The sequence below is a fragment of the Oncorhynchus masou genome, chromosome 33 (genome assembly GCF_036934945.1).
Source record: "Oncorhynchus masou masou isolate Uvic2021 chromosome 33, UVic_Omas_1.1, whole genome shotgun sequence".
Classification (NCBI taxonomy): domain Eukaryota; kingdom Metazoa; phylum Chordata; class Actinopteri; order Salmoniformes; family Salmonidae; genus Oncorhynchus; species Oncorhynchus masou.
In genome coordinates, this window is record NC_088244.1 from 565,184 (window position 1) to 709,362 (window position 144,179).

Consider the following 144,179-nt stretch of genomic DNA (forward strand, 5'->3'; position numbering starts at 1 on the left):
GCCTCCAATAGTTAGCTTTGTTCGAGCTAAAAAAGAACCGTCAGACCTAGAGTTCCGAAACTTTAGAATCCTGTTCTAGACCTCAGGTAGATAGTGCGTGGTGAGTTACGGCGCTCTACGAGGTTCTCGGACCGAGAAACAGCTTCGAACATTTGCAATGACTTCAATTCATTTTGACCATTACGAAAATGGCGACATTTAGAAATGTCCCAGAGACACAAGACTAGGTGCATTGTGACCGTCTCGGCCCATAGAGACAGAACCCAACATCTCGGTCCGATAGCTCATTCAAGGACCCCGTAGCAAGGCATTGAAAAAAGTGGATTTTCAGCACCAATTAGGCTTTTACTCGGACACCAAATGACCTATCGGGCCGAAACTCGGGATTCGGGGTCGCCTCACATAGGACTACACATAATGTCCGAACTGGCCCCGCAGCTAGAAAGTAACTATGTGTTTTATGGTTTTTTAATGTTTTGTACCGAAGGCCTTGTGAATTTTGGGCCAGCTCTGAAGTATGTTATACTTGGCTCCTAAATGAGTTGGGAAAAGTGGGTTTGGTGTCAGTTTGTATCAGTTTGGTGTCAGAATGATATCAAATTGACTGATGGACGGTGACTTGCAGGTGACTCTTGTCCATTAGCAATATGTTTAAGCGGTGAGGTACCATCACCAAAAGCGACATTCTGAAATCAACCCAAACGAGCGATGGAGAGGTACCAGTATCACTGCCCAGACATCCCTATGTCATCGGGCCAGTCAATTTGGCATTCCTGCATGATTTTTATGGCATGACAAATTGGTAATGGTGACTGCCCAGTTAACCATATGGCAAATGCACAGTGACTTTGAAAGAGTGAGAAAAATCACCAAATGGACATTCTGGAATCAACCCTAACGAGTGATGGAGAGGTACCAGAATCACTGCCAAGCCATCCCGACTTCATCGGGCCAGTCAATTTGGCATTCCTGCACAAATTTTCAGTGACTTTGCAAAAGTAAGGAACATTTGCAATATGTTTAAGCGGTGAGGTACCATCACCAAAAGCGACATTCTGAAATCAACCCAAACGAGCGATGGAGAGGTACCAGTATCACTGCCCAGACATCCCTATGTCATCGGGCCAGTCAATTTGGCATTCCTGCATGATTTTTATGGCATGACAAATTGGTGATGGTGACTGCCCAGTTAACCATATGGCAAATGCACAGTGACTTTGAAAGAGTGAGAAAAATCACCAAATGGACATTCTGAAATCAACCCAAACGAGCCATGGAGAGGTACCAGTATCACTGCCCAGCCATCCCGAGGTCATCGGGCCAGTCAATTTGGCATTCCTGCAAGAATTTTTAGTGACTTTGCAAAAGTAAGGAACATTTGCAATATGTTTTAACAGTGAGGTACCATCACCAAAAGCGACATTCTGAAATCAACCCAAACGAGCCATGGAGAGGTACCAGTATCACTGCCAAGCCATCCCGACTTCATCGGGCCAGTCAATTTGGCATTCCTGCAAAAATTTTCAGTGACTTTGCAAAAGTAAGGAACATTTGCAATATGTTTTAACAGTGAGGTACCATCACCAAAAGCGACATTCTGAAATCAACCCAAACGAGCCATGGAGAGGTACCAGTATCACTGCCCAGCCATCCCGAGGTCATCGGGCCAGTCAATTTGGCATTCCTGCAAAAATTTTCAGTGACTTTGCAAAAGTAAGGAACATTTGCAATATGTTTTAACAGTGAGGTACCATCACCAAAAGCGACATTCTGAAATCAACCCAAACGAGCCATGGAGAGGTACCAGTATCACTGCCCAGACATCCCTATGTCATCGGGCCAGTCAATTTGGCATTCCTGCATGATTTTTATGGCATGACAAATTGGTGATGGTGACTGCCCAGTTAACCATATGGCAAATGCACAGTGACTTTGCAAAAGTGAGAAAACATGACCAAATGGACATTCTGAAATCAACACAAACAATGGCATCACCATAGTGTCCAGACTATGCCGAGTCCAACGAGGTGCCCCGCTTGACCGTAGCTCGCTCGGTCTGAGCGCGGCGACCATGAGAAAAATAGGCCCAATATGAAGCCTTCACCAGTACGTCATTTGATTTTGGGTGACAGCGGCGGAACCGTTAGGTTTAGAAAGACAATTCAACCACAGGACTGTTCCTAAGGTCCTCCTGATCTGTCCAAGCCTATCCTTGACCGTGTGACATTAACCCTTCACAGTCAAAAGAAGGTGTTTACATAAAAACAGTGTTCATTGACTTCTCTCCCCATAGGAATATATTGGCTGCTCCACTAAATACAACCTGGAGTCTATATGGGTTATGAATGTTGTATGAACCTGTCTTTGGTACCAGTCCATCAGACCACTATAAGGTCTACCTGTGTCGATTCTAAGCTTCCTGGACCAACCGGAAGTGGTCCAAATCGCCCTAAAAGTGTATACCCATACACTGCCTGCAATTTGATGGACATAGTGCATTGAACCCTGTGTAAATCAGTCAGTTTTCATGGTAAAGACTTAAAACTCAGGATTCTCTAATGGAATACCCCAATGAGGATGTATGTTGAGTTACAGCTTCCTGTGCCAACCGGAAGTGCCATAATTGGTGTCTCATGGGCTGTTTGGAGGGGTTAAAAATATCAGATCTTTCCAAAACTTCATATATATGATTAGGCAACCCCCATGAACTGTAAATCAGTCATTTTTCCCATAAAAATTCAAAGGAAAACTAAATCACACAGATACACAACATGGATGGAGGGACGTATCATTGGGGTGCGTAGAGACTGACAGTGCCTCCAATAGTTAGCTTTGAATGATATCAAATTGACTGATGGACAGTGACTTGCAGGTGACTCTTGTCCATTAGCAATATGTTTAAGCGGTGAGGTACCATCACCAAAAGCGACATTCTGAAATCAACCCAAAAGAGCCATGGAGAGGTACCAGTATCACTGCCCAGCCATCCCGAGGTCATCGGGCCAGTCAATTTGGCATTCCTGCGTGATTTTTATAGCATGACAAATTGGTAATGGTGACTGCCCAGTTAACCATATGGCAAATGCACAGTGACTTTGAAAGAGTGAGAAAAATCACCAAATGGACATTCTGAAATCAACCCTAACGAGTGATGGAGAGGTACCAGAATCACTGCCAAGCCATCCCGAGTTCATCGGGCCAGTCAATTTGGCATTCCTGCACAAATTTTCAGTGACTTTGCAAAAGTAAGGAACATTTGCAATATGTTTTAACAGTGAGGTACCATCACCAAAAGCGACATTCTGAAATCAACCCAAACGAGCGATGGAGAGGTACCAGTATCACTGCCCAGCCATCCTGAGGTCATCGGGCCAGTCAATTTGGCATTCCTGCATGATTTTTATAGCATGACAAATTGGTGATGGTGACTGCCCAGTTAACCATATGGCAAATGCACAGTGACTTTGAAAGAGTGAGAAAAATCACCAAATGGACATTCTGGAATCAACCCTAACGAGCGATGGAGAGGTACCATAATCACTGCCCAGACATCCCGAGGTCATCGGGCCAGTCAATTTGGCATTCCTGCAAAAATTTTCAGTGACTTTGCAAAAGTAAGGAACATTTGCAATATGTTTTAACAGTGAGGTACCATCACCAAAAGCGACATTCTGAAATCAACCCAAACGAGCCATGGAGAGGTACCAGTATCACTGCCCAGACATCCTGAGGTCATCGGGCCAGTCAATTTGGCATTCCTGCATGATTTTTATAGCATGACAAATTGGTGATGGTGACTGCCCAGTTAACCATATGGCAAATGCACAGTGACTTTGAAAGAGTGAGAAAAATCACCAAATGGACATTCTGAAATCAGCCCAAACGAGCGATGGAGAGGTACCAGTATCACTGCCCAGCCATCCCGAGGTCATCGGGCCAGTCAATTTGGCATTCCTGCAAGAATTTTTTGTGACTTTGCAAAAGTAAGGAACATTTGCAATATGTTTTAACAGTGAGGTACCATCACCAAAAGCGACATTCTGAAATCAACCCAAACGAGCCATGGAGAGGTACCAGTATCACTGCCCAGCCATCCCGAGGTCATCGGGCCAGTCAATTTGGCATTCCTGCAAAAATTTTCAGTGACTTTGCAAAAGTAAGGAACATTTGCAATATGTTTTAACAGTGAGGTACCATCACCAAAAGCGACATTCTGAAATCAACCCAAAAGAGCCATGGAGAGGTACCAGTATCACTTCCCAGCCATCCCGAGGTCATCGGGCCAGTCAATTTGGCATTCCTGCATGATTTTTATGGCATGACAAATTGGTGATGGTGACTGCCCAGTTAACCATATGGCAAATGCACAGTGACTTTGAAAGAGTGAGAAAAATCACCAAATGGACATTCTGAAATCAACCCAAACGAGCCATGGAGAGGTACCAGTATCACTGCCCAGACATCCCTATGTCATCGGGCCAGTCAATTTGGCATTCCTGCATGATTTTTATGGCATGACAAATTGGTGATGGTGACTGCCCAGTTAACCATATGGCAAATGCACAGTGACTTTGAAAGAGTGAGAAAAATCACCAAATGGACATTCTGGAATCAACCCTAACGAGTGATGGAGAGGTACCATAATCACTGCCCAGACATCCCGAGGTCATCGGGCCAGTCAATTTGGCATTCCTGCACAAATTTTCAGTGACTTTGCAAAAGTAAGGAACATTTGCAATATGTTTTAACAGTGAGGTACCATCACCAAAAGCGACATTCTGAAATCAACCCAAACGAGCCATGGAGAGGTACCAGTATCACTGCCCAGCCATCCCGAGGTCATCGGGCCAGTCAATTTGGCATTCCTGCAAAATTTTCAGTGACTTTGCAAAAGTAAGGAACATTTGCAATATGTTTTAACAGTGAGGTACCATCACCAAAAGCGACATTCTGAAATCAACCCAAACGAGCCATGGAGAGGTACCAGTATCACTGCCCAGACATCCCTATGTCATCGGGCCAGTCAATTTGGCATTCCTGCATGATTTTTATGGCATGACAAATTGGTGATGGTGACTGCCCAGTTAACCATATGGCAAATGCACAGTGACTTTGCAAAAGTGAGAAAACATGACCAAATGGACATTCTGAAATCAACACAAACAATGGCATGACCATAGTGTCCAGACTGTGCCGAGTCCAACGAGGTGCCCCGCTTGACCGTAGCTCGCTCGGTCTGAGCGCAGCGACCATGAGAAAAATAGGCCCAATATGAAGCCTTCACCAGTATTTCATTTGATTTTGGGTGACAGCGGCGGAACCGTTAGGTTTAGAAAGACAATTCAACCACAGGACTGTTCCTAAGGTCCTCCTGATCTGTCCAAGCCTATCCTTGACCGTGTGACATTAACCCTTCACAGTCAAAAGAAGGTGTTTACATAAAAACAGTGTTCATTGACTTCTCTCCCCATAGGAATATATTGGCTGCTCCACTAAATACAACCTGGAGTCTATATGGGTTATGAATGTTGTATGAACCTGTCTTTGGTACCAGTCCATCAGACCACTATAAGGTCTACCTGTGTCGATTCTAAGCTTCCTGGACCAACCGGAAGTGGTCCAAATCGCCCTAAAAGTGTATACCCATACACTGCCTGCAATTTGATGGACATAGTGCATTGAACCCTGTGTAAATCAGTCAGTTTTCATGGTAAAGACTTAAAACTCAGGATTCTCTAATGGAATACCCCAATGAGGATGTATGTTGAGTTACAGCTTCCTGTGCCAACCGGAAGTGCCATAATTGGTGTCTCATGGGCTGTTTGGAGGGGTTAAAAATATCAGATCTTTCCAAAACTTCATATATATGATTAGGCAACCCCCATGAACTGTAAATCAGTCATTTTTCCCATAAAAATTCAAAGGAAAACTAAATCACACAGATACACAACATGGATGGAGGGACGTATCATTGGGGTGCGTAGAGACTGACAGTGCCTCCAATAGTTAGCTTTGAATGATATCAAATTGACTGATGGACAGTGACTTGCAGGTGACTCTTGTCCATTAGCAATATGTTTAAGCGGTGAGGTACCATCACCAAAAGCGACATTCTGAAATCAACCCAAAAGAGCCATGGAGAGGTACCAGTATCACTGCCCAGCCATCCCGAGGTCATCGGGCCAGTCAATTTGGCATTCCTGCGTGATTTTTATAGCATGACAAATTGGTAATGGTGACTGCCCAGTTAACCATATGGCAAATGCACAGTGACTTTGAAAGAGTGAGAAAAATCACCAAATGGACATTCTGAAATCAACCCTAACGAGTGATGGAGAGGTACCAGAATCACTGCCAAGCCATCCCGAGTTCATCGGGCCAGTCAATTTGGCATTCCTGCACAAATTTTCAGTGACTTTGCAAAAGTAAGGAACATTTGCAATATGTTTTAACAGTGAGGTACCATCACCAAAAGCGACATTCTGAAATCAACCCAAACGAGCGATGGAGAGGTACCAGTATCACTGCCCAGCCATCCTGAGGTCATCGGGCCAGTCAATTTGGCATTCCTGCATGATTTTTATAGCATGACAAATTGGTGATGGTGACTGCCCAGTTAACCATATGGCAAATGCACAGTGACTTTGAAAGAGTGAGAAAAATCACCAAATGGACATTCTGGAATCAACCCTAACGAGCGATGGAGAGGTACCATAATCACTGCCCAGACATCCCGAGGTCATCGGGCCAGTCAATTTGGCATTCCTGCAAAAATTTTCAGTGACTTTGCAAAAGTAAGGAACATTTGCAATATGTTTTAACAGTGAGGTACCATCACCAAAAGCGACATTCTGAAATCAACCCAAACGAGCCATGGAGAGGTACCAGTATCACTGCCCAGACATCCTGAGGTCATCGGGCCAGTCAATTTGGCATTCCTGCATGATTTTTATAGCATGACAAATTGGTGATGGTGACTGCCCAGTTAACCATATGGCAAATGCACAGTGACTTTGAAAGAGTGAGAAAAATCACCAAATGGACATTCTGAAATCAGCCCAAACGAGCGATGGAGAGGTACCAGTATCACTGCCCAGCCATCCCGAGGTCATCGGGCCAGTCAATTTGGCATTCCTGCAAGAATTTTTTGTGACTTTGCAAAAGTAAGGAACATTTGCAATATGTTTTAACAGTGAGGTACCATCACCAAAAGCGACATTCTGAAATCAACCCAAACGAGCCATGGAGAGGTACCAGTATCACTGCCCAGCCATCCCGAGGTCATCGGGCCAGTCAATTTGGCATTCCTGCATGATTTTTATAGCATGACATATTGGTGATGGTGACTGCCCAGTTAACCATATGGCAACTGCACAGTGACTTTGAAAGAGTGAGAAAAATCACCAAATGGACATTCTGGAATCAACCCTAACGAGCGATGGAGAGGTACCAGAATCACTGCCAAGCCATCCCGACTTCATCGGGCCAGTCAATTTGGCATTCCTGCAAAAATTTTCAGTGACTTTGCAAAAGTAAGGAACATTTGCAATATGTTTTAACAGTGAGGTACCATCACCAAAAGCGACATTCTGAAATCAACCCAAACGAGCCATGGAGAGGTACCAGTATCACTGCCCAGCCATCCCGAGGTCATCGGGCCAGTCAATTTGGCATTCCTGCAAAATTTTCAGTGACTTTGCAAAAGTAAGGAACATTTGCAATATGTTTTAACAGTGAGGTACCATCACCAAAAGCGACATTCTGAAATCAACCCAAACGAGCCATGGAGAGGTACCAGTATCACTGCCCAGCCATCCCGAGGTCATCGGGCCAGTCAATTTGGCATTCCTGCAAAAATTTTCAGTGACTTTGCAAAAGTAAGGAACATTTGCAATATGTTTTAACAGTGAGGTACCATCACCAAAAGCGACATTCTGAAATCAACCCAAACGAGCGATGGAGAGGTACCAGAATCACTGCCCAGCCATCCCGAGTTCATCGGGCCAGTCAATTTGGCATTCCTGCATGATTTTTATGGCATGACAAATTGGTGATGGTGAATGCCCAGTTAACCATATGGCAAATGCACAGTGACTTTGCAAAAGTGAGAAAACATAAACAAATGGACATGATGAAATCAACACCACGAGTGATTGAAAGGAACAACAATCACTGCCCGGCCATCCCGAGTTCATCAGGCCAGTCAATTTTGCATTTCTGAAGGATTTTTGAGCATGTCAAATTTCTTATGACATTTGGCCCCCACAAAACATATGCCTTATGCACAAGCAAAAAAAAAAAAAACATTATAATAATAAAATATGACTAAAGTATGTTGATACAGTTCTTATACGTGTGTAACTGACACAAAATTCGAAAAAATTTCGAAAAACGGTCCAGAAAGCACTTTTTTAGGGGTGTGTGAAGTTTTTTATGAAATTTAATAATTTTTGACTTTTGACTTCTGACTTCCTATGAAATCATATTGCAGATGGACAAAACACATGCAATATGCGCAAGTAAAAAAAAAAAAAAAATTATGATAATAAAATATGACTAAAGTATGTTGATACAGTTCTTATACGTGTGTAACTGACACAAAATGCGAAAAAATTTCGAAAAACGGTCCAGAAAGCACTTTTTTAGGGGTGTGTGAAGTTTTTTATGAAATTTAAGAATTTTTGACTTTTGACTTCTGACTTCCTATGAAATCATATTGCAAATGGACAAAACATATGCAATATGCGCAAGTAAAAAAATTAAAAAAATTATGTTAATAAAATTGGACAAAAGTATTTTCATACAGTTCTTATACATGTGTAATTGTCAAAAAAAGCGAAAGAATTTCGAAAAACGGTCCAGAAAGCACTTTTTTAAGGGGTGATACGTTTTTTTCAAAAAATTCGTTTTTTCAAAATTTGGCTTTTGGATGTTGACTTGGAGTCCAATACCAATATGAAAAACCATGGTGGAGTGCAATCGCCACCTGTTGGATTTTTGAAGTGTTACAACTGGCAATACCCATATGGCAATAGCAGTAAACTTTGCATGAATCAACGCCGCTTTGGGTGGTATTGGCCAATGTGTGCATGGTTTGGCCTATGCCAATAACTTGCCATTCATTTTTGTCCACTACGGGGTGAAATCCCTTACTTCTGTTAAGACGTGCTTTAAGTGGTCCGTTTCCGCCCAGGAGCTTTTGATCTTCTTAAGAATCGTTTTACATCCGCACCTATTCTTGTTACACCTGACATCTCTAGTCAGTTTGTTGTTGAGGTTGACGCGTCAGAGGTGGGCGTGGGAGCCATTCTTTCTCAGCGCTCTCTCTCTGACGGCAAGGTCCATCCTTGCGCGTTTTTCTCTCATCGCTTATCGCCGTCAGAACGTAACTATGATGTTGGTAATCGCGAACTGCTCGCCATCCGCTTAGCCCTAGGCGAATGGCGACAGTGGTTGGAGGGGCGACCGTTCCTTTTGTCGTTTGGACTGACCATAGGAACCTTGAGTACATCCGTTCAGCCAAACGACTTAATGCGCGTCAGGCTCGTTGGGCTCTGTTTTTCGCTCGTTTCGAGTTTGTTATTTCTTATCGTCCGGGCTCAAAAACACCAAGCCTGATGCTTTATCTCGTCTCTTCAGTTCTTCTGAGGTCTCCACCGACCCCGAGGGGATTCTCCCTGAAGGGCGTGTTGTCGGGTTGACTGTCTGGGGAATTGAGAGGCAGGTAAAGCAAGCACTCGCTCACACTCCGTCGCCGCGAGCTTGTCCTAGGAACCTTCTGTTCGTTCCCGTTCCTACTCGTCCGGCCGTTCTTCAGTGGGCCCACTCTGCCAAGTTAGCCGGCCACCCCGGCGTTCGGGGTACGCTCGCTTCCATTCGCCAGCGTTTCTGGTGGCCCACTCGGGAACGTGACGCGCGTCGATTTGTCGCCGCTTGTTCGGTCTGCGCGCAGACTAAATCTGGGAACTCTCCTCCTGCCGGCCGTCTCAGACCGCTTCCCATTCCCTCTCGACCGTGGTCTCACATCGCTTTAGATTTCATCACCGGACTGCCTTCATCAGCGGGGAAGACAGTTATTCTTACGGTTGTCGATAGATTCTCTAAGGCGGCTCATTTCATTCCTCTCGCTAAGCTCCCTTCTGCTAAGGAGACGGCTCAGATCATTATCGAGAATGTTTTCCGAATTCATGGCCTTCCGTCTGACGTCGTTTCCGACAGAGGCCCGCAGTTCACGTCTCAATTTTGGAGGGAGTTTTGCCGTTTGATTGGGGCTTCCGTCAGTCTCTCGTCCGGCTTTCATCCCCAGTCTAACGGTCAAGCCGAACGGGCCAATCAGACTGTTGGTCGCATTTTACGCAGTCTTTCTTTTCGTAACCCTGCGTCTTGGTCAGAACAGCTCCCCTGGGCAGAGTACGCCCACAACTCGCTTCCCTCGTCTGCTACCGGTCTATCTCCTTTTCAGAGTAGCCTCGGGTACCAGCCTCCGCTGTTCTCATCTCAGCTCGCCGAGTCCTGCGTCCCCTCCGCTCAGGCTTTTGTCCAGCGTTGCGAGCGCACCTGGAAGGGGGTCAGGTCGGCACTTTGCCGTAATAGGGCGCAGACTGTGAGGGCCGCTAATAGCGTAGGACCAAGAGTCCTAGATATTGTTGCGGTCAGAGAGTATGGCTCTCCACTCAGAACCTTCCCCTTAAGACAGCTTCTCGCAAGTTGGCCCCGCGGTTCATTGGTCCGTTCCGTATTTCCCAGGTCATTAATCCTGTCGCAGTGCGACTTCTTCTCCCGCTATCTTCGTCGCGTTCACCCGGTCTTCCATGTCTCCTGTGTTAAGCCCGTTCTTCGCGCCCCCGCTCGTCCCTCCCCCCCCATCCTTGTCGAGGGCGCACCCATCTACAGGGTTCGTAAGATTTTGGACATGCGCCCTCGGGGCCGTGGTCATCAGTACCTAGTGGATTGGGAGGGGTACGGTCCTGAGGAGAGGAGTTGGGTTCCCTCTCGGGACGTGCTGGACCGTTCGCTGATCGATGATTTCCTCCGTTGCCGCCAGGTTTCCTCCTCGAGTGCGCCAGGAGGCGCTCGGTGAGTGGGGGGGTACTGTCATGTCTTGTTATGTCTGTTCCTGTCCTTTCTCTTCACTCTGTCTCTCTCTGCTGGTCTTTTTAGGTTACCTTCTCTGTCTCTCATTCTTCAGCTGTTCTACATCTCCCCTAACTAGCTCATTCACTCTTTCTCACCTGTTCTCTCTTCCCCCTCTGATTAGGTCTCTATTTCTCTCTCTGTTCCTGCTACTTTCAGTGTCTGATTCTTGTTTGTGTTTTTGATGCCAGAAGCAAGCTGTCGTCTCGTTTGCTTCCACCTTGTCCTATCCTGTCGGAGTCTGCCTGGCAGGTGCATCCTGCACAATACTACGTTCTTTTTGTTCCATTGTCAACGTTGGAAGAGGATTTATGCCATTCCTGTTTTTCATTAAAGAACTCTGTTTTCTGTTAAAACCGCTTTTGGGTCTTCACTCAAGTACATAACATACGCAGCTGTCGAATCGTCTCCTGAGCCCATGCAACTAGGCAGGGATTGTCTCCTGCTGTCTTGTGGAGCTACGAGTCATTTCATATCTACCTGCCCCGGGTGGCAGGGTAGCCTAGTGGTTAGAGCGTTGGCCTAGTAACCGGAAGGTTGCGAGTTCAAACCCCCGAGCTGACAAGGTACAAATCTGTCGTTCTGCCCCTGAACAGGCAGTTAACCCACTGTTCCCAGGCCGTCATTGAAAATAAGAATTTGTTCTTAACTGACTTGCCTGGTTAAATAAAGGTAAAAAAAATAAAATAATTAAATGTCCAGGCTCATCAAGTAGGTACGAGTACGCTGGTGAGCCGTACGGGGAGTTTCCCATCTCCCATTTCTTGGACCCCTCTCCATGCTATCCTGTTGTGGGGTGACCAATCCAAATCTCTCCGGGTGCTCATTGACTCTGGGGCTGACGAGAGCTTTATGGACGCTACCCTGGTGTTACGAATCCCCACCTTCTCCATTCGTATGGACATCAGAGCGCTTTATTAACAGAGCCACCTACACTACGTTTCCTATTAATCTGACAGTGTCAGGTAATCACAGTGAGTCTATGTAGTTCCTGCCCATTGAATCCCCTCACGCACCTGTGGTCTTGGGGTTTTCATGGCTCAAGAGGCACAATCCTCTGATCGGCTGGGCTACTGGTTCTATCATGGGTTGGAGCCCGTTCTGCCATGCACATTGTTTGAAGTCGGCGCCGGGACGTCTTCCTGCGGGCTTGGGAGAAGCCTCGGATCTCTCCACCATTCATGCAGAGTACCAGGAATTCCTGAAGGTTTTCAATAAGGCCCGCGCTACATCTCTCCCTCCGAATCGACCCTACGACTGTACTATCAACCTTCTTCAGGGTACTACACCGCCTCGGGGTGGCTTTATTCCCTGTCTATGGAGAGGTACATTGAGGATTCTCTTGCTGCAGGGAGTATTCGTCCATCTGCCTCCCGCGCGGCGCAGGGTTCTTCTTTGTGGAGAAGGACAAAACCCTGTGCCCATGTATCAACTACCGGGGCCTAAATGACAGTACCGTTAAAAAACTGTTACCCTCTACCGCTCATCTCCTCTGCTGTCAAGCCTCTCCAGGGGGCATTACTGTTGGAAATATCCAGATGGACTCTGACAAGGTGAGAGTGGTGGTGGATTGGCCTCAACCCACATCCAGAGTGCAATGTTTCCTGGGGTTTGATCATTTCTACCCCCACTTCATCTGGGGTTACAGCACCCAGGCTTCCCCCCTCGCAGCACTCACCTCTCCCAAGGTTCCGTTCACATGGTCTCCAGCAGCTGACCAGGTGTTCTCGAACCTCAAGCATCGCTTCACCACAGCTCCCATCTTAGTCCATCCAGACCCGTCCCGTCAGTTCATGGTGAAGGTTGGCGCCTCAAATGTTGGAATGGTGGTGGTCCTGTCCCATCGCTCTGCCCTGGACCAAAAGTTGCATCCCTGCACCTTCCTTTCCCATCGTCTGAACCCTGCTGAGAGGAATTACAACATGAGAAATCGAGATCTACCTACGGTCAAGATGGCGTTGGAGGAGTGGAGGCGCTGGTTAGAGGGGGCATCCATTCATAGTGTGGACTGATCACAAGAAGCTGGAATATCTCCGCACCGCCAAGTGCTTTAACTCTAGGCAAGCACGATGTGCCCTGCTTTTCACTCGGTTCAACTTTACCATCTCCTACCGCCCGGGGTCCAAGTATGTGAAGGATGCGCTCTCACAGCTCTCACGCTTCTCTAGTCCCACTGCTACACTGTCTGACCCTGAGACCCTAACCCTAACCAGGCTACCGGATATTTGTCCCAGACTCTGCCCATTCCCCGGTCCTGGAATGGGCTAATTTCTCCAGACTGGCCTGCCATCCTGGCTCCCGTCAAACTCTGGCCTTTGTACAACAACGCTTTTGGTGGCCCACCATGGTTCTCGATGTCTACGCGTTCATCGCCACCTGCACTGTGTGTGCTCAGAATAAGACTCCGCGGCAAGCTCCTTCAACCACTCCCTGTTCCTCATCGCCCCTGGTCCCATATATCCCTGGACTTCATCACTGGTCTCCCTCCATCAGATGGCCACAACACTATCCTTATAGTGGTGGATAGGTTTTCCAAAGTCGCCCATTTCACTCCCCCTCCCAAGTTACCCCCAGCCAAGGAGACAGCCCAGCTCATGGTGCAACACGTCTTCCGGATCCATGGACTTCCGGTGGTTATGGTCTCCGATCACAGTCCTCAGTTCTCGTCCTAGTTCTGTACGTTCTGCACCATCATTGGGTCGTCGGCCAGCCTGTCCTCTGGTTTTCACCCCCAGTCCAACGTGTTGCCCAGTCGGAGTGAGCCAATCAGGACCTGGAGCCTCTGTCAACCCCACCACCTGGAGCCAGCAACTTGTGTACCAGGTACCAGGACCAGGTATCTTATACCTTCCAGTTCTGACCTTTCTGCCTGTTCTGAACCTGATCCTGCCCACCATTCTGTACCTACGCGACTCTGATTTGGATTACGAGCCTTTGCCTGCCTTGACTTACCTTTTTTCTGCCCCTTGAACTATAATAAACTCTGAGACTCGTACTATCCAGCTCCTGTGTCTGCAACTGGGTCTTAGCCTGAGTCGTGATAAGTGGTGTGATAAAATTGGCTCTCATGAGGACTGCCACAGGAAAGGAAGACCCAGAGTTACCTCTGCTGCAGAGGATAAGTGCATGAGAGTTACCAGCCTCAGATTGCAGCCCAAATAAATGCTTCACAAAGTTCAAGTAACAGACACATCTCAACATCAACTGTTCAGAGGACACTGCTTGAACCAGGCATTTATCGTCGAATTGCATCAAAGAAACCACTTCTAAAGGACACCAATAAGAAGAAGAGACTTGCTTGGGCCAAAAAACATGAGTAATAGACATTAGATCAGTGGAAATCTGTCCTTTGGTCTGATGAGTCCAAATTAAAGAATTTTGGTTCCAACCCCCGTGTCTTTGTGAGACACAGAGTAGGTGAATAGATTATCTCTGCATGTGTGGTTCCCACCATGAAGCATGGAGGAGGAGGTGTGATGGTGTGTGGGTGCTTTGCTGGTGACACTGTCATTTATTTAGAATTGTTAAGGCACACTTTAACCAGCATGGCTATCACAGCATTCTGCAGCGATTCGCCATCCCATCTGGTTTGCAATTATTGGGATTATAATTTGTTTTTCAACAGGACAATGACCCAACACACCTCAGGCTGTGTAAGGGCTATTTGACCAAGAAGGAGAGTGATGGAGTAATGCATCAGATGATCTGGCCTCCACAATCACCTGACATCAACCCAATTAAGAGGGTTTGGAATGAGTTGGACCGCAGAGGAAAAGCAGCCAACAAGTGCTCAGCATATGTAGGAAGTTCTTCAAGACTGTTGCAAAAGCATTCCAGGTGAAGTTGGTTAAGAGAATGACAAGAGTGTTCTAAGCTGCCATCAAGGCAAAGGGTGGCTACTTTGAATAATTGCAAATATAAAATATATTTTGATTTGTTTAACACTTTTTTGGTTACTACATAATTCCATGTGTGTTATTTCATAGTTTTGATGTCTTCACTATTGTTGTACAATGTAGAAATAAAGAAAAAGCCTTGAAAGAGTAGGTGTTCTAAAACTTTTGACTGGTATATATATATATCTGTGTCCATATTTTCCATGAGTTTCTAGTGGATAAATCATTCTAGAGAAATTAACCTAAGTAATGACAAAACATGCAATGAACATTATTTTCAATTAACTATGCAACTATTCAAATAGTTTTCTTTATTCACAACTGCCACCAGTTTGACACCAAAACATTGACAACAAATACACATTATTTACATAGTCAAACAAATAAAAGGGTGTAATAAAAATATATTCCTAAAGGATATTTCATGCTGAAATCCTCATGAACACCGGAGGTATTCACTAAATTGATGGCTTGTATTTATTTAGGATAATATTTCGTAGCTTTGTCATATATATATTTTTATCGTCTTATTGAATTATTTCCTATATTTCACATGATAAGGCCACACAGAAGGCAATAGATAATTACAGGCCAGTGATAATCTGGAGTATCCCGATTATCCCCCCGTTCCTTTGTCAACCACTGTCACATTTTCTTGTACGACACACTTTTACTCCTTCACTCGGCCTATTGAGTCCACTGGTCCCACTCAGCCTATTGAGTCCACTGGTCCTATTCATTCACTCATCCTATTGAGTCCACTGGTCCCACTCATTCACTCAGCCTATTGAGTCCACTGGTCCCATTCAGCCTATTGAGTCCACTGGTCCCACTCAGCCTATTGAGTCCACTGGTCCCACTCATTCACTCAGCCTATTGAGTCCACTGGTCCCACTCATTCACTCAGCCTATTGAGTCCACTGGTCCCATTCATTCACTCAGCCTACTGAGTCCACTGGTCCCACTCATTCACTCAGCCTATTGACTCCACTGGTCCCACTCAGCCTATTGAGTCCACTGGTCCCATTCATTCACTCAGCCTATTGAGTCCACTGGTCCCACTCATTCACTCAGCCTATTGAATCCACTGGTCCCATTCATTCACTCAGCCTATTGAGTCCACTGGTCCCATTCATTCACTCAGCCTACTGAGTCCACTGGTCCCACTCATTCACTCAGCCTATTGAGTCCACTGGTCCCATTCATTCACTCAGCCTATTGAGTCCACTGGTCCCACTCATTCACTCAGCCTATTGAGTCCACTGGTCCCATTCATTCACTCGGCCTATTGAGTCCACTGGTCCCATTCATTCACTCAGCCTACTGAGTCCACTGGTCCCATTCATTCACTCAGCCTATTGAGTCCACTGGTCCCACTCATTCACTCAGCCTATTGAGTCCACTGGTCCCACTCATTCACTCAGCCTATTGAGTCTAGTGAATAGAATGGAGAGTACACTCACAGAGACAGTCTCATAGTGAATAGAATGGAGAGTACACTCACAGAGACAGTCTCATAGTGAATAGAATGGAGAGTACACTCACAGAGACAGTCTCATAGTGAATAGAATGAAGAGTACACTCACAGAGCCAGTCTCATAGTGAATAGAATGGAGAGTACACTCACAGAGACAGTCTCATAGTGAATAGAATGGAGAGTACACTCTCAGAGACAGTCTCATAGTGAATAGAATGGAGAGTACACTCACAGAGACAGTCTTATAGTGAATAGAATGGAGAGTACACTCACAGAGACAGTCTCATAGTGAATAGAATGGAGAGTACACTCTCAGAGACAGTCTCATAGTGAATAGAATGGAGCTTGGTTAGGTTATACATTGCAAGGTCACCTGTAAGAAACATATTATACATTCTATAACATAGCAGAAACACACTAATCACACAAAAAACATTGCATCACACGTGGTGTTGTTAGGAAAACTGGTTAAGGTGTGGAGAAATGTTGGATTAACATAAGGATAACTACTTATACATTTAAGAGTTTTATTAAAATAAAATGTACACAGGAGACCAAAACTATTCTTCTACAAGGTTTGTAACAATCTGCCACTCTCCTAAGAGGAGGGCAGGCCTAAATAACAATCTGCCACTCTCCTAAGAGGAGGGCAGGCCTAAATAACAATCTGCCACTCTCCTGAGAGGAGGGCAGGCCTAAATAACTATCTGCCACTCTCCTAAGAGGAGGGCAGGCCTAAATAACTATCTGCCACTCTCCTAAGAGGAGGGCAGGCCTAAATAACTATCTGCCACTCTCCTAAGAGGAGGGCAGGCCTAAATAACTATCTGCCACTCTCCTGAGAGGAGGGCAGGCCTAAATAACAATCTGCCACTCTCCTAAGAGGAGGGCAGGCCTAAATAACTATATGCCACTCTCCTAAGAGGAGGGCAGGCCTAAATAACAATCTGCCACTCTCCTAAGAGGAGGGCAGGCCTAAATAACAATCTGCCACTCTCCTAAGAGGAGGGCAGGCCTAAATAACAATCTGCCACTCTCCTAAGAGGAGGGCAGGCCTAAATAACTATCTGCCACTCTCCTAAGAGGAGGGCAGGCCTAAATAACTATCTGCCACTCTCCTAAGAGGAGGGCAGGCCTAAATAACAATCTGCCACTCTCCTAAGAGGAGGGCAGGCCTAAATAACTATCTGCCACTCTCCTAAGAGGAGGGCAGGCCTAAATAACAATCTGCCACTCTCCTAAGAGGAGGGCAGGCCTAAATAACAATCTGCCACTCTCCTAAGAGGAGGGCAGGCCTAAATAACTATCTGCCACTCTCCTGAGAGGAGGGCAGGCCTAAATACTCTTGCATTATCTGCTCGCTATTTCATCCTTCCGTGCGCAATACCAAAACATTAACTCAAGGCTGAGACCTGCGAGTTGAATAGACTATACATTTTAAACATATTTTATGGCTCAGGGTCCCATATACCAGAGACCTAAGATCTGCTTTACCTCTGACTTAGAGAGGGTTCATAGAGGCCAAATTCCAATAGGGAATAATCCTCAGAAAATAGCATTCCAGCTCAGACTCTTCCAGGCTGATCTAGATTACAGGCTGTTTGGGGCCATATCCTGGCCCTGCTGGTCAAGACTGGCACTTCAAAAGGTGCCTCCCCCCCGGTCAGTCAGGTCAACCAGGGTTCCTGGTATGAAGGGGGTAGACAGGCCCCTGTCCAGTGGGGTCAACCAGCTATACACACGCACCTACACACACACTCGCAGGCTGCAGCAGAGCTTATCAGAGGCCTGTGTGTGTGTGAACCTGGATGACATATGATCTCATGACTGAAGCAATCAGAACCTAACATAGAGACCTGTACAGACATGATAGAGAGGAGAAGTGAGGAGAGGAGAGGAGAAGTGAGGAGAGGAGAGGAGAGGTGAGGAGAAGTGAGGAGAGGAGAGGAGAGGAATGTGAAAACTGATGCTTCCATACCACAACTTCCTTACCTCTATCTCCCTCTTACAGACAGACAGACAGACAGACAGACAGACAGACAGACAGACAGACAGACAGTGTGTTGTATATTGAGGACCAGGCTGTGTTGTATATTGAGGACCAGGCTGTGTTGTATATTGAGGACCGGTCTGTGTTGTATATTGAGGACCAGGCTGTGTTGTATATTGAGGACCGGGCTGTGTTGTATATTGAGGACCAGGCTGTGTTGTATATTGAGGACCAGGCTGTGTTGTATATTGAGGACCAGACTGTGTTGTATATTGAGGACCAGACTGTGTTGTATATTGAGGACCAGACTGTGTTGTATATTGAGGACCGGGCTGTGTTGTATATTGAGGACCAGGCTGGGTTGTATATTGAGGACCAGGCTGGGTGTTGTAAAAGTAATGCATGTTTTAATGCTGTTGTCAAGTGTTTGAGTATATGTTAAATGTTGGCAAATAAGCTTGCATAAAAACAATGTTTTGTTCTGTCTGTATGTGACATTTTATATTTTGCAGATTGAAACAGATTTTGTGACTCTATTTGGAGAGACCACTTCAGCCAGGTTTGGAGCAGTGGTCGTGCCTCCACAGATGAACACCAGGATCCAGGAGCTGATCCAGGAGCTGATCCAGGAGCTGATCCAGGAGCTGATCCAGGAGCTGATCCAGGAGCTGATCCAGGAGCTGATCCAGGAGCTGATCCAGGAGCTGATCCAGGAGCTGATCAAGGAGCTGATCCAGGAGCTGATCCAGGAGCTGATCCAGGAGCTGATCCAGGAGCTGATCCAGGCCGCAGAATGTGCTGTCAATAAAGAGGAAACTGACACTGATACTGCAGGTAAAATGAGTATAATGTGGGATAGAACAGCATCAGTTTATCGGCATCCTCCATTGATTCAGGTGGAGTTTGACTGCTTTGGCAGGTTCCTACCTACTGTGCAACTTACTATATGACATCTTGCTCAGTATCTTTCTGTGTTTAGGATGGGACAGTGTCCTCTCCTCCATCCTCCTCTCCTCCATCCTCCTCTTGCTCCATCCTCCTCTTGCTCCATCCTCCTCTTGCTCCATCCTCCTCTCCTTTATCCTCCTCTCCTCCATCCTCCTCTTGCTCCATCCTCCTCTTGCTCCATCCTCCTCTCCTTCATCCTCCTCTCCTTCATCCTCCTCTTGCTCCGTTTGATTCCCCCCTTCATCACGAGGCTGCAAAAGACCAGGCAATATGTCTGCCTCTCAAGCATCTCATCATATCGAAAAAGGTTTTCATTGGTCTCCTTATCTGAGTACCAGGTGTCACGGTTTATTGAATCCAAGCCATTATTCTACTGTTGAATTTGAAATAATGGTAGTGTTTCTTTTGTTGTTTTTGTCTTCAGGCAGGAACCAGTATTAGGGAGCACATTGATACCATTGCCCAAAGCAGTCAACTGTACTTTCTTGTTGTCGGGACCAAGAGGCGAGCAGCATCCATAGTTACTTCATCATCCTGGACAAGCTCTGCCATACAACTCCACATGCGCTCCTGGTGCCTTTGATGAGCTCTTCAAGACACACTTAGTGTTTGGAACCACTTACAGTCTGATGGTGCAACAGAATGTACACCTTCATACAGACAACAAGATAGATATTGGGAAGGTTAAGGAGAGTCCACGTGTTGTAGAGCTTAGAGCTAGATTCCTACACTAAAGCAGAAATTGAGTTCAAATATGATTTTGTTTTGTTTGACATTCTAGTCATGGGAGTACCAACTTGCTTGCGAGGCATGTCATTGTTGTTTCATGGACTTTGCCCTGGTAAAACACTAGTACCAACTTGCTTGCGAGGCATGTCATTGTTGTTTCATGGACTTTGCCCTGGTAAAACACTTCAGTTGAAATGTGGTTGTTGTCATATATTTCGTACTTTTTCAGGCTTATTAAGGAAACATGGAGGACAACATGTTGGACACAGGAATGGATGTCAATGTGATGTCATGCCTACCAGTTCGTACAGAATGTCTTGCCTCACATCCTTGATTTGTGTGCGTCAGCTATTGCACAACTGCAGGCTGCAGGTGTAGGTCAGAGATCAGAGGGTGTCTGTCAGAAGATGTAGGTCAGACAACTGTAAATAGTTCACCTGAACGGTGAAATACAAACACAGAACAGAAAATAAACACCCACCAAACACAGGTGGAAAAAGGCTACCTAAGTATGATTCTCAATCAGAGACAACTAACAACACCTGCCTCCGATTGAGAACCATACCAGGGCAAACTCAAAAACCAACATAGAAAAATGAACATAGACATTCCACCCAACTCACGCCCTGCCCATACTAAAACAAAGACCTAAATAAAAGAACTTAGGTCAGAACGTGACATTGTGTAACTTCCATGAAAGAAGCAGTTATTGAGATACAGGGTCAAACTAAAGAGCTCTGACATGTATATCGTCACAGGACACAGAAAGGCAAAATCCAGCAGACTTTTCAGGATATTGAAAACACTTTCACTTCATTGAATTCCTAATCGAAACGAGAGAAAAAAGTATTTTGCACAGAAATGGGAAACTGATAACCCAATGGAGAATGTGCTTGGCGTTAGAGTTGATTCTGATCAAGTAGTCTTAACTGACAAGTTTACTTGTGTACCAATTCTTCAGACGTTGCAGTCAATTTTTTAAGAAGCCAAACCTCAGTGATATGTTCAAGTCGAGTCACAATGTCAAAGGAGTTTGATTTGGAAGAACGATGAAGAGACATTCCCTTTTCTCCAAACAAAACAAATCAGTTGCAAATTCAACTGTTTTATAATGACTTTGAGACAGCCAATCCATTGAGATCAAAGAAGGGTCTTCACAAGTTGGGGGTTATATACTTCACTTTGAGAGATTTTCCACCAAAATGTAATGCATCTTTCGTAAAATATACACTTATGTGTGCTCTTCCAGGACCTTAAAAGTTACGGACTCAATGCCATACTAAAGTAAGTGACCTGAAAGTGTTTGAGACTGAGGGAGTTGAAGTTTCCATGTTTAATGGTCGTGTTCATTGCAGTATTGTCCAGATTACTGGTGATAATCTTGGTATACATTGCCTCTTTGGTTTTGTAGAATAATTTAGTGCCATGTACTGCTGTCGTTTTTGCCTCACCGAGAACAGGGATTTTCAAACTGTGTTCTGTGAAGATGACTTAAGTGTGATTTTGCGAACAAAAGCCATGCATTCGAACCAATGTGAAACTATACAGTCAAATCCCACCCCAGGGCTGTGAAATAGGGCTGTTTATCGAACCCTCTGCTTCAACACAGCTGACAACTGTTGATATCATTCACAGCATTTCAGGAGGAGTTGCACAGTTTGAGGTAAATCTTGTGTTACAGGATGTACAAGCTAAGTGAATCCAGCGAATCCCGTGGTTTCACTACGGAGACGCAGAGAGGAGGAATCGCCCGCCTGCAGTCAAATTGGATGATGATGAAAGCAATGCTTTGGGCCTAAATGCTATCCAATCTTGGCGTCTTCTCCGCAATGTGCCATTGATGTTTGGTGATCCGGTTCAGAATGATGCTACTGTTACTACTACAGATTGTCAATATTGTAATAAACGAGGGTATGACTATCTTTCTAAAACACTTCATTACTGCGCATCATATGCTCTTCAAGTATTTGTTTCCTAATAGGAATATTTTGCCTAAACATAATTTGAATGATACATTATCATCGGTGTATAAGGAATATTTGGCCGATTCTTCGTAATGAAGCAAAACATAACTTCTTTAAAACATAGCAAAAGAATTTAAAAAGAAAAATCAACATGACACTAAAAGCGTCAACATCACATGACTTATCAATAGGAATCTTTCAGCCAGGACAGATTAGACAGGGACAATGGTACAGCTCAATGATATGAAAGAAGGTCCTGAGATTACTACTAGATTGAATGTCTCAGTACACACAAATGTTCTCTCAGTGAAATGGCGAAAGCACAAATGTGCTGACTATCGCCTTGGCTCGATAGTATGTGTTGAAGTAATCATCGACGTGTCATTGTTTTACAAAATCAAGGACATTTTGTTGTGAAAGATGAGCAACTTCTATTGGTTGGCTTGAAACTCTTTGTGTTGATGACCATTTCCATGCGTTTAAAGATGTTCAGCAGTCTTATAGCTTGGGGGTAGAAGCTGTTGAGGAGCCTTTTGGACCTGGACTTGGGGCTCCGGTACCGCTTGCCTTGAGGCAGCAGAGAGAGCAGTCTATGACAAGTGTGGCTGGAGTCTTTAACCATTTTTAGGGCCAACATTATTATTTTGTGTAAAAGTTAACAGAATATGAACTTTGAAAAGTAAGATTTTCTCTGGGCAATTGCTTAAAGTGAGACATTCCAGAATCCGTCTCTTAATATGACAGAATGCCTTTGTTTTTATAGTACGTGCTAAGATTATAACACGTGGCTAATTTGGCCACCCGGACTATTTACATTTATGTGCGAGACCACGCCACCATGCAGCCAAACTGAACCATACTTTGCAGGTTAGCTAAATTCATATCCCTGAGCATGTGTGCCAAATTTCATCACCACTTTTGAACATCTGGTGCCACCTCAGCCGCCTCCCTCCCTCCCTTCTCTACCCTCCCCTCCCCCCTCCCTTCCTCCCTTCTCTACCCTCCCTCCCTCCCTCCCTCCCTCCCTCCCTCCCTCCCTCCCTCCCTTCTCTACCATCTCCTCTCTTCTCTACCATCTCCCCTCCCTCCCTCCCTCCCTCCCTCCCTCCCTCCCTCCCTCCCTCCCTCCCTCCCTCCCTCCCTTCTCTACCCTCTCCTCTCTTCTCTACCCTCTCCTCTCCCTCCCTCCCTCTCTCCTCTCCTCTCCTCTCCACTCCTCTCCTCTCCTCCCCCTCCCTCCCTCCCTCCCTCCTCCCTCCCTCCCTCCCTCCCTCCCTCCCCCCTCCCTCCCTCCCTCTCCCTCCCTCCCTCCCTCCCTCCCTCCCCCTCCCCTTCTCTACCCTCTCCTCTCCCTCTTCTCTACCCTCTCCCTCCCTCCCTCCCTCCCTCCCCCCCTCCCTCCCTCCCTCCCTCCCTCCCTCCCTCCCTCCTCTCCTCTCCTCTCCTCTCCACTCCTCTCCTCTCCTCCCCCCTCCCTCCCTCCCTCCCTCCCTTCTCTACCCTCTCCTCTCTTCTCTACCCTCTCCTCTCCATCCCTCCCTCCCTCCCTCCCTCCCTCCCTCTCCCTCTCCTCTCCTCCCTCTCCTCTCCCCTCCCTCCCTCCCTCCCTCCCTCCCTCCCTCCCTCTCTTCTCTACCCTCTCCCCTCCCTTCCTCCCTCTCTTCTCTACCCCCTCTCCTCCCTCCCTCCCTCCCTCCCTCCCTCCCTCCCTCCCTCCCTCCCTCCCTCCCTCCCTCCCTCCCTCCCTCCCTCCCTCCCTCCCTCTCTTCTTTACCCTCTCCTCTCCTCCCTCCCTCCCTCCCTCCTTTGCCCTCTCCTCTCTCTCTCTCTCTCTCCTCCCTCCCTCCCTTTCAGACCTCCCTCTCCTCCCACACATGCACTCATCCACACAGGCACATGCAGTCTCTCTCTCTCTCTCACACACACACACACACACACACACACACACACACACACACACACACACACACACACACACACACACACACACACACACTCTCTCTTTCAGTCTCTCTCACTCTTGTTCAGTCTCTCCCTTTCTCTTTGCAGATACTTTGCAAATTGACTATAGAAGAGGACAGAGCAGAGAGCAGGTTGTTGGAGGAAATATGTTCACCACACTGTATGGTGTAGTCACACACACATGCACACACACGCCCAGAACCCCCGCAAGGGGAGATGCGAGATAGGGGTGCGCGCTGAGGCCGGTGACATCATACCTTTAAAATCCGAAGGCGCGGCAATGACATCAACTCTCTGAAACAAGGAGAGAGAGAACGGGAGAGATCGAAAGAAAGAGAGAGAGAGAGAGAGACCCCCTGTGATACTTGACCAATTAAGGATCTCACTGTAAGATAGAGAGAGAGAGAGAGGGAGAGAGAGAGAGAGAGAGAGAGAGATAAAAAAGAGCAAAACAGTGAAGATCTTTCTTTTTCACGAGTTCACGGAGCCCACCGGTTCTGCCCGCTGGGAGGGATTTAACGCACACCGCAACGGGAAGACAGAGCTGTAGATTAAGAAAGGGTAAGGACACGTACGTTTTTCTCTTGCTGTTTTCTGATGTTTAAAGCCAGTTCAATGCCCTTGATGCTATTGTCTGTTTTACACTGTTTCGTCCAGGACTGTTAGTTAGTTAGTTTGTTAGTTAGTTAACGGGACATCTGTGATGTCAGCACCATGGCTGTCCATATTAACAGCTCGTGCCAATCGCACCCTGGCCGCGCGGATGACACTGGCAATATGGATTAATCTCCTGCTCCGGGGAGGAGGGGAAACCGATCCCGGTTATATGTCCTGCTTCGGTTAATTAGTCTGTCAGGAGAGGCGTAGCAGTTTAGCCGTTACCGGGTAGTCGGTGCCAGCTGTGCTGTGGGACCTCCCGGGCTGCGGGCGTATTGTTGTTATAAATCTGATATTCTGTACACGGGAAACGGTCTCTTATTGTCCCCCCTCTGTGAAACGATATGTGACTAGTTATTATCATAGTGGGGAATATCTGGGTTGGGGCGTGCGTGCATGTGTGAACTGCGTTGGTGTTGAGCACACTGACAAAACAGAGCTTCACTTAACTCTCATTCACATTACACGAGCACGCACGCACCCACGCCCAGACCCAGCAGGCTGGCGCATCAGTCGGTATTATAAGGAGGAGCTCCACGCCAAATAAGGTAAAACACGGACCGGTCCTGTCTCGAGCCCTATCCGGGATGTAGAGGGCCGCGTGCGCCCCCCTCTGCCTACAGCGACTGGTACATCATCTGGTTAGAAATGGGTTAGTATAGGCGCTCACACACACACACACACACACACACACACACACACACACACACACACACACACACACACACACACACACACACACACACACACACACACACACACACACACACACACACACACACACACACACACACACACACACACACACACACACACACACACACACACACTATCTCAAATCCATGTACTCCTCTGCCTTAAAGTGCACTCATGGATTCAAAAGGAATGGATAGGTGCAGAAACTTTTACAAACTGTTGGGGTTGTTTAACTGTTGCTCAAGTATAGCATCAGAAATAGCTGGGAGGGGTTGAGGGGAGCGGAAGGATAGGGATAAAAACAAACAAAAGATAATTATGGTCAAATATACTCTTTCCGTAAAAATTATAGAGTATGTATGAGCTGGAGTGAGAAGCCTAGGTGTTGTTGTTCACTAGTTTACTACAATTAGGGGAGGGGTGGTAAGGTTAGTGGAGAGGAGAGGAGAGGTAGGGTTAGAGGAGAGAAGAGGAGTGGTAGGGTTAGTGGAGAGGAGGGGAGGGGAGAGAAGAAGAGAGGAGATGGGTGGTAGGGCTAGAGGAGAGGAGGTAAGAGAAGAGGAGAGGGGTGGTAGGGTTAGTGGAGAGAAGAGAAGAGAAGAGGAGGGGAGAGGAGAGGAGAGGAGGGAGGATGGGAGGGGTAGGGACGGGAGGGGAGAGTATGGGATGGGTAGAGGAGAGGAGAGGGGTGGTAGGGTTAGTGGAGAGGAGAGGAGAGGGGTGGTAGGGTTAGTGGAGAGGAGAGAAGAGGAGAGGAGAGGAGAGGAGAGGAGAGGAGAGGAAAGAAGAGGAGGGGAGAGGAGAGGAGGGAGGATGGGAGGGGTAGGGGCGGGAGGGGAGGGGAGAGCATGGGATGGGTAGGGAAAGGAGAGGAGAGGAGAGAAGAGGAGAGGAGTCGTGAGGTTAGAGGAAAATAATAAAGGAAATTATAAACTGGGTGGTTAAAGCCTTGAATGCTGATTGGCTGACAGCCGTGGTATATCAGACCGTATACCACGGGCATGACAAATTATTTCTTGCTACTTCTCTAATTACGTTGGTAACCAGTTTATAATAGCGTTTCAGGCACCTCTGGGGTTTGTGGTAGATGGCCAATATAGCACGGCTAAATACTGTATCTAGGCACTCCGCTCTGCGTGGAGCATAACAACAGCCGTTAGGCGTGGTATATTGGTCATATACCACATCTCCTTTTGCCTTATTGCTTAAATATACTTTTAAAAGATGTATGTATATATATGTATGTATATGTATGTAGATGTATGTATGTATGTATATATATATATATATATATGTATATGTATGTATGTGTGTATATGTATATTTATATGTATGTATATGTATATATATGCATGTGTGTGTATATGTATGTGTGTATGTATATTTACCTAAAAATATATTGGGGATTGGAAATTATGACAAGAATTACATTGATGGAAGCTACAATTTATCTGCAGTGTTAAAGCTGATCCACCTCCTACATTATTATGAAAAACTATAGCACCCATGTCACACTGCACTATCAGGGGATGTAGAGGGCAGCGTGCACCCCCCTCTGCCTACAGCATCTGGTACAGCATCTGGTTAGAAACGGGTTAGTATAGGCGCTCACACACACACACACTGCACTATCCGGGATGTAGAGGGCCGCGTGCACCCCCCTCTGCCTACAGCATCTGGTTAGCAACGGGTTAGCATGGGCGCTCACACACACACACACACACACACACACACACACACACACACACACACACACACACACACACACACACACACACACACACACACACACACACACACACACACACACACACTAATGGCGTAAAAGGACACATTTTGCTGTAATCTGTGAACCTCACTTTCTATTTTACACGAGCTGTGTGTGTGTGGTTAGTGACTGGTTAACACCTTGAATGCAGCTTGTTCATAGCTCACTTCCGCTCCTCGCTGCTGTTAGGGTGTGGTCAGTCACATGATGTGGGGAGAGGAGAAGAGAGGAGAGGAGGGGAGTGGAGGGGTAGGGAGAGGAAAGAAGAGAAGAGAAGCTAGGAGAGAAGAGGAGAGGGGATGAGGGGAGGAGAGGAGATGAGAGGAGAGGATGAGAGGGGAGGGGAGAGGAGGGGTAGGGAGAGAAATGAAGAGAAGAGAAGCTAGGAGAGAAGAGGAGAGGGGATGAGGGGAGGAGAGGAGATGAGAGGATGAGAGGGGAGGGGAGAGGAGGGGTAGGGAGAGAAGAGGAGAGGAAGGGAGGGGTCCCGAGTGGCTAAGTTGGTAGAGTAGAACTCTTGCAATGCCAGGGCTGTGGGAGAGAGATGTTGGGTATGTGTGTAATACTGCATACTTCCTCTAGACAAAGCCAGAAGAACACAGATCAGTCTCTCTCTCCCCAGTCCCAAGCAAACATTTCTCCAGCAGTTCCTGTTAGTGAATGGACTGGTAGACTGCCTGCTAACTGTTCAGTCATATACAGTACGACATAGGCATTGTTGTGGGAGCGTATGACTGTGTGTTAGATAAATGGTTGTGTTTATTGGGGGTCGTGGTGTGATGGAGCATTCTTCAGATTCCCCCTGACCAGGCACAGAGACTCCAGGCACAGAGACTCGGAGAGAAAACATTCCCCCTGGCGTGTTTCCATGTTACTGCTCCTGGCACTGAACTCCTTATTTAGGCAAAGACTGTCTGTCTATAACCAGCACTCTCTCTTTTTTCCCTCTAGCAATTATTCTATCCCTCTTTCAATGCTTCTATACCTCCCCCACCCCTCTATCAATCCCTCCATACCTCTCTATCAATCCCTCCATACCTCTCTATCAATCCCTCCATACCTCTCTATCAATCCCATTTCCTATCCCTTAATACCCCTCTCTCCCCATCCACTGATTTCCCTCTCCCTCTCTCTCTCTCTCTCTCTCTCTCTCTCTCTCTCTCTCTCTCTCTCTCTCTCTCTCTCTCTCATTTCTGTTGTTCCTCTACCCATGTTTATGTTCAGGTGAATAACAGGGAAGGTAATTCTGAGTGTCTGATCATTGTCTGTCATGCCACTAGTGTCACTGATGACATCACTGAGTGAATACACCTGGCTTGTATTCAGGGATGTGAAAGGTCCACATTATCCCATTCCCCTACTTGACAATATCCCATTACCCTACTTGACATTATCCCATACCCCTACTTGACAATATCCCATTCCCCTACTTGACAATATCCCATTACCCTACTTGACATTATCCCATTCCCCTACTTGACATTATCCCATTCCCCTTCTTGACATTATCCCATATCCCTACTTGACATTATCCCATTCCCCTACTTGACAATATCACATTACCCTACTTGACATTATCCCATTCCCCTTCTTGACATTATCCCATTTCCCTACTTGACATTATCCCATACCCCTACTTGACATTATCCAATTTCCCTACTTGACATTATCTCATTCCCCTTCTTGACATTATCCCATTCCCCTACTTGACAATATCCCATTCCCCTACTTGACATTATCCCATTCCCCTTCTTGACATTATCCCTTACCCGTACTTGACATTATCCCATTCCCCTATTTGACATTATCCCATTCCCCTTCTTGACATTATCCCATTTCCCTACATGACATTATCCCATTCCCCTACTTGACATTATCCCATTCCCCTTCTTGACATTATCCCATTTCCCTACTTGACATTATCCCATTTCCCTACTTAACATTATCCCATACACCTACTTGACATTATCCCATTCCCCTTCTTGACATTATCCCATTCCCCTACTTGACATTATCCCATTCCCCTACTTGACATTATCCCATTCCCCTTCTTGACATTATCCCATTCCCCTTCTTGACATTATCCCATTTACCTACTTGACATTATCCCATTTCCCTACTTGACATTATCCCATTTCCCTACTTGACATGATCCCATTTCCCTACTTGACATTATCCCATTTCCCTACTTGACATTATCCCATTTCCCTACTTGACATTATCCCATTTCCCTACTTGACATTATCCCATTTCCCTACTTGACAGACAATCCTATCTGTTCTGCACACTACATTTACTGTTTATCTGAATGTGTTGTCTGGATGTGTTGTCTGAACGTGTTGTCTGAATGTATCTGAATGTGTTGTCTGAATGTGTTGTCTGAATGTGTTGTCTGAATGTGTTATCTGAATGTGTTGTCTGAATGTGTTGTCTGAATGTGTTGTCTGAATGTGTTGTCTGAATGTGTTGTCTGAATGTATCTGAATGTGTTGTCTGAATGTGTTGTCTGAATGTGTTGTCTGAATGTGTTATCTGAATGTGTTGTCTGAACGTGTTGTCTGAACGTGTTGTCTGAATGTGTTGTCTGAATGTGTTGTCTGAATGTGTTGTCTGAATGTATCTGAATGTGTTGTCTGAATGTGTTGTCTGAATGTGTTGTCTGAACGTGTTGTCTGAATGTGTTGTCTGACTGTGTTGTCTGAACGTGTTGTCTGAATGTGTCTGAATGTGTTGTCTGAACGTGTTGTCTGAATGTGTCTGAATGTGTTGTCTGAACGTGTTGTCTGAATGTGTCTGAATGTGTTGTCTGAACGTGTTGTCTGAACGTGTTGTCTGAATGTGTTGTCTGAATGTGTTGTCTGAACGTGTTGACTGAACGTGTTGTCTGAACGTGTTGTCTGAATGTGTTGTCTGAACGTGTTGTCTGAATGTGTCTGAACGTGTTGTCTGAACGTGTTGTCTGAACGTGTTGTCTGAACGTGTTGTCTGAACGTGTTGTCTGAACGTGTTGTCTGAATGTGTTGTCTGAATGTGTTGTCTGAATGTGTTGTCTGAACGTGTTGTCTGAATGTGTCTGAATGTGTTGTCTGAACGTGTTGTCTGACTGTGTTGTCTGAACGTGTTGTCTGAATGTGTCTGAATGTGTTGTCTGAACGTGTTGTCTGAATGTGTCTGAATGTGTTGTCTGAACGTGTTGTCTGAATGTATCTGAATGTGATATCTGAATGTGTTGTCTGAATGTGTTGTCTGAACGTGTTGTCTGAATGTGTTGTCTGAATGTGTTGTCTGAACGTGTTGTCTGAACGTGTTGTCTGAACGTGTTGTCTGAGTGTATCTGAATGTGATATCTGAATGTGTTGTCTGAATGTGTTGTCTGAACGTGTTGTCTGAACGTGTTGTCTGAATGTGTTGTCTGAATGTGTTGTCTGAATGTGTTGTCTGAATGTGTTGTCTGAACGTGTTGTCTGAACGTGTTGTCTGAATGTGTTGTCTGAATGTGTTGTCTGAACGTGTTGTCTGAATGTGTTGTCTGAATGTGTCTGAATGTGTTGTCTGAATGTGTTGTCTGAATGTGTTGTCTGAACGTGTTGTCTGAACGTGTTGTCTGAATGTATCTGAATGTGTTGTCTGAATGTGTTGTCTGAATGTGTTGTCTGAATGTGTTGTCTGAACGTGTTGTCTGAATGTATCTGAATGTGTTGTCTGAACGTGTTGTCTGAACGTGTTGTCTGAACGTGTTGTCTGAATGTGTTGTCTGAATGTGATATCTGAATGTGTTGTCTGAATGTGTTGTCTGAATGTATCTGAATGTGTTGTCTGAACGTGTTGTCTGAACGTGTTGTCTGAATGTGATATCTGAATGGGTTGTCTGAACGTGTTGTCTGAACGTGTTGTCTGAATGTGTTGTCTGAACGTGTTGTCTGAATGTATCTGAATGTGTTGTCTGAATGTGTTGTCTGAATGTGTTGTCTGAACGTGTTGTCTGACCGTGTTGTCTGAATGTGTTGTCTGAACGTGTTGTCTGAATGTGTTGTCTGAACGTGTTGTCTGAATGTGTTGTCTGAACGTGTTGTCTGAACGTGTTGTCTGAATGTGTTGTCTGAACGTGTTGTCTGAATGTGTTGTCTGAATGTATCTGAATGTGTTGTCTGAATGTGTTGTCTGAATGTGTTGTCTGAACGTGTTGTCTGAACGTGTTGTCTGAACGTGTTGTCTGAATGTGTTGTCTGAATGTGTTGTCTGAATGTGTCTGAATGTGTTGTCTGAACGTGTTGTCTGAATGTGTCTGAATGTGTTGTCTGAATGTGTTGTCTGAATGTGTTGTCTGAATGTGTTGTCTGAACGTGTTGTCTGAACGTGTTGTCTGAACGTGTTGTCTGAATGTATCTGAATGTGATATCTGAATGTGTTGTCTGAATGTGTTGTCTGAACGTGTTGTCTGAATGTGTTGTCTGAATGTGTTGTCTGAATGTGTTGTCTGAACGTGTTGTCTGAACGTGTTGTCTGAATGTATCTGAATGTGATATCTGAATGTGTTGTCTGAATGTGTTGTCTGAATGTGTTGTCTGAATGTGTTGTCTGAATGTGTTGTCTGAACGTGTTGTCTGAATGTATCTGAATGTGTTGTCTGAATGTGTTGTCTGAACGTGTTGTCTGAATGTATCTGAATGTGTTGTCTGAACGTGTTGTCTGAACGTGTTGTCTGAATGTGTTGTCTGAATGTGTTGTCTGAATGTGATATCTGAATGTGTTGTCTGAATGTGTTGTCTGAATGTATCTGAATGTGTTGTCTGAACGTGTTGTCTGAACGTGTTGTCTGAATGTGATATCTGAATGTGTTGTCTGAACGTGTTGTCTGAATGTGATATCTGAATGGGTTGTCTGAACGTGTTGTCTGAACGTGTTGTCTGAATGTGTTGTCTGAACGTGTTGTCTGAATGTATCTGAATGTGTTGTCTGAATGTGTTGTCTGAACGTGTTGTCTGAACGTGTTGTCTGAATGTGTTGTCTGAACGTGTTGTCTGAATGTGTTGTCTGAACGTGTTGTCTGAACGTGTTGTCTGAACGTGTTGTCTGAACGTGTTGTCTGAATGTGTTGTCTGAACGTGTTGTCTGAATGTGTTGTCTGAACGTGTTGTCTGAATGTATCTGAATGTGTTGTCTGAATGTGTTGTCTGAATGTGTTGTCTGAACGTGTTGTCTGAACGTGTTGTCTGAATGTGTTGTCTGAACGTGTTGTCTGAATGTGTTGTCTGAACGTGTTGTCTGAATGTGTTGTCTGAACGTGTTGTCTGAACGTGTTGTCTGAACGTGTTGTCTGAATGTGTTGTCTGAATGTGTCTGAACGTGTTGTCTGAACGTGTTGTCTGAATGTGTTGTCTGAATGTGTTGTCTGAACGTGTTGTCTGAATGTGATGTCTGAATGTGTCTGACTGAATGTGTTGTCTGAATGTGATGTCTGAATGTGTCTGTCTGAATGTGTTGTCTGAACGTGTTGTCTGAACGTGTTGTCTGAACGTGTTGTCTGACCGTGTTGTCTGAACGTGTTGTCTGAACATGTTGTCTGAATGTGTTGTCTGAATGTGTTGTCTGAATGTGTTGTCTGAATGTGATGTCTGAACGTGTTGTCTGAACGTGTTGTCTGAACGTGTTGTCTGAATGTGTTGTCTGAATGTGTCTGAACGTGTTGTCTGAACGTGTTGTCTGAATGTGTTGTCTGAATGTGTTGTCTGAACGTGTTGTCTGAATGTGATGTCTGAATGTGTCTGACTGAATGTGTTGTCTGAATGTGATGTCTGAATGTGTCTGTCTGAATGTGTTGTCTGAACGTGTTGTCTGAACGTGTTGTCTGAACGTGTTGTCTGACCGTGTTGTCTGAACGTGTTGTCTGAACGTGTTGTCTGAATGTGTTGTCTGAATGTGTTGTCTGAATGTGTTGTCTGAATGTGATGTCTGAACGTGTTGTCTGAACGTGTTGTCTGAACGTGTTGTCTGAATGTGTTGTCTGAATGTGTCTGAACGTGTTGTCTGAACGTGTTGTCTGAATGTGATGTCTGAATGTGTCTGACTGTGTTGTTTGAATGCGTTGTCTGAGACTTGCGTGATGTGTACGTAGGGCATGTGTGTTCGCTTCTGAGATGGCGTGTTCATTAGCTAGATTCTGAGATGGCGTGTTCATTAGCCTGATTCTGAGATGGCGTGTTCATTAGCTAGATTCTGAGATGGTGTGTTCATTAGCTAGATTCTGAGATGGCGTGTTCATTAGCTAGATTCTGAGATGGCGTGTTCATTAGCCTGAATCTGAGATGGCGTGTTCATTAGCCTGAATCTGAGATGGCGCCTTCATTAGCTAGATTCTGAGATGACGTGTTCATTAGCTAGATCCTGAGATGGCGCCTTCATTAGCTAGATTCTGAGATGGTGTGTTCATTAGCTAGATTCTGAGATGGCGCCTTCATTAGCTAGATTCTGAGATGGCGCCTTCATTAGCTAGATTCTGAGATGGCGCCTTCATTAGCTAGATTCTGAGATGGCGCCTTCATTAGCCTGATTCTGAGATGGCGCGTTCATTAGCCTGAATCTGAGATGGCGCCTTCATTAGCTAGATTCTGAGATGGCGCCTTCATTAGCTAGATTCTGAGATGGCGTGTTCAGTAGCTAGATTCTGAGATGGCGTGTTCATTAGCCTGAATCGGAGATGGCGTGTTCATTAGCTAGATTCTGAGATGGCGCGTTCATTGGCCTGAATCTGAGATGGCGCGTTCATTAGCCTGAATCTGAGATGGCGTGTTCATTAGCCTGAATCTGAGATGGCGCCTTCATTAGCTAGATTCTGAGATGGCGCGTTCATTAGCTAGATTCTGAGATGGCGTGTTCATTAGCTAGATTCTGAGATGGCGTGTTCATTAGCTAGATTCTGAGATGGCGTGTTCATTAGCTAGATTCTGAGATGGTGTGTTCATTAGCTAGATTCTGAGATGGCGTGTTCATTAGCTAGATTCTGAGATGGCGTGTTCATTAGCCTGAATCTGAGATGGCGTGTTCATTAGCCTGAATCTGAGATGGCGCCTTCATTAGCTAGATTCTGAGATGGCGTGTTCATTAGCTAGATCCTGAGATGGCGCCTTCATTAGCTAGATTCTGAGATGGTGTGTTCATTAGCTAGATTCTGAGATGGCGTGTTCATTAGCTAGATTCTGAGATGGCGCCTTCATTAGCTAGATTCTGAGATGGCGCCTTCATTAGCTAGATTCTGAGATGGCGTGTTCAGTAGCTAGATTCTGAGATGGCGTGTTCATTAGCTAGATTCTGAGATGGCGCCTTCATTAGCTAGATTCTGAGATGGCGTGTTCATTAGCTAGATCCTGAGATGGCGCCTTCATTAGCTAGATTCTGAGATGGTGTGTTCATTAGCTAGATTCTGAGATGGCGTGTTCATTAGCTAGATTCTGAGATGGCGCCTTCATTAGCCTGATTCTGAGATGGCGCCTTCATTAGCTAGATTCTGAGATGGCGTGTTCATTAGCTAGATTCTGAGATGGCGTGTTCATTAGCCTGAATCTGAGATGGCGTGTTCATTAGCTAGATTCTGAGATGGCGCGTTCATTAGCCTGAATCTGAGATGGCGCCTTCATTAGCTAGATTCTGAGATGGCGCCTTCATTAGCTAGATTCTGAGATGGCGTGTTCAGTAGCTAGATTCTGAGATGGCGCGTTCATTAGCCTGAATCTGAGATGGCGCCTTCATTAGCTAGATTCTGAGATGGCGCCTTCATTAGCTAGATTCTGAGATGGCGTGTTCAGTAGCTAGATTCTGAGATGGCGTGTTCATTAGCCTGATTCTGAGATGGCGCCTTTATTAGCTTGATTCTGAGATGGCGCCTTCATTAGCTAGATTCTGAGATGGCGTGTTCATTAGCTAGATTCTGAGATGGCGTGTTCATTAGCTAGATTCTGAGATGGCGCGTTCATTGGCCTGAATCTGAGATGGCGCGTTCATTAGCCTGAATCTGAGATGGCGTGTTCATTAGCTTGATTCTGAGATGGCGCCTTCATTAGCTAGATTCTGAGATGGCGTGTTCATTAGCTAGATTCTGAGATGGCGCCTTCATTAGCTAGATTCTGAGATGGCGCCTTTATTAGCTTGATTCTGAGATGGCGTGTTCATTAGCTAGATTCTGAGATGGCGTGTTCATTAGCCTGAATCTGAGATGGCGTGTTCATTAGCTAGATTCTGAGATGGCGCGTTCATTGGCCTGAATCTGAGATGGCGCGTTCATTAGCCTGAATCTGAGATGGCGTGTTCATTAGCCTGAATCTGAGATGGCGCCTTCATTAGCTAGATTCTGAGATGGCGCGTTCATTAGCTAGATTCTGAGATGGCGTGTTCATTAGCTAGATTCTGAGATGGCGTGTTCATTAGCCTGATTCTGAGATGGCGTGTTCATTAGCTAGATTCTGAGATGGCGTGTTCATTAGCTAGATTCTGAGATGGCATGTTCATTAGCTAGATTCTGAGATGGTGTGTTCATTAGCTAGATTCTGAGATGGCGTGTTCATTAGCTAGATTCTGAGATGGCGTGTTCATTAGCCTGAATCTGAGATGGCGTGTTCATTAGCCTGAATCTGAGATGGCGCGTTCATTAGCTAGATTCTGAGATGGCGCGTTCATTAGCCTGAATCTGAGATGGCGCCTTCATTAGCTAGATTCTGAGATGGCGCGTTCATTAGCCTGAATCTGAGATGGCGCGTTCATTAGCTAGATTCTGAGATGGCGCGTTCATTAGCCTGAATCTGAGATGGCGTGTTCATTAGCCTGATTCTGAGATGGCGCCTTTATTAGCTAGATTCTGAGATGGCGCCTTCATTAGCTAGATTCTGAGATGGCGCCTTCATTAGCTAGATTCTGAGATGGCGTGTTCATTAGCTAGATTCTGAGATGGCGTGTTCATTAGCCTGATTCTGAGATGGCGTGTTCATTAGCCTGAATCTGAGATGGCGTGTTCATTAGCTAGATTCTGAGATGGCGTGTTCATTAGCCTGATTCTGAGATGGCGCCTTCATTAGCTAGATTCTGAGATGGTGTGTTCATTAGCTAGATTCTGAGATGGCGCCTTCATAAGCTAGATTCTGAGATGGCGTGTTCATTAGCTAGATTCTGAGATGGCGTGTTCATTAGCTAGATTCTGAGATGGCGTGTTCATTAGCTAGATTCTGAGATGGCGTGTTCATTAGCTAGATTCTGAGATGGCGTGTTCATTAGCTAGATTCTGAGATGGCGTGTTCATTAGCTAGATTCTGAGATGGCGCGTTCATTAGCTAGATTCTGAGATGGCGTGTTCAGTTGCTAGATTCTGAGATGGCGTGTTCATTAGCTAGATTCTGAGATGGCGTGTTCATTAGCTAGATTCTGAGATGGCGCGTTCATTAGCCTGAATCTGAGATGGCGCCTTCATTAGCCTGATTCTGAGATGGCCTGTTCATTAGCTAGATTCTGAGATGGCGTGTTCATTAGCTAGATTCTGAGATGGCGTGTTCATTAGCCTGAATCTGAGATGGCGCCTTCATTAGCTAGATTCTGAGATGGCGCGTTCATTAGCCTGAATCTGAGATGGCGTGTTCATTAGCTAGATTCTGAGATGGCGTGTTCATTAGCCTGAATCTGAGATGGCGCCTTCATTAGCTAGATTCTGAGATGGCGCGTTCATTAGCCTGAATCTGAGATGGCGCCTTCATTAGCCTGAATCTGAGATGGCGCCTTCATTAGCTAGATTCTGAGATGGCGTGTTCATTAGCCTGAATCTGAGATGGCGCCTTCATTAGCTAGATTCTGAGATGGCGCCTTCATTAGCTAGATTCTGAGATGGCGCCTTCATTAGCTAGATTCTGAGATGTTGTGTTCGGATAAGATGCTTGAAGAGGTCAGTCATGTGTGTTTGTGAGGCAGAGGTCCCAAGCTTGCGCCATGTATGGGCCAAATTGTTAGGAAGTGTTATTTGCTAAGCAAGCAGCCCATGTATGTTCTATGTGTGTGTCTCCATCTGTTGCTAAGCTCTGAGGCCAGCCAGTCAGCAGTAGGAGAGAAACAGCTCTAGAGGAGAGGGTGGCCAGTCTGCAGTAGGAGAGAGACAGCTCTGGAGGAGAGGGTGGCCAGTCTGCAGTAGGAGAGAGACAGCTCTGGAGGAGAGGGTGGCCAGTCTGCAGTAGGAGAGAGACAGCACTGGAGGAGAGGGTGGCCAGTCTGCAGTAGGAGAGAGACAGCTCTGGCGGAGAGGGTGGCCAGTCTGCAGTAGGAGAGAGACAGCTCTGGAGGAGAGGGTGGCCAGTCTGCAGTAGGAGAGAGACAGCTCTGGAGGAGAGGGTGGCCAGTCAGCAGTAGGAGGGCGACAGCTCTAGGCTTGAAATGGGTAATTCAGGGTTTCCAAACTCACCCCCCTGCATCCTGGGTGCATGTTATGGATTTTCCCCTAGCCCTACACAGCTGATTAAAATAACCAACTCATCATTAAGCTTTCATTATTTGAATCAGCTGTGTAGTGTTAGGGCAAAAAACAAAACGTGCCCCTGGGGGGAGGAGGATCTAGTTTGGGAAACACTAGTCTATTTGACTGAACAACCAAAAACAAACACATTTACATACAGTTGAAGTCGGACATTTACATACACCTTGCCCAAATACATTTAAACTCAGTTTTTCCACAATTCCTGACAATTAATCTTAGTAAAAATTCCCTGTCTTTGGTCAGTTAGGATCACCACTTTATTTTAAGAATGTGAAATGTCAGAATATTAGTAGAGAGAATGATTTATTTCATCTTTTATTTCTTTCATCACATTCCCATTGGGTCCGAAGTGTACATACACTCAATTAGTATTTGGTAGCCTTTCAATTGTTTAACTTGGGTCAAACATTTCGGGTAGCCTTCCACAACAAGTTGGGAGAATTTTGGCCCATTCCTCCTGACAGAGCTGGTGTAACTGAGTCAGGTTTGTAGGCCTCATTGCTCGCACACACTTTTTTAGTTCTGCCCACAAATGTTCTATGGGATTGAGGTCAGGGCTTTGTGATGGCCAATACCTTGACTTTGTTGGCCTTAAGCCATTTTTCCACAACCTTGGAAGTATGCTTGGGGTCATTGTCCATGTGGAAGACCCATTTGCAACCAAGCTTTAACTTCCTGACTGATGTCTTGAGATGTGGCTTCAATATATCCACATAATGTATCCTAGAAAGCATGATCAATGAGTCTTCAGTAAACCAGAAATCACTGTTGATCTTCTGGTTTAATAAGCTAAATAATATGTGTGTATAGATATATACATACACGCATACATTATATATATATACATATACACACATACACATATATCATGTTTCGCTTATTAAACCAGAAGATCAACAGTGATTTCTGGTTTACTGAAGACTCATTGATCCTGCTGTGTAGGATAGAATACCCCGCAGCTCTTATTCGCTTGGTGTTCTTGTTCATTACAAGCTCTTGGTTTGGGAGTGTCTCGTCAGGCATACATACCATGCACGCCCATCCCATGTTAACTTGATCTGTCTGCATGAAGTGGGAAATCTGCATTTATTTTCAGAATATTTAGGAAACTGGTTAAATGATCTTGTTTTGTGATAGGCTATACTTCTGGTAACATGAGTACAGGCCTAATCTTATAATTGCAGTAATTTGCCAATGAAGGGAATTGGAGTTTATCTACCCCAATCCTCTGTATAGTTTCCAGAGGCGTCACCAGCGGGACAAACTTAACTCTCATGGAGTTTTCTGTTCTTATAAAACTCTAGAAATACACAACTCCAGGCGATCCATTCTTTTCACTAGTTCTCATTCCTCTCTTTCTTTTATCCCACAGCCACAAACCTAAGCACAGCAGCGAGAGAGAGAGAGGGAGCGGTCGTCCAACAGACTCCTCCTCTAAACCCCAGCCAGTGAACAGAGAGAGACCCGACGGCATAAAAATGAGTGGTTCCCACCTCCGCCAACACCAGTCGGCTCAGCCTGCATTCAACGCCCTTTCACCGGACAAAGAAGCAGACATGCCTGCTACAGAGAAGGACCTTGCCGAGGACGCGCCGTGGAAGAAGATCCAACAGAACACGTTCACCCGCTGGTGTAACGAGCATCTGAAATGCGTCAACAAACGAATCGCCAATCTCCAGACGGACCTGGGCGACGGGCTGCGGCTGATCGGACTCCTGGAGGTGTTGAGCCAGAAGAAGATGTTCAGGAAATACAACCAGCGGCCCACTTTCCGACAGATGCAGCTCGAGAACGTCTCGGTGGCACTCGAGTTCCTAGACAAGGAGAACATCAAGCTGGTGTCCATAGGTGGGTCAGAAGGTTCTACCGTTATATCATGCTGGTGTTGATAAGTGGGTGTCTTTAATTCAAGTGTAGCCTACCCTACCATGTAGGTGGGTGGAACCGTTAAGCTACTATAGACTATAATAACGCTCTATAGTTAAACCTACTGTGGTCTACGTTACATCAAGCTGGTGTTCATTAGACGGGTCAAAAAGTTACTATAACTATGCTAATCTATTGGCCAAGGTATTAACATCAAACTGGGCAATTCCATACTAGTGTGATCCGAAAATATTTTTGGTATCAGAAGCTTTCTGGCAATTCTTATAGACACTTAATTGGGAGGAATGATGTTTGATGCATTTTACATTTGTAGCACAAACCATTTTTTGAGAACCATGGTGAAATGGTTCTCTTATACCTATATGTGCCTCCTGTAAGATTATGGAGTTCTGTCCCATTTAATATCACGCAGAACTACTGAAGTAGGGAACATTTCATATTGCAAATGAAATGAATGATATTGAAAGTGTAATATAAACCCAAGGTAATGAAAGCAAAAAAGTGTAACAATTATCATATTGTAAATTAATGCAAAAAATGTTTTTGAAACATTTCCAATGATATTGCAATCAAAATCCTCCCTGTCTGCAATCTTCTACCTCTGGTCATGTTCCCGTGACTGTTGGTCGCGTTCCCGTGACTGTTGGTCGCGTTCCCCTGACTGTTGGTCGCGTTCCCCTGACTGTTGGTCGCGTTCCCCTGACTGTTGGTCGCGTTCCCCTGACTGTTGGTCGCGTTCCCCTGACTGTTGGTCGCGTTCCCCTGACTGTTGGTCGCGTTCCCCTGACTGTTGGTCGCGTTCCCCTGACTGTTGCTGTTTTTTTTGTTGCTGTTGCTAGTTTTTTCCCAATTGATTCCAGCAGCAAACCACCTGGCATCCCACTGATGGTTTGCCTCTGAAGCTAAGCATGGCTGGTCCTGCTCTGTCCCTGGATGGGAGATGGACTGATTAAAGGCCCAGTGTAGGAGATGGCCGTCCTGAAAAGATGTGGAAGTTTGTATCTGGCCCTTGATCAGTTTGCAGTGCCTGTGGTTGAGCTAATGTTGTTCCTAGACGGTAGGCTAGATGCTACGGTAGGCTAGATGCTACGGTAGGCTAGATGCTACGGTAGGCTAGATGCTACGGTAGGCTAGATGCTACGGTAGGCTAGATGCTACGGTAGGCTAGATGCTACGGTAGGCGGTAGGCTAGATGCTACGGTAGGCTAGATGCTACGGTAGGCTAGATGCTACGGTAGGCGGTAGGCTAGATGCTGCAGGTGGTCGGGGGCCGGAATATGATTACAAATAATTTGTAGACTGCAAATTGACTACCACAAGCCCAAACAGATATGTTTGCCTAAAACATAATAATTTCAAACCTGGCTTGAATTTGTATAGGATCATCTCTTTATTTTCTGTGGGAACAGATTTGCTTAAATTAAAATCACTTGGAGCTGATTTCCTAGTGTTTTGCGTTTTTCTTATTTCCAACAATGAAAATTCCACACAAAAAAATGTATTTATTTTTTATAAACTTGGTGTTTTGAGTCCTGATTGGCTGACAGCCGTGGTGTATCTGACCATATACAATGGGTATGGCAACTTACTTGTACTGCTCTAATTTGGTTGGTAGCCAGTTTATAATAGCGATAAGGCACCTCTGGGAGGGGGGGGGGTTGTGGTATGTATATTTACCACAGCTAAGGGCTGTTCTTGGCATAACACAACGGCTTTGACTCATTATTCTAACGGCTCCTGTTGAGTCACATGATCCATTCTAGAGATGAGAGGAGTGGCGACATCCCTCCTTGTTTCACTTCCTCCTTTCACGTGAAGACCACACCCTTCCATCTAACCAACTCTCCCTTTCTCATTCTCTCAAGTTTTATTATTTCTATGTACGGGATGCACATGGTTTACATCGGCAGACTGTTGTCCAACCAAATGCTTACTTGCCGGTTCCATCTGGACAGTGCAACAACAGGCCATAATAAAAGCTAAGAATCGTTGTAATAAGTCTGGTCGCAGCAGTTGTGATGTGTGGTGGTCAGTCGGTTCAACGGTTCAGCAATCTGATGGCTTGTAGATAGAAACGGTCTCTGAGCCTGTTGGTATTGGACGGTAAGGGAGTGAACAGCTTGGGTGTGTGGGGCCCTTTACGATGCTGCAGACCTTCGTCAGGCTCCGTTTAGAGTGTCCTGGATGGGTGGGAGTGACGTTCTCGGCTGTCTTCATTACCCGATGAAGGGCCTTGCTCCGCCCACAACTGCAATTCCCATAGGATGCTCTCGACGATGCAGCGGTAGTATTTGGACCTGGAGCAGTATGCTGACTTTCTTCAGCCGCCCTAGGAAGTAGAGTCCTTCGTGACGCTCTACTGCAGTCCCGTTTACGTGGATCGGGCATTTTCCCTCCGCTTCCTGGAGTCAACCATTTTGCTAAGGTTGAGGGAGAGGTTGTTGTCCTGACACCACAATGCCAGTTCACTTACCTCCTCCCTATAGGCTGGCTTGTCGTCGTTGGTTATCAGGCCTACAACCATGGTGTCGTCAGCAGACTTAATGATGGCGTTGATGTGCGGTCGAACAGGGAGTACAGCAGTGTGCTCTCTTTCTCTCTGTGTTAATATATAAGACAGATTTATAAAATGTATTTCTGATTTTCCATAGCCTAAATAATGTAAATGATCATTAGGTAGAGCCCTATAAAATCCTTTCTTTCCCAAATTCCATTGTTTTTCCAGGATTCAGTTTCAGGTTTTTGCTCTCAAAGTCACACTTTTGGACAACACTTCTCTATATAATTTCTCCCTCTACCATCTCTTTATACTCTATTTCTCTCTACTCTCTCTCTCTCTGTCCCTCTCATTCCTCTGTCCCATCTCTCCCTGACATCGTAGCTGGGGGTATTTATATAAAAAGCAGCACGATCAATGAGTTGGCCTGGTAAAAGATACTATATATACAAAACTGTGGACACTCCATCAAATGAGTGGATTTGGCTATTTTAGACACATAGTTGCTGACAGGTGTATGCAATCCCCAGCACACAGCCCTGCAATCTCCATAGACAAACATTGTCAGTAGAATGGCCGTACTGAAGAGCTCAGTGACTTTCAACATGGCACCGTCACAGGATGCCACCTTTCCAACAAGTCAGTTCATCAAATGTCTGCCCTGTTAGAGCTGCCCAGGTCAACTGTAAGTGCTGTTATTGTGAAGTGAAAACGTCTAGGAGCAACAACGGCTCAGCCGGGAAGTGGTAGGCCACAAGCTCACAGAATGGGACCGCCAAGTGCTGAAGCACATGGCACTCAAATCGTCTGTCATCGGTTGCAACACTCACTACTAAGTTCCAAACTGCCTGTGGAGCAACGTCAGCACAAACTGTTCTTCTGGAGCTTCATTAAATGGTTTTCCATGGCCAAGCAGCCAAACACAAGCCTAAGATCACCATGCGCATTGCCAAGCGTTGGCTGGAGAGGTGTAAAGCTCGTCGCCATTGGACTCTCTGGAGTGACGAATCACGCTTCACCATCTGATAGGCCAAATCTGAGTTTGGCGAACGCCCCAATGCATTGTGCAGTTGTGGGCGGCGCAATTCCCGTACCAGGCCGTGGTGCAACCGTTCAGGATGCTCTCGACGATGCAGCGGTAGTATTTGGACCTGGAGCAGTATGCTGACTTTCTTCAGCCGCCCTAGGAAGTAGAGTCCTTCGTGACGCTCTACTGCAGTCCCGTTTATGTGGATCTGTCATAATGTCTGTCAGTTAGACGCGCCGGTGGCACAGCGGCAATCGGTTAGCTGGTTGTATGACACACCACCTATACCACTTAACCTGTTGGCGCGTGTGATAGTTGTTTTTGTGCAGCATGTTCCATAAAGCAGTGTCAGTTGATGTCTCTGTCTGAGCCAGAGGAATGTGGGTGTGTGCAGGGGTGTTTGGGTGTGTTTTCCACCCTCCCAATTCTATTTCACTTGGCCTGCGTCTCCTGCGTGTGTGAGGAGACGCAGTGATGAACAGTGCATATTTAAACAGCACAGGCTAATCTGTCAAACACATGATTCTTAAATGTCATTTCCAATTCTCTCCTCACAAATGTACTTGGACACCTAAGAGGCACAGATGAGTCTTAGTTTACACCTGTTGACATCCTGATTTTCTGGAGGAAGCTGAGGGTGCTCAAGCTCCACTCCTTTGCTCTACGTGGGATTTTTGGAGTAGCGGACATCCTTTTGCTACCATGATATCCTCGCTAGGCCCACTTCCATTCACAAGGGGGCGATAACAAAGTATTTATTTTCATTTTGTGAAAACAAAATTCTCCTTCCCTTGCTAGTATTAGTTAGGCGGCAACCTGGCTAGTTGGCTTTGGCCTTTTTAGCTAGCTTCCCACATCTCAATGTGAAATCAGATTTTATTAAAAAAAACAATGTGCCCTGGCAAATATTGTTCTACTTGCTGGGAATTTAAAACATTATCCCAGTTTGATATGTTGCTTGTGTCATTCCCATATAGTCTAAAAGTAGAACGTCATGTTTTGGTCGTGGTGAAAAAAAGCACATGGCTAGCTAGTTGGCTACAGTAGGTTCTACCATTCACAATAGCCTCATCACTAGTTATGACTTCTAAACACAAACCTAAGAATTCATCAAAGGGTTTGTCTTCTCATTTATTGTGAAAGGTCTTGTTGTATTTTAGCTTCCCTCATCTCCCATGTGATAGAATCTGATTCATCAGACAAATATTATTCTACTTACCAGTGTAACCTACAACATTATACTGACTTGATTATGCTGCTTCAAAGTATTCCCATATCAGCTAAACATAAAATCATTAGTTTTAGCCAGGTTTTCCTTTCCATTACGATCTGTTACGCCTAGAGTAACGGTATCACTTATAAAATAAATACATGGGGGGGAAATCAATGCAAATTAGGTTGCTTATTTAATGCGGTCTTGGTTTAGCTTGGCAATCACGAAGTTTAAGTGATTTTGAATTTGATTCGCTTTCTACATCGCCATGTGAAATACTCACCAGGGCATTTTCTTGTATTATACATCTGATTATCTTTCTACTTTAACCTACAATGTTATCCCAGTTTGTTGCTTCAATGTATTCTCTCATATCAGCTAAAAATAGGTAATCGTGTTTTGGTCACGGAGAAAAAGCCTGTTTTTACAAGCAGCCTATAATCACTAGTATTACTTCTAAACAACATTCATGATTTTTTTTTTTTTTTGGGGGGGGGGGGGGGGTTGTTTAATCAGTCGCTGAGATTCTATTTTCTTATTATTGCAAAATGGGCTAGTCGGATGTATAGCATATAGATTAGATCAGGGAACCAAGCCAACCTCCTCGCCTACACAACACTCCCCCCCCCCCCCCCCCCATGGCGACGGAAGGGATGATACGGCACGTTACTATTCACTTGGCACCGGAGTACGGCGAATGGCAGAGCGCACTACAAGGAGCTGCCCCTTTTGTGACAACCACGCTGCGCTCCATCGGCTGTTTGCATGTTCTGTGGAGACTCTCTCTCGTGTGTTCCTCTACTTGGATCAGGTGAACAACTCCCTGGAAGGAAGAAGCGTTATGATATTCTTGCAGAGGGGGGGTGTAGGGCTGGGAAATACCAGGGACCTCACAATACGATAGTACTGAATTTAGGTGGCGATATGTATTGCTATTCTCAGTTTTCTGTAGCGATTTGATACTGGGGTTTTGTTGGGATTAGATGTCCCAAGCCTATTGCTCACCATATGTCTGCTGCAGAGGGACACGAGCCACGAGGAGAAAACAACACGTTTTGATCAGTCATGGAAATAAGTGCTGAAATTTGGCTCCCTATTTAAAATAAGACTGGACTTTTGGTGTAGATACAATACAGCCAACTAACGCAAAAATAGTCTTGACATTGTCAACACGATATATTGTCAAACATGCCTGAAATGAAATATTCCCCCCCAAGTCCCTAGCAGAGAGGAGCATTCTGTAATGGATTACATGGAGCTCTTCCTGTTTTCTGCTCATGTATCATAACTTCCTGTCTGTGGGCATGGCCACCATACTGTTGGCATGAGTAATCAGTTGAGAAACTTCAGACTTTTTTTGTAAGCTGTCTGACATTTTGGTCAATTGCGGTGTTCGGGCTCCCGAGTGGCACAGTGCTCTAAGGCTCTGCATCTCAGTGCAGGAGTTACTACAGACACCCTGGTTCGAATCCAGACTGTATCACAACCGGCTGTGATTGGGAGTCCCATAGGGCAGTGCACAATTGACCCAGCGTCATCCGGGTTTGGCCGGTGTAGGCTGTCATTGTAAATAAGATTTTGTTCTTAACGGACTTAATCTTAATCTCTGCTTTCAGTTTAGTTTAAATGTTCTCTCCATCACTAGTTTAAATGTCTGCAGATCACACAACCAGTCTTCAGTTTGAACCTAGGTTTAATCTAACCTCCTAGCTCAGAGCTGTTCAATTCCAGTCCTGGAAGGCTGACTACAAACTGTCCAAGGGGAAAGCTTCAAGTTCCTCGGTGTACACATCAATGACAAATGACATTTTCAATGGTCCACCCACACAGTGTGGCGATTTCATTTGGTCCTCAACACACAGCACTTCATTCAGGATAAATGGAGTTATCCCTGAGTTGGCCTGCCCCGGAGCAGGTTAGTTCTGAATGCAGGACAAATGGCGTTATCCCTGAGTTAGTTATCCCTGAGTTAGCCTGCCCTGGAGCAGGTTAGTTCTGAATGCAGGACAAATGGCGTTATCCCTGAGTTAGCCTGCCCTGGAGCAGGCTAGTTCTGAAGGATTCGTTGCCATAGAAATGTACCTGGCTAAAAGGTGAGCCACATTTTGTGAAATCAGAGTTGACCAAAGTTACATGGCGAACTCCTCGAACCTAGAGGGCTCTGATAGTTAATTGCACGCCCCTGGTGTCCCAGGTCTGCATTAGGCCCTGATTGGAAGGAGAGGATGAAAAGCAGAACTATTTTGGCCATCCAGGACCAACGTTGAACAGCCCTGTGTCTGCTGGAGCTATGTGGTGGGTGTAGACGTAGTTGGGGCCTATTGGAGCTCATGAGGAATCTGTGCCAACAAGCCCATTGTTACTATACAGCATGATGCATTGTTGAGAAACATGTCCTTTAATTCTTTGTCTTCCATTGGTTGTGAGACACACAGCTCTAACCCATGCGCTCGGCCAGAAGCCTACATTACTTTGTTTTTGTATCGGGGTCGTCGTTCCCAGAGTGGTGCACAATCAGTGCTGCTAATTCTGGTAGCACCCTGCTAGCTTTAGTGGGGAGATGGACCGGGACCCAAAATGAACACTCCAACTTCATGACCAATGCTAGGATCTTATTGGTTGAAGCCATGTAGCACAGACCACTCTCTCTCAGCCAATCAGAGCCAAGCTCTTTGAGCTGTAAAACATCCCCATTCTTCCCACTTTCCTCTCCTCCATCGTCCGTCTGTAATGTGAGCCCTGGTAGGACTGGGAGGAGAGGGGGAGGAATGGGTGGGCGGATCGCAGTCAGTTTGGGTCTTTCCTTTTAAGGCAAAAAACAAGGAACTTTTCCAAGGGGGGGAGTGGAAGAAGCATAAAGTGCAAAAGGAAGTGCAGCGAGTTGTTGTAGTGCTGCCTGCGTGTTAGAGGATAGGAGTTAAGCCAACTGTTACCCCAGAGTTAGTCAGGTTTGGGTTGTGACTCATGTATGCTCACACTGACAACACACAATACTACAGGAACAAACATTTGACCAACTGGGGACATTTTGTTAGTCCCCACAAGGTCAAATGTGATTTCTAGACGGTTAAGGTTAGAATTAGGAGTTTGTATTCAGGTTAGGTTTGCGGTTAGGGAAAATTAGGAATTTGAAATGGGAATAGATTGTGTCCCCAGATGGTTAGTTCTACAAGTGTGTGTCAGTGATAAGGCCAGTGTGGAATGTCTCATTTCCTCTGGGTGTTCTGTCTGGGAGCTGTGGTCACTGCGACCCCACCCACCCCTTTCCTCCTCCCCAGTCATGACTCGACTGTGTTTTATCACACTTTTTAGAACATTAGCAAAAACACCAAAACCACACTTTTGGAGGCCAAACAATGGCACAAAATGCATACCATGACGTTTTCACATGGAAACAACGCTTGATTTTTCTATGGCCAACCATTCGGGATAATTTGAATAACTCTCAAACAGACAGTGAATGGGGAGGCTAACCAAAGATTATAGATATACTAAGAAGATACACAGGTCTCCACCCTAACAATGGAAACGGTTGTCCACACAGCGGCACGGCAGACTTCCTAGCTCCCACCTATCCTTCCTTCGGATTGGTGGATACAGGTCATTATTGTAATCCCTTTTTGAAAATTCGATGAAGGTTGTTGCCATCAACCGCCTGTATTAAATGGCGATACTAGTCGCCTTATGCCATGAATATGCATAGCAATCTCGTAACTCCAATAGTGTTTTTTTTTTCTCAAAGTTGCCGGGATGTCGTAATTGCTGTATATCAGTACACTCGTAACATGTTAAGCATTATAACTTCTATTCGATAAAATAGCATGTAGAAAATAAGCACTATATATATATTTTTTTAAACCAAATGCGACACAAAATAATGCCACCTGCTGGTGGGGGGGATAGACTTTTCAACAGAGTTGGGCCTCTCTTCCACTCTGGGCTAACTAGCTAACAGACAGTGAATGGGGAATGCTAACAGATGGGGAATGCTAACAGGCGAATTGACAAAACAAACATGTATTTCTTATCTGTTCCATCATTTTCCTTCAATTTGCTCGAGGCTGAATGCATTCCCCCTCAGGAGACTGAAAGGATTTGGCATGGGTCCTCAGATCCTCAAAAGGTTTTACAGCTGCACCATCAAGAGCATCCTGACTGGTTGCATCACTGCCTGGTACGGCAACAGCACTGCTCGGCCTCCGACCACAAGGCACTGCAGAGGGTAGTGCAGTGTGTACGGCCCAACACATCACCAGGGCCAAGCTTCCTGCCATCCAAGACCTCTTTACCAGGCGTGTTGGCGGAAGGCCCTAAATTGTCAGACTCCAGCCACCCTAGTCCTAGACCGTTCTCTCTGCTACTTTACTGCAAGCGGTACCGGAGCACCAAGTCTAGATCCAAGAGGCTTCTAAACAGCTTCTACACGCAAGCCGTAAGACTCCTGAACATCTAGTCAAATGGCTACACCGACTGCGTTGTCCCCCCCCTCTACGCTGCTGCTACTCAGTTATTATCTATGCATAATACTTCTACCTACATGTACATCGACACCGGTGCCCCCGTTCATTGACTCTGTAACTGTACCCCCTGAATGTACCCCTGCTACTGTTATTTACCTCCTTTTATACAATAATAGCTGATCTGCATTCACTCAACTGTGAATGGTCCTGGCGCAATCAAAAACAAGTGTTAAGGGAAGCCAGTTGCGATTTGGCTTCACACCTATCACATCAAAATCCAAATGTCGTTGAATTGTTGTATGGAGATATTTGGACTTGTGGTTTTACTTAAGTCATTGGCCAGTATGGAGAATTAACAGTGATTCTGATACAACCATTAATTCATACATTGTGCCTCTGGCCTGAGAGAATGAAAGTTAAATATGTAGAAGGCTAATGTTAACTAGCTGTCTAATCGTTGCCCATGAAATGAAGCTTAGCAAGCAAGTATTTTAGCCAGGTAGCCTAGGACGACAACAACTAAAGCTTGAAGAGATAGGAGGATGGCATTTCTCTACAAGTAGAGTGAGTCAACATGTTTATTCTACCTGCACGCACACCGAAATCAGAACCATGAATAGCCACATGCTATTTACCTTGCTTTGATTGGACTAAATAATATTTTTTCATATAATTTAGTTGTCACTGTATTAGACTAAGCAGAGGAGATTTGATGCTGGAATAGTGGAGGCAGCTCCTGTTTCCTTTAACTCTCCGGTGTAGTAAATCGAGAGTTAGTCTGAAAATATGTGAAACCTTACCTTTGACCATGCTGTAGGACATCTATCTGTTGCATGCTTTATGGACTTAACTAGACAAGGTTGCTCTTTGGTTTTGTGATGAACCCCAGGTGTGGTTGAATTTATTCTGCCACTGTGTCTTGTTATTGTCTCAGCCTTTAGGCCTGTATGTCAAGGCATATGAACTTACCGGTGATAGAGCAAACAGGTTGTACTATGGCCTTTTTTCTGGCTTTGCTTCCCCAGTGATTTTTATCCACGCACTGTTACTGAACACAGTCGATGGGGAGGTGAACTAGCTAATGGACAGTGACTTAGGGGGGGCTATTCAGAATTTCTCACATTCCTCCAGCAGAAAATGGCTTCCACGTACTTTGTTTCTTGTGTGTGCATTTCCCCCTTTTTGGTTGTAAGGCTCGTACGACTGTCCTGCTTAATCTAATGTTGGTGTCATACCAACAACTGCATCAATCAACTGCATTGTACTTAAATCTTCTTAGTTAAACTTCAACCAGTAAAATGGCTCTTTGGCTAGCTTTGCTTCCAGTCCATGTCAATGAGTGTTAGCATTCTAGCTAACAATTGCTGAATTCAAAATTGTTATTTTGCAACATTCACAACCAAATATAATCTTAGCGACTGTTTGCGCAATATTCAAAACAACATTGTAAACCTATGAGAACTGTAAAAGGATTACAGGAGGATTCCACTCATGTGTTCTGGCTTTCTGTGTCAGACACGCACCGACACAACAAAAGGAGGATTCTTGTCTCCTGGATTGTGTTGCCTCAGCATTCCTCCAGCAAGCACCAGCATGTGAGGAGCGCCATCTTTATGGAGTTTTAACTCAGGCTGTGCCTTCTCCCTGTCCTGGGGGCTTGTTTTTATCACACCACCCTTAGGACCTGATGAGCAATTACCCCAATCCTGTGTTTGCGTGAAGACGTGTGTGGACTGGTCTGTGGTTGCATCACTCTTGCGCTCATCTCTGATCTCCCAGTCACCAATCCAACCCCCACCCTCTACAGCTCTTCTCCAACAATCTTCATCCAACTTTACTACTCCAATCCTCATCGAACACCACCCTCTACAGCTCTTCTCCAATCCTAATCCAACCCCACCCTCTCTACAGATCTACCCCCCCCCCCCCTCCCTTATCCTAGATCTGCATATTCATATATTACTGTCTCTCCTCCAGACTCCAAGGCCATAGTGGATGGTAACCTGAAGCTGATCCTTGGCATGGTGTGGACTCTGATCCTCCACTACTCCATCTCCATGCCCATGTGGGACGAGGAGGAGGAGGGGTGACGGCCAGCAGAAGACCCCGAAACAGAGACTTCTGGGATGGATCCAGAACAAGCTACCAGAGATCCCCATCCACAACTTCAGCAGAGACTGGCAGAGTGGCAGAGCACTGGGGGCACTGGTCGACAGCTGTGCTCCGGGTAAGTCAGGGGTTAAAGGTCGGAGGGTAAGGGGAGGGGGGTGTAGATAGATGGGTAGTCACAAGGGGCTTGTTTCAAAGACCCAGTAAGCATTGTCGTTTAATTTTTTTTATAGATGTGTGTTTCTAAGTTTTAAGTAATGTTTTGTTATAGGCCTGTGCCCTGATTGGGACCAGTGGGACCAGACTAAACCAGTGGACAATGCCCGTGAGGCCATGCAACAGGCTGATGACTGGCTGGGTATCCCTCAGGTAAACAAGCTACGCTAACCATCACATTGGTCTCTGTGGAATCATGCTACCATTATAATCATTACAGAGCTGTGATGCTGTCTGTAGGTGACACGGCATACAGTTAGCTTCATGGCGTAAGCCTAGTATTTGTGTGCAAGGCTGAGTTGTCATGTGGGCAGGGCTTTCATGCGAGGTTGGCAGATCTGGAGACCTTGGTAGCGTGCTGTCAGTTATCTCTGTGGTTGGTGTTTCCTCCCACAGTGGGCAAGTTCTCAGAACAACACTCTGTCTCTGTGGCTCTGAGTGCGTGTGGGTGCTTTGTGCAGCTTGAGATCGTCTGAGGTAGTGGTTAAGGTCTACATCAAATCACGCTACCCTCTGCTGTGTGTGTCTAAACAGTGTGCCATCTGGTTTCCTAGGTGATAACCCCAGAGGAGATCGTTGACCCTAATGTAGATGAACATTCCGTGATGACATATCTGTCCCAGTTCCCCAAGTCCAAACTGAAGCCTGGTGCACCCCTCCGCCCCAAACTGAACCCCAAGAAGGCCCGCGCATACGGACCAGGTACACACTAACAAATGTTTTCCTGTCTCTCTCTCACACAGACCTAAATATTTTCCTCAGCCTCACCTCTTTTGCTCTTGCTCTCGTTCTCTCCAGGTATAGAGCCAGTAGGTAACGTTGTGATGAAGAAGGCGGTGTTTACAGTGGAGACCATCAGTGCTGGGATGGGAGAGGTGCTGGTGTATGTAGAGGACCCTGCCGGACACAAAGAGGAGGTACACACACCCCGCATATACAGTCGAAGTCGGACGTTTACACGCATTTAGGTTGGAGTCATTAACTCAGTTTTCAACCACTCCACAAATTTCTTGTTAACAAACTATAGTTTTGGTAAGTTGATTAGGACATCTACTGTGTGCATGACACAAGTAATTTTTCCAACAATTGTTTACAGACATTATTTCATTTATATTTGTATCACAATTCCAGTGAGTCAGAAGTTTACATACACTAAGTTGACTGTGCCTTTAAACAGCTTGGAAAATTACAGAAAATGATATCATGGCTTTAGAAGCTTTTGATAGTCTAATTGACATAATTTGAGTCAAATGGAGGTGTACCTGTGGATGTATTTCAAGACCTACCTTCAAACTCAACCTCTTTGCTTGACATCATGGGAAAATCAAAAGAAATCAGCCAAGACCTCAGAAAATAAATTGTAGACCTCCAAGTCTGGTTCATCCTTGGGAGCAATTTCCAAATGCCTGACTGTACCACATTCATCTGTACAACCAATAGTACACAAGTATAAATACCATGGGACCACGCAGCTGTCATACCGTTCTGGAAGGTGACGTGTTCTGTCTCCTAGAGATGAACGTACTTTGGTGCGAAAAGTGCAAATCAATCCCAGAACAACAGCAAAGGACCTTGTGAAGAAGCTGGAAGAAACAGGTACCAAAGTATCTATATCCACAGTACAACGAGTCCTATATCGACATAACCTGAAAGGTCTCTCAGCAAGGAAGTAGCCACTGCTATAAAATCACCATTAAAAGCCAGACTACGGTTTGCAACTGCACATGGGGATAAAGATCGTACTTTTTGGAGAAATGTCCTTTGGTCTAATGAAACAAAAATGGAACTGTGGCCATAATGACCATTATTTTTGTATGAAAAAGGGGGAGGCTTGCAAGCCGACGATCACCATTACAACTGTGAAGCACGGGGGTGGCAGCATTTTGTGGGGGTGCCTTGCTGCAGAAGGGACTGGTGCACTTCACAAAATAGGTGGGAAAATGATGTGGATATATTGAAGCTTGGTTGCAAATGGGTCTTCCACATGGACAATGACCCCAAGCATACTTCCAAAGTTGTGGCAAAATGGCTCAAGAACAACAAAGTCAAGGTATTGGAGTGGCCATCACAAAGCCCTGACCTCAATCCTACAGAAAATTTGTGGGCAGAACTGAAAAAGCTTGTGTGAGCAAGGAGGCCTACAAACCTGACTCAGTTACACCAGCTCTGTCGGGTGAATTTTGGCCCATTCCTCCTAACTTATTGTGGGAAGCTTGTGGAATGCTACCGGAAATGTTTGACCCAAGTTAAACAATTTAAAGGCAATGCTACCAAATACTATTTTTGTGCATGTAAACTTCTGACCCACTGGGAATATTATGAAATAAATTTAAATCTGAAATAAATCATTCTCTATTCTGACATTTCATATTTTTTAAATAAAGTGGTGAGCCTAACAGAGAATCTTTACTAGGATTAAATGTCAGGAGTTTAAATGTATTTGGCTAAGGTGCATGTAAACTTCTGACTTATAAAAATAAAGCCAACTGGATGGAATATGGGGAAAATGCACAATTATTTTTTAAATCTTAAATAGAAATGCCGCCAAATTATTTACAGAAACTTGTTACAAATGATGGTGTTACCCATGATTCACCAAAGTACTTTAAGGATCTGTTTTCATTTCAGTCTCCTCTAACTGAAGTTAATTGTATATTAATAATAGGAAAGAAAATCCTTACAATTAACAGCTGTACAGACTCATTCGAAAATTACAGAGGAAACTTAATGCAATTAAAGCCTTTAAACCACAAGGCTGGAGGTATACCAAACCTTTTTGATATACTCAAGAGGACCGTTCTTAGCGTGTTGTAACCACTCTGTAAATGGTCGATTATCGGACACTCGGCAAGGTATCCTGTTTCAGTAATAATGAAATCAGACAAGTTAAAACAATTGGAGGACCCTTACTCTTCAGTGTTGTGATGCAAAATGTATAGAATTTAAAAGGTATTGTCGGATATTATTTATCCTAGTCAGACCACAGGTTTTTTACGATACATTGGAGAAAATATAACAAGTACTGGAAACAATAGAACACTGAAATATCTGGGAAACCAGGCCTGGCATTCATAGCTGACTTTGAAAAGGCCTTTGAGGAAGTAAGACTGGAATTTATATACAATGCCTGGAATATTTCAATTTTGGAGACTCCCTTATACAATGGGTTAAAGTTATGTATAGTAACCCGAGGTGTAAAAGAGTCAATGGCTACTTAAAGTTTTAAACTGTCAAGAGGAGTAAAACAAGGTTGTCCACTATCGGCATATCTATTTATTATGGCCATTGAAATTTTAGCTGTGAAAATCAGATCCAAGTACTTTTTCTAACCTCTCTGGATTCATATTATATACGTATTGGATCACAAAAAAATGCAACTTGTACATTAGAGTGGTTTACCAATAAAATGGTCTGTTTGGGTAGTGGACATACTCTGTATACAAATCCCAAAAGAAATTATCACTCCAAAAAAATAGAATCAAGTTACCAAAAATAGGTCAGATCTTACTACCATGGAAAGGAAAATACCGGTCTATTTGTGGAAAATCACCCTGGCTAACTTTAGTCAGTTCACAATTTACCTATTTGCTGATGGTCTTGCCTACATCTAGCGAACAGTAATTTAAATTGAGAGAAATTACATTTTATTTGGAGTGGCAAGCCAGACACAATTTTAAATGCTTTATTTATATAATGAATTTGGGGTGCATAAATTAAAATATTAGACCTCTCACTAAAGGCTTCAGTCATACAAAAGTTAAAGTTAAATCTGAACTTCTATAGCAAATTAGTAAGACTGTCTCACCCGATATTCAAGAAAGGCCTTTTTCCCTTTATTCAGATTACAACCCCTCTCTTTCAGTTATTTAAAGGAAATCCCAAATATCGCTGTTTTTTAACATAAAGTTGGTTGCAGTTTCAATTTAATCCACCAGAAAGACAGAATAAATCATATAACAAATATTGTGATTAAACTCAAATATAATAAAAAAGTATAGCTGTATAGCTCTCGGTGTCTCAATTACATTTAAGCATTTGAAGTAGATAATATTTTGTTTTTTAACAGTAAACATTTCGAATGTCATATCTATATACAGCATTGTAATGATGTGCAAATAGTTAAAGTACAAAAGGTAAAATAAATACATGTATTTCCAATGGTGCTTAATCTTCCATGGTTGTCCTGTTCTCATGGCAACAGATCACAAATCTTACTGCTGTGGTGTTTCACCCAGTAGAAGTTTATCAATGGGATTTGTTTTCAAAGTCTTTGTAGGTCTGTGTAATCTGAGGTGAATGTGTCTCTATGGTCAGTCATTTGCCAGGAGGTTAGGAAGTGCAGCTCAGTTTCCACCTCATTTTGTAGGCAGTGTGCACACAGCCAGTCTTCTCCTGAGAGCCAGGTGATGGTTTTATGGAAGGTTTGGGAATTGCGTACTTTTAGGTGGTTGAAATGTAATGTCTCTTCTGGATTTTGATAATTAGCGGGTGTCTCTCTCTATCCTCCCCGTCAGGCCAAGGTGACAGCCAACAACGATAAGAATCGTACCTACTCAGTCTACTACATTCCCAAAGTCACTGGGATGCACAAGGTAAGCCTAAACGAACCCTACTTAATCCTAGGTGATGGTGCTTTGTGTAATGTTAGGTGACATGTTTTTCTGACCAGGTGACGGTGCTGTTTGGTAACTCACTAGGTGACGGTGCTGTTTGGTAACTCACTAGGTGACGGTGCTGTTTGGTAACTCACTAGGTGACGGTGCTGTTTGGTAACTCACTAGGTGACGGTGCTGTTTGGTAACTCACTAGGTGACGGTGCTGTTTGGTAACTCACTAGGTGACGGTGCTGTTTGGTAACTGTGTTTTACCAGGTGACGGTGCTGTTTGCGGGGCTACACATCAATAAGTCTCCTTATGAGGTGGAAGTGGGGATGGCTCAGGGAGACAGCAGTAAAGCTACAGCCCAGGGACCTGGACTAGAACCTGCCGGGAACATCGCCAATAAGACCACATACTTTGATGTCTACACCGCAGGTACACTCTGTTCTCTCTTCACAGCCATTTTAAAATCACCATGGGTCTCTTTCTGACATCCCTGAGCAGTTTCCATTCTCTCAGGCAGCTCCGTTAGGAAGGACGACTGTATTTTTGTTGTGGTTTAAAAAAAGGGGTTTTTAAATGCACAAATACCTTCCCTGTTATTGTAATGGTGAGAGGTTAGCATGTCTTGGAGGTATGCTATAAAATGCTAACCTCCCCTGTTATTGTAATGGGGAGAGGTTAGCATGTCTTGGGGGTATGATATAAAATGCTAACCTCCCCTGTTATTGTAATGGTGAGAGGTTAGCATGTCTTGGAAGTATATTTGTGTGTCAAACTTTCTCATTAGTCCTGATTCATTCAAGACAATCCATAATGTTGGTAGCATCCACATTCATGTAGAAGTCGTTTTGATATATTCTATTCTTATTTGCAATTAAAAATGACTAGTCTAGTGGTTAGTGCGTTGGGCCAGTAACCGAAAGGTTGCTAGATCGAATCCCCGAGCTGACTAGGTACACCTGTCGTTCTATCCCTAAAACAAGGCAGTTAACCCATTGCTCCTAGGCCATCATTGTAAATAAGAATTAGTTCTTAACTGACTTGCCGAGTTAAATAAAATTAAATGAGACAATACATTACTACTTTAATACACACAAGTGAATTTGTCTCAATACTTTTGCTCCCTGAAGTGGGGGACTATGTACGAGAAGTGCTGTAATTCCTAAATGGTTCACCCGATATGTATGACATGTGGCATTAAATGAAAGCTGAAAGTCTGTATTTTAACCCCATTGTTTTTTGCGTATTGGGCCAAAAATAGTGCTTCTCAGTCCCATAATTACGGAGGACGCAGTCTATTGGTATGATGCTAAGCTGCCCCTGTCTCCAGGTGCTGGTGTGGGAGAGGTGGAGGTGGTGATCATGGACCCAGCGGGTAAGAAGGACGTGGTGGTGTGTCAGATAGAGGATAAGGGCAACAGTTCGTACCGCTGCACCTACAAACCCACCCTGGAGGGGGCCCACACCATCTACGTTACCTTCGCCGGGGGACAGATCAGCAAGAGCCCCTTCACTGTTAACATAGGAGAGGGTGAGACAGACTGAGGGAAATGAGGCTGAGTGGCTGACTTTACTTTGTCTGGTTCTGTTATTCTGGTTCTGTTTCTGCTGTTCTGTTTCTTGCTTTGTTGTTCTGGTTCGGTTTCTTGTTCTGTTATTCTGGTTCTGTTTCTTGCTCTGTTATTCTGTTTGTCACTACTTTTATATTCTAACTGCTTCTCTCTCTCTATGGAAGGATGGAGGGAGCTGGTATCTCTTCTCTCTCTGGAACAGCTTCTTCCTTCTACTGTCCTGTCACTTCCTGGGATCTCTCTTGGGTGCTAGACTCGGTGTGTGTCTCATACTATTCATTGTGACTCATCCTTTTTCATAGACTGGTGTCATCTCTCTCTAAACCTCCAAACCCAGACTGACCCAGTGTCTACACACACACACACACACACACACACACACACACCTGCATGTGACTCAGCCGGTCCTTATTTAGCAGTTCCCCTGGGGGTTAACGTCATCCATTCAAACTATAGACTGTGTTCACCTCTAACCCTCCTCCCTCCCCCAGCGTGTAACCCCAGCCTGGTTCGGGCTAAGGGGCGTGGTCTGCAGCCCAAAGGCCTCAGGGTGAAGGAGACGGCTGACTTCAGAGTCTTCACTAAAGGAGCTGGGACTGGAGAACTCAAAGTCACCATCAAGGGCCCCAGTGAGTCAACTTCCCAGCAGCAGCCTATGTATTTAGTCAACACACTCTGACTCAATTTTCTTAATGACCAAACTGACCCTGTGTGTGTGTGCAGAGGGTCTGGAGGAGCCCTGTAAGAGGAAGGATCTAGGAGACGGAGTGTTTGGGTTTGAGTACTACCCCACCACCCCCGGGACATACAGTATAACCATCACCTGGGGAGGACAACACATCCCCCGCAGGTACATTTACATTAACCAGAGTGACATAGTGCATTCAACCAAGTCTAATAGGGAAAAGGACTAAGTCATTGCAGGTGAACTCTGGTAAATAACTGATCCTCTTTGCAACATGTGATGTGTCAACAACAATTAATAGTCATGAATAGAGGCCTGGTGTAATGCTGTCACATATCACTTCCTGTTGCAGTCCGTTGGAGGTGAAGATTGGTTTGGAGGCGGGGCCACAGAAGGTGCGAGCATGGGGGCCCGGCCTGGAGAGCGGCATTGTGGGTAAATCTGCCGACTTCGTGGCCGAAGCTGTTGGAGAGAATGTGGGAACACTGGGTAAGTGTACACACACACACACACACACACACTCTCTTGTACGGCTAACTTTGTGGAGACACAATTCAGTCCCATTCAAATTCCAATTTTCCCTTACCCCTAACCCAAAACCTAACCCTAAATCTAGCTCCTACCCCTAAAATTAAACATGGCTCCTAATAGAGGTCGACCGATTTATGATACTGATTGTTGGAGGACCAAAAAAAAACCCGATGCCGATTATTTAAAAAAAATATATTTTTAATGATGACAATTACAACAATACTGCTCAATTTGGTTTAAATAATGTGAAAAGTGTTAAAGTAAAAGTGCAATATGTGCTATGTAAGAAAGCTAATGTTTAAGTTCCTTACTCAGAACATGAGAACATATGAAAGCTGGTGGTTCAATATTCTTCCCAGTTATGAAGTTTTAGGTTGTCGTTATTATAGGAATTGACTCGTCAACTATTTCTCTCTGCCACTTGTATTTCATATACCTTTTGACGATTAATGTTCTTATAGGCACTTTAGTATTGCCATCCTAATCTCAGCAGTTGATAGGCTTGAAGTCATAAACAGGTCTGTGTATGCCAGCAGCTCTTAGCAATGCTTCAAACACAGTAATGTTTGATTGCTTACGAGCTTGTTGCTGCCTACCACCGCTCAGTCAGACTGCTCTATCAAATCCTAGATTTAATTATAACATAGTAACAGACAGAAATACGAGCCTATGGTCAAATCTGAAAATTATCATTTAGAAAACAAAACGTTTATTCTTTCAGTGAAATACGGAACCGTTCCGTATTTTATCTAACGGGTGGCATCCATAAGTCTAAATATTCCTGTTACATTGCACAACCTTCAATGTTATGTCATAATTATGGCAAATTAGTTCGACGGCCCAAACTGTTGCATATACCCTGACTCTGCGTGCAATGAACGCAAGAGAAGTGACACAATTTCACCTAGTAAATATTGCCTGCTAACCTGGATTTCTTTTAGCTAAATATGCAGGTTTAAAAATATATACTTCTGTGTATTGATTTTAAGAAAGGCATTGATGTTTATGGTTCGGTACATTCCTGCAACGATTGTGCTTTTGTTAAATCATCCCCCGTTTGGCGACGTAGGCTGTGATTCGATGAGAAATTAACAGGCACCGCATTGATTATATGCAACGCAGGACAAGCTAGTTAACCTAGTAATATCATCAACAAGTGATTGTGAAGATGGATTGTTTGTTTAAGTTTAATGCTAGCTAGCAACTTACCTTGGCTCCTTGCTGCACTCACGTAACAGGTGGTCAGCCTGCCATGCAGTCTCCCCGTGAAGTGCAATGTAATCGGCGTCCAGAAATGCCGATTACCGCTTATGAAAACTTGAAATTGGTCCTGATTAATCGGTCGACCTCCAGCTACTAACCGTTAACGTAATTCTAACCTTAACCCTAAACCCCCAATAAATAGGATTTGACCTTGTGGGGACTAACAATGTCCCCAGTCGGTCAAATTTGTGTAAGTTTACTATTCTTGTGTGGACTTCTGGTCTCCATTAGAATAGGTAAACACGTCCACACACACACAGAATCTGCGTGTCCTCATCAGAAGGTCTGTGTCCAGGTTTCTCCGTGGAGGGTCCGTCCCAGGCGAAGATCGAGTGTGATGATAAGGGCGACGGGTCATGTGACGTGCGGTACTGGCCAATGGAAGCAGGAGAGTATGCGGTGCATGTGCTCTGTAACAACGAGGACATCCAGCACTCTCCCTTCATGGCTGAAATCACTGCTGCTCCGAACAAGGACTACTACCCTGATAAGGTATGTTAAATCACTGCTCTAAACAAGGACTACTAAGGTATTTATATTTATTATGGATCCCCATTAGTTCCTGCCAAGGCAGCAGCTACAATTTGTACAATTTTAAAAACATTACAATTACATTCACAGATTTCACAACACACTGTGTGCCCTCAGGCCCCTACTCCATCACTACCACATATCTACAGTGCTAAATCTGTGTATATTTCGTATGTTATTGTCTCTGTGCCTGTTTGCTTCACAGTCCCCGCTGTTCCATCAGGTGTATTTTATCTGTTTTTTAAATCTGATTCTACTGCTGCATCAGATACCTGATGTGGAATAGAGTTCCATGTAGTCATGGCTCTATGTAGTACTGTGGAATAGAGTTCCATGTAGTCATGGCTCTGTGTAGTACTGTGGAATGGAGTTCCATGTAGTCATGGCTCCATGTAGTACTGTGGAATAGAGTTCCATGTAGTCATGGCTCTATGTAGTACTGTGGAATAGAGTTCCATGTAGTCATGGCTCTATGTAGTGCTGTGGAATGGAGTTCCATGTAGTCATGGCTCTATGTAGTACTGTGGAATGGAGTTCCATGTAGTCATGGCTCTATGTGGTACTGTGGAATGGAGTTCCATGTAGTCATGGCTCTATGTAGTACTGTGCTCCTCCCATAGTCTGTTCTGGACCTGGGGACTGGGTATGTGTGTTAAGATAAAAGTCCACCCTGGGGAGCCCCCCGGGGCCCACCACACCGGGGCCCACCATGTTTCAACTTTAAGAATATGATGAGGACTTTATCTTAACACATACCAGTCCCCAGATATGTGGTAGTGGTGGAGTAGGGGCCTGAGGGCACAGTGTGAAATCTGAATGTATTGTAATGTTAAAAAAAATTCTTAACGCAGTGAAGAGGACTTTATTATCTTAAGGTTGAAACGGGGTGGGCCCCGGTGTGGCTCCCCATGGGTGGGCCCCGGTGTGGCTCCCTGTGGGGTGGCTCCCCAGGGGTGGGCCCCGGTGTGGCTCCCCAGGGGTGGGCCCCGGTGTGGCTCCCTGTGGGGTGGCTCCCCAGGGGTGGGCCCCGGTGTGGCTCCCCAGGGGTGGGCCCCGGTGTGGCTCCCTGTGGGGTGGCTCCCCAGGGGTGGGCCCCGGTGTGGCTTTCTGTCTAAGCCGGGTTTTGAACCGGCAACCCTCCAGTTGCTAACCTGTTTGATGCGCTCTCTTTGCTGTGTCCAGGTGAAGGCGTATGGTCCAGGCCTACAGAGCAGTGGTCTTGCTGTGGGGAAACCCACTGAGTTCACCGTCGACGCCAAGCTGGGAGGGAATGCTGCCCTCAACATCCTGGCACAGGTACGTGTCTAACACACTGGGGGTGATTTAACGTACATAGCTGTACGTGTGAGGTGTCATTGTATTCGCTGAAGGACAGTTCAAACCAACTGAATGCGGCACAGCCTGTTTAACAATGATACTAAGGGTTTCTGTCTTTCTACATGGCAAATTCATTATTACTTACATTATATATTTTGACATAAGTAAATGGTGGGACCAACAGCAATAATAGTAGTAGTGTACATGGGATTACCAGCAACAATATTAATGAGAACCATAATACATTAAAGCAATGGGAGAAAACCAGTCTCATCCTGACTAAGACTCATGACACGGTATGAAAAACAAAACCACATGGGAAATATTATCCACATTACATTGCACTTTTCACTCGCTGTCCCTCAGGTTGTGGCAGGAGGACACATATTTGGCTGCCAAAACTGCACATTTTGGATTTTCACCTAATAAATATTGGATTTCTTTTGTTTTAAATTCTTTGTATTGCCTGATAATTTTGGGAAAGACATTCTCTTAGGTCTGAGTACTTGTCAGTGTAATAGGAAATGCAGCCAGTGAAAGATGTCTGTACTGTTTGCATCTATAGGCCTGTTTAGTACCATGTCGTTTATTGGGCCGTGATGCTTCATGGTTGGGTTCTGCTCTTCTCAGATGCACTGTGATTTTACTGTGGGCTGACTGAAGGCTCTGAGAGACTCTGGCTTGAGGTCGGTGAGGAAGTAGTCTACAGTACTACTGCCAAGAGATGAGCTGTAGGTGTACCTACCATAGGAGTCCTCTCAGCCCACCATTGACTATGTACAGACCCAGTGTTCCACAGAGCTTCACGACCTGTACTCCGTTTTTGTTTTTCACTTTGTCATAGTTGTTTCTGTGGGGGTCTGTGGGGAGGGAAAGGTTGTTGCTTCCTGGTAGGTGTTTATCTCCATGACTGATAATAGTGTCTGGTTCTTCTGCTGTTCTAGCATTCAGGTCTCCACAGACCAGGACGTTGCCTTGGGCCTGAAAGGGACTAATTCCCCCCTCTAGAATGGAGAAACTCTCTTCATTGAAGTAGGGGGACTCTGAGGGGGGAATGTATGTGGCACAGAGAATGTTTTTATCTGTAAATACAGCCTCCTTGTTTTTAACCAGAAATAATTATCCTGTTTTGATCAATTCGATTGATTTAAGTAGTTCAGATTTATACCATATTAGCATTCCTCCTGAGTCTCTGCCCTGTCCTGAGTCTCTGCCCTGTCCCGAGTCCTTTAATTTAGTGGATGGTAGGATTCTCTCCCTATAACCTAGTGGACAGCCAGTGGAAACATCACCTCTGCACCATGTTTCCTGTAGTACTACAATATCAACATCATCAATGTCTTTCAGGAAGTCTGGGTTTCTGCTCCTTAGCCCAAAAGCAGAGGACTTCAAGCCTTGTAAATTCCAACATGCAACGTAAAAAGATTTCTGTTTTTTCTTCTTTACCTTCAAAATGAGACAAACACTCACAATCCAACAAGAACTATTAAAATAGGATTTTTCAATTAACGTAAACTCTTATTATGCAAATGTGATTTGTTTATAATTTAAGATATAGTTTGTCATGCCACTTGGGTGGGTGTAGTGAGGATGGTGGAGTTCTTGTGCTCATCTTACCATGACCCTCTGCCTATCATGTGAGCATAGTACACTCAGCATTTGTTTAATGTCACTCATTTTGTTGGTGGAGGCTGGGCCAGTTGCTCCACTCACAGCCTGTGCGTAGCTCTGCCTGCTGGGCTGTGGGTCATTGTAGGGGGCTGGTAGGCCTCGTCTGGGTGGGTCTGAAGCTGGGCTGGGGTGGTCTGTGGTGGGCATTGAGGTTGGTGCTGTGGTCGTGGCTGGGGGGGTCCAGGGTGCTGGCCTGCGGTGTTGTCTCAGCTCCGCTGTTCCTGAGTGGAGCTCTGGGGTGGAGAGGTTGGGCTGCGGTTTAAAGCGACGTCCTTGAGTCTTGGCAAGGATGGGGACCGTCTCCCTGTACAGGTGAACATGGTCATAGAGACAGTCCAGATCGTGGTGATCTAGCTGCTCCTGCAGCCTGTCCTCTGTCCTGTTTCTCTCCTGCAGCCTGTCCTGTTTCTCTCCTGCAGCCTGTCCTCTCTTAGTGTGGCCAGATTGTTATTAATGTTCTGCCTGTCTTTTTGGAGATCTCTCACCTCCTTTGTTAGATCAGCCATCTCGCTCTCTCGCTGAACTTCTTTCAGATGCGTTGCAAGGTTGCTGTCCAGCTCTGTCCTCAGCTTGGTTAGGAGCTCTAAGGTCTGGTTGCTGTTTGCTCACGCTCTCCCTCAGCAGAACCACCTCCCCCTCCAGTCTGGTGAACTCATCCCTCATGGCAGCCATGGTGGTGAGGAGGGCCTGAGCCTGCTCTGCACTGAGGGGGTCGCGCTCCTCCTGGGGCGTGTCCTCCACTATGGTGGGAAGAGAGGTGCTGGATGTGCCTTTTTGGGTGGGAGGAGTAAGAGTGAGGGTGGTGCTGGATGTGCCTTTTTGGGTGGGAGGAGTAGGGGTGAGGGTGGTGCTGATGGAGTTTGTCTTGTGGGAGGGCATGTCACTGGTGTTCTCTCTCTCTCTCTGCTCTCTCCTTATTGGTCTGAAAGTCTGTTTCAAACAGCCTAATGTTACCTTGCACCATGACAGTCCCAGTCTGGTAGAGGTTGATTGTTATCATGGTGCTGTCAGGGTCGTCTGTCTCTTTGACTTTCAGCTTCCACCCATTACAGATTCCCTCTTTATGGATGGATAGTGAGAGCAAAAGTATTCATCTCATTCTAAACTCCAAAATATGAAATATATCATGATCTCTGTCTCTCTCTAGGATGGTGAGGGAACCCCAGTAGATGTTCAGGTGAAGGATAACGGTAATGGAACGTACACCTGCAGTTACACCCCCAAGAAACCCCTCAAACACACCGTCATGGCGTCCTGGGGCGGGGTCAACATACCGGACAGTCCCTTCAGGGTGAGCACCCATACAGAAGAAATGCTGAATGGGGACTTCAGCTTCACATACACTCTTGCTGACCGTTTTCTCATGTATGTGTAGATGACTATCGGGGCAGGCTGCCACCCTAACAAGGTGAAGGTGTCAGGTCCTGGTGTGGCTAAAACAGGGCTGAAGGCATTTGAACCAACATTCTTCACTGTGGACTGTGCTGAGGCGGGACAAGGTAAGACTGTTACACTACACCAGCCCAATTCTGATTCCCTTCTTCCCCAAGTGTGTCTTTCACCTTTCGCTCCTCATGGATTTAAAAGGAATAAACTCGTATGGTGTGACGTGGAAGCTCCCTGTGCTACTCGGGAGTAGGGCTCAGAGCATGGAAGGTATCGTATGGTGTCTGATGTGGAAGCTCCCTGTACTACTCGGAGTAGGGCTCAGAGCATGGAAGGTATCGTATGGTGTCTGATGTGGAAGCTCCCTGTACTACTCGGGAGTAGTGCTCAGACCATGTGCTGACCAGCTGGCAAGTGTCTTCACTGACATTTTCAACCTCTCGCTGACCCAGTCTGTAATACCAACAGTCCCTGTGCCCAAGAACGCCAAGGTAACCTGTCTAAATGACTACCGACCAGTAGCACTCAAGTCTGTAGCCATGAAATGCTTTGAAAGGCTGGTCATGGCTGACATCAACAGTCATCCTGGACCCACTCCATGTCTCATAGCGCCCCAACAGATTAACACATGACGCCATCTCTATTGCACTCCACACTGCCCTCTCCCACCTGGACAAAAGAAACTCATACAGGACCAGTCCAAAGTTTGGACACCTACTCATTCAAGTGTTTTTCTTAATTTTGTTACTATTTTCTACATTTGTATAGTAATAGTGAAGACATTAAAACTATAGTATAACACATGTGGAGTCATGTAGGAACCAAAAAAGTGTTAAACGAATCAAAATATATTTGAGATTCGTTAAAGTAGCCACCCTGTCTGGATGACAGCTGTGGACCCACTTGGCATCAGATATGGAGAGTGTTGATTTCCTGAAATACATCTCTTCACGTTTATTCATTCAACGTTATTAATATGGATATCTCAAAAGTACTCTTTTCGATTTGGCTAATTTTAGATATTGTTTGGAACAAAATACTCTTCAAACATGTCAAATTTCCAGAGGGCTTTCTGGTACTTTTAACGATGTGACCCATTTTAAACAGAAATTGACATTGGTCATTTACCAATCACAGCACACTAACGTTTAAAGGATACTTTTGAGAGAATTTTTGTTGATTAAGTGAATGTGTGTTTCAGAATGTAGATGTACTCCATATGTAAGAGCACACTATGGAATATAATGATACCAAGAGGTCTATCATGTTAACAGGTCACAGGGTCTGAATTAATCTGGAGTCAAGATGTCGGACTACTTTCTGAATACTCTGTAAAAAGCATGTCAAACATTATTCCTCAGAATTAATTCTGGCAATTCTCACATAGGAACTTATCTGAATCCCAAAATATTTAATGCATACGCTAAATCGGCCCGCTGTCTTCCGGTGCCTCCCACTTGTATGTTTGCCATGTCATTGTACAGCTGAGTGTGTGTGTGTGTGTGTGCCCCCCCAGGTGACATCAGTATCGGTATAAAGTGCTCTCCAGGCGTGGTGGGACCGGCGGAGGCAGACATCGACTTCGCCATCATCAGAAACGACAACGACACGTTTACCGTTAAATACACCCCGCCAGGCGCTGGTAGTTACACTATCATGGTGCTGTTTGCTGACCAGGTGGGTAGAGTGTTTACGGTAGTGTGGCAAACCTGTCATGGTGGTAGGAATGTCTCTTTCCTCTCTGCGTTCCAGTTCTCCAGCTCCTGTTAATGTTGCTGACTTCTTCCTTGATAGTATGTGTGACACCACCTCTCTGTGTTCCAGACCATCCCCATGACTCCCATCAGGATCAAAGTTGACCCGTCACACGACGCCAGCAAGGTCAAGGCTGAGGGACCTGGACTCAACCGCAGTGGTGAGACACGAACACACGCTAAATACTCAAAAAAGCTATGAAAGACAGGAAGTTAAAGTCAGCCTTCACATACACGATACCAATTATGATTCCTTTCTTGGTTTCCTCCCTCCTCCCCTCCCTCCAGGTGTGGAGTTGACCAAGCCGACCCACTTCACAGTACACACCAAGGCTGCAGGTAAAGCCAAGCTGGACGCTGTGTTCTCTGGCCCGGCTAAAGGAGAGGCTGTTAAGGACTTTGAGATCATCAACAACCATGACAACACTCACACGGTCAAGTACACCCCCATCCAGCAGGGGCCTCTGGGAGTGGCCGTCACCTACGGAGGAGATTCTATTCCCAAGAGCCCCTTCTCCATCCCTGTGGCTCCAAGCCTCGACCTCAGCAAGATACAAGTTGATGGACTGGGAGACAGTATGTACAAGAACCACTACAGTATATAGTAAAGATAGTGATACACTGGGGCAGCAGCGTAGCCTAGTGGTTAGAGCATTGGACTAGTAACCGAAAGGTTGCAAGTTCAAATCCCCGAGCTGACAAGGTACAAAATCTGTCGTTCTGCCCCTGAACACGCAGTTAACCCACTGTTCCTAGGCCGTCATTGAAAATAAGAATTTGTTCTTAACTGACTTGCCTGGTAAAATACAGGTAAAAAAATAAATAGTGATATAGGATCTGTAGTGTATATATAGTGATATAGGATCTGTAGTGTGTAGATGGTGATATAGGATCTGTAGTGTGTAGATGGTGATATAGGATCTGTAGTGTGTAGATGGTGATATAGGATCTGTAGTGTATATATAGTGATATAGGATCTGTAGTGTATATATAGTGATATATATAGTGATATAGGATCTGTAGTGATATATATATAGTGATATATATAGTGATATAGGATCTGTAGTGATATAGGATCTGTAGTGTATAGATGGTGATATAGGATCTGTAGTGTGTAGATGGTGATATAGGATCTGTAGTGTATATATAGTGATATAGGATCTGTAGTGTGTAGATGGTGATATAGGATCTGTAGTGTATATATAGTGATATAGGATCTGTAGTGTGTAGATGGTGATATAGGATCTGTAGTGTGTAGATGGTGATATAGGATCTGTAGTGTGTAGATGGTACTGTAGTATAGATAGTGATATAGGAAATGGTCAGAAACAAAACTCTTCTGAAACTCGTCAGTTTATTTAATGAAGCTGCCAGTTGAGGACTCAAACTAGACACTAAAACATAATTGTCCTCTTGCTCAGTTGTGCACCAGGGTCTCCCACTCTTTCTATTCTGGTGAGACAGTTTTTGCTGTTCTGTGAATGGATTAGTACACAGCGTTGTACAAGATCTTCAGTTTCTTGGCAATTTCTCGCATGGAATAGTCTTCATTTCTGAGAAGAAGAATACTGACTGATGAGTTTCAGAAAGAAAGGTATTGGTTTCTGGTCATTTTGAGCCTGTAATCGAACCCACAAATGCTGATGGTCCAGATACTCTAGTCGAAAGAAGGCCAGTTTAATTGCTTCTTCAATCAGAACAGTTTTCAGCTGTGCTAACATAATTGAAAAAGGGTTTTCTAATGATCAATTAGCCATGTAAAATGATCAACTTGGATTAGCTAACACAACGTGCCATTGGAACACAGGAGTGATGGTTGCTGATAATGGGCCTCTACGCCATTAGATTTGAGCGACTTAGTCATTGTTCAAGTGTAGTAGTGTCTAAGCATCCTCTCTTCCTGTATCTGTCTCGCTCTGTAGAGATAACAGTGGGTAAGGACCAGGAAGTGACCGTGAAGTCCAAGGGAGCAGGAGGTCAGGGGAAGGTGGGAGCTAAGGTTACAGGGCCCTCTGGGAAACCTGTCACCTGCAAGGTACTGAGCTTGATTGCTTTGCGCTGTTTCAATAGTTATTTATTCTATGTTCATTGTTCAACACTTTGGGCTCAAACAATTTACAAAATGTGCTATACAAATAAGTGTCCTCATTATTCTATTGAATGCTAATATAATTATTCAGGTGGAACCGGGGCTTAAACCAGAGACCAGTCAGGTAAAGTTTATCCCTCGAGAGGCGGGGCCATACCAGGTGGAGCTGACCTATGACAGCGCTCCCATCCCAGGATCCCCTTTCAAACCCACCGCCTACCCCCCCACTGATGCCACCAAGGTAAACATGACCTCTAACCGTTTACCTCTAACCCTAGTTCAGATGACTTGATATTTGACTAGACCTCTAATATAAAATCAAAACAAATCAAAGTTTATTTGTCATATGCACAGAATACAGCATAGTGTTCACAGTACAATAAAATATTTCCCCTGTCAGGTGAAGTGTTCTGGCCCAGGGTTGGAGCGTGCCAAGGTGGGAGAGACTGGGGAGTTTGTGGTGGACTGTACCAACGCAGGTCCAGCTGAGCTGACCATAGAGATCATCAGTGACAGCGGGACAGAGGCAGAGGTCCACATCCAGGATAACGGAGACGGAACCTACACCATCACCTACATCCCCCTGTACCCCGGCTCCTACACCCTCACCATCCGCTACGGGGGGCAGGATGTACCCAACTTCCCCGCCCGCCTCACAGTGGAGCCAGCCGTCGACGCCAGTGGAATCCGCGTGTTCGGACCGGGAGTGGAGGGCAAAGGTCAGAGTTCGTTCTTGCTGTGTGTTCTGTGTTCTAGGCATCAAGGTTGTTGTAGTTTTGTGTTTTTATATGCTTATTTTATTTCTATTCGGTTTTTCTATTTTGAAGTTTAGTTTTATTTTCAGACCTGATTTTGTTTTTTTTTATACAAATATTTCTTTCATTAAAAAAATATATGTTTTAGAGTTAGGGACAAAGTATGGTGTCCTTTGGCTAGGCTAGCTCCCTAGTGGGGTTTCTTCCCTGTTGGCTTGTGATAGATGCTCAAGCTAGGCCGATTTGAAACGTCGCTGTCTTCGGGCAGCATTTACCTGCCAGATTTAGAAGCTTGAAAACCCCATAAAGGAAAAAAAATAAGCATTGGCCATTAGATTTTTGCCAAAAGTTAAGGGAAAAAAACTAAACGCAATTCATGATGGTTATTTTAGTGAGTTTTGGATTCAAAGATATGGTTTTAGTTTTTCAAATGGGTTTGTTTACTATTTCAGTTCACTAAATTGTTTCATGAATAGTTTTAATTTGATAACCTTTCTAGGTGTGTTCATAGCCTGTGTTCTAGGCATGTTCTGTGTTCTTAGCCTGTGTTTATAGATTTGTTCATAGCCTGTGTTCTGTGTTCTAGGCGTGTTCCGCGAGGCGACCACAGACTTCACGGTAGACGCCAGAGCTCTGAACCAGACGGGAGGGAACCACATCAAGACCGTGATCCAGAACCCATCTGGCTCCGTTACCGACGCTGTCATCACCGACCGCCGTGATGGCACCTACAACGTAGAGTACACTCCCTACGAAGAGGGTGAGTTAGTGCCATCTGCTTGCCATTAAGTGTAGTGAGCATGATGTATACAATCTGTCCACACTCTGTATCCAGACACCATGACGTGTGTTGTCCAGAATGAGTGATCATGTACACTGCTAACAAGAATAGACTGACGAGTTTCAGAAGAAATGTCTTTGTTTCTGGCCATTTTGAGCTTGTAAGCGAACCCACAAATGCTGTTGCTCCAGATACTCAACTAGTCTAAAGAAGGCCAGTTTTATTGCTTCTTTAATCAGAACAACAATGTTCAGCTGTGCTAACATAATTGCAAAAGGGTTTTCTAATGATCAATTAGCCTTTTAAAATGTTAAACTTGGATTAGCTAACCCAACGTGCCATTGGAACACAGGACTGATGGTTGCTGATAATGGGCCTCTGTACGCCTATGTAGATATTACATTAAAAATCATCAGTTTCCAGCTACAATAGTCATTTACAACATTAACAATGTCGACACTGTATTTCTGATCAATTTGATGTTTTAATGGACAAAATGAGCTTTTCTTAAAGAAGGACATTTCTAAGTGACCCCAAACTTTTGAATGGTAGTGTATGTTTAATGTCCAGGTCCCCACAGTGTAAAAGTGATCTATATGATAACTCTTTGTCCAGGTCCCCACAGTGTAAAGGTGGCATACGATGAGTCCCCAGTTCCCAAAAGTCCGTTCCGCGTGGCAGTGACAGAGGGTTGTGACCCGGGGCGTGTACGTGCACATGGACCCGGCTTGGACAGTGGCATCACCAACAAAGCCAACAAGTTCACTGTGGAAACCCGGTACGAGAGACACACTAACCCACATTGAGGATAGTTTTTTTTTTTAGTTTGAATTCCCATGTACCAAAAAAAAAAAAATACAAGTTAAGTAGGTTTCCATCGCATTTTGGTTGGTTTTGTCACAAATGTTGCGTTATATTGCGACTGGCTCAGATAGTGCCGGTATAGCACATGTGACATGATGGACAAAAGAGCAATAATTTTTATTTGTGAAACAATCACCAGAATAATCCCATGATGGTTATTATATCAAGAGTTTTCACCTCCATTTCTCACATCGCTCATTTTACACAAAGATTCCATCTTGCATATTGGAGCTTTATTTATATTTTTAACAGACATGTACTTTACTCGTATGAAAAGGAAACCTGGTGAGAATGATGATCTGTCTCTCTGTAGTGGTGCGGGTACAGGTGGTCTGGGTCTGGCTGTAGAGGGCCCATCCGAGGCTAAGATGTCCTGCACAGACAACAAAGATGGCAGCTGCAGCGTAGAGTACATTCCCTACGAGGCTGGAACGTACAACCTCAACATCACCTACGGAGGACAGCCCATCGCTGGTACGGACACACACACACACACACGCTGGTACTTTGTATTGTGAAGCTAGCTAGTTGTCTTCCAATCTCAAATCAAACTTTGTCACATGCACCGAATACAACAAGTGTAGACTTCACCGTGAAATAGTGCAGTTCAAGAAGAAAATATTTACCAAGTAGACTAAAATAAAAAGTAACACAAAGAATAACAAGGCTACATACAGGGGGCACCTCGACTGAGTCGGTGTGCAGGGGTACAGGCTAGTAATCTGTACATGTAGGTGGGGGTGAAGTGACTATGCACAGATCATAAACAGCGAGTAGCAGCATTGTATAAAATGGAGTGGGGGGGTTGTCAATATAAATTGTCCGGTGGTGATTTTTAAGAATTGTTCATCAGTCTTGTTGCTTGGGGGTAGAAGCTGTTGAGGAGCTGTTGGCTCTCCAGTACCGCTTGCCGTGCGGTAGCACACTTTGGTGATCGGAGTCTCTGACAATTTCAAGGGATTTCCTGACACCGCTTATTATATAGGTCCTGGATGGCAGGCAGCTGATGTACTGGGCCGTACAAACTACCCTCTGTCGCGCCTTGTGGTCAAATGCAGAGCAGTTGACATACCAAGCAGTGACGCAACCAGTCAGGATGCTCTTGACGGTGCAGCTGTAGAACCTTTTGAGGATCTGGGGACCCATGCCATCTTTTCAGTCTCCTGAGTGGGAAGGGTTTTTGTATTGCCCTCTTCATGACTGTCTTGCTGTGTTTGGACCATGATAGTTCGTTGGTGATGTCGACACCAAGGAACTTCAACTCTTGACCAGCTCCACTACATCCCCGTTGATGTTAATGGGGGCCTGTTCGGCCCTCCTTTTCCTGTAGTCCATGATCAGCTCCTTAGTCTTGCTCACATTGAGGGTGAGGTTGTCTCATTGTCGATGATCAGGCCTACCACTGTTGTCAGCAAACTTAATGATAGTGTTGGAGTTGTTTGGCCATGCAGTCATGGGTGAACAGGGAATACAGGAGGGGACTAAGTACACACCCCTGAGGGGCCCCAGTGTTGTTGCCTACTCTTACCACCTGGGGGTGGCCCATCAGGAAGTCCAGGATCCAGTGGCAGAGGGAGGTGTGTAGTCCCAGAGTCATTAGCTTAATGATGAGCTTTGTGGGCGCTATGGTGTTGATCGCTGACCTGTAGTCAATGAACTGCATTCTCACAATGTTCCTTTTGTACAGGTGAGAAAGGGCCGTGTGGAGTGCGATTTGAGATTGCGTCATATGTTGATCTGTTGGGGCGTATTGGAGTGGGTCTAGGGTATCAGGGATGTTGATGTGAGCATTGACCAGCCTTTCAAAGCACTTCATGGCTACTGACATGAGTGCCACGTGGCAAGTTACCTTCGCTTCTTTGGGCACAGCGACTATGGTGTCTGCTTGAAATATGTAGGTATTAGACTCAGAACAGGGAGAGGTTGAAAATGTCAGTGAAGACAGTTGGTCCACGCATGCTTTGAGTACATGTCCTGGTAATCCGTCTGGCCCAGCGGCTTTGAATGTTGACCTATTTTCAAGGTTTTGTTCATGTCGGCTACCTAGAGCTTTCTCAGTCATCCAGAACAGCTGGTGCTCTCGTGCATGCTTCAGTGTTGCTTTCCTCCAAGTAAGAATAAAAGGCATATCATCTGGTAGGCTCGCGTCACTGGGCAGCTCGCATCTGGGTTTCCCTTTGTAGTCCGTAATAGTTTTCTAGCCCTGTCACATCGACGAGCATCACAGCTGGTGTAGTAAGATTCAATCTTAATCCTATATTGACGCTTTTCTTGTTTGATGGTTCATCTGAGGGCATAGCGGGATTTCTTAAGTGTCCGGATTAGTCTCCTTCTCCTTGAAGCGGCAGCTCTAGCATTTAGTTCGATGTGGATGTTGCCTGTAATCCATGGCTTCTGGTTGTGATATGTACGTACAGTCACTGTGGAGACGACGCACTTATTGACGCAGCCGATGACTGAGGCGGTGTATTCCTCAATGGCATTGGATGAATCCCGGAACATATTCCAATCTGTTAGAGAAACAGTCCTGTAGTGTAGCATCCGCATCGTCAGACTACTTCCGTATTGAGCGAGTCGCTGGTACTTCCGGCGCTGGTACTTTACTTTTTGCTTGTAAGCAGGAATCAAGAGGTTGGCATTATGATCAGATTTGCAAAATGTGTGGGGGGGGGGGGCTCTTTGTATGCATCTCTGTGGAGTAAAGGTGGTCTAGGATTTTTTTTTTTTCTCGTTGCACATGTGACATGCTGGTAAAAATGTGGTAAAACTGATTGAAGTTTCCCTGCATTAAAGTCCCCGGCCACTAGGAGCGCCGCTCCTGAGTGAGCATTTTTCTTTTTTACTTATGACCTATTAGTTTGTTTTGAGTGGCCTTCGTGCCAGCTTCGCTTTGGTGGTAAATAGACGGCTACAAATAGTGGTTTACAGCTTATCACAAGTTACTCTACCTCAGGCAAACAATACCTCGAATTCTTTAATATTAGACATTGCGCACCAGCTGTTATTGACAAATAAACACACCCCCACCCCTCGTCTTACCAGACGTCTGTTCTGCCGGTGCATGGGAAAACCCGCCAGTTCTATATTCTGTGTCATCGTTCAGCCACGTCTCGGTGAAACATAAGATGTTAGGTTTTTAATGTCCCGTTGGTAGGATCATCTTAATCGTAGGTCATCAATTTTATTTTCCAATGATTGCAAGTTAGCAAGAAGAATGGAAGGCAATGGGAGTTTACTCGCTCGCCTCTGGATTCTCAGAAGGATCCCCGCTCTGTGGCCTCTTTTCCAGAATCTGTGAGGATAGCTAGTGATCTTCCCAATCTGGGATAATAAAGAACTAGTAGAACATTCACTAAACCTACATCTGACCTCTCTCCCGGTCTACCCTCTCTTTCTCCCCCATCTCTTGCACTGTCTTTAGGCAGTCCATTCCAGGTTCCTGTCAGTGACACGGTGGACAGTTCTAAGGTGAAGTGCCAGGGGGTGGGGCTTGGAACCAACGTGCGTGCCAACATTCCACAGGCCTTCACAGTGGACGCCTCTAAAGCAGGAGTCGCCCCTCTACAAGTCAGAGTACAGGGACCCAAAGGTGTGTGCCAGCCCTTTATTTGATTCTAGAACTTTTGGTTCCTGTGTCCAACTCTCATTTCTCTGTGTGGTGTGTAGGTGTAGTGGAGCCAGCAGAGTTAGTGGATAATGGAGACCAGACTCACACCGTGAACTACATCCCGACCAGAGAGGGACCTTACTCTATCAACGTACTGTATGCTGACCAAGAGATCCCACGCAGGTAACACACACACACACACACACACGCAGGTAATGCACACACACACACACGCAGGTAATGCACACACACTCCTGCAAAGTTCTTGTCACATGCACAGGATATAGGTGTAAACAGTACAGTGAATAGATATATTTATTGGATGTCTCTACGTTACCCAGAGTCTCTACGTTACCCAGAGTCTCTACGTTACCCAGAGTCGCTGGTCTAAATTGATTTGTCACTATTGTCTAGACCTGTTCATGAAATACAATAGATGGCTGTAATCACCCCCAGACACACCTGGCTAATTTGGTCATGTAGTAATGCAGCCGACATGGAGTCTGTTTAGACATCTAGCTAGCTAAACAATGAACCGGCATAATCCCAACTAATTCCAATACAAGCATCATAGCTCTCGTATGAATCTGCTTGTAGCTAAAGCTAACCAACTCTGTTCAATGTTAGCTAGCTCACATTAGGCTATAAATATACATTTCTGATTAGAATAATATTACTACACACATCTGCTAACTAACAGTATGCTTTAACATAGCAAATAAAAACAACTTCCTGACACAATTAGAAACTTATCTTGAAAATGTAGCTCGACTCTTACCATATACTTGGATCAACGCTTCACGGCAGGCTGGAACCATTTAACTCCATTTTGTTTTTCGCTGCATCTCATTTTAGCCCCAAAAAAAACGCATTTTGCTCCATTTGTTTCTTCAAACACCTCTCCTGTGAAGTAGTGACATGCGCCTAGTTTCCTGAAACCAGTCAGACTACACATTCATACACACTACACATCTCTGTGTGAAATGGAGGGACTTCACACAGTTCTGCTACTCTCCAGTCCCTACAAGGTGAAAGTGTTGCCTACCCATGATGCCAGCAAGGTGCGCGCCAGTGGCCCCGGTCTTAACACCACCGGAGTTCCCGCCTCTCTGCCTGTCGAGTTCACCATCGACGCCAAGGATGCAGGAGAGGGGCTGCTCGCCGTACAGATCACTGTGAGTTCAGTTAACAAACCAATCAGCTATGTTAAGGGGTACATAGCCTGTCTGCATGGTCCATAGCTTGTCTGCAGATCACTGAGTCCTGTTAACAGACCAATCCGTCTACTCCCACTATGTCTGGGTGGCCCGTCTGGGTGGTGTTATTTAACAGCAGGAGTAAGCTAACCAGGCATTGGATGCATGCTTCTAGGAGGTGGCATTACCAGCGTCACGGGCCAGCTAGTCACTAGTGGGCCTGTCACTTCCATGGTGACATCATCAGTTTGACTGTCTCCATTGGTTACGTCATCTGACGGTCTGTTTGCATGGTGACTGTGTCCAGGACCCCGAGGGGAAGCCGAAGAAGGCCAGTATCCGTGACAACCAGGACGGGACTTACCTGGTGTCGTATGTACCTGACATGACTGGTCGTTACACCATCCTGATAAAGTATGGCGGGGACGAGATCCCTTATTCCCCCTACCGTATCAGGGCTCTACCTACTGGAGACGCCAGTAAATGTACTGTCACAGGTAACAGACACACACACAGTGTTTTTGGTATGGTATTGTGTGATGGTTTGAACTGTCCCTTCACCCCACACATCCTCCTCCACCCTGCTTCACTCCTCATCACATTTTGTTTTCATCCGTCCATTTGAAGCACCAGTAGTTGCCTCTCACCCTGACTCTCATTGTTTTGTCACCGTTTCGCTCCCCTGCTTCCACCCTTCTCCTTCTCAGTGTCAATCGGCGGCCACGGCCTGGGTAAGAACACTTAGATCCACTAGTCTGGTCTTGTTCCGTCTCTGATCCATTACGTTGGTCTGTCTGCATGCAGGATGGCAATACCCATTTTACAGTTCAGCTCCCTTTCCTGACTCACCTCTATCTCTCGCTATCTCGCTCTCTTTGTCTGTCAATGTCCATTCCAGGGGCTTTATTGGCATGGGAAAGATATGTTAACATTGCCAAAGCAAATGAAATTAATATACAATACAAAATGAACAGTAAACATTACACTCGCAGAAGTTCTAAAAGAATAAAGACATATATATATATATAAGAATATATATATATATTTCAAATGTCATATTATGTCTATATACAGTGTTGTAACGATGTGTGTGTATATACAGTGTTGTAACGTGTGTGTATATATACAGTGTTGTAACGATGTGCAAATAGTTAAAAATGACTAAATGTAAATACAACCTATTTATAATGGTGTCCTTCACTGGTTGACCTTTTCTCGTGGCAACAGGTCACAAATCTTGCTGCTGTGATGGCACACTGTGGTATTTCACCCAGTAGATATGGGAGTTTATTAAAATTGGATTTGTTTTTGAATTCTTTATGGATCTGTGTAATCTGAGGGAAATATGTCTCTCTAATATGGTCATACATTGGGCAGGAGGTTAGGAAGTGCAGCTTAGTTTCCACCTCATTTTGTGGGCAGTGAGCACATAGCCTGTCTTCTCTTGAGAGCCAGGTCTGCCTACGGCGGCCTTTCTCAATAGCAAGGCTATGCTCACTGAGTCTGTACATAGTCAAAGCTTTCCTTAAGTTAGGGTCAGTCAGTGGTCAGGTATTCTGCTACTGGGACAAATGGCATTGGAATGAAAATATATATTTAAAAAAACTACGTTTCAACATTTCATGTTTTATTTTCTCACAATTTGGTTGGGTCTAATTGTGTTGCTGAACTGGGGTCTTTCTCAAGTTCTTTCTGTCTCTCTCTCAAGCTCTGTCTGTAGCTCGCTCTCTAACTAACGTAGTTTACCTATAGTACTAGTTGGCATGGTGAATGATGTTGTGGGTAATGAAGTTGATATGGAGGCTGGCTGTTGTATGCTGCTGATAGTAATACCTGTCTGAATAACATGTCTGAAATGACACCCTATCTAGTGCACTCTATAAGGAATAGGGCTTGTGGAGAGGATGCATGGATGACTTGTGGGAGGGAGGGTCAGACTTCCTGTGTGACCGTTTCTCTTCATCTGTCTCAGGAGCCGGTGTGGGTCCAACCATCCAGATCGGAGAGCAGACTGTCATTACTGTGGATGCAAAGGCTGCTGGGAAAGGAAAGGTAATGATGGAGAGGTGTTTGGTTAGTCTCTATCTGTATGTGGAAGGAGGGAGACGTGCTCACTCCTACTGCCAACATCTTAGTGTGGCTATAACTCTCTACCCCCCCCTCCCCTCTTTCTCTGCTCCTACCCCTCTACCACCCCTCTCTAGGTGACGTGCAGTGTGTGTACCCCAGAAGGGGTGGAGTTGGATGTAGACGTGGTGGAGAATGAGGATGGAACCTTTGATATCTTCTACACTGCCCCCCAGCCTGGAGATTACTGTATCTGCGTTCGCTTTGGAGGGGAGCTCATCCCCAACAGCCCCTTCCTGGTCACGGTACGTAACTCATCCCCAACGGCCCCTTCCTGGTCACGGTACGTAACTCATCCCCAACGGCCCCTTCCTGGTCACGGTACGTAACTCATCCCCAACGGCCCCTTCCTGGTCACGGTACGTAACTCATCCCCAACGGCCCCTTCCTGGTCACGGTACGTAACTCATCCCCAACGGCCCCTTCCTGGTCACGGTACGTAACTCATCCCCAACGGCCCCTTCCTGGTCACGGTACGTAACTCATCCCCAACGGCCCCTTCCTGGTCACATGTGGTTGAGTGTGTTTTTGCAGGTGTCTGAGTCTTGATTGGTTAATGAGACCTCTGACCCCTCCCTCCTTCTACAGCAGATTCTCATTGGACAGTCCGGAGACAGACTCTAGACTGACGGAACTCTATCTGAACGTTGTGGAACAGTTTGACAAAATAACTTATTGTTTATTCCACCCCCACCCCCAGGCATTGGAAGGAGCCCCCTCAGATCAGCTCCTCCAACAGCAACAACTACCACAGTACTACAGTCAACAGCCCTGGGTACTGGTCTCTCCATTCCACTCTCTCCACACAGGGGGAAAAGCAGCCATTTTGTGAATCATCAATGTGGCTCCACATTTGACAAAATGGCCGCCGTGTCTTTACGTCGTCTGTCTGGCTGCTGCTTCTGTCATGATGTCTTTCTCTCACAGTGTCGGTGGTTTCATCTTCATCAACATAATCATCATCGTCATCATGTCATACTTCATGTTTTGGTGTTTGGTCCCTATCGTCTTTTCATTTCAGCTACATTCTATTCTGCTGTGTTTGGTCTCATCGCCCTCACCCCTCAACATCCTGAACCACCTCACCACCTCTGTATCCAATACTGTCCCTCACCCCTCCTCAACATCCTGAACCACCTCTGTATCCAATACTGTCCCTCGCCCCTCCTGAACCACCTCTGTATCCAATACTGTCCCTCGCCCCTCCTGAACCACCTCTGTATCCAATACTGTCCCTCACCCCTCCTCAACATCCTGAAGCACCTCGCCCGATACTGTCCCTCGCCCCTCATCATTCTTACCCACATACCTTAGTCCCTCCCCCTCCTCACCTCAGATTCTTTGACCTCTGTCTCCTAGGCAACAGACCGGCCAATGGGAATGAATGGTTTGGACGTGGCGGGACTCCGGCCGTTTGACCTGGTTATCCCCTTCACCATCCAAAAAGGAGAGATCACAGGTACACGCACCGTGCTGTTGTTGGGCCGCCAGGCAGGAAATCATCAACCTTAACCGCTAGATGACGTCACCGCCCTTAACCACTAATGGAACTCACCAAACGCAGGCGCATGATCTCAAATCACCTCACATACTGAAAGCCTGAGGTACCTTGCCTGTTCAACTCCTGTTTCCTCCCCTAGGCGACGTGCGCATGCCGTCAGGTAAAACAGCCAAGCCAGACATCACAGACAATAAGGACGGGACGGTAACGGTTAAATACGCTCCGACTGAGGCCGGCCTGCACGAGATGGACATCAAATACGACGGGATACACATCCCTGGTACGAACGACACACACTACACACACCCCTGGTATGAACAACACACAATATACACACTACACACACCCCTGGTACGAACTACACACACCCCTGGTATGAACAACACACAATATACACACTACACACACCCCTGGTACGAACTACACACACCCCTGGTACGAACTACACACACCCCTGGTACGAACTACACACACCCCTGGTACGAACTACACACACCCCTGGTACAAACGGCACACTACACACACCCCTGGTACGAACGACCACCTAACTCTGATAAACAGTCACATGCATCTTCATTTAGAAAGCTAAATATGTTTGTCAATTATACCACTTTCTAGTCTATATTTCTGGACAAGATTAAGCTTTTTCAGAATATTTAAGACTGTTGACTGGCCAAGAACCTCTCCTGTATTCATAGTATCGGTCACTTCTGGATGTGCTGACTCTCATCCCTCTCCTCCTCTCTCTGTAACAGGCAGTCCACTCCAGTTCTATGTGGACTATGTGAACAGTGGGAACGTCAGTGCGTACGGACCGGGTCTGATCCACGGTACCGTCAACAAACCTGCCATGTTCACCGTCAACACCAAGGACGCAGGAGAGGGTAGGACCATTAGTAGTTCAATTATAAATCCATCATAATGATCTACACTGAACAACACTATAAACACAACATGTAAAGTGTTGGTCCCATGTTGCATGAGCTGAAATAAAAGATCCCAGAAATGTCCCATACACACACAAACCTAGTTTCTCTCACATTTGTTTACATCCCTGTTAGTGAGCATTCCTCCTTTGCTTAGATAATCCATCCACCTGACAGGTGTGGCATATCAAGAAGCTGATTAAACAGCATGATCATTACACAGGTTCACCTTGTGCTGGGGACAAAAGGCCACTCTAAAATGTACAGTTGTCACAGAACACAATACCACAGATGTTTTGAGGGAGCGTGCAATTGACATGCTGACTGCAGGAATGTCAACCATAGCTGTTGCCAGAGAATTTAATGTTCATATCTCTACCATAAGCCACCTCCAACATCCGTTTTAGAGAATTTGGCAGTACGGCCTCACAACCGCAGACCACGTGTATTGCGAATGGTTTGCTAATGTCAATGTTGTGAACAGTGGGGCCCATGGTGGGGTTATGGTATGGGCAGGCATAAACTACGGACCATAATTGAGGTTTATCAATGGCAATTTGAATGCAGGGAAACCGTGAGATTTTGAGGCCCTTTGTCGTACCATTCATCCACCGCCATCATGTTTCAGCATGACAATGCACTGGCCCATGTCGTACCATTCATCCACTGCCATCATGTTTCAGCATGACAATGCACTGGCCCATGTCGTACCATTCATCCACCGCCATCATGTTTCAGCATGACAATGCACTGGCCCATGTCGTACCATTCATCCACCGCCATCATGTTTCAGCATGACAATGCACTGGCCCATGTCGTTAGGATCTGAACACAATTCCTGGATGCTGAACATGTCCCAGTTCTACCATGGTCTGCATCCTCACCAGACATGTCACCCGTTGAGCATGTTTGGGATGCTCTGGATCCACGTGTATGACTGTTCCAGTTCCCGCTAATATCAGCGACTTTTGACCGCCATTGAAGAGAAGAGGGACAACATTCCACAGGCCACAATCAACAGCCTGATCAACTCTGTGAAGGAGATGTGTTGTACTGCATGAGGCAAATGGTGGTCACACCAGATACTGACTGGTTTTCTGATCCACGCCCCTACTTCCTACCTCTTTGTTAAGGTCTCTGTGACCAACAGATGCAAATCTGTATTCCCAGTCATGTGAAATCCATAGATTAGGGCCTAATGAATGGATTTCAATGGACTGATTTGCTTATATGAACTAACTCAAATCTTTTAAATTGTTGCATTTTTATATTTTTGTTCCGTATATGAAGACTCTAATGTGTTGTTGGTACACACACACCGAGTTGATGTGTGTAATGCATGTACACTGAGCGAACAAAACATTAGGAACGGGTAAAATCATTATTTTTGAGACATGGGTTGTGTGCCATTGAGGGTGAAGAGACGAGACAAAATATTGAAGTACCTTTCAACTGGGGTATGGTAGCAGGGGCCAGGCGCATCGGTTTCAGTTTGTCAAACTGCAACGCTGCTGGGTTTTTCAAGCTCAACAGTTTCCTGTGTGTATCAATGTTCCACCAGCCAACTTGATACAACTGTGGGAAGTATTGGAGTCAAAATGGGCCGGGACACTTTTTCAACACCTTGTAGAGTCCCTGATGAATTGAGGCTGTTCTGAGTGCAAACTGGGTCCATATTAGGATGATGTATTTTCTAACCTCTCTCTCTCTCCTGTGTAGGTGGTCTGTCTCTGGCCATTGAGGGTCCTTCTAAAGCTGACATCAGCTGTGTGGATAACCAGGATGGAACGTGTTCTGTGTCCTACCTGCCTGTCCTACCTGGGGACTACAGCATCCTGGTCAAATACAATGACAAACACATCCCTGGCAGCCCCTTCTCAGCCCACATCACAGGTAACACTATTTTACATGTTAATGTGAAAAAGGGTGACTTTAGTGAAAAACAATGGACCCTCTCCCTGTCTCCTCGGTGATTACTCTGAGGATGTCCCATCTGAAGGTGGCTCTGCTGCTGACATCCCATAATGTTCTGTCTCCTAGGTGATGACTCTATGAGGATGTCCCATCTGAAGGTGGGCTCTGCTGCTGACATCCCATTGGACATTGGCGAGCTGGACCTGAGTCAGCTGACAGCCTCTCTGACCACGCCCTCTGGCCGAGAGGAACCCTGCCACCTCAAGATGCTCCGCAACGGACACGTCGGTCAGTGTTGAGCAGAAACAGACTATCATTGTTCATTTGACAAATTTCTAAATGTATGGCGTTGCCTCAGCCGAGAGTAGAACACCACCAACGTTACAAATCATTGTAGTCTACAGACCGTTTATGATTCTCAGAAGCTCCTCTAACCTGTCATTGTCCGTCAGGCATCTCGTTTGTTCCCAAGGAGATCGGGGAGCACCTGGTGAACATCAAGAAGAACGGACGCCATATTCCCAGCAGCCCCATCGCCGTGATGATCAGCCAATCGGAGATTGGTGACGCCAGTCGGGTGCGAGTGACTGGCCAGGGCCTCAGTGAGGCCAAAACCTTTGAACCTGCTGAGTTCATCATCGACACACGTGAAGCAGGTCAGTGAGGGTCTGAGGAGGTTCAGGTGAAGCAGGTCAGAGGAGGGTCTGAGGAGGTTCAGGTGAAGCAGGTCAGAGGAGGGTCAGTGAGGTTCAGGTGAAGCAGGTCAGAGGAGGGTCTGAGGAGGTTCAGGTGAAGCAGGTCAGAGGAGGGTCTGAGGAGGTTCAGGTGAAGCCGGTCAGTGAGGTTCAGGTGAAGCCGGTCAGTGAGGGTCTGTGTAGCATTAGGCGAAGCAGGTCTGTGAAGCATCAGGTGATTTTGATATTTTATTCTTTGCCTTTTTTGATTTTAAAATTGAACAATAATGGTGAACTTAGCTTTTTTTCCATCCAAATCTCCTTGATGTAAATGGCATGTTATTGAGGGATCCAGACACTTTTTTTTTGGGGAGGGATTTCACTTTAAGAAACTTACCCAACCAGCGATTCACTTCCTCTGAAAAACATGAACAAAGGCTTCAAGAAGGTTTTCTTTTAGGAAACAAGCTCTGTGACGCAGGTCTTTAGGAAACGAGCTCTGTGACGCAGGTCTTTAGGAAACAAGCTCTGTGACGCAGGTCTTTAGGAAACGAGCTCTGTGACGCAGGTCTTTAGGAAACGAGCTCTGTGACGCAGGTCTTTAGGAAAACGAGCTCTGTGATGCAGGTCTTTAGGAAAACGAGCTCTGTGACGCAGGTCTTTAGGAAACAAGCTCTGTGACGCAGGTCTTTAGGAAAACAAGCTCTGTGACGCAGGTCTTTAGGAAAACAAGCTCTGTGACGCAGGTCTTTAGGAAACAAGCTCTGTGACGCAGGTCTTTAGGAAAACAAGCTCTGTGACGCAGGTCTTTAGGAAAACAAGCTCTGTGACGCAGGTCTTTAGGAAAACGAGCTCTGTGACGCAGGTCTTTAGGAAACAAGCTCTGTGACGCAGGTCTTTAGGAAAACAAGCTCTGTGACGCAGGTCTTTAGGAAAACAAGCTCTGTGACGCAGGTCTTTAGGAAAATGAGCTCTGTGACGCAGGTCTTTAGGTTCTCGGAAACCAGTGGAATCGGTGTCTGAAACAACATTCTATTTTTACTTCAAAAATAAAGATGTGAAAAGAAAGGTACTCTTAAGTATGTTGTGATTTTTGGAAAGCATTTTAAATGAAGTTTGATTTGTTGCAGGCTATGGGGGTCTGAGTCTTTCCATCGAGGGCCCCAGTAAGGTGGACATTAACACTGAGGACCAGGAGGATGGCACCTGTAAGGTCACCTACTGCCCTACTGAACCAGGAAACTACATCATCAACATCAAGTTCGCCGACCAACACGTACCAGGTACACGTGACATCCTCAATTTTATTTTTTATTTTTAAAATAATTATAATATAAATATTGTTTTAAAAATGTGTGTGTGTGTGTGTGTGTGTGTAGGGAGTGCGTTCACGGTGAAGGTGACAGGAGAAGGGAGGATGAAGGAGAGCATCACCAGGAAGAAGAGAGCAGCATCTGTTGCTAACGTGGGCAGCCAGTGTGACCTCAGCCTCAAGATCCCAGGTACCCTCTCCTACCATCCAGGAGATGCTGATCAGATCAGTAGACATGATGGCCCAGGTGACCAGTCTGTCTGGTTAGGTCCAGGAGGCTGTTAACCTTCTGTGTGTGTTAACAGAGATCAGCATAGCAGACATGGTGGCCCAGGTGACCAGTCCGTCTGGTCAGGTCCAGGAGGCTGACATCATGGAGGGAGAGAACAACACCTACTGCATCCGCTTTGTTCCCACGGAGACCGGCGTACACACAGTGTGTGTGAAGTACGCGGGCGTGCACGTGCCCGGCAGCCCCTTCCAGTTCACAGTGGGGCCCCTGGGAGAAGGAGGAGCCCACAAGGTCCGCGCTGGGGGGCCCGGGCTGGAGAGAGCAGAGGCTGGAGTACCAGGTACGTGTGTGTGTGTGGTGGGGTTACTATACTGTGAGTATCACACATTGACATTGTGTGTGTTGATCCGTGTGTGTGTAGCTGAGTTCAGTATCTGGACGCGGGAGGCAGGTGCAGGGGGTCTCAGCATTGCGGTGGAGGGGCCCAGTAAAGCAGAGATCACCTTCGAGGACCGCAAGGACGGATCCAGTGGAGTATCCTACATGGTCCAGGAGTCAGGTGTGTTGAGAATGGTAACGACTATCTAACCACCAAGAGCCTGGTGGTGATCGTCCTCATTATCATCAACGTTAGCATTCTTATTAAGAAGCGTTTTGTGTGTTTCTTACTGAGTGTGTGAGTGTGTGAGTGTGTAACAAAGTTCACTTCATAAGCTCACTTCCCAGCTTGAGAAATGTTTCCTAATTTGCTAAGATGTTGTCAAGCAGACAGTCACCTGTGTTTGAGGCTGAGGATCCACCATTGAGGACCGGTAAGGACTTGTGGAAGGAAGCTACCCAGTCAGTCAGCACAGTGATGCCTGTTCCACGTGTGTTGCAGGAGACTATGAGGTGTCTGTCCGTTTCAATGAGGAGCACATCCCTGACAGTCCCTTCGTGGTTCCCGTGGCGTCGCCCTCTGATGACGCCAGACGACTCACTGTTGCCAGTCTTCAGGTGAGGCTCGGAGACACACGCACACACCCAGGACTACACTACCCACAATGCAGCAGCAGCCTGTGGGGGATATTGTTTGGCTAGCATTTACAGGATGGTGTGTAGCTTGCATTTTATGGGATGGTGTGTGTGTGTGTAGGTACGACAATTGCTGAACATCAGAGTAGGTTTTTGTTTTGAAGAACAATAGGTCAGTCATTAGTCAGTCAGAGGGTTAGAGGTCAGGTCGTGCTGCTGCTGTGTTGTTGGGAAGTGCAAGGGTTTGTGGGAAACTAAAGGACTGTGTGTTTCTCGTGCCTCGTTCTAAAGGCTCCCAACAGTCCCCTTCCTCCTCCCTTCCCATCATCCACCAGGCACTAAAGGGTTAAAGAGGATGCAATGGGCCAGTTTCTGTCTCTCACTCACACACACACACACTCTCTTTTCTGTCCTGTTCTTCACCTCTGACTCTCCTCTTTACCCCTGTTAGCTGCCTGCAGGTAAGTTTGAGTTGTATTCTATTGCATTGTTATTATGTTGAGCATGTGTTAGTGTTGACAGATTGACTTGATAGCGTTGTATTGACGTGTGATAGTGTTGACAGATTGACGTGCGCAGTTGTGGTGTTGAGTTGTGAGTTGTATATCTGAGCAGGAGTCCGGGTTGAAGGTCAATCACCCAGCATCCTTTGCTGTGAGCCTGAACGGAGCGAAGGGACAGATTGACGCTAAAGTCCACAGCCCCTCCGGAGCCCTGGAGGGCTGCTGTGTTACTGAGCTAGACCAAGGTAACTACTACCACACAATACTACACTATACTATACTGTGTTACTGAGCTAGACCAAGGTAACTACTACCACACTATACTACACAATACTATACTTTACTATACTACACTGTTACTGAGCTAGGCCAAGGTAACTACTACTACTACAAAATAATACTGCACGATACTACTACATTACTATTACTAGGGACAGGGGGATACCTAGGCAGTTGTCCAACTGAAATGTCTCCCTCATTTAACCCAACCCCTCTGAATCAGAGCGGTGCGGGGGGCTGCCTTAATCAACGTCCACGTCTTAACCCACTGTACTGTCCCCCCCCCGGGCGCTGGGCTGCCCACTGTTCCCCCGGGCGCTGAACGACAGATTTTTACTATACACTGCGACACAACAATAATACTACTACATAATACTACATTACACTACTAAACAGCAAAATTTCTCTCTCTCTTTAGATAAGTATGCTGTCCGATTCATTCCCAGAGAGAACGGTCTGTATCTGATCGATGTGAAGTTCAACGGCAGCCACATCCCCGGCAGTCCCTTCAAGATCAGGGTGGGGGAGACGGGACAGGCTGGAGACCCAGGCATGGTGACCGCATACGGAGCTGGATTAGAGGGAGGAACCACTGGTACGATTGAGGAGGAGCGTGTTGCAGACCTGGGTTTCAAATCATTTATCTGTGCCTGTTTGAGCTTAGCTCAATAAGCCAATATAACAAGTGTCAAAATGACAAACCCTGCCTGTCTGGCACTCCAGGCATACTAAAGTAAAATACAAATTATTTTACTCCTGGGTCTAATGTGTTGTGGTGTGAGAGATGAGTTCTCATCTGTAGTCATTTCTAACCCCCTCTGCAGGTTCAGCCTGTGAGTTCGTGGTTAACACCAGTAAGGCGGGCCCTGGGGCTCTGGCAGTGACCATCGACGGCCCCTCCAAGGTGAAGATGGACTGTGTTGAGTGTCCGGAGGGTTACAAGGTGACCTACACCCCCATGGCTCCAGGAAACTACTTAATCTCCATCAGATACGGAGGACCTTACCACATCGTAGGATCCCCCTTCAAGGCTAAGATCACTGGTGAGGCACCTGGACACATGCTGTCCACGAACAATGGAGATGTCAGGCCTCACTCGACACGCTTATCCTCTGTCTTTCTCCTCCAGGCTCCAAGCTGGTCAGTAGCCATAGTAACCACGAGACGTCCAGTGTCATGGTCGACCCCGTGACTCGCCAGGTTAGCTCTTCCCACCAGGGAGCTCCCAGCCAATCGGACGCCAGCTGTGTGACAGCCAAGGGTCTCGGCCTATCAAAGGGCTTTATCGGCCAGAAGAACAACTTCAGCGTCGACTGCAGCAAAGCAGGTGTGTGTTTAGTCTCTGGGGGGTGCGTTTAGTCTGGTATCTGACCCTCTCTAGCTCAGTGTGTGTTAACACTGTCCTCCCTCCAGGTCGTAACATGCTGTTGGTGGGTGTGGATGGGCCCAGGGTTCCCTGTGAGGAGGTACTGGTGAAGCACCTTGGGAACCGTGTCTATAACATCAGCTACCAGCTCAAGGAGAAGGGAGAGTACATCCTGGTAGTGAAGTGGGGAGAACAACACATCCCTGGCAGCCCCTACCACATCACTGTCTAAAACCAATCAGATTCGACTCCATTACTGTCTAGAGGCCAATGACAAATCAGAACCCTCCAAACTAGCCCCTTTGTCTTCATAGCAATCAGAGATTACAACTTTCTAAACTCATTCACCATAACCCAAACAATAATGCATAAACACTGAATATTCCTCTTCATTCCTCTCATCCCCCTCACCTATCATCCCTCCCCTCACCTATATCATAACCATTAGTAGTCATAGAGAGGGGAAACATGCACCTTTTTATTACTGTAAAATAGCTTAGCAACATGTACCTTCCTTTCCCCACGCAGTGTTTAGCTGTGGGCTAGTGATAGCCTAGCGTATGGTAGCATAGTGTATTGGTATAGGGGTTAGCCTAGCCTAGCAGAGCATAGTATATTGGTATGAGAATAGCCTAATGCTAGTCCAGTGTGTTCATAATGCTAATTCTAAAATGTTTAAGGGAAAGTGGGATACCTTGTCAGTTAAGCTACTGTGGCTTGGTGTTAGCTCGTCTTAACCATAGCAATAATGAAAGGGCTTATAGGTTAAACTGTTGGTATAGGGTTTATGACATGTTAAGAACAAATGAATAGCACGTTAGTGATGCTAGAGTAGCCGGCTCCTATAACTTCACACACAAACATGTTTTAGAGGTGCGACTAGCACCACTGCAGCGATTGACCCAGTTAGAACGGCGTCTTACAGCTTATTGACTAGATTAAAGTATTACTAATTATAGTGTGATGTCCATGTCACTAGTAGTATGATTAACTGTAGTGTGGAAGTGATGTCCAGATAATAGTATTGATTAAAAACTGTCACGGTAATAGCTGTAATATTACTAGCAGTGAATATGAGGAAAGTGTTGGATGGAGAGATGAGCAAAATGCATAAAGAACAAATGTTGCTTTGTGTTCCTGCTAAATGTTCTAAACCCCCCTGCTCTTTAGCTTTGTTACGCAGTATTCCAGAATAAAATAACCTTGTCTGTTAAAGGGCTTTAAAGTGTTGTAAGACAGTATATTTTGATCCACAATAAAGATTGTCTTGAAGGATCTCTGTCAAGCTCAATGTGGTTATTCTTATCCTTCGATGGCGCGCACTCCGGAGATCCATGTGTTATTTCATAGTGTTGATGTCTTCACTATTATTCTGCAATGTAGAAAATAGTACAAATTAAGAAAACCCTTGAATGAGTAAGTTTTCTAAAACGTTTGACCTGTAGTGTAGATCACATATTAACTACAGAGATCACATTCTACAAAGACCACGTACTACTGAGACCTCACTACAGTTCCTCAGAGTTCCCTGAATTCCTATCGGACCTTGTAGTCAAATTTTTGGTGACTTCAATATTTACATGGAAAAGTCCACAGACCCACTCCAAAAGGCTTTAGGAGCCATCAACAACTCAGTGGGGTTTGTCCAACATGTCTCCCTACCTACTCACTGCAACAGACTAAAACCAGACCTTTTAATGGTGACTCTGCAGCTGTGCTGCTTTTGACACCATCGATCACCACATTCTTTTGGAGAGATTAGAAACCCAAGTTGGTTTAGAGCTTATCTGTTGGACAGTTATCAGTTCATCTCTGTGGATGGTTTGTCCTCTGACAAATCAATGGTAAGTTTCGGTGTTCCTCAAGGTTCAGTTTTAGGACCACTATTTTCACTATATATTCTACCTCTGACGTTTGGTGATGTCATTCGGAAACAACTTTCACTGCTATGCAGAGGACACACAGCTGTACAGTTTGATGAAACATGGTGAAGCCCCATAATTGCCCTCCATGGAAACACGTGTTTCAGACATAAGGAAGTGGATGGTGGCAAATGTTTTTCCTTTCTTAAATTGGACAAAACCGAGACCTGCTGTTGGATCTGATAATCTTGGATTGTTTTAGTCATCTCAAATAAAACTGAAGCTGCGTTACTGTAAGAGAAATTCTAAATTCCTATATGTTTTGTAGCCAAAACCAAATTCACACTCTATCTATTTCATAATAAGTTGTAAGTTTATCATTTGCATGAGATAGAGACCAGTCTTAAAAACAAGTTCAGCATTTATTCTTGATGAGTACTGACCCAAAATACAAAACATTACATTTTAAAGAGAAGATAAAAATGACCATCAGTTCTCACACTCTCCGATCCACACAATAGCGCAGTGTCTTCAGGTCTGGAGATTGTCTCCTACTCCCCTCATAAAGCAAACATTCCAATCTGTTCTAAAAGACATACACTCCTCCACTAATGGAACATCAATGAACATTCTTATCTGTCTAAAGAGATATACCCTCCTTCTCCCTTAAACCCGCAAGGTACAGACAATTCATTCGTTTTACCTACATTTTCAGTCCTAGTTTAACCAAAAACCCATACATTTCATACCATAATAGTATTAAAACTTAATGGTTCTAATAAAAATGTATACATCATTTCAACTATAATTTCCTCCAACAGTTACTCTGAACCCTCATCTCTCTTTTGACAAATATATCAATATTTCAAGGGCAGCTTTAAAAAATATTTTTTTTGTAAAAATTGAAATCTGAAATTTAAAAAGTATGCTTTTGTCACTTCTAGATTCGACTACTGCACTGCTCTACTTTCCGGCTACCCGGATAAAGCAATAAATAAACTTCAGTTAGTGCTAAACACGGCTGCTAGAATCTTGACTTGAAGCAAACAATGTGATCATATTACTCCAGTGCTAGCCTCCCTACACTGGCTTCCTGTCAAGGCAAGGGCTGATTGCAAGGTTTTACTGCAAACCTACAAAGCATTACATGGGCTTGCTCCTACCTATCTCTCTGATTTGGTCCTGCCGTACATATCTACATGTACGCCATGCTAACAAGACGCAGGCCTCATTGTCCCTAGAATTTCTAAGCAAACAGCTGGAGGCAGGGCTTTCTCCAATAGAGCTCCATTTTTATGGAATGGTCTGCCAATCAATGTGAGAGATGCAGACTCGTTCTTGACCTTTAATAAAGACTTAATCATAGGACCTATTGAAGAAATGAGTCTGAGTGTCGTCTGACCCAGGGGTGTGAAGGTGAACAAAAAGGCACTGGAGCAACGAACCGCCCTTGCTGTCTCTGCCTGGCCGGTTCCCCTCTCTCCACTGGGATTCTCTGCCTCTAACCCTATTACAGGTGCTGCGTAACTGGCTTACTGGTGCTCTTCCATGCCATCCCTAGGAGGGGTGTGTCACTTGAGTGGTTTGAGTCACTGATGTGATCTTCCTGTCTGGTTTTGAGCCCCCGAGGGTTCATGCGGTGGAGATCTTTGTGGGCTATACTCAACCTTGTCTCAGGGTAGGAAGTTGGTGGTCTGTTGATGTCCCTCTAGTGGTGTGGGGGCTGTGCTTTGGCAAATACGTTTAAACTCTAAAATGGATCCCTGTGGTACTACACAGGATATTTCTTTGGCCTCTGACATCACCAACATTACATACTTGTGTTCTGTTGGTCAGATGAGACCTAAACCAATTCACTGCCTCATTTAGACCCATGCATTTCAGTTTCATCAGGAGAATATCATGGTCTAGTGTCAAAAGCTTTCTGCCTAATGACCATACCTGTATAGTTCCCCCTCCTCACTTTCCTGCTTAATGTGGTCAAAAAGGTGGATAAAGTAATTGAAATGAGCTGTTCTAAAGCCAGACTGGAGTTCACAACAGAGCCAGACTGGAGTTCACAACAGAGCCAGACTGGAGTTCACAACAGAGCCAGACTGGAGTTCACAACAGAGCCAGACTGGAGTTCACAACAGAGCCAGACTGGAGTTCACAACAGAGCCAGACTGGAGTTCACAACAGAGCCAGACTGGAGTTCACAACAGAGCCAGACTGGAGTTCACAACAGAGCCAGACTGGAGTTCACAACAGAGCCAGACTGGAGTTCACAACAGAGCCAGACTGGAGTTCATAAAGACTGTTCTCCAGAAGGTATCCCTCAAGTTGATTACAAACTCATCTCTCAACAACTTTGGATGAGGTTCTGAGGTTTGACACAGGCCTGTAGTTTCCTACATTTGTTTTACTGCTCTTCTTGTGGAGTGAAACCAGGCTGTTTTGGGATCCTTGGGGAATTGACCACTGCTAATAGAAAGGTTTATAATATGCGTTATCATTTTTGCAGTGACACGAGCACTATCCTTTATGAATCTTGCAGGAAGGTTGTCCAGCCCAGTTGCTTTGTTGGTGCTCATCAAGCATAGTAGATTGGCAATGTTGTCCTCTGTCACCTCCTCTGTCACAGCTCAAACTAATCATTAGTGATCCTTTGATGTGGTACAAGTTGATAATAAAGACTGGCCATAGTGTCCAGAGAAGGTGGGTAACTTCTTAACTAGAGATGAGGCTGAGAGTGGTTAAAATTGTGTTAAAATAATTAGCAACCTTTGCCTTGTCATAGCATAAACATAATCAATATTCAGGCCAATACTACAGGATTTTACCTTAAAATACAAATATATTATTTATTTCACCTTTATTTAACCAGGTAGGGAAGTTGAGAACAAGTTCTCATTTACAACTGCGACGTGGCCAAGATAACGCAAAGCAGTTTAACACAAACAACAACACAGTTACACATGGAGTAAAACAAACATACAGTCAATAATACAGTAGAAACAAGTCTATATACGATGTGAGCAAATGAGGTGAGATAAGGGAGGTAAAGGCAAAAAAAGGCCATGGTGGCGAAGTAAATACAATATAGCAAGTAAAACACTGGAATGGTAGATTTGCAGTGGAAGAATGTGCAAAGTAGAGATAGAAATAATGGGGTGCAAAGGAGCACACCACCTGTGTCATTAAGGCCTAGACCTTCTGACAGAGGCCAAATTAAGTTTACAGTAGACCTGCCAATGGCAGACTTGGTTAATGAAATGTATAATGCACTTTTTTATAAAGAAAATCACCTCCCAGTGTAAAAACGAGGGAATCTCAAAACAAAAAACAGTTTTAAGTGAGAAGTTGGTCTGAAGATGTTTAAAGAAAGGACATTCACAAGGTTTGAATCTTAAGCAACCTGCATACAAATTGTTCAAAATACAATAGACCAACTGTCGTAGAGCAATACTGTGGGCTGTAAAACCTTGGTAGAGCATGGGTGGAGTAGGCATTACCCACTTCTTACTTAAATTCCTGAAAATTATGTAATGGCTTTAGAAGCTTCTGATAGGCTAATTGACATCATTTGAGTCAATCAGAGGTGTACCTGTGGATGTATTTCAAGGCCTACCATCAAACTCAGTACCTCTTTTGTTGACATCATGGGAAAATCAAAAGAAATCAGCCAAGACCTCAGAAAAAAAATTGTAGACCTCTGGTTTGATGAAACAAAAATATAATTGTTTGGCCATAATGACGATCGTTATGTTTGGAGGAAAAAGGGGGAGGCTTGCAAAGCTGAAGAAAACCATCCCAACCGTGAAGCACTGGGGTGGCAGCATCATGTTGTGGGGGTGCTTTGCTGAAGGAGGGACTGGTGCACTTCACAAAATAGATGGCATCATGAGGGGGGGGGGGGATTCTGTGGATATGTTCAAAATGTTTGACCCAAGTTGAACAATTTAAAGGCAATGCTACCAAATACTAATTGAGGGTATGTAAACTTCTGACCCAACGGGAATGTGACCCAATAGTAATGTGATGTAATAAAAGTATAAATAAAAGCTGAAATAAATGATTCTCTCTATTATTCTGACATTTCACATTCTTAAAATAAAGTGGTGATCCTAACTGACCTAAGACAGGGAATTTTTACTGGAATTAAACGTCAGGAATTGTGAAAAACTGAGTTATATACAGTTGAAGTTGGAAGTTTACATACACCTAGCCGAATACATTTAAACTCAGTTTTTCACAATTCTTGGCATTTCATCCTAGTAAAAATTTGAAGAAATAGCGAAGCATAACCCTCTCATAGAGAAAAGGATGAATGCATGTGGCAATGCTAAGTACCCAAGCCACCAAACTCAGAAGGAAGTTCTTGAGGGCTGAGCTGAGATGGTACAGAGCGAACTAATAAGAGTGAAATAATAAGAGAAGTAAAAGAAAGTTAAGTTTTTAGTGTAATTGCAGATGAAACCAAAGATTTAAATAAAAAAATAGCAAATGTTTTAGTTGTGAGGTACTATTACAACGAGGCCATCCACAACAGCCTTTCACACTTTCAGTCAGCTCAAAGCTTAGACGCAGCAGGCCTCACAAACATGATAATTGATTGCCTTGAAAAACATGGTCTGGACTACAGAAATAATCTGAAATAATGAGCGGAAAGCATTCTGGTGTGTCTGCATGGATTTAAAACAGTGCAAGATTAGCATTTTATGTGCACTGTTAATGCACATTGTTTGAATGTGGTTTTTGTCGATGCTGTAAAATCAGTGCCTGAGGCAGTTCACTTTTTTTCTCTCCTGCAGAAGCTTTCTAACTTTGTATCTGGCTCGTACGTTCATCTCAAGTGTCTTGCTGTTCAGAAAGAGCTGTATCCACAGCAGCAGCCCAGGGAACTACGGAGACTTACGGATGGAAGGTGGGCATGCAGATACATGGCATGCCGGGATCTGAGGGACAGGCTTCCAGCAGTTCTGAGAGTGCTACAGGATACCACACTTGAACATAGTGGTGATAGATCAGTGGAGGCAAGGGGCCTTCGTTCTCAGATTTACATTTCATAGGGCTTTGGAAACCTTTTGTAAAGTGCTTGGTGATGCCAAATGTCTTTCTGACATGCTCCAATCAAGCTCTCTTGACCCAACAAGGGCTGTGGATCTAGTAGGTGCTGTGGATCTAGTAGGTGCTGTGGATCTAATAGGTGCTGTAGATCTAGTAGGTGCTGTGGATCTAATAGGTGCTGTGGGTCTAGTAGGTGCTGTAGATCTAGTAGGTGCTGTGGATCTAATAGGTGCTGTGGGTCTAGTAGGTGCTGTAGATATAGTAGGTGTTGTGGATATAGTAGGTGCTGTGGATCTAATAGGTGCTGTGGGTCTAGTAGGTGCTGTAGATATAGTAGGTGCTGTAGATCTAGTAGGTGCTGTGGGTCTAGTAGGTGCTGTGGGTCTAGTAGGTGCTGTAGATCTAGTAGGTGCTGTGGATCTAATAGGTGCTGTGGGTCTAGTAGGTGCTGTAGATATAGTAGGTGTTGTGGATATAGTAGGTGCTGTGGATCTAATAGGTGCTGTGGGTCTAGTAGGTGCTGTAGATATAGTAGGTGCTGTAGATCTAGTAGGTGCTGTGGGTCTAGTAGGTGCTGTGGATCTAGTAGGAGCTGTGGGTCTAGTAGGTGCTGTGGATCTAGTAGGAGCTGTGGATCTAATAGGTGCTGTGGGTCTAGTAGGTGCTGTAGATATAGTAGGTGCTGTGGATCGACTAGGCGCTGTGGATCTAGTAGGCGCTGTGGATCTAGTAGGCGCTGTGGATCTAGTAGGCGCTGTGGATCTAGTAGGTGCTGTGGATCTAGTAGGTGCTGTGGATCTAGTAGGTGGTGTAGATCTAGTAGGTGCTCTTAGACACATTACAGGACTACAGAAGGTAGGGTTACTATGGAGAACTATGGGAAGAGGTCGAAGAGATTGCAGAGCTCTGTGAAATAAGTGTACAAACGGTGTGTAAAAGACAGTCTAAAACAAGCTTAAGATTCCACAAATCATTGATGAGCACTGTAGGAGAGAAAAACAGTGACCAAGTGATGGTGAGAGTTTCCAAAGAGCTGTCTTTAATCAAGTGCTCAACAGTCTCACCGCTGAGCTGCAGACAACATTCTTGAATGAGGAGCCTCTGTTTGTCTTTGCTCAGACCTTTGAGTCAGATTTAGAGGACCTCAAACATGAGGTTCATCAAACCAAGCGGCTTCTTGATAGGAGAGAAGTGGAAGGGACAGACCATCTACTATCCTTGACTCTGTTGTGTTTCTAGAACCTTATAAAGAGGTCTTCCATGAGCTATTTCCACTTTGTAAGATTTCTGTTGTTACACCAGTCAGCAGTGCTTCTTGCGAGAGAAGCTTCTCACGCTCCCTCAACATGGGTGAGTTTGTGAAACATTTTGCCAGTTCTCACCAGAACTGCATAATTATGCTGGTTTAAATCTACCAGGGATAAATTGTCACAGGCGGTCCCTCTGCTCATGATTAAAACATGCACTGTGTACTAGCTAGTACACTGACATTCTAAAATGATCCATCCAAAGGGGATCATGTCACACAGATTTAATTTGGTCTTGATTAGGCCAATTCCAACACGTTTCTTTGCTATTAGTTAACATAATAAACATAAACATATATGGGCATAAATATGATACTGTAAATTTGTAATATTGATGGGCACCAAAATAATTAGTATTTTTTAAAGTCAATTTCTGCTTGATACCTGGTATGTCAAATTGCAGTGTTTTTTTTGTAAATTTACTTTTTAGTAAATAAACTATGCAACGTATGTTACAGACAAATGCCATCTGTGTGCTAGCTAGTATCTTTTCTCCTTGGTGCTTGATCTAAATTTCCTGAAAATATTTTGGATGTTTAACACTTCTAGAGCCAGATTATATATTCATGAAAACAGAGTTGTGTGTGTGTGTGTGTGTGTGTGTGTGTGTGTGTGTGTGTGTGTGTGTGTGTGTGTGTGTGTGTGTGTGTGTGTGTGTGTGTGTGTGTGAGTGAGAGATATAAATTGAGCCGCAGATCCGAGGTAGAAACACTGACTATTCATAGAATGTTAAAGATTTCTAGTGTAGTAACCCTTATGGACCTCACATTGAATTCTAGTGAAGTAACCCTTATGGACCTCACATTGAATTCTAGTGAAGTAACCCTTATGGACCTCACATTGAATTCTAGTGTAGTAACCCTTATGGACCTCACTATCTGTCATATTGAATTCTAGTGTAGTAACCCTTATGGACCTCACATTGAATTCTAGTGTAGTAACCCTTCTGGACCTCACATTGAATTCTAGTGTAGTAACCCTTATGGACCTCACTATCTGGCACATTGAATTCTAGTGTAGTAACCCTTATGGACCTCACTATCTGTCACATTGAATTCTAGTGAAGTAACCCTTATGGACCTCACATTGAATTCTAGTGTAGTAACCCTTATGGACCTCACTATCTGTCACATTGAATTCTAGTGAAGTAACCCTAATGTGTGTGTGAGAGAGAGAGATATAAATTGAGCCGCAGTTCCGAGGTAGAAACACTGACTATTCATACTATGTTAAAGATTTCTAGTGAAGAAACCCTTATGGACCTCACATTGATTTCTAGTGAAGTAACCCTTATGGACCTCACCTCTTCAAAGGGGGAGACACCCTGGACCCAAACTGTTACAGACCTATATCCATCCTGCCCTGCCTATCTAAGGTCTTCGAAAGCCAAGTCAACAAACAGATCACTGACCATCTCGAATCCCACCGTACCTTCTCCGCTGTGCAATCTGGTTTCCGAGCCGGTCACGGGTGCACCTCAGCCACACTCAAGGTACTAAACGATATCATAACCGCCATCGATAAAAGACAGTACTGTGCAGCCGTCTTCATCGACCTTGCCAAGGCTTTCGACTCTGTCAATCACCATATTCTTATCGGCAGACTCAGTAGCCTCAGTTTTTCAGATGACTGCCTTGCCTGGTTCACCAATTACTTTGCAGACAGAGTTCAGTGTGTCAAATCGGAGGGAATGCTGTCCGGTCCTCTGGCAGTCTCTATGGGGGTGCCACAGGGTTCAATTCTCGGGCCGACTCTTTTCTCTGTATATATCAATGATGTTGCTCTTGCTGCGGGTGATTCCCTGATCCACCTCTACGCAGACGACACCATTCTATATACTTCCGGCCCGTCCTTGGACACTGTGCTATCTAACCTCCAAACGAGCTTCAATGCCATACAACACTCCTTCCGTGGCCTCCAACTGCTCTTAAACGCTAGTAAAACCAAATGCATGCTTTTCAACCGTTCGCTGCATGCACCCGCACGCCCGACAAGCATCACCACCCTGGATGGTTCCGACCTAAAATATGTAGACATCTATTAGTACCTAGGTGTCTGGCTAGACTGTAAACTCTCCTTCCAGACTCATATCAAACATCTCCAATCTAAAATCAAATCTAGAGTCGGCTTTCTATTCCGCAACAAAGCCTCCTTCACTCACGTCGCCAAACTTACCCTAGTAAAACTGACTATCCTACCGATCCTCGACTTCGGCGATGTCATCTACAAAATAGCTTCCAACACTCTACTCAGCAAACTGGATGCAGTTTATCACAGTGCCATCCGTTTTGTTACTAAAGCATCTTATAACACCCACCACTGCGACCTGTATGCTCTAGTCGGCTGGCCCTCGCTACATATTCGTCGCCAGACCCACTGGCTCCAGGTCATCTACAAGTCCATGCTAGGTAAAGCTCCGCCTTATCTCAGTTCACTGGTCACGATGGCAACACCCACCCGTAGCACGCGCTCCAGCAGGTGTATCTCACTGATCATCCCTAAAGCCAACACCTCATTTGGCCGCCTTTCCTTCCAGTTCTCTGCTGCCTGTGACTGGAACAAATTGCAAAAATTGCTGAAGTTGGAGACTTATCTCCCTCACCAACTTCAAACATCTGCTATCTGAGCAGCAAACCGATCGCTGCAGCTGTACATAGTCTATCGGTAAATAGCCCACCCAATTTTAAAACCTCTTCCCCATACTGTTTATATTTATTTACTTTTCTGCTCTTTTGCACACCAATATCTCTACCTGTACATGACCATCTGATAATTTATCACTCCAGTGTTAATCTGTAAAATTGTAATTATTCGCCTACCTCCTCATGCCTTTTGCACACAATGTATATAGACTCTCTTTTTTTTCTTCTTCTACTGTGTTATTGACTTGTTAATTGTTTACTCCACGTGTAACTCTGTGTTGTTGTCTGTTCACACTGCTATGCTTTATCTTGGCCAGGTCGCAGTTGCAAATGAGAACTTGTTCTCAACTAGCCTACCTGGTTAAATAAAGGTGGGGGGAAAAAAATTGAATTCTAGTGTAGTAACCCTTATGGGCCTCACATTGAATTCTAGTGTAGTAACCCTTATGGACCTCACTATCTGCTACATTGAGTTCTAGTGTAGTAACCCTTATGGACCTCACATTGAATTCTAGTGTAGTAACCCTTATGGGCCTCACATTGAATTCTAGTGTAGTAACCCTTATGGACCTCACATTGAATTCTAGTGTAGTAACCCTTATGGACCTCACATTGAATTCTAGTGTTGTAACCCTTATGGACCTCACATTGAATTCTAGTGTAGTAACCCTTATGGACCTCACATTGAATTCTAGTGTAGTAACCCTTATGGACCTCACATTGAATTCTAGTGTAGTAACCCTTATGGACCTCACTATCTGTCACATTGAATTCTAGTGTTGTAACCCTTATTGACCTCACATTGAATTCTAGTGTAGTAACCCTTATGGACCTCACATTGAATTCTAGTGTTGTAACCCTTATTGACCTCACATTGAATTCTAGTGTTGTAACCCTTATGGACCTCACATTGAATTCTAGTGTAGTAACCCTTATGGACCTCACATTGAATTCTAGTGTTGTAACCCTTATGGACCTCACATTGAATTCTAGTGTTGTAACCCTTATGGACCTCACATTGAATTCTAGTGTTGTAACCCTTATGGACCTCACATTGAATTCTAGTGTAGTAACCCTTATGGACCTCACATTGAATTCTAATGTTGTAACCCTTATGGACCTCACTATCTGTCACATTGAATTCTAGTGTAGTAACCCTTATGGACCTCACATTGAATTCTAGTGTAGTAACCCTTATGGACCTCACATTGAATTCTAGTGTAGTAACCCTTATGGACCTCACATTGAATTCTAGTGTTGTAACCCTTATGGACCTCACATTGAATTCTAGTGTAGTAACCCTTATGGACCTCACATTGAATTCTAGTGTAGTAACCCTTATGGACCTCACATTGAATTCTAGTGTAGTAACCCTTATGGACCTCACATTGAATTCTAGTGTAGTAACCCTTATGGACCTCACATTGAATTCTAGTGTTGTAACCCTTATGGAACCTCACATTGAATTCTAATGTTGTAACCCTTATGGACCTCACATTGAATTCTAGTGTAGTAACCCTTATGGACCTCACTATCTGTCACATTGAATTCTAGTGTAGTAACCCTTATGGACCTCACATTGAATTCTAGTGTTGTAACCCTTATGGACCTCACATTGAATTCTAGTGTAGTAACCCTAATGGACCTCACATTGAATTCTAGTGTAGTAACCCTTATGGACCTCACATTGAATTCTAGTGTAGTAACCCTTATGGACCTCACATTGAATTCTAGTGTAGTAACCCTAATGGACCTCACTATCTGTCACATTGAATTCTAGTGTAGTAACTCTTATGGACCTCACATTGAATTCTAGTGTAGTAACCCTAATGGACCCCACATTGAATTCTAGTGTAGTAACCCTTATGGCCTTCACATTGAATTCTAGTGTAGTAACCCTAATGGACCTCACTATCTGTCACATTGAATTCTAGTGTAGTAACCCTTATGGACCTCACATTGAATTCTAGTGTTGTAACCCTTATGGACCTCACATTGAATTCTAGTGTAGTAACCCTAATGGACCTCACATTGAATTCTAGTGTTGTAACCCTTATGGACCTCACATTGAATTCTAGTGTTGTAACCCTTATGGACCTCACATTGAATTCTAGTGTAGTAACCCTAATGGACCTCACATTGAATTCTAGTGTAGTAACCCTTATGGACCTCACGTTGAATTCTAGTGTTGTAACCCTTATGGACCTCACATTGAATTCTAATGTTGTAACCCTTATGGACCTCACATTGAATTCTAGTGTAGTAACCCTTATGGACCTCACGTTGAATTCTAGTGTTGTAACCCTTATGGACCTCACATTGAATTCTAGTGTTGTAACCCTTATGGACCTCACATTGAATTCTAGTGTAGTAACCCTAATGGACCTCACATTGAATTCTAGTGTAGTAACCCTAATGGACCTCACTATCTGTCACATTGAATTCTAGTGTAGTAACTCTTATGGACCTCACATTGAATTCTAGTGTAGTAACCCTAATGGACCCCACATTGAATTCTAGTGTAGTAACCCTTATGGCCCTCACATTGAATTCTAGTGTAGTAACCCTTATGGAAATCACTATCTGCTACATTGAATTCTAGTGTAGTAACCCTTATGGACCTCTCATTGAAGTCTAGTGTAGTAACCCTAATGGACCTCACTATCTGTCACATTGAATTCTAGTGTAGTAACTCTTATGGACCTCACATTGAATTCTAGTGTAGTAACCCTTATGGACCTCACATTGAATTCTAGTGTAGTAACCCTTATGGCCTTCACATTGAATTCTAGTGTAGTAACCCTTATGGAAATCACTATCTGCTACATTGAATTCTAGTGTAGTAACCCTTATGGACCTCACATTGAATTCTAGTGTAGTAACCCTTATGGACCTCACATTGAATTCTAGTGTAGTAACCCTTATGGACCTCACATTGAATTCTAGTGTAGTAACCCTTATGGACCTCACTATCTGTCACATTGAATTCTAGTGTAGTAACCCTTATTGACCTCACATTGAATTCTAGTGTAGTAACCCTTATGGACCTCACATTGAATTCTAATGTTGTAACCCTTATGGACCTCACATTGAATTCTAGTGTTGTAACCCTTATGGACCTCACATTGAATTCTAGTGTTGTAACCCTTATGGACCTCACATTGAATTCTAGTGTTGTAACCCTTATGGACCTCACATTGAATTCTAGTGTTGTAACCCTTATGGACCTCACATTGAATTCTAGTGTAGTAACCCTTATGGACCTCACATTGAATTCTAATGTTGTAACCCTTATGGACCTCACTATCTGTCACATTGAATTCTAGTGTAGTAACCCTTATGGACCTTACATTGAATTCTAGTGTAGTAACCCTTATGGACCTCACATTGAATTCTAGTGTAGTAACCCTTATGGACCTCACATTGAATTCTAGTGTAGTAACCCTTATGGACCTCACATTGAATTCTAGTGTTGTAACCCTTATGGACCTCACATTGAATTCTAGTGTAGTAACCCTTATGGACCTCACATTGAATTCTAGTGTAGTAACCCTTATGGACCTCACATTGAATTCTAGTGTAGTAACCCTTATGGACCTCACATTGAATTCTAGTGTAGTAACCCTTATGGACCTCACTATCTGTCACATTGAATTCTAGTGTAGTAACCCTTATGGACCTCACATTGAATTCTAGTGTTGTGACCCTTATGGACCTCACATTGAATTGTAGTGTTGTAACCCTTATGGACCTCACATTGAATTCTAGTGTTGTGACCCTTATTGACCTCACATTGAATTCTAGTGTTGTAACCCTTATGGACCTCACATTGAATTCTAGTGTTGTAACCCTTATGGACCTCACATTGAATTCTAATGTTGTAACCCTTATGGACCTCACATTGAATTCTAGTGTAGTAACCCTTATGGACCTCACGTTGAATTCTAGTGTTGTAACCCTTATGGACCTCACATTGAATTCTAGTGTTGTAACCCTTATGGACCTCACATTGAATTCTAGTGTAGTAACCCTAATGGACCTCACATTGAATTCTAGTGTAGTAACCCTTATGGACCTCACATTGAATTCTAGTGTAGTAACCCTAATGGACCTCACTATCTGTCACATTGAATTCTAGTGTAGTAACTCTTATGGACCTCACATTGAATTCTAGTGTAGTAACCCTAATGGACCCCACATTGAATTCTAGTGTAGTAACCCTTATGGCCCTCACATTGAATTCTAGTGTAGTAACCCTTATGGAAATCACTATCTGCTACATTGAATTCTAGTGTAGTAACCCTTATGGACCTCTCATTGAAGTCTAGTGTAGTAACCCTAATGGACCTCACTATCTGTCACATTGAATTCTAGTGTAGTAACCCTTATGGACCTCACATTGAATTCTAGTGTTGTAACCCTTATGGACCTCACATTGAATTCTAGTGTAGTAACCCTAATGGACCTCACATTGAATTCTAGTGTAGTAACCCTTATGGACCTCACGTTGAATTCTAGTGTAGTAACCCTTATGGACCTCACTATCTGTCACATTGAATTCTAGTGAAGTAACCCTATTGGACCTCACTATCTGGCACATTGAATTCTAGTGTAGTAACCCTTATGGACCTCACTATCTGTCATATTGAATTCTAGTGTAGTAACCCTTATGGACCTCACATTGAATTCTAGTGTTGTAACCCTTATAGACCTCACCATCTGTCACATTGAATTCTAGTGAAGTAATCCTCAACACTCACTTTCATCAGACCAGAGAATCTTGTTTCTCATGGTCTGAGTCCTTTAAGTTCCATTTGGCCAACTCCAAGTGGACTGTCATGTGCCTTTTTACTGAGGACTGGCTTCCTCCTGGCCACTCTACCATAAAGACCTGATTGGTTGAGTCTGCAGAGATGGTTGTCCTTCTGGAAGATTCTCCCATCTCCACAGATAAACTCTGGAGCTCTGTCAGAGTGACCATTGGGTTCTTACTCACCTCCCTGACCAAGGCCCTTCTCCCAGGATTGCTCAGTTTGGCCAGGCAGACAGCTCTAGGAAGAGTCTTGGTGGTTCCAAACTTCTTCCATTTAAGAATGATGGAGGCCACTGTGTTCTTGGGGGCCTTCAATGCTGCAGAAATGTTATGGTACCCTTCCCCAGATCTGTGTCGTGACACAATCATGTCTTGGAGCTCTACGGACAATATCTTCGACCTCATGGCTTTCTTTTTGCTCTGACATGCACTGTCAACTGTGGGACCTTATATAGACAGGTGTGTACCTTTCCAAATCATGTCCAATCAATTGAATTTACCACATGTGGATTCTAATCAAGTTGTAGAAACATCTCAATGATATCAATGGAAACAGGATACACATGAGCTTTTAAATAATTCGCTAACTTCCTTAAAACCTGTTTTTGCCTCATCATCACAGGGTATTGAGTTGATTTGGGGTGGCAGGTAGCCTAGTGGTTAGTGTTGGACTAGTAACCGAAAGGTTGCTAGATCGAATTCCCCGAGCTGACAAGGTAAAAATCTGTTGTTCTGCCCCTGAACAGGCAGTTAACCCACTGTTCCTAGGCCGTCATTGAAAATAAGAATTTGTTCTTAATTAACTGACTGGCCTAGTAAAAATGAGATGAGATTTAAAAAACAATTTTAATCCATTTAGAATAAGGCTGTAATGTAACAAAACATGTAAAAAAGTCAAGGGGTCTGAAAACTTCCCAAAATGCACTGTATATACACTTCATTTCCTAACTGGTACCGGTCTTGTGAGCGTCCTAGAGAGTAACAGTGTTGGTGAGTCTCACCTTGCCATAGAGTGTGTAGTTAGTGTGTAGGCCAAACTGTTCAGACTCTACAGATGTTTTTGTGAGACCCATTTCCTGGGCTGAACTTCTAGTGTATGTGGGATGGGTGTGGCTTCGTGACTATGACCACTTGAACAGCCACTCACCGAGTTGACAGCGCCAATGCAGTCACACCTCCGACATATCATATGTGGGGCGGCAGGGTTAGAGTGTTGGACTAGTAACCGGAAGGTTGCAAGTTCAAACCCCCGAGCTGACAAGGTACAAATCTGTCGTTCTGCCCCTGAACAGGCAGTTAACCCACTGTTCCTAGGCCATCATTGAAAATAAGAATTTGTTCTTAACTGACTTGCCTAGTTAAATAAAGATAAAATAAGTATAAAATGGGACTTCAGAAACTAGTAACCTTTATTTATTCAGGTTAGTCTCATTGAGATAAAATATTTTTTTCAAGAGACCCGGTGCAACCAAGAGAGAGACAAATATCACACACAGACAACATAAAACAATGTTGTCTGCAGTTCTGGTGTGAGAAAGCAAAACATATTTGATGTATCGGTAGTGAATGTCCCAAATGGGACCCTATATAGTGCACTCATTAAAACAGTGATTTCAAGTGTATTGAAACATTTTTAAAAACTAAGATGGGAACATGGAAAGCCAAGCTAGATAATGATGTGCCTACTGCCCTAGTAAGTTAGCACTGATACTAGAACAACCTTATCATTGAAATGCAGGACAGTTGACACTGCATGTGGTGATCATGGAGAGTTAGCAGTAGCAAGCTAATAGTTGTCTGTAGAGTTTAGGGTAAGGTTAGCGGTAGCCTGCTAGCTTCAGTCTGGAGCTCAGGGTTCGGTTAGCGGTAGCTTGCTATCCGTTCCATGGTGAAGAGAAAGGAACTCCGTGTATCTCTTGGTAAGGTCCTCCAACTGGGTGGCTGTAACACAAAATCACACAGTCAACTTCAATAGCAATATACAGTTGAAGTCGGAAGTTTACATACACTTATGTTGGAGTCATTAAAACTAGTTTTTCAACCACTCCAGTACTTCTTGTTAACCAACTATAGTTTTGGGAAGTCTGTTAGGACATCTACTTTGTGCATGACACAAGTAATCTTTCCAACAATTGTTTCCAGACAGACTATTTCACTTATAACTCACTGTATCACAATTCCAGTGGGTCAGAAGTCTACATACACTAAGTTGACTGTGCCTTTAAACAGCTTGGAAAATTACAGAAAATGATGTCATGGCTTTAGAAGCTTCTGATAAGCTAATTGACATAATTTAGTCAATTAGAGGTGTACCTGTGGATGTATTTCAAGGCCTACCGTCAAACTCAGTGCCTCTTTAATGGATATCACGGGAAAATCAAAAGAAATCAGCCAAGACCCTCACAAGTCTGGTTCATCCTTGGGAGCAATTTCCAAATACCTGAAGGTACCACGTTCATCTGTACAAACAATAGTACACAAGTATAAACACCATGGGACCACGCAGCCGTCATACCGCTCAGGAAGGAGACGCGTTCTGTCTCCTTGAGATGAATGTACTTTGCTGTTGTTCTGGGATTGATTTGCACTTTTCGCACCAAAGGAACTTGTGAAGATGCTGGAGGAAACAGGTACAATAGTATCTATATCCACAGTAAAATGAGTCCTATATCGACAACCTGAAAGGCCGCTCAGCAAGGAAGAAGCCACGGCTCCAAAACCACCATAAAAAAGAAAGACAACGGTTTGCAACTGCAAATGGGGACAAAGATCGTACTATTTGGAGAAATGTCCTCTGGTCTGATGAAACAAAAATATAACTGTTTGGCCATAATGACCATTGTTATGTTTGTAGGAAAAAGGGGAGGCTTGCAAGCCGAAAATCACCATCCCAACCATGAAGCACGGGGGTGGCAGCATCATGTTGTGGGGGTGCTTTGCTGCAGGAGGGACTGGTGCACGTCACAAAATAGATGGCATCATGAGGGAGGAAAATTGTGGATATATTGAAGCAACATCTCAAGACATCAGTCAGGAAGTTGAAGCTTAGTTGCAAATTAGTCTTCCAAATGGACAATGACCCCAAGCATACTTGCAAAGTTGTGGCAAGATGGCTTAAGGACAACAAAGTCAAGGTATTGGAGTGGCCATCAAAGCCCTGACCTCAATCCTATAGATAATTTGTGGTTAGAACTGAAAAAGCATCTGCGAGAAAGGAGGCCTACAAACCTGATTCAGTTACACCAGCTCTGTCAGGAGGAATTGGCCAAAATTCACCCAACTTATTGTTGAAAGCTTGTGGAAGGCTACCCAAAACGTTTGACCCAAGTTAAACAATTTAAAAGGCAATGATACCAAATACTAACTGAGTGTATGTAAACTTCTGACCAACTGGGAATGTGATGAAAGAAATAAAAGCTGAAATAAATGACTCTACTATTATTCTGACATTTCACATTCTTAAAATAAAGTGGTGACCCTAACTGACCTAAGACAGGGAAGTTTTACTAGGATTAAATGTAAAGGATTTGTGAAAAACTAAGGTGTATGTAAACTTTCAACTTCAACTGTAAATACACTACCAGTCAAAAGTTTGGACATCTACTCATTCAAGGGTTTTTCTTTATCGTGACTATTTTCTACATTGTAGAATAATAGTGAAGACATCAAAACTATGAAATAACACATGTGCAACTAAATAGCTACCCTTTGCCTTGACAGCTTTGCACACTCTTGGCATTCTGTCAACCAGCTTCATGAGGAAGTCACCTGGAATGCATTTCAATAAACAGGTGTGCCTTGTTAAAAGTTAATTTGTGGAATTTCTTTCCTTCTTAATGCATTTGAGCCAATCAGTTGTAGTGACGAGGTAGGGGTGGTATACAGAAGATATCCCTATTTGGTAAAAGACCAAGTCCATATTATGGCAAGAACATCTGAAATAAGCAAAGAGAAACAGCAGTCCACATCATGGCATAGTTCTGTGGAAGTGGTTAAGTGTGCCTTGAGATTCTAAATAAATCCCTGAGTGTCACCAGCAAACACCTCCCCTTTTTTGGTTACTACATGATTCCATGTGTCATTTCCTAGTTTTGATGTCTTCACTATTATTCTACAATGTAGAAAATAGTAAAAGTAAAGAAAAAACCTTGAATGAGTTGGTGTGTCCAGAATGTTGACTGGTAATGTATATATAATATATGTATGGCAGAGGGTGTGTTTGTGAAGGCGAGGGTCTGTGTGTATATACTCACAGAGGGTGTGTTTGTGAAGGCGAGGGTCTGTGTGTATATACTCACAGAGGGTGTGTTTGTGAAGGCGAGGGTCTGTGTGTATATACTCACAGAGGGTGTGTTTGTGAAGGCGAGGGTCTGTGTGTATATACTCACAGAGGGTGTGTTTGTGAAGGCGAGTGTCTGTGTGTATATACTCACAGAGGGAGTGTTTGTGAAGGCGAGGGTCTGTGTGTATATACTCACAGAGGGTGTGTTTGTGAAGGTGAGGGTCTGTGTGTATACTCACAGAGGGTGTGTTTGTGTCCGTGACTCCAGTAGCAAGGGTCTGAGTGTACCTCATTCACCGTGTCAGACAGACATACAGACACCTCTGATACCTGCTGCAGGACCTCTAGCTCCTAGAGACAAGACAATTTGTAGTATTTTAATTACTTAGCATGGAATGCAACTAGCTCAAACAGAGGGATGCTTTCTATAATAAAACACACAAAGAGAGAGATGCTATGAAAACACAGTCAGCCCTCAGAGGAACACAGAGACATTGTGTGTGTACCGTGTTGCAGGCGGTGAGCAGCCTATGGACAGTGCTGAAGATGTGTGTGTGTGATCTGAGGCTGGGAGGGCCTCTGCTGCAGTAGGATCTGAAGTCCGTGTCGTACACATGGCTGAACACACTCATCATCTGGGCCAGATCAGACACAGCTACGCGTAACGCGCACACAGACAACCGGCTAGGACTGGCCTCCTCACCACGCAGGAACACACACTGGGAGAGAAAATTATTGTTTTATTCAAAAGTGTTTTACAAGTTATATTTATAGTTTAGAAGAGGTCTGATATAGAGCAGAAAGAGGTACAGGAAGTATTCACCCCTTGACTTTGTCCACATTTTGTTGTGTTACAGTCTGAATTTAAAATGGATTACATTGGATGTTGTGTCACTGATCTACACACAATACAACAATGTCAAAATTTAATTATTTTTTCTAAATTTGTACAAATTAATAAAAAATATAAAGCTGAAATGTCAATAAGTATTCAAGCCCTTAGTTACGGAAAGCCTGTAACTGTAACTATACTGAACAGAACTATAAATACAACGTGAAGTGTTGGTCCCATGTTTCATGATCTGAGATAAAAGAACACAGAAATTTTCCACGCGCACAAAAAGTTTATTCCCCTCACAAATTTGTTTACATCCCTGTTCGTGAGCATTTCTCCTTAGATTATTTTGGCTATCTATCTGACAGGTGTGGCATATCAAGAAGCTGACTAAACAGCGCGGTCATTAGTTGCACTTTGTGCTGGAGGAAAAATAAAAAGGACACTATAAAATTTTGTTAATTTCTCTACCATAAGCCGCCTCCAACGTTGTTTTAGAGAATTTGGCAGTACGTCCAACCGGCCTCAACTGCAGACCACACCAGCCTAAGACCTTCACATCCGGTTTCTTCATCTGCGTGATCGTCTGAGACCAGCCACCCGGACAGCTACAACCAAAGAACTTCTGCACAAACGGTCAGGATCGACGTGTATGATAGGATGTTCCAGTTCCCGCCAATATCCAGCTACTTCACACAGCCCTTGAAGAGGACAACATTCCACAGGCAACAGCCTTTTTAATTGTACCTTTATTTAACCAGGCAAGTCAGTTAAGAACAAATTCTTATTTTCAATGACGGCCTAGGAACAGTGGGTTAACTGCCTGTTCAGGGGCAGAACGACAGATTTGTACCTTGTCAGCTCGGGGATTTGAACTTGCAACCTTTCGGTTACTAGTCCAATGCTCTAACCACTAGGCTACACTGCCGCCCTGATCAACTCTGTGAAGAAGATGTGTCATAATGCAAAAGGCAAATGGTGATCACACCAGATACTGACTGGTTTTCTGATCCACGCCCCTACTTCCTACCTCTTTGTTAAGGTATCTGTGACCAACAGATGCACATCTGTATTCCCATCATGTGAAGTCCATAGATTAGGGCCTAATGAATGTATTTCAATGGACTGATTTCCTTATTTGAACTGTAACTCAGTAAAATCTTTGAAATTACTGCATGTTTCAGGAGTAAACGTTTGCTTAACAAGTCACATAACAAGTTACTCACTGTGTGCAATAATAGTGTTTAATTTTCCACCACAATTTGCAAATAAATTCATAAAAAAATCCTACAATGATTTTCTTTCTCATTTTGTCTGTCATAGTTGAAGTGTATCTATGATGAAAATTACAGGCCTCTCGTCTTTTTAAGTGGGAGAACTTGCACAATTGGTGGCTGACTAAATACTTTTTTTGCCCCACTGTACTCCACAATACCAACCTAAATGACAGAGTGAAAAGAAGGAAGCCTGTACAGAATAAAATTTTTCCAAACATGCATCCTGCACTAAAGTCAAAAAAAATTAAGAGATTAACTTTATGTGCTGAATACAAAGCGTTATATTTTGGGGCATATCCAACACAACACTGAGTACCACTCTTCATATCAAGCATGTTATGGATATGCTTGTCATCGGCAAGGACTAGGGATTTTTTAGGATAAATATAAACGGAACAGAGCTAAGCACTGGACAAATCCTAGAGGAAACCTGGTTCAGTCTGCTTTCCACCAGACACTGGGAGATGAATTCACCTTTCAGCAGGACAATAACGTAAAACACAAGGCCACATTTACACTGGAGTCGCTTACCAAGATAACATTCAATGTTGCTATGGTAAAAACTGAAAATGTCTGTCTAGCAATGATCAATAACTTCACAGAGCCTGAAGAAATTTTAAAATAATTATGTGCAAATATTGTACAATCCAGGTGTGCAGAGCTCTTACTGACTCACTTCTATAATCGCTGCCAAAGGTGATTCTAACACGTATTGACTCAGGGGCGTGAATACTTACGTAAATCAGATTTCTGTATTTCATTTTTAATCCATTTGAAAACATTTCTAAAAACACGTTTCAATTGTCAATATGGGGTATTCGTTTTCAAATCTATTCAATCCATTTTGAATTCAGCCTGTAAAATGTGGAATAAGTTGAGGGGTATGAACACTGTCTGAAGGCACTGTTGGTAAAACAATCATTCCACCTCCATAATTATTGACACCCTCGATAAAAAAATAAGCGAAAAATAAAAGATTTATAATATGTGTAAAATACAAATACTGAGCTACATTGCATGCTCAGAAAAAATGGTAAGACTATCATTTCATACTAATACACAGTGGAAGATTTTGTTGAAACAAGTAACACTTGTTTTTATCTCACAGTTTTTTTTAAATGATTGGCACTCCTAAAAATTCTTACAGATGAAATTGAACAAAACTTAAATCTCTGGTTAAAGGCGAACTGAACTGGAGAACCGTCAACACCATCATCAACTTTACCAGTACAAGGACATTTTTAGCAAAAACCTGGTTTCCTCTGCCAGGAGGCTGAAAATTGACTTCAAGTGGATCTTCCAGAGATACAATAACCCCAAGCACACATCAAATCCACCCAGAAATGGTTCATTGACCACAAAAATCAACATTTTACAATGGCCAACGGATAACAAGGATCTGGAGAGATTTTGTATGGAGTAATAGTCTAAGATCCCTCCCACTGTGTTCTAGAATCTCAGACAACATTCTAGAAAAGGCTCAGTACTGTTATCATTACAAGGGGGGGACAAAGCATTAGACTCAGTACTGTTATCATTACAAGGGGAGGGGGGGACAAAGCATTAGACTCAGTACTGTTATCATTACAAGGGGAGGAGGGGACAAAGCATTAGACTCAGTACTGTTATCATTACAAGGGGGGACAAAGCATTAGACTCGTTACTGTAATCATTACAAGGGGGGACAGAGCATTAGACTCGTTACTGTAATCATTACAAGGGGGGACAAAGCATTAGACTCGGTACTGTTATCATTACAAGGGGGGACAGAGCATTAGACTCAGTACTGTTATCATTACAAGGGGAGACAAAGCATTAGACTCAGTACTGTTATCATTACAAGGGGGGACAAAGCATTAGACTCAGTACTGTTATCATTACAAGGGGGGACAAAGCATTAGACTCAGTACTGTTATCATTACAAGGGGGGACAAAGCATTAGACTCAGTACTGTTATCATTACAAGGGGAGGGGGTGACAAAGCATTAGACTCAGTACTGTTATCATTACAAGGGGAAGGGGTGACAAAGCATTAAAAACAGGTGCCAATTTAGACACCTGTCCTCGTCAGGTACATTTCTTCTCATCCTTATCAAGGGTGCCAATAATTTGGGAGGTGAACGTATGTCATTACAACTTCTCCCCTGGATTACATCAGACACATCCCCCCTCACCTGGTCATGCAGCTGTTCCAGGGTGGCGTGAGTGGACTCCAGCAGGGCTCTGACACCAGCAACCTCCTCGCCCCTCGGCCTGCTGGGTAGTGACCTCTGACCCTTCCTGGCACCCCTGGAGAGAGGTCAGGTGAGTTAGTACTGGGCCGGAAACTAAAACATGTCCAAGGGGCCAGGGTTGAGTGTGTACCTGATGTTCGTGGGCCAGGGTTGAGTGTGTACCTGATGTTAGTGGGCCAGGGGGTTGAGTGTGTACCTGATGTTAGTGGGCCAGGGGGTTGGTGTGGGGGTGATGTCAGAGGGTCAGGGGGTTGGTGTGGGGGTGATGTCAGAGGGTCAGGGGGTTGGTGTGGGGGTGATGTCAGAGGGCCAGGGGGTTGGTGTGTATGTGTATGTGACAAATAAAAATTTGATTTGATGTGGGGGTGATGTCAGAGGGCCTGGGGGTGATGTCAGAGGGCCTGGGGGTGAGTGTGTACCTGATGTCAGAGGGCCAGGGGTTGAGAGTAGGGGTGAGAGCATGTGTCAGGTGAGGCAGAGCTTCAGGACAGAAGAGTTCCTTCAGTAGGCCCTCTCCTCCGGCCCTGCTGTCCTCACTGCTGTCCACGGAGTCAGGCACTAAAGTAAGCAGCTGCTCCAGGAACCACAGCTGGCGCAGGGGGCAGGCCCGGCCCTGAGGAGGCATACAGCCGGTTACAATATATAGCAGAATAATATACCGCTGACCGTTTTACACACCTATTTAACTAGGCAAGTTAGTTAAGAACAAACGGCCTAGGAACGGTGGGTTAACTGCCTTGTACAGGGGAACGGTGGGTTAACTGCCTTGCTCAGGGGAACGATGGGTTAACTGCCTTGTTCAGGGGAACGATGGGTTAACTGCCTTGTTCAGGGGAACGGTGGGTTAACTGCCTTGTTCAGGGGAACGGTGGGTTAACTGCCTTGCTCAAGGGAACGGTGGGTTAACTGCCTTGCTCACGGGAACGGTGGGTTAACTGCCTTGCTCACGGGAACGGTGGGTTAACTGCCTTGCTCAAGGGAACGGTGGGTTAACTGCCTTGCTCAGGGGAACGGTGGGTTAACTGCCTTGCTCAGGGGAACGGTGGGTTAACTGCCTTGCTCAGGGGAACGGTGGGTTAACTGCCTTGCTCAGGGGAACGGTGGGTTAACTGCCTTGTTCAGGGGAACGGTGGGTTAACTGCCTTGTTCAGGGGAACGGTGGGTTAACTGCCTTGCTCAGGGGAACGGTGGGTTAACTGCCTTGCTCAGGGGAACGGTGGGTTAACTGACTTGTTCAGGGGAACGGTGGGTTAACTGCCTTGCTCAGGGGAACGGTGGGTTAACTGCCTTGTTCAGAGGCAGAACGGCAGATTTTTACCTTGTCAGCTCGGGGGATCAAACTTGCAACCTTTTGGTTACTAGCACAACGCTCTAACCACTAGGCTACCCTGCCGCCCATGAACCGCAAGATGGAAACATTGCTGTTGGCCTCAAAATAACATTCAAAGTAAAGCATCACAATTTAAAATTCACATCCCTCTCTCCTTTCTTTCCCTCTCTCCTTTCTTTCCCTCCCTCCCTCCCTCCCTCCCTGCCCGTCCTTCCTTCCTTCCTTCCTTCCTTCCTTCCATCCTTCCTTCCATCCTTCCTTCCATCCTTCCTACCGTGATCAGGTCCAGGTCGTCTGTTCTACACAGCATCATCTCCTGGCCAAACACTGCCAGCTCTAGGTGAGAGAGAGAGAGAGAGACAGATAAGGTTACAATAAATACTGATGTTTACCGGTATGTAAGCAGAAGCAGTTAAGTTGACAGTGAACATCTCCTTATTGTGCTGCACACCATCTGGTGGACATGATGTACAGGACACACTTTCTCACACGGTCCACTAACGACTTCTGACATAACAACATTAGCTGGAAATCAATAGGAATTTACCCAGGCATGTATATTTACCTTGGCTGAGGGAGATTGGGTCTTTAGATCTGAGTGAGGGCAGTTTCTTACCGAGAGATGGACAGATGCTGCAGAGAGAGAGAGACACAGATCAGCCCACTTTAACCATGAACACTCACTTGGTCCACTGGGAGAAAGAATATCAGTTTGGTGCCGGCGTCCACTCACACCCCCCCCGCCGCCGGCGTCCACTCACACCCCCCCCCGCCGCCGGCGTCCACTCACACCCCCACCCCCCCGCCGGCGTCCACTCACACCCCCGCCGGCGTCCACTCACACCCCCCCCCGCCGGCGTCCACTCATACCCCCCCGCCGGCGTCCACTCACACCCCCCCGCCGGCGTCCACTCACACACACGCCCCCCTGCCGGCGTCCACTCACACCCCCCGGCGTCCACTCACACCCCCTGCCGGCGTCCACTCACCCCCCTCCGCGTCCACTCACACCGCCTTGGAACAGCTGCACAAACAGCTGAGGGTGTAGTACCTCCTACCTATTGACCCATGCCAGTATCAGTGCAGTACTGAGTGTGTTACCTGCTACAGATCCATGCCAGTATCAGTGCAGTACTGAGTGTGTTACCTGCTACAGATCCATGCCAGTTTCAGTGCAGTACTGAGTGTGTTACCTGCTACAGATCCATGCCAGTATCAGTGCAGTACTGAGTGTGTTACCTGCTACAGATCCATGCCAGTATCAGTGCAGTACTGAGTGTGTTACCTGCTACAGATCCATGCCAGTATCAGTGCAGTACTGAGTGTGTTACCTGCTACAGATCCATGCCAGTATCAGTGCAGTACTGAGTGTGTTACCTGCTACAGATCCATGCCAGTATCAGTGCAGTACTGAGTGTGTTACCTGCTACAGATCCATGCCAGTATCAGTGCAGTACTGAGTGTGTTACCTGCTACAGATCCATGCCAGTATCAGTGCAGTACTGAGTGTGTTACCTGCTACAGATCCATGCCAGTTTCAGTGCAGTACTGAGTGTGTTACCTGCTACAGATCCATGCCAGTATCAGTGCAGTACTGAGTGTGTTACCTGCTACAGATCCATGCCAGTTTCAGTGCAGTACTGAGTGTGTTACCTGCTACAGATCCATGCCAGTATCAGTGCAGTACTGAGTGTGTTACCTGCTACAGATCCATGCCAGTATCAGTGCAGTACTGAGTGTGTTACCTGCTACAGATCCATGCCAGTTTCAGTGCAGTACTGAGTGTGTTACCTGCTACAGATCCATGCCAGTATCAGTGCAGTACTGAGTGTGTTACCTGCTACAGATCCATGCCAGTATCAGTGCAGTACTGAGTGTGTTACCTGCTACAGATCCATGCCAGTATGTCGGTGCAGTACTGAGTGTGTTACCTGCTACAGATCCATGCCAGTATGTCGGTGCAGTACTGAGTGTGTTACCTGCTACAGATCCATGCCAGTATCAGTGCAGTACTGAGTGTGTTACCTGCTACAGATCCATGCCAGTATCAGTGCAGTACTGAGTGTGTTACCTGCTACAGATCCATGCCAGTATCAGTGCAGTACTGAGTGTGTTACCTGCTACAGATCCATGCCAGTATCAGTGCAGTACTGAGTGTGTTACCTGCTACAGATCCATGCCAGTATCAGTGCAGTACTGAGTGTGTTACCTGCTACAGATCCATGCCAGTATCAGTGCAGTACTGAGTGTGTTACCTGCTACAGATCCATGCCAGTATCAGTGCAGTACTGAGTGTGTTACCTGCTACAGATCCATGCCAGTATCAGTGCAGTACTGAGTGTGTTACCTGCTACAGATCCATGCCAGTATCAGTGCAGTACTGAGTGTGTTACCTGCTACAGATCCATGCCAGTATCAGTGCAGTACTGAGTGTGTTACCTGCTACAGATCCATGCCAGTATCAGTGCAGTACTGAGTGTGTTACCTGCTACAGATCCATGCCAGTATCAGTGCAGTACTGAGTGTGTTACCTGCTACAGATCCATGCCAGTTTCAGTGCAGTACTGAGTGTGTTACCTGCTACAGATCCATGCCAGTATCAGTGCAGTACTGAGTGTGTTACCTGCTACAGATCCATGCCAGTATGTCGGTGCAGTACTGAGTGTGTTACCTGCTACAGATCCATGCCAGTATCAGTGCAGTACTGAGTGTGTTACCTGCTACAGATCCATGCCAGTATCAGTGCAGTACTGAGTGTGTTACCTGCTACAGATCCATGCCAGTATCAGTGCAGTACTGAGTGTGTTACCTGCTACAGATCCATGCCAGTATCAGTGCAGTACTGAGTGTGTTACCTGCTACAGATCCATGCCAGTATCAGTGCAGTACTGAGTGTGTTACCTGCTACAGATCCATGCCAGTATCAGTGCAGTACTGAGTGTGTTACCTGCTACAGATCCATGCCAGTATCAGTGCAGTACTGAGTGTGTTACCTGCTACAGATCCATGCCAGTATCAGTGCAGTACTGAGTGTGTTACCTGCTACAGATCCATGCCAGTATCAGTGCAGTACTGAGTGTGTTACCTGCTACAGATCCATGCCAGTATCAGTGCAGTACTGAGTGTGTTACCTGCTACAGATCCATGCCAGTATCAGTGCAGTACTGAGTGTGTTACCTGCTACAGATCCATGCCAGTATGTCGGTGCAGTACTGAGTGTGTTACCTGCTACAGATCCATGCCAGTATCAGTGCAGTACTGAGTGTGTTACCTGCTACAGATCCATGCCAGTATGTCGGTGCAGTACTGAGTGTGTTACCTGCTACAGATCCATGCCAGTATCAGTGCAGTACTGAGTGTGTTACCTGCTACAGATCCATGCCAGTATGTCGGTGCAGTACTGAGTGTGTTACCTGCTACAGATCCATGCCAGTATCAGTGCAGTACTGAGTGTGTTACCTGCTACAGATCCATGCCAGTATCAGTGCAGTACTGAGTGTGTTACCTGCTACAGATCCATGCCAGTATGTCGGTGCAGTACTGAGTGTGTTACCTGCTACAGATCCATGCCAGTATGTCGGTGCAGTACTGAGTGTGTTACCTGCTACAGATCCATGCCAGTATCAGTGCAGTACTGAGTGTGTTACCTGCTACAGATCCATGCCAGTATCAGTGCAGTACTGAGTGTGTTACCTGCTACAGATCCATGCCAGTATCAGTGCAGTACTGAGTGTGTTACCTGCTACAGATCCATGCCAGTATCAGTGCAGTACTGAGTGTGTTACCTGCTACAGATCCATGCCAGTATGTCGGTGCGGTGTTGCGATGGAGTACACAGTAGTTCCTGCATACTGTCAGCCTCACGCAGATATAGACCTTCCACCAGGGAACATGACAGGGTCTGTGGTGTACACACACACACACACACACACACACACACACACACACACACACACACACACACACACACACACACACACACACACACACACACACACATATATATATATAGAGAGAGCGAGAGAGCGAGAGACAAAAACATGCGAAGTAACTTGTTAGCTACCTTACACTACTAAACGCTAGGTTTTACCTCTACACGGTCGTATCATTGGCTTGCTAAAAACGTTGGCATTTATTTAGAGCCATTAGTTAACGTTAGGCAGTTAACTAGCTAGCTGGTCATCATTGTCCTTCACGAGGAAAAATGCCATTCAACTTTGCTTCGGTTTGGCTAACAGTATAACGGTTAATTTTTCAATTATAGCAGAAGTGATTGCCGTATGTTAACTTGAGTATTTACCTGTAGAGTAGCGTAGACATGTTGGGACAGTCGGTGTTCTTTCGAAGTAGCCGCCATCTTCCTGCTGGGAGAGTCAGAGCGGAAGTGACGGAGGTTAACGCGGAAGGTTAGTAGTTACCATAGCCACAAAATCATCATTTTGGCATAACCCCGCCAGTTTCTACAATTTATCTTCTTAAAAATTTGATTTTAAACCTATAGCTAACCCTACCCTTAAACTTAATTTTAAACACACTGTTAACCGTATGCCTAACCGTAACCTTAAATTAAGACCAAAAAGCCAATTGATGTTTACGATACAGCTAAATGTGACTTTGTAGCAGTGGTAACTAGTGACAAGCAGTTATCTCAGTATAGGGATAGTGCTTCCACTTGCTGTTAAAGAAAGTTACTAACTGTGGACCTTATCCACAGAATTAGGAATTGGAATACTAGAATTAAGCACTAACCCAAGAGGGGTTTGTGGTATATGGCCAATATATCACGGCTAAGGGCTGCTCTTATGCACGATGCATCGCGTCGTGTCTCGACATAGCCCCCTTAGCCGTGGTATATTGGCCACATACCACAAACCCCCGAGGTGCCTTACTGCTATTATAAACTGGTTATCAACGTAATTCGAGCAGTGAAAACAACATGTTTTGTCATACCCGTGGTATACGGTCTGATATTCCAAGGCTGTCAGCCAATCAGCATGCAGGGCTCAAACCAACCAGTTTATAATTAAGTAATAAGCCATGAGGGGGTGTGGTATATGGCCAATATACCACGGCTAAGGGCTGTTCTTTTGTACGATGCAATGCAGAGTGCCTGGATACAGCTTTTAGCAGTGGTATATTGGCCATATATCACAAAACCCTGAATTGCCATATTGCTATTATAAACTGGTTACCAACGTAATTAGAGGAGTACAAATACGGCTGTCAGCCAATCAGCATTCAGGGCTCGAACTCAGTTCATAATGGACATTAACCTTCTCATGGCCGACATAGCTAGAGTTGCCTCAGGAATTCTCAATCACTACAATGATGTTAAATACCACTTCTGGTCTTCAATCATTTACTGGACTACAGGCTTATGAAGACCATCGGAAGCATTATAAACGGGAGACAAGGAACACATTTGTCGTAAACAAAAAGGATAAAGCGTGTGGACAGAAGAGTAAGTTCGAATTTAATCAAGGATTGATATTAATCTAGGTCGTTAGTAAACTCAACTCTGTTGACTAGCGTTAGATAGGTAGCTAAGTAGACAGACGTGTGGTTATGGAGACATAATTTATAGATCAGCAGGTAAGGGTGCTCTCGAGCGGCTAGATGTTCTTTACCATTCTGACATCATATTTGCCACCAATGCTTCTTATAGGACACATCACTGCACTCTGTACTCCTCTGGAAACTGGTAATCTCTGTATACCCGTCGCAAGACACACTGGTTGATGCTTATTTATAAAACCCTCTTAGGTCTCACTCCCCCCTATATGAGATACCTACTGCAGCCCTCATCCTCCACATACAACACCTGTTCACTCCTCCCTATCTGAGATATCTACTGCAGCCTTCATCCTCCACATACAACACCTGTTCACTCCTCCCTGTCTGAGATATCTACTGCAGACCTCATCCTCCACATACAACACCTGTTCACTCCTCCCTATCTGAGATATCTACTGCAGCCCTCATCCTCCACATACAACACCTGTTCACTCCTCCCTATCTGAGATATCTACTGCAGCCCTCATCCTCCACATACAACACCTGTTCACTCCTCCCTATCTGAGATATCTACTGCAGCCTTCATCCTCCACATACAACACCTGTTCACTCCTCCCTATCTGAGATACCTACTGCAGCCTTCATCCTCCACATACAACACTTGTTCTGCCAGTCACATTCTGTTAAAGGTCCCCAAAGCACACACATCCCTAGGGCGCTCCTCTTTTCAGTTGGCTGCAGCTAGTGACTGGGACGAGCTGCAACAGACACTCAAACTGGACAGTTTTATTTCAGTCTATTCATTCAAAGACTCAATCATGGACACACTGACAGTTGTGGCTGCTTCGTGTGATGTATTGTTGTCTCTACCTTCTTGTTCTTTGTGCTGTTGTCTGTGCCCAATAATGTTTGAACCATGTTTTGTGCTGCTACCATGTTGTGCTGCTACCATGTTGTTGTCATGTTGTGTTGCTACTGTGTTGTCATGTTGTGTTGCTGCCATGTTCTTGTTATGTTGTGTTGCTGCCTTGCTATGTTTATGTCTTAGTTCTCTCTTTATGTTGTATATATATATATATATATATATAAAAAAAATATATCCCATTTAGCAGACGCTTTTGTCCAAAGCGACTTACAAGTCAGCTGGGGCCACTACTTTTGCATATGGGTGGCCCCAGTGGGAATCGAACCCACGACGCTTGGCGCTGCAAGCGCCATGCTCTACCGACTGAGCCACACAGGACCCATGTTGTGGTGTATCTCTTGTTGTGATGTGTGTTTTGTCCTATTTTTATATTATATTTCATTTTTATTTTTAATCCCATCCCCCGTCCCTGTAGGAGGCCTTTTGTCAGGCCATCATTGTATGTAAGAATTTGTTCTTAACTGACTTGCCTAGATGAATAAAGGTTCAGTTAAAAAAAGATATAAAAAAACAAGGATTCCATACCAATGACTCTATTACGGGGGCTGAGTCCCTGGCTAGTTGCACTCAGGGGTTGGACGGGGCCATATTGTCTCTCGATCCCCCTGTGTTTATACTTAACTTTATTGGTCAGCTTGTCTCATCTGGTGTACTGTGTCTCATCTGATGTACCTAAACATGCTCCCACAAACACGCTTATTTTGTCCTTTTTTATGACGTGGCTGGCCAAATAATACCTGGACGTGCTGCTGATCCTGGACTGCAGCTAAGGACCCCTGGGCGTGCCTACACTACCCACCCACTCCACTCACACACCCCTTAGCATGCTTGTACCGAGGCTAAATACAGTATATTCTATCTCACCCTCTTCCTCTCCTCCTATGTCCTCTCCTGTCATGAGCCTAGTCCTGGAAAAATAAATGCTCAATATAAAATAGTTTTTCTCCAGGACTAGGTGTAATCTGAGTCTGGGAAACCAGCCCATAGTGCAGACATAGTGTAGTGTAGATTATTCCACAATACTATAAAACTAAAAATGGTTTTCTATGATTATCTACAGTACATTTAACATTTCCTTTCTACAATATGGCCTTTGATAAAGAAAACTCTTTCTCAGGGGTGGACGGATAGGGGTGGAGAGGATAGGGGTGGAGAGGATAGGGAGGGGAGGATAGGGGTGGAGAGGATAGGGGAGGAGAGGATAGGGGAGGAGAGGATAGGGGAGGAGAGGATAGGGGTGGAGAGGACAGGGGAGGAGAGGATAGGGGTGGAGAGGATAGGGAGGAGAGGATAGGGGAGGAGAGGATAGGGGTGGACGGATAGGGGTGGAGAGGATAGGGGTGGAGAGGATAGGGAGGGGAGGATAGGGGTGGAGAGGATAGGGAGGAGAGGATAGGGGAGGAGAGGATAGGGGTGGACGGATAGGGGTGGAGAGGATAGGGGTGGAGAGGATAGGGAGGAGAGGACAGGGGAGGAGAGGATAGGGGTGGACGGATAGGGGTGGAGAGGATAGGGGTGGAGAGGATAGGGGTGGAGAGGATAGGGGTGGACGGATAGGGGTGGAGAGGATAGGGGTGGAGAGGATAGGGAGGGGAGGATAGGGGTGGAGAGGATAGGGGAGGAGAGGATAGGGGTGGAGAGGATAGGGGAGGAGAGGATAGGGGAGGAGAGGATAGGGGAGGAGAGGATAGGGAGGGGAGGATAGGGGAGGAGAGGATAGGGGTGGACGGATAGGGGTGGAGAGGATAGGGAGGGGAGGATAGGGGTGGAGAGGATAGGGGTGGAGAGGATAGGGGTGGAGAGGATAGGGAGGGGAGGATAGGGGTGGAGAGGATAGGGAGGAGAGGATAGGGGAGGAGAGGATAGGGAGGGGAGGATAGGGGAGGACGGATAGGGGTGGAGAGGATAGGGGTGGAGAGGATAGGGAGGGGAGGATAGGGGTGGAGAGGATAGGGAGGAGAGGATAGGGGAGGAGAGGATAGGGGAGGAGAGGATAGGGGAGGAGAGGATAGGGGAGGAGAGGATAGGGAGGGGAGGATAGGGGAGGATAGGGGAGGAGAGGATAGGGGAGGAGAGGATAGGGGTGGAGAGGATAGGGGTGGAGAGGATAGGGGTGGAGAGGATAGGGGTGGAGAGGATAGGGGAGGAGAGGATAGGGGTGGAGAAGATAGGGGAGGAGAGGATAGGGGTGGAGAGGATAGGGGTGGAGAGGATAGGGGTGGACGGATAGGGGTGGAGAGGATAGGGGTGGAGAGGATAGGGGTGGAGAGGATAGGGGTGGAGAAGATAGGGGAGGAGAGGATAGGGGTGGAGAGGATAGGGGTGGAGAGGATAGGGGTGGATGGATAGGGGTGGAGAGGATAGGGGTGGAGAGGATAGGGGTGGAGAAGATAGGGGAGGAGAGGATAGGGGTGGAGAGGATAGGGGTGGAGAGGATAGGGGTGGAGAGGATAGGGGTGGAGAGGATAGGGGTGGAGAGGATAGGGGTGGAGAAGATAGGGGAGGAGAGGATAGGGGTGGAGAGGATAGGGGTGGAGAGGATAGGGGTGGACGGATAGGGGTGGAGAGGATAGGGGTGGAGAGGATAGGGGTGGAGAAGATAGGGGAGGAGAGGATAGGGGTGGAGAGGATAGGGGTGGAGAGGATAGGGGTGGACGGATAGGGGTGGAGAGGATAGGGGTGGAGAGGATAGGGGTGGAGAGGATAGGGGTGGAGAGGATAGGGGTGGAGAAGATAGGGGAGGAGAGGATAGGGGTGGAGAGGATAGGGGTGGAGAGGATAGGGGTGGAGAGGATAGGGGTGGAGAGGATAGGGGAGGAGAGGATAGGGGAGGAGAGGATATGGGTGGAGAGGATAGGGGTGGAGAGGATAGGGGTGGAGAGGATAGGGGTGGAGAGGATAGGGGTGGAGAGGATAGGGGTGGAGAGGATAGGGGAGGAGAGGATAGGGGTGGAGAGGATAGGGGAGGAGAGGATAGGGGTGTACGGATAGGGGTGGAGAGGATAGGGGTGTACGGATAGGGGTGGAGAGGATAGGAGTGTACGGATAGGGGTGGAGAGGATAGGGGTGTACGGATAGGGGTGGAGAGGATAGGGGTGTACGGATAGGGGTGGAGAGGATAGGGGTGTACGGATAGGGGTGGAGAGGATAGGGGTGTACGGATAGGGGTGGAGAGGATAGGGGTGTACGGATAGGGGTGGAGAGGATAGGGGTGGAGAGGATAGGGAGGGGAGGATAGGGGTGGAGAGGATAGGGGTGTACGGATAGGGGTGGAGAGGATAGGGGTGTACGGATAGGGGTGTACGGATAGGGGTGGAGAGGATAGGGGTGGAGAGGATAGGGAGGGGAGGATAGGGGTGGAGAGGATAGGGAGGAGAGGATAGGGAAGGAGAGGATAGGGGTGGAGAGGATAGGGGAGGAGAGGACAGGGGAGGAGAGGATAGGGGTGGAGAGGATAGGGGAGGAGAGGATAGGGGTGGAGAGGATAGGAGTGGAGAGGATAGGGGAGGAGAGGATAGGGGTGGAGAGGATAGGGGAGGAGAGGATAGGGGAGGAGAGGACAGGGGAGGAGAGGATAGGGGTGGAGAGGATAGGGGTGGAGAGGATAGGGGAGGAGAGGATAGGGGTGGAGAGGATAGGGGAGGAGAGGATAGGAGTGGAGAGGATAGGGGAGGAGAGGATAGGAGTGGAGAGGATAGGGGAGGAGAGGATAGGGGAGGAGAGGATAGGGGTGGAGAAGATAGGGGAGGAGAGGATAGGGGTGGAGAGGATAGGGGAGGAGAGGATAGGGGAGGAGAGGAAAGGGGAGGAGAGGATAGGGGTGGAGAGGATAGGGGAGGAGAGGATAGGGGAGGAGAGGATAGGGGTGGAGAGGATAGGGGAGGAGAGGATAGGGGAGGAGAGGACAGGGGAGGAGAGGATAGGGGAGGAGAGGATAGGGGAGGAGAGGATAGGGGAGGAGAGGACAGGGGAGGAGAGGATAGGGGTGGAGAGGATAGGGGAGGAGAGAATAGGGGAGGAGAGGATAGGGGTGGACGGATAGGGGTGGAGAGGATAGGGGTGGAGAGGATAGGGAGGGGAGGATAGGGGAGGAGAGGATAGGGGAGGAGAGAATAGGGGAGGAGAGGATAGGGGTGGAGAGGATAGGAGTGGAGAGGATAGGGGAGGAGAGGATAGGGGAGGAGAGGATAGGGGTGGAGAGGATAGGGGAGGAGAGAATAGGGGAGGAGAGGATAGGGGTGGAGAGGATAGGAGTGGAGAGGATAGGGGAGGAGAGGATAGGGGTGTACGGATAGGGAGGAGAGGATAGGGGAGGAGAGGATAGGGGTGGAGAGGATAGGGGTGGAGAGGATAGGGGAGGAGAGGATAGGGGAGGAGAGGATAGGGGTGGTCTCTCAGGCCGTCTCTCAGGGCTTTTTAACACATCTAACGTGATACTACTATTCCATTCCAAGGACTGGGACACCAGGTACTCAGAACCTCCGATCTGTCCATCAGGGACTGGGACAGCAGGTACTCAGAACCTCCGATCTGTCCATCAGGGACTGGGACACCAGGTACTCAGAACCTCCGATCTGTCCATCAGGGACTGGGACAGCAGGTACTCAGAACCTCCGATCTGTCCATCAGGGACTGGGACAGCAGGTACTCAGAACTTCCAATCTGTCCATCAGGGACTGGGACACCAGGTACTCAGAACCTCCGATCTGTCCATCAGGGACTGGTAGAGCTGGTTCACCAGGTACTCAGAATCTTCATATGTGGCTCTCTAGCAGCTTTCTTCTAAGTTCTATGTGAACAAAATTACTCTCTGATAACACAAGTCATGTTTGTATTTACATGATGTAATGTAGTGCTCAGTAGAAAGCATTGTCGTGAATTGTAGTTAGCTTTTCCTCAATTCTTCCTGTAGCTAGCAAGGGATTCTGTGGAAATCAAGTCCCATTCTACTGTAGAACTCGACACTGTGTGAGACGCAAACTCTTGTTGGAGTGACCGGGACCATGGCTTTTAAGGTATCCCTTTGGGCCATGACTTTTAAGGTATCCCTTTGGGCCATGACTTTTAAGGTATCCCTTCGGGCCATGACTTTTAAGGTATCCCTTTGGGCCATGACTGTATAAAAGGTCAGCCATGTTGGTCAGGGAGTTGTTCTACCATTGTTTTCCAGTGCTGTCATAAGATGTGTAAACAATGAATTGGAAGGATTTATCTACACTGCATGTTTGTTAGCAAGCCAGCCAGTTTGAGGAACTGGATTGACAAACATTGAGGGTTTATGAAAATAGCCCCTCTATTAATTTAACAGGCTCTATTCTTATCCAAACAACTTGACGTTCTAGCTTGGAAAAGTCTAAATGGGATCCTTTGGGCATCCAACTCTGACCCCATTGAAGTCAAAATGTTAAACGGTTAGGGTTAGGTTAGGGTGAGGTTAGGTTAGGTTAGGTTAGGTATGGGTTAGGTTAGGGTTAAGGTTAGGTAAGGGTTAGGTTAGGTTAGGGTTAAGGTTAGGTGAGGGTTAAGGTTAGGTTAGGGTTAAGGTTAGGTTAGGTTAGGGTTAAGGGTAGGTTAGGGTTAAGGTTAGGTGAGGGTTAAGGTTAGGTGAGTGTTAAGGTTGGGTGAGGGTTAAGGTTAGGTAAGGATTAAGGTTAGGTTAGGGTTAAGATTAGGTTAGGGTTAAGGTTAGTAGGTAAGGGTTAAGGTTAGGTTAGGGTTAAGGTTAGGTTAGGTAAGGGTTAAGGTTAGGGTTAAGTTTAGGTAAGGGTTAAGGTTAGGTTAGGTGAGGGTTAAGGTTAGGGTTACGGTTAGGGTTAAGGTTAGGTAAGGGTTAAGGTTAGGTGAGGGTTAAGGTTAGGTGAGGGTTAAGGTTAGGTGAGGGTTAAGGTTAGGTTAGGGTTAAGGTTAGGTAAGGGCTATATGAACTGTCACTCAGCAAAACCTTTGAAATTGATTAGATTTTTGTTCAGTATAGTAATTACTCTCTATATAGGCTACAGTTTGACCAGTGGGGCTGTGTGTTGACTCTGGGCCAGTGTTCAGTAACTAACTCTGGGCCAGTGTTCAGTATAGAAACTACTCTCGCGATAGTCTACAGTTTATTTGAGCGGTGTGTTGACTCTGTGGTTCACCAGGAGAATTATACTATTGATGTAAAATTAATGTAGAATTATACTTTGTTACGTTCTACCCAGCAGCCATGTCTTCTCCATACAGTTATTCTACAGGATACAGCTGTTCTCTCATCAGTTATTCTACAGGATACAGCTGTTCTCTACTCTCATCAGTTATTCTACAGGATACATCTGTTCTCTCATCAGATATTCTACAGGATACAGCTGTTCTCTCATCAGTTATTCTACAGGATACAGCTGTTCTCTCCTCTCATCAGTTATTCTACAGGATATAGCTGTTCTCTCATCAGTTATTCTACAGGATACAGCTGTTCTCTCATCAGTTATTCTACAGGATACAGCTGTTCTCTCATCAGATATTCTACAGGATACAGCTGTTCTCTCATCAGTTATTCTACAGGATACAGCTGTTCTCTCCTCTCATCAGTTATTCTACAGGATATAGCTGTTCTCTCATCAGTTATTCTACAGGATACAGCTGTTCTCTCATCAGTTATTCTACAGGATACAGCTGTTCTCTCCTCTCATCAGTTATTCTACAGGATATAGCTGTTCTCTCATCAGTTATTCTACAGGATACAGCTGTTCTCTCATCAGTTATTCTACAGGATACAGCTGTTCTCTCATCAGTTATTCTACAGGATACAGCTGTTCTCTCCTCTCATCAGTTATTCTACAGGATATAGCTGTTCTCTCATCAGTTATTCTACAGGATACAGCTGTTCTCTCCTCTCATCAGTTATTCTACAGGATACAGCTGTTCTCTCATCAGTTATTCTACAGGATACAGCTGTTCTCTTCCGGTTCCGGGTTGGAGCGAGCGGTCGCATCTACACTTCGGTCCGCAGGTAGTATAACCTTTCATTACATTTTCATTACATTTCATTATAGTACAACGGTTTGATTTGTCTAATCTTAGCAATTTCTTCTTAGCTAGCTACATAGCCGTCTTTGTATCAAAGATAATTGCGTAATTATCGTATTTCGTCGTCCTAACGTAGTCTACACTGCTGTCTGCCCAGCAGCTAGCTAAGCAACTAGCTAACGTCTAAGACAATTGTGTAGTCTAGAGCGATTTTCTAGGTTAGCTAGCCAGCTATTGTCGTTCCTTTAACGTAACGTAACGCAATCAACACTACTAGCTAGCCAGCTAGCCCCCGAATAGCAGCACTGTAGAAACTATTACAGTACAACGGTTTGATTTGTTTGATCGTAGCTAGCTAGCTACATAGCCGTCTTTGTATCTAAGACAATTGTGTAGTCTAGAGCGATTCTCAAGGTTAGCTAGCCAGCTATTGTCGTTCTTTTAACGTAACGTAACGCAATCAACACTGCTAGCTAGCCAGCTAGCCCCCGACTAGCAGCACTGTAGAAACTATTACAGTACAACGGTTTGATTTGTTTGATCGTAGCTAGCTAGCTACATAGCCGTCTTTGTATCTAAGACAATTGTGTAGTCTAGAGCGATTTTCTAGGTTAGCTAGCCAGCTATTGTCGTTATTTTAACGTAACGTAACGCAATCAACACTGCTAGCTAGCTACCTAGCCCCAAATAGCAGCACTGTAGAAACTATTACACTCGACGGAACGACTTGATTAGTGTAGTGTCAACATCGCAGCCACTGCCAGCTAGCCTACTCCAGCAGTACTGTATCATTTCAATCATTTTAGTCAATAAGATTCTTGCTACGTAAGCTTAACTTTCTGAACATTCGAGACGTGTAGTCCACTAGTCATTCCAATCTCCTTTGCATTAGCGTAGCCTCTTCTGTAGCCTGTCAACTATGTGTCAATCTATCCCTGTTCTCTCCTCTCTGCACAGACCATACAAACGCTCCACACCGCGTGGCCGCGGCCACCCTAATCTGGTGGTCCCAGCGCGCACGACCCACGTGGAGTTCCAGGTCTCCGGTAGCCTCTGGAACTGCCGATCTGCGGCCAACAAGGCAGAGTTCATCTCAGCCTATGCCTCCCTCCAGTCCCTCGACTTCTTGGCACTGACGGAAACATGGATCACCACAGATAACACTGCTACTCCTACTGCTCTCTCTTCGTCCGCCCACGTGTTCTCGCACACCCGAGAGCTTCTGGTCAGCGGGGTGGTGGCACCGGGATCCTCATCTCTCCCAAGTGGTCATTCTCTCTTTCTCCCCTTACCCATCTGTCTATCGCCTCCTTTGAATTCCATGCTGTCACAGTTACCAGCCCTTTCAAGCTTAACATCCTTATCATTTATCGCCCTCCAGGTTCCCTCGGAGAGTTCATCAATGAGCTTGATGCCTTGATAAGCTCCTTTCCTGAGGACGGCTCACCTCTCACAGTCCTGGGCGACTTTAACCTCCCCACGTCTACCTTTGACTCATTCCTCTCTGCCTCCGTCTTTCCACTCCTCTCCTCTTTTGACCTCACCCTCTCACCTTCCCCCCTACTCACAAGGCAGGCAATACGCTCGACCTCATCTTTACTAGATGCTGTTCTTCCACTAACCTCATTGCAACTCCCCTCCAAGTCTCCGACCACTACCTTGTATCCTTTTCCCTCTCGCTCTCATCCAACACTTCCCACACTGCCCCTACTCGGATGGTATCGCGCCGACCCAACCTTCGCTCTCTCTCCCCCGCTACTCTCTCCTCTTCCATCCTATCATCTTTTCCCTCTGCTCAAACCTTCTCCAACCTATCTCCTGATTCTGCCTCCTCAACCCTCCTCTCTTCCCTTTCTGCATCCTTTGACTCTCTATGTCCCCTATCCTCCAGGCCGGCTCGGTCCTCCCCTCCCGCTCCGTGGCTCGACGACTCATTGCGAGCTCACAGAACAGAGCTCCGGGCAGCCGAGCGGAAATGGAGGAAAACTTGCCTCCCTGCGGACCTGGCATCCTTTCACTCCCTCCTCTCTACATTTTCCTCCTCTGTCTCTGCTGCTAAAGCCACTTTCTACCACTCTAAATTCCAAGCATCTGCCTCTAACCCTAGGAAGCTCTTTGCCACCTTCTCCTCCCTCCTCCCTCTCTGCAGATGACTTCGTCAACCATTTTGAAAAGAAGGTCGACGACATCTGATCCTCGTTTGCTAAGTCAAACGACACCGCTGGTTCTGCTCACACTGCCCTACCCTGTGCTCTGACCTCTTTCTCCCCTCTCTCTCCAGATGAAATCTCGCTTCTTGTGACGGCCGGCCGCCCAACAACCTGCCCGCTTGACCCTATCCCCTCCTCTCTTCTCCAGACCATTTCCGGAGACCTTCTCCCTTACCTCACCTCGCTCATCAACTCATCCCTGACCGCTGGCTACGTCCCTTCCGTCTTCAAGAGAGCGAGAGTTGCACCCCTTCTGAAAAAACCTACACTCGATCCCTCCGATGTCAACAACTACAGACCAGTATCCCTTCTCTTTTTTCTCTCCAAAACTCTTGAACGTGCCGTCCTTGGCCAGCTCTCCCGCTATCTCTCTCAGAATGACCTTCTTGATCCAAATCAGTCAGGTTTCAAGACTAGTCATTCAACTGAGACTGCTCTTCTCTGTATCACGGAGGCGCTCCGCACTGCTAAAGCTAACTCTCTCTCCTCTGCTCTCATCCTTCTAGACCTATCGGCTGCCTTTGATACTGTGAACCATCAGATCCTCCTCTCCACCCTCTCCGAGTTGGGCATCTCCGGCGCGGCCCACGCTTGGATTGCGTCCTACCTGACAGGTCGCTCCTACCAGGTGGCGTGGCGAGAATCTGTCTCCTCGCCACGCGCTCTCACCACTGGTGTCCCCCAGGGCTCTGTTCTAGGCCCTCTCCTATTCTCGCTATACACCAAGTCACTTGGCTCTGTCATAACCTCACATGGTCTCTCCTATCATTGCTATGCAGACGACACACAATTAATCTTCTCCTTTCCCCCTTCTGATGACCAGGTGGCGAATCGCATCTCTGCATGTCTGGCAGACATATCAGTGTGGATGACGGATCACCACCTCAAGCTGAACCTCGGCAAGACGGAGCTGCTCTTCCTCCCGGGGAAGGACTGCCCGTTCCATGATCTCGCCATCACGGTTGACAACTCCATTGTGTCCTCCTCCCAGAGCGCTAAGAACCTTGGCGTGATCCTGGACAGGATACAGCTGTTCTCTCAGTTATTCTACATGATACAGCTGTTCTCTCATCAGTTATTCTATATGATACAGCTGTTCTTCTCATCAGCTATTCTACAGGATACAGCTGTTCTCTCCTCTCATCAGTTATTCTACAGGGTACAGCTGTTCTCTCCTCTCATCAGTTATTCTACAGGGTACGGCTGTTCTCTCCTCTCATCAGACATTCTACAGGATACAGCTGTTCTCTCCTCTCATCAGATATTCTACAGGATACAGCTGTTCTCTCATCAGTTATTCTACAGGATACAGCTGTTCTCTCATCAGATATTCTACAGGCTACAGCTGTTCTCTCATCAGTTATTCTACAGGATACAGCTGTTCTCTCATCAGTTGTTCTACAGGATACAGCTGTTCTCTCATCAGTTATTCTACAGGATACAGCTGTCCTCTCATCAGTTATTCTACAGGATACAGCTGTTCTCTCCCCTCATCAGTTATTCTACAGGCTACAGCTGTTCTCTCATCAGATATTCTACAGGATACAGCTGTTCTCTCATCAGTTATTCTATAGGATACAGCTGTTCTCTCCTCTCATCAGTTATTCTACAGGATACAGCTGTTCTCTCCTCTCATTAGTTATTCTACAGGATACAGCTGTTGTCTCCTCTCATCAGATATTCTACCGGATACAGCTGTTCTCTCATCAGTTATTCTACAGGATACAGCTGTTCTCTCCTCTCATCAGTTATTCTACAGGATACAGCTGTTCTCTCATCAGTTATTCTATACGATACAGCTGTTCTCTCCTCTCATCAGTTATTCTACAGGATACAGCTGTTCTCTCCTCTCATTAGTTATTCTACAGGATACAGCTGTTGTCTCCTCTCATCAGATATTCTACCGGATACAGCTGTTCTCTCATCAGATATTCTACAGGCTACAGCTGTTCTCTCCTCTCATCAGTTATTCTACAGGATACAGCTGTTCTCTCATCAGTTATTCTACAGGATACAGCTGTTCCCTCATCAGTTATTCCACATGATACAGCTGTTCTCTCATCCGTTATTCTACATGATACAGCTGTTCTCTCATCAGTTATTCTACAGGATACAACTGTTCTCTCCTCTCATCAGTTATTCTACAGGATACAGCTGTTCTCTCATCAGTTATTCTATAGGATACAGCTGTTCTCTCCTCTCATCAGTTATTCTACAGGATACAGCTGTTCTCTCATCAGATATTCTACAGGCTACAGCTGTTCTCTCCTCTCATCAGTTATTCTACAGGATACAGCTGTTCTCTCATCAGTTATTCTACAGGATACAGCTGTTCCCTCATCAGTTATATCACATGATACAGCTGTTCTCTCATCCGTTATTCTACATGATACAGCTGTTCTCTCATCAGTTATTCTACAGGATACAGCTGTTCTCTCCTCTCATCAGTTATTATACAGGATAAAGCTGTTCTCTCATCAGTTTTCTACAGGATACAGCTGTTCTCTCATCAGTTATTCTACAGGATACAGCTGTTCTCTCATCAGTTATTCTACAGGATACAGCTGTTCTCTCATCAGTTATTCTACAGGATACAGCTGTTCTCTCCTCTAATCAGTTATTCTACAGGATAAAGCTGTTCTCTCCTCTCATTAGTTATTCTACAGGATACAGCTGTTGTCTCCTCTCATCAGATATTCTACCGGATACAGCTGTTCTCTCATCAGTTATTCTACAGGATACAGCTGTTCTCTCCTCTCATCAGTTATTCTACAGGATACAGCTGTTCTCTCATCCTTTATTCTATAGGATACAGCTGTTCTCTCCTCTCATCAGTTATTCTACAGGATACAGCTGTTCTCTCATCAGTTATTCTATAGGATACAGCTGTTCTATCCTCTCATCAGTTATTCTACAGGATACAGCTGTTCTCTCATCAGATATTCTACAGGCTACAGCTGTTCTCTCCTCTCATCAGTTATTCTACAGGATACAGCTGTTCTCTCATCAGTTATTCTACAGGATACAGCTGTTCCCTCATCAGTTATTCCACATGATACAGCTGTTCTCTCATCCGTTATTCTACATGATACAGCTGTTCTCTCATCAGTTATTCTACAGGATACAGCTGTTCTCTCCTCTCATCAGTTATTATACAGGATAAAGCTGTTCTCTCATCAGTTTTCTACAGGATACAGCTGTTCTCTCATCAGATATTCTAACAGGATACAGCTGTTCTCTCATCAGTTATTCTACAGGATACAGCTGTTCTCTCATCAGTTATTCTACAGGATACAGCTGTTCTCTCCTCTAATCAGTTATTCTACAGGATAAAGCTGTTCTCTCCTCTCATTAGTTATTCTACAGGATACAGCTGTTGTCTCCTCTCATCAGATATTCTACCGGATACAGCTGTTCTCTCATCAGTTATTCTACAGGATACAGCTGTTCTCTCCTCTCATCAGTTATTCTACAGGATACAGCTGTTCTCTCATCCTTTATTCTATAGGATACAGCTGTTCTCTCCTCTCATCAGTTATTCTACAGGATACAGCTGTTCTCTCATCAGTTATTCTACAGGATACAGCTGTTCCCTCATCAGTTATTCCACATGATACAACTGTTCTCTCATCCGTTATTCTACATGATACAGCTGTTCTCTCCTCTCATTAGTTATTCTACAGGATACAGCTGTTGTCTCATCAGATATTCTACCGGATACAGCTGTTCTTTCATCAGTTATTCTACAGGATACAGCTGTTCTCTCCTCTCATCAGTTATTCTACAGGATACAGCTGTTCTCTCATCGGTTATTCTATAGGATACAGCTGTTCTCTCCTCTCATCAGTTATTCTACAGGATACAGCTGTTCTCTCATCAGTTATTCTACAGGATACAGCTGTTCCCTCATCAGTTATTCCACATGATACAACTGTTCCCTCATCCGTTATTCTACATGATACAGCTGTTCTTTCATCAGTTATTCTACAGGATACAGCTGTTCTCTCCTCTCATCAGTTATTCTACAGGATACAGCTGTCCTCTCATCAGTTATTCTACAGGATACAGTTGTTCTCTCATCAGTTATTCTACAGGATACAGCTGTTCCCTCATCAGTTATTCCACATGATACAGCTATTCTCTCAACCGTTATTCTACATGATACAGCTGTTCTCTCATCAGTTATTCTACAGGATACAGCTGTTCTCTCCTCTCATCAGTTATTCTACAGGATACAGCTGTTCTCTCATCAGTTATTCTATACGATACAGCTGTTCTCTCCTCTCATCAGTTATTCTACAGGATACAGCTGTTCTCTCCTCTCATTAGTTATTCTATACGATACAGCTGTTCTCTCCTCTCATCAGATATTCTACCGGATACAGCTGTTCTCTCATCAGATATTCTACAGGATACAGCTGTTCTCTCATCAGTTATTCTATAGGATACAGCTGTTCTCTCCTCTAATCAGTTATTCTACAGGATACAGCTGTTCTCTCCTCTCATTAGTTATTCTACAGGATACAGCTGTTGTCTCCTCTCATCAGATATTCTACCGGATACAGCTGTTCTCTCATCAGTTATTCTACAGGATACAGCTGTTCTCTCCTCTCATCAGTTATTCTACAGGATACAGCTGTTCTCTCATCAGTTATTCTATACGATACAGCTGTTCTCTCCTCTCATCAGTTATTCTACAGGATACAGCTGTTCTCTCCTCTCATTAGTTATTCTACAGGATACAGCTGTTGTCTCCTCTCATCAGATATTCTACCGGATACAGCTGTTCTCTCATCAGTTATTCTACAGGATACAGCTGTTCCCTCATCAGTTATTCCACATGATACAGCTGTTCTCTCATCCGTTATTCTACATGATACAGCTGTTCTCTCATCAGTTATTCTACAGGATACAGCTGTTGTCTCATCAGTTATTCTACAGGATACAACTGTTCTCTCCTCTCATCAGTTATTCTACAGGATACAGCTGTTCTCTCATCAGTTATTCTATAGGATACAGCTGTTCTCTCCTCTCATCAGTTATTCTACAGGATACAGCTGTTCTCTCATCAGATATTCTACAGGCTACAGCTGTTCTCTCCTCTCATCAGTTATTCTACAGGATACAGCTGTTCTCTCATCAGTTATTCTACAGGATACAGCTGTTCCCTCATCAGTTATTCCACATGATACAGCTGTTCTCTCATCCGTTATTCTACATGATACAGCTGTTCTCTCATCAGTTATTCTACAGGATACAGCTGTTCTCTCCTCTCATCAGTTATTATACAGGATAAAGCTGTTCTCTCATCAGTTTTCTACAGGATACAGCTGTTCTCTCATCAGTTATTCTACAGGATACAGCTGTTCTCTCATCAGTTATTCTACAGGATACAGCTGTTCTCTCATCAGTTATTCTACAGGATACAGCTGTTCTCTCCTCTAATCAGTTATTCTACAGGATAAAGCTGTTCTCTCCTCTCATTAGTTATTCTACAGGATACAGCTGTTGTCTCCTCTCATCAGATATTCTACCGGATACAGCTGTTCTCTCATCAGTTATTCTACAGGATACAGCTGTTCTCTCCTCTCATCAGTTATTCTACAGGATACAGCTGTTCTCTCATCCTTTATTCTATAGGATACAGCTGTTCTCTCCTCTCATCAGTTATTCTACAGGATACAGCTGTTCTCTCATCAGTTATTCTATAGGATACAGCTGTTCTCTCCTCTCATCAGTTATTCTACAGGATACAGCTGTTCTCTCATCAGATATTCTACAGGCTACAGCTGTTCTCTCCTCTCATCAGTTATTCTACAGGATACAGCTGTTCTCTCATCAGTTATTCTACAGGATACAGCTGTTCCCTCATCAGTTATTCCACATGATACAGCTGTTCTCTCATCCGTTATTCTACATGATACAGCTGTTCTCTCATCAGTTATTCTACAGGATACAGCTGTTCTCTCCTCTCATCAGTTATTATACAGGATAAAGCTGTTCTCTCATCAGTTTTCTACAGGATACAGCTGTTCTCTCATCAGATATTCTAACAGGATACAGCTGTTCTCTCATCAGTTATTCTACAGGATACAGCTGTTCTCTCATCAGTTATTCTACAGGATACAGCTGTTCTCTCCTCTAATCAGTTATTCTACAGGATAAAGCTGTTCTCTCCTCTCATTAGTTATTCTACAGGATACAGCTGTTGTCTCCTCTCATCAGATATTCTACCGGATACAGCTGTTCTCTCATCAGTTATTCTACAGGATACAGCTGTTCTCTCCTCTCATCAGTTATTCTACAGGATACAGCTGTTCTCTCATCCTTTATTCTATAGGATACAGCTGTTCACTCCTCTCATCAGTTATTCTACAGGATACAGCTGTTCTCTCATCAGTTATTCTACAGGATACAGCTGTTCCCTCATCAGTTATTCCACATGATACAACTGTTCTCTCATCCGTTATTCTACATGATACAGCTGTTCTCTCCTCTCATTAGTTATTCTACAGGATACAGCTGTTCTCTCATCAGTTATTCTACAGGATACAGCTGTTCTCTCCTCTCATCAGATATTCTACCGGATACAGCTGTTCTCTCATCAGTTATTCTACAGGATACAACTGTTCTCTCCTCTCATCAGTTATTCTACAGGATACAGCTGTTCTCTCATCAGTTATTCTATAGGATACAGCTGTTCTCTCCTCTCATCAGTTATTCTACAGGATACAGCTGTTCTCTCATCAGATATTCTACAGGCTACAGCTGTTCTCTCCTCTCATCAGTTATTCTACATGATACAGCTGTTCTCTCATCAGATATTCTACAGGATACAGCTGTTCTCTCATCAGTTATTCTATAGGATACAGCTGTTCTCTCCTCTCATCAGTTATTCTACAGGATACAGCTGTTCTCTCCTCTCATTAGTTATTCTACAGGATACAGCTGTTGTCTCCTCTCATCAGATATTCTACCGGATACAGCTGTTCTCTCATCAGTTATTCTACAGGATACAGCTGTTCTCTCCTCTCATCAGTTATTCTACAGGATACAGCTGTTCTCTCATCAGTTATTCTATACGATACAGCTGTTCTCTCCTCTCATCAGTTATTCTACAGGATACAGCTGTTCTCTCCTCTCATTAGTTATTCTACAGGATACAGCTGTTGTCTCCTCTCATCAGATATTCTACCGGATACAGCTGTTCTCTCATCAGTTATTCTACAGGATACAACTGTTCTCTCCTCTCATCAGTTATTCTACAGGATACAGCTGTTCTCTCATCAGTTATTCTATAGGATACAGCTGTTCTCTCCTCTCATCAGTTATTCTACAGGATACAGCTGTTCTCTCATCAGATATTCTACAGGCTACAGCTGTTCTCTCCTCTCATCAGTTATTCTACATGATACAGCTGTTCTCTCATCAGATATTCTACAGGATACAGCTGTTCTCTCATCAGTTATTCTATAGGATACAGCTGTTCTCTCCTCTCATCAGTTATTCTACAGGATACAGCTGTTCTCTCCTCTCATTAGTTATTCTACAGGATACAGCTGTTGTCTCCTCTCATCAGATATTCTACCGGATACAGCTGTTCTCTCATCAGTTATTCTACAGGATACAGCTGTTCTCTCCTCTCATCAGTTATTCTACAGGATACAGCTGTTCTCTCATCAGTTATTCTATACGATACAGCTGTTCTCTCCTCTCATCAGTTATTCTACAGGATACAGCTGTTCTCTCCTCTCATTAGTTATTCTACAGGATACAGCTGTTGTCTCCTCTCATCAGATATTCTACCGGATACAGCTGTTCTCTCATCAGTTATTCTACAGGATACAGCTGTTCCCTCATCAGTTATTCCACATGATACAGCTGTTCTCTCATCCGTTATTCTACATGATACAGCTGTTCTCTCATCAGTTATTCTACAGGATACAGCTGTTGTCTCATCAGTTATTCTACAGGATACAACTGTTCTCTCCTCTCATCAGTTATTCTACAGGATACAGCTGTTCTCTCATCAGTTATTCTATAGGATACAGCTGTTCTCTCCTCTCATCAGTTATTCTACAGGATACAGCTGTTCTCTCATCAGATATTCTACAGGCTACAGCTGTTCTCTCCTCTCATCAGTTATTCTACAGGATACAGCTGTTCTCTCATCAGTTATTCTACAGGATACAGCTGTTCCCTCATCAGTTATTCCACATGATACAGCTGTTCTCTCATCCGTTATTCTACATGATACAGCTGTTCTCTCATCAGTTATTCTACAGGATACAGCTGTTCTCTCCTCTCATCAGTTATTATACAGGATAAAGCTGTTCTCTCATCAGTTTTCTACAGGATACAGCTGTTCTCTCATCAGTTATTCTACAGGATACAGCTGTTCTCTCATCAGTTATTCTACAGGATACAGCTGTTCTCTCATCAGTTATTCTACAGGATACAGCTGTTCTCTCCTCTAATCAGTTATTCTACAGGATAAAGCTGTTCTCTCCTCTCATTAGTTATTCTACAGGATACAGCTGTTGTCTCCTCTCATCAGATATTCTACAGGATACAGCTGTTCTCTCATCAGATATTCTACAGGCTACAGCTGTTCTCTCCTCTCATCAGTTATTCTACAGGATACAGCTGTTCTCTCATCAGTTATTCTACAGGATACAGCTGTTCCCTCATCAGTTATTCCACATGATACAGCTGTTCTCTCATCCGTTATTCTACATGATACAGCTGTTCTCTCATCAGTTATTCTACAGGATACAGCTGTTCTCTCCTCTCATCAGTTATTATACAGGATAAAGCTGTTCTCTCATCAGTTTTCTACAGGATACAGCTGTTCTCTCATCAGATATTCTAACAGGATACAGCTGTTCTCTCATCAGTTATTCTACAGGATACAGCTGTTCTCTCATCAGTTATTCTACAGGATACAGCTGTTCTCTCCTCTAATCAGTTATTCTACAGGATAAAGCTGTTCTCTCCTCTCATTAGTTATTCTACAGGATACAGCTGTTGTCTCCTCTCATCAGATATTCTACCGGATACAGCTGTTCTCTCATCAGTTATTCTACAGGATACAGCTGTTCTCTCCTCTCATCAGTTATTCTACAGGATACAGCTGTTCTCTCATCCTTTATTCTATAGGATACAGCTGTTCTCTCCTCTCATCAGTTATTCTACATGATACAGCTGTTCTCTCATCAGTTATTCTACAGGATACAGCTGTTCCCTCATCAGTTATTCCACATGATACAACTGTTCTCTCATCCGTTATTCTACATGATACAGCTGTTCTCTCCTCTCATTAGTTATTCTACAGGATACAGCTGTTGTCTCATCAGATATTCTACCGGATACAGCTGTTCTTTCATTAGTTATTCTACAGGATACAGCTGTTCTCTCATCAGATATTCTACCGGATACAGCTGTTCTTTCATCAGTTATTCTACAGGATACAGCTGTTCTCTCCTCTCATCAGTTATTCTACAGGATACAGCTGTTCTCTCATCGGTTATTCTATAGGATACAGCTGTTCTCTCCTCTCATCAGTTATTCTACAGGATACAGCTGTTCTCTCATCAGTTATTCTACAGGATACAGCTGTTCCCTCATCAGTTATTCCACATGATACAACTGTTCCCTCATCCGTTATTCTACATGATACAGCTGTTCTTTCATCAGTTATTCTACAGGATACAGCTGTTCTCTCCTCTCATCAGTTATTCTACAGGATACAGCTGTTCTCTCATCAGTTATTCTACAGGATACAGCTGTTCCCTCATCAGTTATTCCACATGATACAGCTATTCTCTCAACCGTTATTCTACATGATACAGCTGTTCTCTCATCAGTTATTCTACAGGATACAGCTGTTCTCTCCTCTCATCAGTTATTCTACAGGATACAGCTGTTCTCTCATCAGTTATTCTATACGATACAGCTGTTCTCTCCTCTCATCAGTTATTCTACAGGATACAGCTGTTCTCTCCTCTCATTAGTTATTCTATACGATACAGCTGTTCTCTCCTCTCATCAGATATTCTACCAGATACAGCTGTTCTCTCATCAGATATTCTACAGGATACAGCTGTTCTCTCCTCTCATGAGTTATTCTACAGGATACAGCTGTTCTCTCATCAGTTATTCTACAGGATACAGCTGTTCTCTCCTCTCATCAGATATTCTACCGGATACAGCTGTTCTCTCATCAGTTATTCTACAGGATACAACTGTTCTCTCCTCTCATCAGTTATTCTACAGGATACAGCTGTTCTCTCATCAGTTATTCTATAGGATACAGCTGTTCTCTCCTCTCATCAGTTATTCTACAGGATACAGCTGTTCTCTCATCAGATATTCTACAGGCTACAGCTGTTCTCTCCTCTCATCAGTTATTCTACAGGATACAGCTGTTCTCTCATCAGTTATTCTACAGCATACAGCTGTTCCCTCATCAGTTATTCCACATGATACAGCTGTTCTCTCATCCGTTATTCTACATGATACAGCTGTTCTCTCATCAGTTATTCTACAGGATACAGCTGTTCTCTCCTCTCATCAGTTATTATACAGGATAAAGCTGTTCTCTCATCAGTTCTTCTACAGGATACAGCTGTTCTCTCATCAGTTATTCTACAGGATACAGCTGTTCTCTCATCAGTTATTCTACAGGATACAGCTGTTCTCTCATCAGTTATTCTACAGGATACAGCTGTTCTCTCCTCTCATCAGTTATTCTACAGGATACAGCTGTTGTCTCCTCTCATCAGATATTCTACCGGATACAGCTGTTCTCTCATCAGTTATTCTACAGGATACAGCTGTTCTCTCCTCTCATCAGTTATTCTACAGGATACAGCTGTTCTCTCATCCTTTATTCTATAGGATACAGCTGTTCTCTCCTCTCATCAGTTATTCTACAGGATACAGCTGTTCTCTCATCAGTTATTCTATAGGATACAGCTGTTCTCTCCTCTCATCAGTTATTCTACAGGATACAGCTGTTCTCTCATCAGATATTCTACAGGCTACAGCTGTTCTCTCCTCTCATCAGTTATTCTACAGGATACAGCTGTTCTCTCATCAGTTATTCTACAGGATACAGCTGTTCTCTCCTCTCATCAGTTATTATACAGGATAAAGCTGTTCTCTCATCGGTTTTCTACAGGATACAGCTGTTCTCTCATCAGATATTCTAACAGGATACAGCTGTTCTCTCATCAGTTATTCTACAGGATACAGCTGTTCTCTCATCAGTTATTCTACAGGATACAGCTGTTCTCTCCTCTAATCAGTTATTCTACAGGATAAAGCTGTTCTCTCCTCTCATTAGTTATTCTACAGGATACAGCTGTTGTCTCCTCTCATCAGATATTCTACCGGATACAGCTGTTCTCTCATCAGTTATTCTACAGGATACAGCTGTTCTCTCCTCTCATCAGTTATTCTACAGGATACAGCTGTTCTCTCATCCTTTATTCTATAGGATACAGCTGTTCTCTCCTCTCATCAGTTATTCTACAGGATACAGCTGTTCTCTCATCAGTTATTCTACAGGATACAGCTGTTCCCTCATCAGTTATTCCACATGATACAACTGTTCTCTCATCCGTTATTCTACATGATACAGCTGTTCTTTCATCAGTTATTCTACAGGATACAGCTGTTCTCTCCTCTCATCAGTTATTCTACAGGATACAGCTGTTCTCTCATCGGTTATTCTATAGGATACAGCTGTTCTCTCCTCTCATCAGTTATTCTACAGGATACAGCTGTTCTCTCATCAGTTATTCTACAGGATACAGCTGTTCCCTCATCAGTTATTCCACATGATACAACTGTTCCCTCATCAGTTATTCCACATGATACAACTGTTCTCTCATCCGTTATTCTACATGATACAGCTGTTCTTTCATCAGTTATTCTACAGGATACAGCTGTTCTCTCCTCTCATCAGTTATTCTACAGGATACAGCTGTCCTCTCAACAGTTATTCTACAGGATACAGCTGTTCTCTCATCAGTTATTCTACAGGATACAGCTGTTCCCTCATCAGTTATTCCACATGATACAGCTATTCTCTCAACCGTTATTCTACATGATACAGCTGTTCTTTCATCAGTTATTCTACAGGATACAGCTGTTCTCTCCTCTCATCAGTTATTATACAGGATAAAGCTGTTCTCTCATCAGTTCTTCTACAGGATACAGCTGTTCTCTCATCAGTTATTCTACAGGATACAGCTGTTCTCTCCTCTAATCAGTTATTCTACAGGATACAGCTGTTCTCTCCTCTCATCAGTTATTCTACAGGATACAGCTGTTCTCTCATCAGTTATTCTATAGGATACAGCTGTTCTCTCCTCTCATCAGTTATTCTACAGGATACAGCTGTTCTCTCATCTTTTATTCTACAGGATACAGCCGTTCTCTCATCAGTTATTCTACAGGATACAGCTGTTCTCTCATCAGTTATTCTATAGGATACAGCTGTTCTCTCCTCTCATCAGTTATTCTACAGGATACAGCTGTTCTCTCATCAGTTATTCTACAGGATACAGCTGTTCTCTCATCTTTTATTCTACAGGATACAGCTGTTCTCTCATCAGTTATTCTACAGGATACAGCTGTTCTCTCATCTTTTATTCTACAGGATACAGCCGTTCTCTCATCAGTTATTCTACAGTATACAGCTGTTCTCTCCTCTCATCAGTTATTATACAGGATAAAGCTGTTCTCTCATCAGTTATTCTACAGGATACAGCTGTTCTCTCATCAGTTATTCTACAGGATACAGCTGTTCTCTCATCAGTTATTCTACAGGATACAGCTGTTCTCTCCTCTAATCAGTTATTCTACAGGATAAAGCTGTTCTCTCCTCATTAGTTATTCTACAGGATACAGCTGTTGTCTCCTCTCATCAGATATTCTACCGGATACAGCTGTTCTCTCATCAGTTATTCTACAGGATACAGCTGTTCTCTCCTCTCATCAGTTATTCTACAGGATACAGCTGTTCTCTCATCCGTTATTCTATAGGATACAGCTGTTCTCTCCTCTCATCAGTTATTCTACAGGATACAGCTGTTCTCTCATCAGTTATTCTACAGGATACAGCTGTTCCCTCATCAGTTATTCCACATGATACAGCTGTTCTCTCATCCGTTATTCTACATGATACAGCTGTTCTTTCATCAGTTATTCTACAGGATACAGCTGTTCTCTCCTCTCATCAGTTATTCTACAGGATACAGCTGTTCTCTCATCGGTTATTCTATAGGATACAGCTGTTCTCACCTCTCATCAGTTATTCTACAGGATACAGCTGTTCTCTCGTCAGATATTCTACAGGATACAGCTGTTCTCTCCTCTCATCAGTTATTATACAGGATAAAGCTGTTCTCTCATCAGTTATTCTACAGGATACAGCTGTTCTCTCTTCTCATCAGTTATTCTACAGGATACAGCTGTTCTCTCATCAGATATTCTACAGGATACAGCTGTTCTCTCCTCTCATCAGTTATTCTACAGGACACAGCTGTTCTCTCGTCAGATATTCTACAGGATACAGCTGTTCTCTCCTCTCATCAGTTATTATACAGGATAAAGCTGTTCTCTCATCAGTTATTCTACAGGATACAGCTGTTCTCTCCTCTCATCAGTTATTCTACAGGATACAGCTGTTCTCTCATCAGATATTCTACAGGATACAGCTGTTCTCTCCTCTCATCAGTTATTCTACAGGACACAGCTGTTCTCTCCTCTAATCAGTTATTATACAGGATACAGCTGTTCTCTCCTCTAATCAGTTATTATACAGGATAAAGCTGTTCTCTCATCAGTTATTCTACAGGATACAGCTGTTCTCTCCTCTCATCAGTTATTCTACAGGATACAGCTGTTCTCTCATCAGATATTCTACAGGATACAGCTGTTCTCTCCTCTCATCAGTTATTCTACAGGACACAGCTGTTCTCTCGTCAGATATTCTACAGGATACAGCTGTTCTCTCCTCTCATCAGTTATTATACCGGATAAAGCTGTTCTCTCATCAGTTATTCTACAGGATACAGCTGTTCTCTCCTCTCATCAGTTATTCTACAGGATACAGCTGTTCTCTCATCAGATATTCTACAGGATACAGCTGTTCTCTCCTCTCATCAGTTATTCTACAGGACACAGCTGTTCTCTCGTCAGATATTCTACAGGATACAGCTGTTCTCTCCTCTCATCAGTTATTATACAGGATAAAGCTGTTCTCTCATCAGTTATTCTACAGGATACAGCTGTTCTCTCCTCTCATCAGTTATTCTACAGGATACAGCTGTTCTCTCATCAGATATTCTACAGGATACAGCTGTTCTCTCCTCTCATCAGTTATTCTACAGGACACAGCTGTTCTCTCCTCTAATCAGTTATTCTACAGGATACAGCTGTTCTCTCATCAGTTATTCTACAGGATACAGCTGTTCTCTCCTCTCATCAGTTATTCTACAGGATACAGCTGTTCTCTCATCAGATATTCTACAGGATACAGCTGTTCTCTCATCAGTTATTCTACAGGATACAGCTGTTCTCTCATCAGATATTCTACAGGATACAGCTGTTCTCTCATCAGTTATTCTACATGATACAGCTGTTCTCTCCTCTAATCAGTTATTCTACCGGATACAGCTGTTCTCTCCTCTAATCGGTTATTCTACAGGATACAGCTGTTCTCTCATCGGTTATTCTATAGGATACAGCTGTTCTCACCTCTCATCAGTTATTCTACAGGCTACAGCTGTTCTCTCATCAGTTATTCTACAGGATACAGCTGTTCTCTCATCAGATATTCTACAGGCTACAGCTGTTCTCTCATCAGTTATTCTACAGGATACAGCTGTTCTCTCATCAGTTGTTCTACAGGATACAGCTGTTCTCTCATCAGTTATTCTACAGGATACAGCTGTCCTCTCATCAGTTATTCTACAGGATACAGCTGTTCTCTCATCAGTTATTCTACAGGATACAGCTGTTCTCTCCCCTCATCAGTTATTCTACAGGCTACAGCTGTTCTCTCATCAGATATTCTACAGGATACAGCTGTTCTCTCATCAGTTATTCTATAGGATACAGCTGTTGTCTCCTCTCATCAGATATTCTACAGGCTACAGCTGTTCTCTCATCAGTTATTCTACAGGATACAGCTGTTCTCTCATCAGTTGTTCTACAGGATACAGCTGTTCTCTCATCAGTTATTCTACAGGATACAGCTGTCCTCTCATCAGTTATTCTACAGGATACAGCTGTTCTCTCCCCTCAT

General features: G+C 44.8%; 2 protein-coding genes across 2 annotated transcripts; one reads left to right on the plus strand and one right to left on the minus strand.

The window, feature by feature from the left end:
- Positions 1–24,406: 24,406 nt before the first annotated feature.
- On the plus strand, positions 24,407–88,856 carry LOC135527667 (filamin-A-like). Its single transcript, XM_064956154.1, is given in 49 exon segments — positions 24,407–24,660; positions 39,094–39,569; positions 50,783–50,889; positions 50,891–51,032; positions 51,186–51,283; positions 51,685–51,832; positions 51,929–52,047; positions 55,645–55,722; positions 56,002–56,164; positions 57,063–57,263; positions 57,795–57,932; positions 58,027–58,153; positions 58,341–58,477; positions 60,078–60,274; positions 61,496–61,609; positions 64,449–64,592; positions 64,677–64,800; positions 66,204–66,364; positions 66,512–66,602; positions 66,730–67,017; positions 68,364–68,476; positions 68,622–68,771; positions 68,931–69,249; positions 69,872–70,045; positions 70,682–70,844; positions 71,244–71,404; positions 74,352–74,519; positions 74,522–74,720; positions 75,556–75,712; positions 76,041–76,230; positions 77,706–77,785; positions 77,938–78,105; positions 78,561–78,635; positions 79,220–79,319; positions 79,501–79,641; positions 80,117–80,245; positions 82,007–82,180; positions 82,328–82,489; positions 82,654–82,857; positions 84,006–84,158; positions 84,255–84,377; positions 84,493–84,759; positions 84,841–84,978; positions 85,300–85,415; positions 86,049–86,181; positions 86,634–86,810; positions 87,040–87,258; positions 87,345–87,542; positions 87,629–88,856. Coding segments are annotated over 48 exon segments (7,683 nt in total). The 5' UTR covers positions 24,407–24,660; positions 39,094–39,199; the 3' UTR covers positions 87,814–88,856.
- Positions 88,857–104,081: 15,225 nt separating this feature from the next.
- haus7 (HAUS augmin-like complex, subunit 7) lies at positions 104,082–117,572 on the minus strand. Its single transcript, XM_064956155.1, has 8 exons — positions 117,513–117,572; positions 113,778–113,845; positions 113,487–113,548; positions 112,302–112,495; positions 111,823–111,937; positions 108,043–108,255; positions 107,776–107,887; positions 104,082–105,195 (listed from the first exon to the last, which is right to left on the minus strand). Exons 1-8 carry the CDS (start codon positions 117,530–117,532, stop codon positions 105,104–105,106), a joined length of 876 nt encoding a protein of 291 aa, XP_064812227.1. The 5' UTR covers positions 117,533–117,572; the 3' UTR covers positions 104,082–105,103.
- Positions 117,573–144,179: the final 26,607 nt, after the last annotated feature.

What these genes read in the sequence shown, in the direction of transcription:
- haus7 (XM_064956155.1), bottom strand. Translation starts at nt 117,532, where the DNA reads ATGTCTACGCTACTCTACAG. An exon ending in CCCAATCTCCCTCAGCCAAG is followed by an intron (nt 113,549 to 113,777) that starts GTAAATATACAT and finishes TCTCTCACCTAG; the next exon opens with AGCTGGCAGTGTTTGGCCAG. An exon ending in TGGAACAGCTGCATGACCAG is followed by an intron (nt 108,256 to 111,822) that starts GTGAGGGGGGAT and finishes TTTCTCTCCCAG; the next exon opens with TGTGTGTTCCTGCGTGGTGA.